This window comes from Artibeus jamaicensis, unplaced genomic scaffold (assembly GCF_021234435.1).
Source record: "Artibeus jamaicensis isolate MK-2021 breed Jamaican fruit bat unplaced genomic scaffold, CSHL_Jam_final contig_456, whole genome shotgun sequence".
Lineage (NCBI taxonomy): Eukaryota > Metazoa > Chordata > Mammalia > Chiroptera > Phyllostomidae > Artibeus > Artibeus jamaicensis.
Window position 1 is genome coordinate 7,082,506 of NW_026521839.1, and position 138,004 is coordinate 7,220,509.

Genomic DNA, 138,004 nt, shown 5'->3' on the forward strand with positions numbered 1-138,004 from the left:
AACAAATATTACAAGAAAAGAGGAGAAAGAATGTAGAGGTAAATGATCACATAGGTAAAAACAATGAAGAGGGAACAGGCTGAAGGAGAAGGAGCTAATCCCATCAAAAGGTACATTAATTTCCTCATGAGTAGGGGAAGTCTCATATTTGTTTTATGCATCTCCCATATAAGACCCCAAAGTGTTTAATAACTACTTATTGATTTCAGTACTGATGATGGACTGACGCAGCTCCCAGCTCCTGGGCTCCACGGCATTATGGATGAGACGGACTACTGAGTCCTGTGGAGGAAAAGGGATGGCACGGCTTCTCTCTTCAGAGGAGAAAAAGCCTCAGGAAGCCTCAACCACCCTCTCAAGAGGAGAGTGCCTCAACCCTTGACAACCTTTTATTAGGTTCAATTTTCACTGGAGTAGAGGGTGTATACATAAAGCTCATCAACCACAGGCAGAAATGATTAAACAATAGATAACATTCAAAGAACTTCTGAGGGCTTATTCTGAGTCAGGGTCAGAGAGTTAAAGGGCCATAAAACTTTGGGGAACAAACTCACTTCCTGCTTGGACCCTTATCATTTAAATTGAGGTTAGCAAAGCAGGTTTCATAGGACTTCATGCATTCTTTCTTAGGCCTGATCACCCTAGGGAACCTGCCCTTTCCAGCACAGGGCCACACCCATCTCCAGCATTGTTTCAGACTTAAGGCATTGTTTTAGGTTTAAGTCAGGCAGGGGAAGTAAGGCAGCCAAGAGATTAGGAGACTCAGACAGAATGAGGACGCAAAGCTGAGAGGCTAGAGTCCATCACCCCCTTTTTCTATAGCCCTCCAAGTCCTTCCCTGAGAGCTCGTTCATGACCATGCCTGTCTTAGGTCATCCCTCTTTTGAAGAATCTTACCCATCATTGGCTAACCAGTCATCCACCCAGGGCCAAGCAGGGTGAAGAGAAAGGTGGCAGAGGTAGTGTCCCTACAAGGAAGATAAGCTTTGTCTCCTAAGTGGCTTATGGTCCCAAGGTCCTTTACTCAGCCTTAGCCACGAGAGATTGCAGCTTTTGAAACCAGGCAGGAGAGTTCCCAACAATGGACAGGCCTTCAACTGAATTTCTCTTTCCATTCCAGGTTTTCAATCATGTCTGTTAGAGGCAGGATTTTAGCCTCTGAAGACCTTGCATCAACAGGGTTTTCCATAGGGGCAAAACCACTGAGCCAATACTCTCCAAAGAGGGCTGCAGACTTTGGTTAACCTATCAAGCTGTGATATTTGCCCCCTTCTCCCAACTGCTAGTGAATAGCTCCCTTTGGCTGGATGCAGAAAAGATTCAAGCACAGAATCTGGATGAAGATGCCTAGTCTCTGTTGTACTCTCCCTGTATCCCCTTGCAGGGAATAAGTCTTCACAGAGAACTTCTCATTAATTTCAGCATATGGGCTGTTTTCCCATGCAAGGTCCCTGAGCCAGCCTCTCTCTCTCCCCTTCAGGTAGCCATTTACTGAACTGTCTGTCTCCCCTGCTCTCTGGGCTGGCTTCTTCTAAGGGAAGGTGTGAAGGCAGGATTGCTCCAAATATTCTCTACTCTACTAGGCTTCTTAATGGCTTGGTGAAGTTGTTGCCAGCTTCTCCCCATCTGGATCCCCCAACCAATTTATCCCTAGAGTCATCTTGGTAGAAATCCCAGCATTTCATAACCTTCTCTTTTTATAAATTCTTACTTGATGTCCCTTCAATTTTGTAGTTAAATCCAGTGGCTACAGTGAAATAGCTCATTAAAAAAAAAAATCCTCCAGTGACTAGATGACTAGTCCCCAACTTACAGCTTTCTCATAACCAAAATATCCTAGAGCCTTTGAGTTTTCAGTACAAACCCCAGTGGAATCTCTATGAGCTCCACCATTTATCTCTAGAAAAGCACTGAATACAGCAAGAGGCTAAGGGCACTCTGACATCTGCTTGTCAGCAGGCCAGAAATGATAACTTCAATTTCCTTCATTTCATTTGTTCCCAGGCTGCTCCCTCCCCACCTTCATAAGGCAGTGCTTATTTCAAAAAGTCAAAGTAAAAATGCTGTTTTCCAGTATTCATTGAGTGTATGCTTTCTCCCTGTCACAGATACCCTCATGCCCTCTCCTCCACCTCTTTTCCCTCACCCCTTCCAGAGGGAATTCAGGGTCATTACCTTTCCTCAAAGTCCTACACTATTCCTAGAACCTTCTGAAATTGTTATTAACTGGCTTGGTGATCACAGTGCTAAATACACAATTTATGATACACTCTATATTTGTTGATTTCCTCATGCCAATGTCCCAGGCTATACATCTATCAGAGATGACCCTACAAAAACCTGCTGTTCTAGAGAGAACTGAAAAATTTCAAGGGGAGTCCTGGCCAGTGTGGCTCAGTTGGTTGGAGCATTGTCCTGTAACCAAAAGGTTGTGTGTTCAATAGCCAGTCCAGGCATTTATGATCCCTGGTCAGGGTACATACTGGTATCAACCAACTGATATGTCTCTCCCTTCCTCTCTCTCTAAAAGTAATGAAATAATATCAGATTTAAAAAAAATAATAACCCAAGGGGTTTCATGGGCCATAACCTGGCTGGGTTTAACTTCCCAATCTGTAAAATGGGCTGACCCCAAATACCAAGGCACTGGTCCTACGGACTAGGTCTAGATTAGGAGCCAAGAATTCTTTAGGGACAGACCTTCTGTAGGCACCTGTATGGTTATTCCTCTTGCTGGCATGCTTTGATATCATTATGAAGTAAATATATAGGTACAAAATAGAGCATGTAGGGTAAAGCATGGGCTTTAGAGTAGAAACTTGAATATAAATTCTGCCCTGATACTTACTATGTACATTAACTTGGTTGAGTTACTTAACTTCTCTGTGCCTTAGTGGTAAAGTAATAGTACCTCCCTGGTTGGAAGGAATAAAAGAGAACACATATGTAAGGCATTTCATGCAGTGCCTGATATATGAGAGTACTCAACAAAGGTTAAAAGTTAATATGATCATATACGAATAGACATCAATAAGTCAGATAAACTGTTCAAACCCATTATAGGCTCTTACATAAAAAAATACAGCCTTACTATTTTTTAAAGTATCACTTGTAGGAGTTGTTTTAATAAATTGCTAGAAAGGAGTGATTTATAAGTACCATATTGTTGGAATGCAAATAGACACTTCAAAGGGGTGAAAAGTTATTTGTTTTCTTTTTTCTTAAAATTTAAAACAATTTTATTGATTTGAGAGAGAGAGAAAGAGACAAAGGGGGTTGGAGGGAAAGAGAAAAACATCAGTTTGTTGTTCCGCCCATTTATGCATCCATTGGTTGCTTCTTATATGTGCCGTGACCAGGGATCAAACTCACAACCTTGGCATATTGGGACAATATTCCAACCCAGTGAACTAGTCAGCCAGGGCTAACTTATTTTCTTGAGTGGAATAAACATTCCTTTTGCGTTCTTATTTGTTTACAAACTCAACTATTTTATAAACAAATAGTACCAAGATGAACTCCAACCCTTATTTAAATCAACTAATCACAAAACTGTATTCCTGAGCTTTGAACAAATGAGGTTTTATTCTATCAAAAAGGAGCCACTGCTCAAATGAAATGCCCTGATTTCAAAAGCACAAAGAGAAATGTCTATCTTGAAGTTTTCCTTTTAAACATATTTTTAATAAGATTTTATTTATATACTTTTAGAATGAGGGGAAGGGAGAGAGAGAAAGAGAAACATCAGTGTGTGAGAGGTACATCAACTGGTCGCCTCTCACATGCCCCTCAACTGGGGACCTGACCAGCATGTGCCCTGACTGGGAATCAAACTAGAGACTCTCCTGGTTTGTAACTCTCCTTTGGTTTGCAGGCTGGCAAACCAACCAGCCAGGACCCTTTTAAACATTTTTATTCTAGTTTTGTAAAATATTGCATAAAGGCCAACCTACTGTACAAATACAGTTGATTTTCAATTATTCATGGGTGTGCTATCAAAGCCAGATCTCTAACCAACCTTGCGTTTGCTTCTTTCTGTTCTATCTGCCCTTTATCTTTAAAGCCCCCAAACATATACACACACTCATATATGTACAACATACCCTCTTACAGATGTACACACTCACATACATTAACTCTATTTCACACATATGCAGAGAGACACTCACACCTCACTTTGCCCAAAGCAAGCAAAGCCCAGAGCTGTCTATTCTGGTGGTTACAGAAAATGTTGGTCCCTAGGAAAAGCATCTTAGTTTCTTCTCTGCCCTCACTGCAGGCCTCCCTTTCCTGAATATCATGCAGGGCAGGGAGGGAAGGGAAGGAAATCGTGGTATGTGTCCCCCAGCCCTGCAGTGCAGGCTGTGAGAGACAGAAGGCTCCTGTTCCCTGTGTGCTGGCATCTCTCTTGCCATTTTACTGAAACTTCGGGGTGTTTTTCTCTCTGCAGCACCCACGCTCCCTCCCTTTCTGCCAAAGCTCCTTGTGACAGAATGAGAAGCTGGTGGGTTGGAGGGAGTGGAATGTAGCTAGGTAGCTTGAGGGTGGCGTTACAGCTCCCCCTCCAGGGGCAGGGAGGGTGGGGGAGATAAAGCTACACACAAATCCTAGAAGCTCCCCCTAGTGTTGAACCTCATACATGTCCAGAGCATCTGTATACACACAGAGTTGTGCACTACCCCCACCCCTACAGGCACACACACACCACGACTGGAGCTCAGCAGGCACTGCCATCCATTCAGTAACACTCGGACGGGAAATTCCACATCACATTGGCACAGATCTGTTCAGAGCAACACATGGCCCAGGTCCCTCTCCTCTGATCCTTCTCCTTTCTGATGGGCTAGAGAATGCTGCTGGGTGGTTGATATATTTGTGGTATAAGAGAATGGCAAGTCTTAAGTGAATGACCTAGTCTGTTATCATGTGGTACTTCAAACAGAGGGACCACCAGTGGCAGGGCCAGCAGACTACTGAACCCTCTCCTCAGTAGTCTCTACCCAGAGCACCCATGGGCTCTCACCCAGGACTCCAGAAGCACACCCTGGAAAATACAGACCCAAGTTCTGGTTAAGGGGCAGAGAAAGTCTGGGCTACAGCCCAGGCTTAGCTGATATCCTAGGCTTCTCTGAGGGAGAGACCATCTACGTTATGGAAGGAAAAAGGATCCAATGATCTCTCAAAGCTCCAGAAGACACAGCCAATAAAAGTCACTTTATCCATCTGAATACCAGGCTAAAATATAGAGGTCCAAACATTGCCAGGCTAGATCCTGATCAGGAAAGTCAAAAGAGGTTCTTGACTACATGAGATGAGGCTTTATGAGCTCAGCTGCAGGTAGCCAGCCTAAGATGGATACAATCCTTCTCCTTCCTAGCCACTGCTGGGCAAATACACTGCCTTCCCACCTCCCTAATTCCTTCTCTTTTTTAGGCATCTATGCTATTCCTTGAACTTTATGCACATTATTTCAATTTAAATAACTCCACGTGTGTTACTGTAGAGAAAGTTGAGAAAACTTGAGGTTCAGGGGCTTTACATGAGTTGATCAAAATAATATGGCTACTTGCTCTGGCTGGTATGACTCAGTGGATTGAATGCTGGCCTGTGAACCAAATGGTCACTGGTCTGTTTTCCAGTCAGGGCACAGGCCCGGCTTGTGGACCAGGTCTCCAGTGGGCCTCACGCACGAGAGACAACTGCACATGGATTTTTTCTCTCCCTCTTTTTCTCCCCCTCTTCTCCTCTCTACAAATAAATAAATATTTAAAGGAAAAAAGATAACATGGTTACCAAGTGAATAAGCTAGTATTCATGCCCCTGCCTAGGTGATTCCAAAACCCTTGCCCTTTCCACTGTTTCTCAAGAGCACTCCATTGGGAACCCTCCCATCTGCTTCAGAGTAAGTGTGAGACTGTGTCTGGTGGTGAAGGAGTTAGAAGAGGAGGAACCTTCCTGTTGATGTTCTCCCAAGGGATAAAAAAATAGTGCAGCCTGAGTCTCCTAACATTCTGCTCAACCTCCAACCATTGCAGGTTGAGTGCGGCTCCTTGGAGCAGAGCCCTACCCTGAGCAGACAGTGCCCAGTGACATGGTAGGGGGGGCTGTCCACAGCTGTTTTGCCTTTAGGACCCCACACTTTCTTCACCAGTGCACTACATGGCTGCAAAAAGCCCAGCCCTGCACATGCAGAGAATGTGTTGATTCAGAAACTGTTCAAAAATCAGTCAACACATGGCAATGCAGGCTGTTTGTTCAGGGTACGTACTGCCTAAGTTGTAATGTGCCAAACTCCCTCCTTCCCCTTCCCCTAACCCCTCCCCCTCCCGGGTCCTGGCTGTTACCCATGTCATTCTGGCAATGAGCTCTGCTCCCTCATTTCCTCAAGGGTGACTGTTTGCAAAGCTAAACTTGCTAACTGAGCAGCTTCCTCAGGTGTGTGTATGTTTTGCTTCTTCCTACATTCAAAAGTGGTGAATCCATTGGTTTCTCTACTTTCTGGAACTCATCCTAGCAGGACAGGTTTTGGTTTCAGTTTTGAATCTGCTTTCAGGAAGCAGATATCAGCAGCTACTCCCTGAGGCTAGAACTATGGGTGAGACTTTCTGGAGAATGACACAATTAAAGATTACAGTAGTCCCATCTTATCCATGGGGGATATGTTCCAAGATTCCCAGTAGATGCCTGAAACCCCGAATAGTACTAAATATATAAAAAGCGTATATGTTTTCTCCTATATATATATATATATATATATATATATATATATATATATACCTATAATAAAGTTTAACTTATTAAATTGGGCACAGTAAAAGATTAACAACAACAATAATAAAACAATTATAACATTATACTATAATGAAAGTTATGTGAATATGGTCTCCCTGATAACTGATCTGATAGCCAAGATGGCTACTAAGTGGCTAAGGGGTTGGGTGAGAAGCCACTGAATATAGAACATGGATATGCTAGCAAAGGGATAATTCGTGTCCTGGGTGGGATGGAGCTGGACAGTGTGAGATTTCATCACCCCACTCAGAATGACACACAATTTAAAACTTATGAATTATTTATCTCTGGAACCACAGCTAAAACTGTGGAAAGCAAAACCATGGAAAGGTGGGATTACTGTAATCCTCCTGGAGGGACTGCCATCAAAAGTTTATTTGACCTTATCTCCTTCCAAACAGGGTTGCCCTTTCCTTTGGTCCATACAAGCATAATTCATGCAAACAGTCATTTAACAAGTATTTATTGGGCATGTATAAGTCAGAAACTGTTCCAGGTGCAGGTATATGGTGGAAACAAGACAGAAAAGCACCCCACTTTCATGAAGCTTGCATTCTAGTGGGGGAAGGCAGATAAGAAACTAGTAAGCAAACAATTATTGCCAAATGAATACCAAATAAGATGGTATGATAGAGCAGTGGTCAGCAAACTATGGTCCATGGGGCAAATTTGCCCACTGCCAGTTATGTAAACAAAATTTATAAAGTAAATAAGGAATGCTAAGCGGGGGGCTACTTTCTCTTTTTATTTGTATTTTTAAATTAATTTTTTGCATAGGTAACATATTCTATGAGTCTAAATTAAAAGAAAAAATAGAAAAGGACATACAGAGAAGTCCCTTTCCCAGCTCTATTTCCCAGCTATCCAGATTCCCTCCCTGTAAGCAATACATGTTAATTTCCTGTGCAACCATCCAGAGAAATTTATTCATATAAAAAGCAGATACATGTGTATAGTCTATATTCCCGCCCACCCCCTCACCCCCCCACTGCCAGGAAGCTACTTTAAATTGGGAGATTCAGGCTAAGATTCAAATGATATGAAAGTGCCAGCCAGGCAAACACTCTGAGCAGCAGCTTCCAGGTTGTGAGAACAAACGCCCTATAGCAAGATACGGCAGGTCCTAAGATGAGAAAGGAGGTTCATTTGCTTGGAGAACAAAGAGTCAGAGGGCAGTAATTTGAGACAAATTGAAGAGAAATTAGGAAGCAGGAAGTCTCCTCTTCAAGGCTCCATAGCATCCATATATCCCTGCTCCTGAGTCTCCACGCTGGAGAGAAAAAAGTCATTCCTGATATCTAATTCTAGTCTTCTTTACTATCCTCTTGAATCCTAAAGAGGGGCCACTCAGTCTTCTAATACTAGATTTCATCTGTATATGCTGTATATATTTGCATGAACGTGGAGAAAGGTATGGAACAGGACAAGAGGATGGAAGGGGAAGTGTGTGTGTGTCGTAGTGGGGAGGATAACAGGATTAGCATTTCCAGAGGCAGGTCCAGCAATAAGAATTTTCCATCTATGCCCTAGCTGGAGTGGCTCAGGGGATTGAGCGCTGGCCTGCGACCCAGAGGGTCGCCAGTTCAATTCCCAGTCAGGGCACATACCTGGGTTGCAGCTCAGGTCCCCAGTGGTGGTGGGGGGGGGGCGCACAAAAAGCAACCACATACTGATATTTCTCTCTCCCTCTTTCTCCCTTCCTTCCCCTCTGTCTAAAATAAATAAATAAAATCTTTTAAAAAATTCTCAATCTACAAGCTTAGTTAAAGGCTTTGTGAAGAAAAATGACTATCAACCTGAATGGATCAGATAGATTCTTTCCTGGTAGCCAGGGCAGAGAGCAATAAGTAACTCTCCTTTTTTTTTTTTATTAGTTTATTTATTAATTTATAGAGAGGGGAAGGGAGGGAGAGAAACACTGATGTTAGAGAGAAACATCAATTGGTTGTCTTCCATGCACTCCCCAACTGGGGAACTAATCTGCAACCCAGACATGTGCTCTGAGGAACCAGCAATCTTTCTCTTTGCAAGATAACACCCAACCAAGCCACACCAGCCAGGGCACAATAACTAACTCTTCACCCAGGGCTTTGCTTAGTAAAATGTGGGAAATTCTCAATTTATACAATAGCTATGTGGCCAGAAAATTTCAATCTCAAGATATCCAGATCACCTACAATGTGTTCAGTATCTTGGAAAAGGCAAGTGAAGTAGACCACCCCAAAGGAGTTTTACTTCAGCTGAGGAGAGAGCAGTTGAGCTTGTGAAATAATGGTCGATTTAGCTAGAAGGTGAAAAGCAGTTTAGAGAGGTTAGGAACAAACATGAGCAAGAGCTGTCAGAGGAGTTCCCATGGGAAGGTAAATTGTGAGCAGAGTCTTAAAGGACAGAGGAGATCTCAATAAAAGCAATATTTTTATTAAAAGAAGACACTGTGAATAAAGTGTCAGCAATTAACTAATAATAGGCAGCAGCTGCTTCTTATTCTTTTTCTTCTTATTATTGCTACTTGCAGTTTACAAAACACTATCTCTTAAATTACCCCATTTGATATTTATAATAATAATAATCCTGTGATTGGGCAGGGAGGGTGTTACTGTTCCATTTTACAGGTAAAGAGAAGGAGGCTCGGGATAATTAAATACACTGCTCTAGTCACAGAGCAGAAACTGAAACCCAGTTGCTTCGAATCCGCATAGTGCAGGCTTCTCTCTCTGCGGGAAAAGCAGCAGGCAATTCAAGCAGGCAGAACAGCAGGAACCAGAGAAAGAAGCAGGGAGCCTTGGTAAACCCAATTACATGTCAGGTGCACCAGGAGCTCTCTCCCTCCCTCTCTCTCTCTCTCTCTCTCAACCTACACACTCTGCTTTCTTCCCTAGACAGGGCCCATATTCCCAGATTACAATTCATAAATCAGAAAAAGGAAAAACTTATTGGTGGACAACCTCAGCAGAGTAGGAAAACTGTGACTAAGAAAAACTCACCATTTCTACAATCTCATTAGCACTGCAGACCTACACACACACACAGAGCATCGAACCTGCAGGTTGTCAGTGGTAAGTTACTGAGCCTGAGGCCTGAAGTAAATTAGGCTGTGTCTCAGAAAAACAAGGTTATGTTACTCATATTAAGTATTTGGGTGGATTAAAATGCCATCTGTTTTTTTTTTAGTCCTTTCTTTTCTCCAGATCCTGCCGAATGTCTGGCAGGGCTATCTTCCACACCTTTCACTTAGATCCACCTGAGCACATTGACTCTGTCCTGTCACTTCCCAGAGGGAACTAACTGTCTATCAGAGTCCTGGGACAAGGGGCTTCAGTGATTGCCTTTAGAACGAGTCTGCCTTCTGGGGTTGCCCCTGGCAACCAAGCTGCTCCAGTGGTTGCATCTCTTAAATGAGACTTGGGAGCTGGTGGAGGTACAAGATGCAGTGAGCATGTCAGTCATTGTTCCCCTTTCTTCGTCCCAGCCCCACACTCCACTCTCCTGATGGGTACCCATGCTTTCCCCTCACCTGTCTTCCCTAAGTCAACAGAATCAGCCTGAGATTCCCTGTGAGAATTCTTCCTGACACAGGGAGAACCCTTCCGGTTTTCCCTGCACTAATGATCTGGGTACCAACACATCCTCAGCCAGGCCCCAGCACACCGCATGCCTTTTGACCCATTAAGTGTCAACATCCCTTTCTCCAGGAAGTCTACCCTGAATGCCCTCTGCTGTGCCCTAGGCAGGGATAGGCAGGTGCATGCCCATGAAGCCCTGAGCATCATATATTCTAGTACATGGCACCCTGCATGTATTTGTCTGTTTTTATGAGCTCCTTCAGGTTAAGGACTGTGCCTTACTCTAGCACAGGATCTAGCACACAGGTGGCACAAAATAAATGCTTGTTGAATGGGATAAGTGAATAAATGAGAACACAAGATGTTGACAGGAGGAAATGAGGATCAGGGGTGGGAGGTCAGTTTTCAAGCATTAGGTGGAAAAATTAGCACACACAGAGCACAGAGGGGCTCCAGAATGATTCAGCTTCATCTAGAATGTAGGATGTGTGGAGTAGGAGAGGTAGGCTGGGGCCAACCAGGACAATCTTGAAAGCTGAATAAATACTTTTGGAACAGGAAAGTGACAAGCTTGAAGCAGCATTTTAGGAAGACTAATCTGGCCAGGTGTGTAGGATAGATTGTAGCAGAGAGCCTGCTGGAAGGTAAACTAGTCAGTAGGCTGTTTTGACAGTCCAGACTTGACATGTAAAGGTCTAGACAAGAACAGTGACAGGGGAAAATTTAAACAAGAAATAAACCACCCAACTCTGTTGGATGGCTTCTTCATACAGCCTAGGAATGTCAGCCGCTGTCTCACCTTGGTTAATTAGTATCTTCTTGTTGTCATCTGAGCTGACGGGCAACTGAACACTTTTTTGCTCTCTGCCCAAAACTTAGCTGCCATCCTAAATGCAGCTATTACTTCAAGTGGACTGAGTGGTAATGGGGTGAAGAGTAAGTCTAGAACAGCATTTCCCAAACCAGTCTTCCTGAAACAGCAGTCCATAGTATGTCAGTAACCATCTAGCAAAGAGAATGAGCTCTGTGCTCAGATAATTTTAGGAAACCAGATTCAACAAAGGACAAATCAATTTCTTTACTGTATTATCTCAAGGGTGCCCTATACCCCCTAGTGTTTATCAACCTTATGTGGCAATGGAGACTTTTTCACACCACACCTATTCCGAGCCTCTAAAGGAGAGCTCACAAAACAGCTGGAAGACTCTGGAAACAAATTTGTTTGTCTTGACTCCTGCAGGATGCATCTGGACTACGTATGTAGATCATGAGGCCCCCACACCCACCAGCTGTGCTTAGAGGAATAGCTTCCTACAGCCCTACCTCTGAAGCTGTATAGAAGCTGCTTATAAGCTCTTGCTTTAAAGCCAGTTTGGTGACTGGATTCATATGCCAGGTTGGTGGTGCACTACAAATCCATGGAGACAGAGGCTCCTGTGCTCAGGACCCTTCCCGACCTCGTCCTATGTACCTCTTCATCTATTAATTTTTATCCTTTATAGTATCTTTTATAACAGACCAGTAAATGTAGGTAAAGCCAGTGTACCTGGATTCAAATCCTACCTCTCCCACTTAATAGCTTTCTAGCCTCTCTGTGCTTCAGTTTCCTTAGCTACACATTGGGGAAAACATTAGAACCAACCTTGGTGGGGTTGTTTGGACAATCATATTCATGAGATGAACAGTGAACAGCACTGAACACTATGCCTGGTGCATAGTAATACCTTAATAACTGTGAGCTATTCTTTTTACATTATGCAGCCAAGTATTCTGCGGTAGGAGTCCAAGCACTCCAACCAGATCTCTGGAGCTGAGACAACCCGGTGAGGCCTGGTATGAAAAGGTAAGGGGGTCAGATGCTCTCTGTACAGAATTAGGAATGGAACATGCCTATAAATTTGACGTTCCCACACATCCCCCTCCCTACCGCAGGGGTAATAATTTGCAAAAACAACTCACAGAACTGAGGAGACACTTTACCTACATTTACTGGTATGTTATAAAAGATACTATAAAGGATAAAAATTAATAGTCAGATGAAGAGGTACATAGGACGAGGTCGGGAAGGGTCCTGAGCACAGGAGCCTCTGTCTCCATGGACTTGTAGTGCACCACCAACCTGGCATATGAATCCAGTCACCAAACTGGAAGCTCTCTGAACTTTGTCATTTAGGGACTTTTGTGGGGGTTTCATCACGCAGGCAATCTCCAGCCCCTTTCCCCTCCTCAGAAGCTGGAAAGAATGGGGCTGAAAGTTTTAGGCTTCCAATCTAGGCTTAGTCTTTCTGGTGACCAGCCCCTCATCCTGAAGCTATCTAGGGTCCCATCGAGAGTTGCCTCATTAGAACAAAAGAGGCTTCTATCACTCTGGAAATTCCAAGGAATTTAGGAGCTCTGTGTCTGAAATAAAAGATGCTACTGTTACCCCTACCACTCAGAAACTTACAAGGGTTTGAGGAGCTCTTTGTGAGAAACTGGGGAAAATAATCAAATATGTGTTTCCTGTTACATCACAGGTACCGACTCAATGGGTGTTTATGGACTGTTACTGTATGAGTAAGAAAACCATGTCACATCTTCTGTGACTACAGAGGACACCATTTCACCACATCTTTTACTGTCCCTTCATCCCTCCTTGCCCTCACCACATGCACACCTTTCCAGGTGCCTACCTTGAACCCAACAGCTTTTACACCTTCCAAGCTGAGGCCTTTTGTCTTTATCAGACATAATAAAGGAATGGGGAAATAATTCCTTCCACTAATATGGCATTTTACAAAGTGCTTATTACCTGATTTTGATAAAGGTCCTCTGTGGGAGGTATTATCTATCATCCCCATATTACAGATGAAAAACTAAAGTTTAAAGAACTCAAGTAATAACTCAAGGTTACACCACTACCTGGGGTAGAATCAGGACCAGAACCCCAGCACTTGTTGCCTCTAAGGCAGGGGCCTGTTGACCGTGTCCTCCGATCTGGCCTCCACCCCAATCCAGGTTGCAGGGTCAGGTCCGTATACTTGGGAATTACAGTTCTGACCTAGAATTTGTTTCTGGGCACTTCATACTTAGTTTTGCGTGTTTGTGGGTAGGCAGCACCCTAAATACCTAACCTTACCTCTGGAAGTGACCTTTTGGAAGAGGTGAGCTGGCAAGGACATTCAAGGAGGCTAAGAGCAAAGTCTTGGGTCAGCCTAAGAATGGGCAGCTGCTGTGCCCATTCTTGTCACCCACTCTCCTCTGGGGAAATCTCTAGCAGTTGCAATATGGTTGGGTTCAATATTCTGCCCTGACAGCAGCTAAAATGCTGGAGTGAATAGATGTTAAGACTGAAAATCATTCAGTGGAAAGAAACATGATTTCTTGTTATTATCCCTTGTGTTCTCTAGGTACCAGCGACTCAGGAAGTCTTAGTCACCACGGTTATCTTAAGAGTTTTTTGAGTCTCTCATTACCGTGGTGAGAGCCATCTCACCCTCTCTAGCCTCCAGAGAGGGCCTGAACCTAAGCACCCTCAAGCAGAAGATGGGTGTCTGCTTCTTTTGTTTTCCTCTTTGGAGCCGTCCCTCTTCTCCTCCTGCAGCGGGAACCAGTTTCTTCTCACTCATGAACCAGCCTCTGAATCCTGGGACTCACTTTACCTCTCCATTCCCCTCTCTTCTCCTCATCCACCAGCACTCTCACAGAAGCTCTCAGAGAGTGGCCCCAGCCCCCGCCCCACGTTTTTATATTCTGGATTCCAGAATGTACAATTTCTTCATTACAAGGGGGGAAAGATACATCCCTCCTCATCCTCCCTATCCTGTGGGGATCAGAAGGCAGGTGATTTGAACCCTCATTCTCCCCTATCCAAACTGCTACCCTTTCCAGCTCTACTACAGCTGTCCACACTCACAATGGCACACAGACTGAGTCACATAAATTCCTCCAAGAGGGAATGGAGGAAAGTTCCAAGCTTTTTAGTTTCTCCCAACATATACACTCACTCATCTCTCTCTCCCCTGCTTCCTCTTTTTCTCCCTTTCCCGCTCCTTTCCCTTTCTCTCCCTGCCTCCATCTAAGAAGACATTAATGGAGTTGTCCATTAAATGCAGCAGCTTACCAGAGTGTTAGGCTGACTGGGCAGAGGCCTGAACTCATTTATTCCAAACTATAGCTCCTATCACATATCTCGGGTTTTTATCTTTTCATTTCCACATTGTGTCTCAGTCAGGTCACTAAACACCAACTCCCAGTCTAAGAGCCCACATGCCTCCCTTGAGCATACACTGATGCTTGCTAGTCCACCAGCCACAGAAGCAGTGCAGAGACATGCAAGGGAGGATGGCGGAATGGAGTATACAGCTCCCAAAGGTCAGCCATGTCCAAGAAAATGTTGCTTTAAAAAACCTGATTTTGAAAGCTTTCTCTGACATTTGTCTATAATTGTGACAATTTACTACAATGTCGCAAAGTCTAAAAGCCACTTTCAAGAGGAACACTGCCGGTTTTCTAAAGACTCTGGACCTGAGACAGCATCTGGACTGTCATTGTTATCTGGTACCTGCCCTGTCCTCCACTGTGAGTTATTAGAAGGTCATATGCTTATAGCAGCAAATAACTTGAATCATAGTATGGGAAAATCCTAGAGTATCAACTGTGCATATTCTGGCAAAATGTGGGAACACAACTTGGTCAGAATGAATCTCTGGCATAGTGCAGAAGTCTGCTTTGAGCTCTTGGTTATTCCTGCTTCTCCCAGCTTTCTCTTTGACCTGTGATTCTCGGAGAAGCCGTTCCACAAATATTAACTGAGTGCCACCACTATGTGCCAGGCTGCTCCTTCTGGCACAGTCCTTGGCTTAATGGCAAGATGGCCTCCTCCTTATGGTTCTCTAACGCCCTAAGCTGGTTCTCTGGACACTATGACCACAGGCTCCTCAAATGAGATGGACTGATTATATCCTTTCTTGAGCTAAGATTGCCTTTATTCACACCTGAGTCTAGAAAGCACCATTCCCATTGACTGCTGAACCTCAAATTTGTGTTTCATAAGCACTTTCATTTGAATGAGTGAGATGTAGTCTACAGTCAAGAAGAGAGAAGACAATGCATGCTGTAACGGACATACGTTCTTCCCCAAGCATCATTTCCTTAGCAGATCAGTCATTCTCATTCCCTAGCTATTCTAAGACCACATGGTTCTAGCCCTGGCTGATGTGACTCAGTGGATTGAGTGCCAGCCTAGAAACTAAAGGGTCGCTGGTTTGATTCCCAATCAGGGTACATACCTGGGTTTGCAGGCCAGGTCCCCAGTGCGGGGTGTGAGAGGCAATAACACACCGATGTTTCTCACCCTCTCTTTCTCCTTCCCTTCCCTTCTTTAAAAAATAAATAAATAAAATCTTAAAAAAAAAGAACATGTGGTTCTAGACATGCAAGATCCTGCCCAACTTCAGGGTTAAGGACATGACCCAGGCCTAGCCCATCAGATTACTCCACACCTCTGAGCATAGTAGCTGGTTCAGAGATGGACATATGACTCAAATCACACCAGTCTTCTCTGGGCTTTTGTTAGAGCTATTGGAAAAGATATATACAAGGTCCAATACAGATAATGCCTTTTTATTACAAAATCATAAGTATCCTGTAACATAATAATATCACACTCAAGCACACCATGCAATGTTTTAGGTAAAATATTCAAATGAAAACTATAAATTATTGCACCCATATTACCTTACCAATCACCCTCAAGCAGGCCTTACTTCTGTTGGACCCTGTATATGCTCTCTCCCTCTGTATTGGTAAAGTCTAAGGATGGCACTGGTTTCAGGCTACTGGTGGCCATTTGGTTGCCATGTATGGAGTGCCTGTCTAATAATGAAGCAATAGAGCAGCAAGCAAAGCCAGTGGTAGAAACAGTCTATACCTTGTGCATCACTTGCACTCATGGATTGAGTCTTCCTAAAAAAAAAGTATATTTTTTGTTAGAAATGTGTTTTTTTTTTTTTGAGGTGAGTAGTTTTTTTTTAATTGTATTGATTATGCCACTACAGTTGTTCTATTTCCCCCCTTCAATATCCTCCACCCTGCACACCCCTCCCCCAACATTCCCCCCTTTAGTTTATGACCACATGTCTCAAGTTCTTTAGATTCTATATTTCCCATACTATTCTTGCCCTCCCCCATCTATTTTCTATCTACGGTCTATGCTACTTATTTTCTGTACCTTCTCCCCCCTTCTCCTCCTCCCACTCCCCTGCTGCTAACCCTTCATGTGATCTTCATTTCTATGGTTCACTCCTGATCTAGCTGTCCTCTTAGTTTGCTTTTGTTTTAGGTGTGGTTCTTAATAACTGTGAGTTTGCTGTCCTTTCACTGTTCATCTTTTTAATCTTCTTTTTCTTAGGTAAGTCCCTTTAACATTTCATATGATAAGGGCTTGGTGATGATGAACTCCTGGAATTTGATCTTATCTGAGAAGCACTTTATCTGTCCTTCCATTCTAAATGAAAGCTTTGCTGGATAGAGCAATCTTGGTTGTAGGTCTTTGGATTTCATGACTTGGAATACTTCTTTCCAGCCCCTTCTTGCCTGGAAGGTCTCTTTTGAGAAATCTGCTGACAGTCTGATGGGAACTCCTTTGTAGGTGACTGTCCCCTTATCTCTTGCTGCTTCTAGGATTTTCCCCTTCATTTTAATCTTGGCTAATGTAATGATGATGTGCCTTAGTGTGTTCCTTCTTGGGTCTCTTCTTTGGGACTCTCTGAGCTTCCTGGATTTCCTGGAAGTCTATTTCCTTTGCCAGAATGGGGAAGTTCCCCTTTATTATTCGTTCAAATAAGGTTTCCACTTGTGGCTGTTCCTCTTCCCCTTCTGGTGCCCCTATAATTCAGATGTTGGAACATTTAAAGATGTCCTGGAGGTTCCTTAACCTCTCCTGATTTTTTTTGAGTTCTTGTTTCTTCATATTTTTCTGTTTGGTCATTTCTTTCTTCCTTCTGGTCCGCTCCCTTGATCTGAATCCCAGTTTCCTTTCCATCACTATTGCTTTCCTGTGCATCTTCCTTCATTTCAATTAGTTTAGCCTTCATATGTTCCTCTAATTTGTGGCTAAAATCAACCAGTTCTGTGAGCATCTTGATCACCAGTGTTTTGAACTATGCCTCTGATAGGCTGGCAATTTCTTGTTCACTTAGACTTATGGGCTCTGGGGCTCTGAGTTCTTCTTGAGCCATGTTTTGATCTGTTCGAGCCTGTTACATATGAGGAGAGGAGCCTTTGTTGTTCACCAGGGCAGGGTCGCTCAGGTCACTGGTTTATGACACTGTATGTGGGGGCGGGGTCAGAGAAGGAGCAATGGTGGTCCTCTCTGCTCCTTCCCACAGCTGGGGCCTGCCTGGTCTGTCTCAATGCTCGCTCCTTTGCTGGTTTAACAGTCTAGCTGAGTGGTTTGTTGTTGTTGGACTCCGTATTGTTCAATTTTCTGTGTCTTGGCTGCATTTATTGTTGCTAAAACTTTGTTTTTAGATTTGGTTGCGTGAGAAGGCAAAGTGTTTCCGCCTACGCCTCCATCTTGGCAGAAGTCCTATTTTTTGTTAGAAATGTTTAAAGCAGATAGCTACCTTTCAGTTATCTGATATAAGATCTTTATACTACCTTTATTTCATTCCCTACTACAAAATATGTGGGAGGAAAGTTATGGAAATTGAGTAAAAGTTGTCCAAAACTCCCCTTTTCACCTCTAGATCTAAACTCAAGATCTCAGACCTCTCAAGAACAAGAATCAGGAGCCACTCTCATTCTAAAAATAGCAACTAAATAATTGTCAACTAAATAATTGCTAAAGAGGTTAGGGATGATTGAGGTACATCCCTAAATCTTTGGGAGCACCTGGATAAGTATTTACTGTGCTCTTTCCCCTATTTTTTCTGGGGTCACTATTGAAATAAATGGACCAAGGTATGTCAGTAGCATGCCAGGACTCAGTGACTTGTCAGGGAAAGCATTCTTTACCCCTTTGCCTGCTCCATTCCTTCCTGTCCTCACTGTTAGTGGAAAGGAAGTTAAACTCTAAGATGTAACCAGAAACAGTAAGGAACTGTCTTGTGACAGCTTTCTTAGAAGAATGTAAGAATCTGCCTTCATCCTCCCAAGTGGGGAACAGGCCCAACTCTTACAGGTTCTGATGATGAAACTGAGACTGAGGGGGCATCAGGAGTTAGAAAAGGAAGAGAGAAGGAAGTCAAAGGAAACTATTACAAAAGCAGTGAAAAAGAATCTCCCAAGAACCACCCTGGCTGGTGTAGCTCAGTGGATTGAGCACCAGCCTATGAACTCAAAGGTCACTGGTTTGATTCCCAGTAGGGCATATGCCTGGGTTGCAGGCTGAGTCTTTAGATGGAGGTGTGAGAGAGGCAACCGATCGGTGTGACTCTTGCACAGCGATGTTTCTCTCCCTCCCTTTCTGTCCCTTCTCTCTAAATATAAAATCTTAAAAAAAAAAAAAAAAAAAAAAGGTCTCCCAAAAATAGCATCATAAAGAAGCCAATAGGCTGAGGGAAACATAGCAGAGGGATAACAGGAGAGGTCCTAAAACCCCCCCATCAGAGCAGGCAGTTCTCTGGACAAGTGATGGACTTCTCCTTTCAGGAGAAGTGACTCCGCCCAAGGGAGCGTGGAAGCTGGTTGGCTCCCAAATCAGAGCACAGACCTGCCTGATTGACTCTGCTGTCTAGTCATGACTCCAGGGTTCTTGCAGTAAAGATGCTTCCATAATTGGTTAAGCCATGGAACCTCGCCTGGGATCCTATGCTAACAAGGCTATTTAAACCCTTGCTGACAAGGAAAGCACAGCTGTTTTCCAGATGCCCATTGAAGAAGCCATCTACGTGCTTTCTCAGTGGACCTTAATTCCTCTACATTCCCCAGACACAGAAATAGGGGATATTGTTCCTAATGTTCATTATCATTGGGCATTAACCATCATCAATACACTCACGAAGTACTTTACAGTCATTTAGGTTGCCCAATATTCTACTACTTGGGAGAGGTGCTCTATTAAGGTGGGTTTCCCAGAAGCAGAGCCTGAGACAAAATTCAGGCCCTACGATTTATTGAGGCATGCTTTCAGGAGAAAAAGAATGAAAAAAAGCAGGAAACAGCCCTAGCTGGTGTAGCTCAGTGGGTTTCATGCCAACCTGTGAACCAAGAGGTCACCAGCTTAATTCCCAGTCAGAGCACATGCGCGGGTTGCAAGCCAGGTCCCCAGTTGGGGTTGTGCGAGAGGCAACAGATCAATGTATCTCTCGCCCATCAATATTTCTCTTCCTCTCTTTTTCCCTCCCTTCCCCCTCTTCAAAAAAAGAAAATCTTAAAAAGAAGAAGAGAAAGAAAAGAAAGCAAAAAATGGTAGGAAAGGAGAATGTGACTGCAGCTTTGTATCTGGCTTCAGCCTGATCCCCACAGGGAAACTCAGGAGCCTAAAAGCACCAAAATAACTGACCCTTCCTTGAGGTAAGGGGGATGGTCTTTGTACCTTCTTGGCTAAAAGCTATAGGGAGATACAGAAGGGCTCTTCCATCTACCAGGAGCAATTTTCTGGAGAAGGGCAGGCATCTGTGAGCCACTGGAACCCAATACAGCAGCTGGGGAAATGGACACACTGGTGTGTAAATGAGATTTGGGCCAGGTACCAACAGCATTCATTAGAGTTACTGTATTAGCTCTGGTTGTCATTACAAAATACGAGAGACTGAGCGGCTTATTTTCTCACAGTTGTGGAGGTTGAAAGTCTGAGGCCAAGGTGTCATCGTGGTTGAGTTCTTAGAAGGGCTTTCATCCTGGCTTGCAGAAGGCTATCTTCTTGTGTACTGAAGTGGGAGAGGGTATGTGGAAAGCCCTCCAGTGTCTCCTTTTCTAACAGCACTAATTCCATCATGACGGTCCCTCTCTTATAACCTCACCTAAACCTAATTATCTCCCAAAGATCCTTCTCTAAATATTCCCATACTGAGCGCTAGGGTTTTTTCATATGAATTTTAGGGGGACACAATTCAGTCCATAGCAGCTACCATTTTGTAAACAGGAAAAAGAGACAACTGTTAGCCAGATTTGCTCAGTGACAGCCATTTCCCTTGCACTTAAGTTCTTCTGGAATCCTATTTATTGACTGATGCAGAAGAGACGAGTTAAAATTGGGAAGTATTCTGTAAGTAACAGCAGAGGCATCAGTGTGTGATCCTATCCAGCTCAGGCTTTGAAGCTCAGGAGCGGAGCCATTAACATTCTCTTCAGCCACAGAGTTCTCTTCAGCCCTGGTTAGTTTTTTTTCTCCCCTTCCCACCTTTTCATCAAGATCAGCAGCTTCCTTATTTCTAGAACCTTCTCTTTTCTTCAAAGAGCTCTGGGCTCCTGGAAAGCCTGTGGCCAAGAGGCTTGCGAGATACTTCTGAATTCCCGATGAACAGACTGTGCTGCCTACTCTGCAGCTGAGAACCCAAGCAGGCCCACCTCCTCTCACTATAGGATTGAGCAAAGGACCATATAGGAAGCCACCTTCCTTCTGGATTCCTGGGCAGTGTGTAGTGGTTAGACCTGGGGTTATGGAGGCTATCCTGCTGAGTCCCCCAATTCACCCCTACTTCCGGATTTGGGTTACTTAGAGAAAGTCGGGTGGGAAAGGAGTCACAGACCCTGACCTCAGGGGAAAGGAATTCATCCACTGCCCATCCTTCAGTTTGAAGCCACTTTCCATTCTACGAGAGGAGGTGGGGAGGACTCTCCATTTCAAAGAAGCGGTCCTATAGGCCTGAGAGGGGCAGAAGAGAGTCCTCAGTGAGAGCACCAGTCACACCTCCATTATTTATTAAGAGTTGCCCTATATCCAGCTACTTCTTAAAAAATAGAAAGAAGTAATCTCAAGGAAGCTCAAATTGTACTATTGGCACCAAAGTAAATTTCTTAAGCAATCTATAGATTTTAGTAAGAAAAACTCCAGTGCCTGCAATTCAAACAGACAAGAGTGAGTTAGGCAGATGGTAACCCAGCTTCATTGTCCGAACTTTCCTCTTCAGACCTCCCTTTCCCATTAAGAGCACCTGGTTGTATTTCTGTGTCCTCTCCAAGGTTTTTCAGGGGTGAGGAGATCATGATGTATCCCCCACTGCCTAGGACTTGATTCTGTCATCTCTATATCTTCCGTCTCCTGTGCCCCACAGTTATCGCAGGCATACATGCACTCACTCCTTACAATTGCTTCTCCAGTAATTCCAGAGAGGCACATGAAAACAACTTTCCCAGGATCATATTTTACCAAACTACTCCGCAGACAGGACAATAGTTAAGTGCAACCATTTGTATTCATTTCCTTGTCCCTTCTGGCCACAGGCTGGGTCCAGCATCACCCAGCATCCCAGCCCAGGTGGGCTCAGAGATAGAGAGAAGGACTGCTACTCCACCTGCTGGCTTGACAGCAGCTCTGGGCTGCAGCCTTTGAATTTCTTACAACGCAGGCTCTGGCTCTGAACCAGGAGACGGAGACATCTTTTGATCACGATAAAGATATTCAGCCATTTTATCAAAAGTGATGACATCTACCCCCTCCTACTTTAAACCCACAGATACGGACATAAGTACAGCTGGAAAGCACAGAGCCAAGGATTATCGATTGAATAGGAGCTGGCTCTGCTCTAAACAAGCATGACTTTGAGGCTATAGCAGGGACCTGTGTATAACAAGAAAACAGCTCCAAACCACGGCAGGAGTGGGAGGTTAAGACGGGGTTTAGAAAAACATTGATGAACTAGACATTTTCTTTTCTTCTTTCCATTAAGCCCTTCGTCTCTACTTCCCTTCTTTATAGAAAAAAATGAATCCTCTGCAGATTATTTAACTATTCCCCAGGGGCCTATGCTCCATCCAGAGTCACTTTATGCTCACAATTTCTTATTTCTCTAACCTTACTGAGATAAAGAAAGGATGGGGGTCCATTTTGTACATGAGGACAATTAAGGTTCCTCAACAGAAGACAGATGGAGAAAACAATATTGCCTACTCAAGAAATTAATACCCAGAAATTAATCAGTTGGTTCCTAAAATCATTAACTACAGTAACTACATGGCTTTATTTGGAAGTGGACAGGCTCCGCTATGTAGTATCCATGTCACACCAAAGTGAGGTGCCAGCAAAGATGTAAATTTTCATAGAAACCTGTTGGAAAAATAATTATAAAACTTTAGCCCTGGCTGGTATAGCTCAGTGGATTGAGCGCGGGCCTGCGAACCAGACAATTGTGGTTCGATTCCTAGTCAGGGCACATACCGGGGTTGCAGGCCAGTTCCCAGCAGGGGACGCACGAAAGGCAACCATACAATGATGTTTCTCTCCCTCTCTTTTTCCCTTCCCCTCTAAAGATAAATAAATAAAATCTTAAAAAACAACAACTTTGAAACCTTCACCCATATCAAAGGAAAAAAGAAGATGGTAAACATGAAGGACTTATTTAGTGATAAGTATTGGTATGCTATGGGTACCCACCTCCAAAGAAGGGGGGACCTGCATTTCACTACAAGCCTAATGAGAAGGGGTTCAAGGGAGTTCCTTGGAGAGCTTTATATGTGTCTCCTGCAGTTAGAGGAAGAGGCTGAACTAATTTCTGACTCCAACCCAAGAAAGGTAGGGGTCATTGTATGGGCCAACAGCTGCTTTGCAATGTGAGAATCTGCCCACAGTCTCAGAACTGGTACCAGCAAAGACCTATTTCTCCCGGAGTAACTGAGAGTGAACTGTTGAATTACAAAGGGCTATAGAGAAAGAAAGCAGGTGACACGTACAGGTCAGGTGTGTGTGTGCATGGAGGGTAGTGCAGATCTCTAAAGAACCCACAAAAGTGTCCTGGGAGAACACCAAATTTAAACACGGGCCACTCGCCGAGAGCACAAAGCCAGCTTTAGCACCATGAGGCAAGGAGAATATTTCCTGCCACCTCTTACTTCCTTGCTCTAATCCTGGAAGAGTCAGAAACTTCAAAAAAGAAAGAACTATATCCCCTCTTTTCTCTTGCAGCAAGACCCAGATGGGGAAGGACAAATAGCTTAATCTTGAAAAAAACTGGAAAGACTGATAATACCTGGAATGACTACGTTATGTACCTGATTGAGATCATGTTTCACCTTGAAAAGTAACTGCAGGGCTTCCTGAAAGAAAAGGGTTTGTTCAGGAGCAAAGTTAGGACCATTTCTACTGAGCAGTTGTAAGGATTCGAGGGAGCCAAAAACAGTTTCTTTTGTGATTACATCCCATGAGTCCTGCTTGTCACTGTTCTAGTTATAATTGTAAAAATTGTTCTTCAACCTTTATTTTAAAAAGTAATAAAAGCACCAACAAAGGGATCATAACAAGTAGAGCTGTTGTCAGAGCTAATAGTTCTCCGTTTCGTAACAGCACCCTAATGTCCTTGTGGAAAACGAGGCCTTTGGATTCAAGCTCTGCCCACTTCTCCCCTTTCTTCTCAATTCCCTGAAGTATCCTATTCTCTCCTTCTGTTACCCTGCAAGTACGTACCACAGTTCTTAGCGAAGTTACTTTTAACGATGTCCTAATACTTCCTGTGCTGTCATAGTCCTGGCCCACACCCTGCCCATCCTCAGGGACAACACGGAATTAGAAATCAACACAGAATTTCAGAGTCTCCTCCATGGTAACACCGTCATCTTCTCAATTTCATCTCCTGAAGAGATACATCCACATACAAAGAAAATTATACACATGGATTCTCTGCCCTACAGTAAAGTACAACTTAAAACAGCTAACATTAAAAAGACATGCGTAAATGTATAAATTACACAGAAAAGCAGCAGTAAACCCATACATGAATGAACAGTAGGGGAAATGCATGATTGAGAGGGGAAGCAGAACTGACCAGTCAATGAATGATTACTGGACAGCTACTAGGTGTCAGGCATAGGACTAGGTTCTAGAAATACAATTTTGAACAGAACAGAGTCCCTGCACATGTGGAGCTTTTAAAATACTGAAAAGATAAACAAAATTTGACTAAAAAGTAGTTTACTGAATATAAATGCACAAAGCGCTATGGAAAATAATATGCAGGGCTAGCCTAGGCATTAAGAATCTAATCTAGTCTGGGTGTTAGAGAAGCTTGCCTAACCCAAGTGACATTTGAATTGGGACCCAGAATAGGGTTATACAAATGCCTGGTGGTGAGTACAGTGATCTAGGGAGAAGAAGGGGCATGTGGGAAGGCAACACATTCAAGGCACTGAAAGAAGGCCTGTGTGGCTGGAGTGAATCTAACCATCAAGCAGGAAAGGGGCCAAGCTGAGGAGGCTAAAGGGATCAACAGGAAAACCAGGAAATTTTAAATGCTGATTAAGAACAAAGCAAGTGAAAAACATAGGATCAAAGATTCCAGGGACTGAAGAAACTTAAAGGTCTCACTTAGTCCAACTACCCAGATGATACTAGAATCCTCTGCCTGTTTTCTATAACTGGATCAATGTGAATGGAGGCCAGATATAGGGCTCAGCATGGGTCACAGGAGGCTGGTGTAAGGAAGCAAATGAAGCACCTATGGAGCCCCAAGGCCTGAGGCAGGAGGGCTCTTGGTTCCATTTCTCTATCCCCAGATTATGAGTTGGAGCTTTCTGACTAATCAACCTGCTTATTTGTGTGATGACACCCTTATAGGATTGGCCAAGCTCATGCAGATGGCAACCATAGCTTGGTGGGAGGAGAACTACGCTGAGCAGATGTCAGAAAGGTTGGTTCATTTAGGAGGGCTTGGCTAGTTTGCATTCATGATAGAGATACCTATTGTGGAGGGCCAGGCAAGGCAAGGCAGCCTGTGAAGAAGCCAAAAGACAGCAATATCAGAATGCCCACCACCAAGCGACGTGCTGGCCCATTTACTCTGGCAGTAGAATCTGTTCATCACTGTTAGGGCAAATGCTTCTTATGCTAGAGGCAGGACAAGGAGGCTACTTCTGGGTGGTACAAATCAATATAACACTCATGTCTTTTTATGTCAGTAATGAAACCTGGACCCCTTTCCCCTTCATTTTCCTGTTTCTCACTGAATGGTAGAGCTAAGTGTGCTTGCAAAGGGTCCCGTGTCCATGTGATTATCATTAAACAGCATTTACTAATAAGCATTCCACACTATGAAGACCCCTGTGGTGGCTCAAGAAACAAAAAAACAGAGGTCTCTGCAGCTGAGTGGCTCACAAATCCAGACGAGGAAAGTAGAAACATGCACCAGAAGGTAAAGTATAACCTCAGATACCAAATGGATGTACATAAAAGAGCTAGGCTTTTTTTTTTCCCCAGAGTTTAAAGTGCAAGTGAGTTTTTTAGTGAAGGAGTAGGACAGAGAGAAGGCTACTCCATAGGCAGAGCAGCCAAGAGCTAGGCTTTGTGAAGGACTATCAACAGTGTGCAACCTTCTGGCATCTCTGCACCACTTGTAGAAGAGTTGTCTTGGGCCACACATTAAATACAATGGGACATGTAATCACAAAAATATCTCATACTGTTTTAAGTAAATTGATGATAAATTGATGATTTTGTGTTGGGCTGCATGCACAGCCATCCTGGACTGCATGCAGCCCGTGGGCCGCAGGTTGGACAGTCCTGGCTAGATTGTTGTGGAATAAATTAACCCCAAGCTTTCTTTTTTTTTTTTTTAAGATTTTATTTATTTATCTTTAGAGGGGAAGGGAAGGAGAGAGGGAGAGAAACATCAATGTATGGTTGCCTTTCGTGTGTCCCCTGCTGGGAACTGGCCTGCAGGGAACTGGCCTGCAACCCAGGCATGTGCCCTGACTGGGAATCGAACCACATTGTCTGGTTTGCAGGCCCATGCTCAATCGACTGAGCTACACCAGCCAGGGCTAACCCCAAGCTTTCTTAAGGAGCTGGCATTTGATCTGGGAGTCACATTGGAGTCAGGTGTGGTGAGGAGGTGGGAAAGCATTGGGGAATAGGGGAAGAGGAACGAGGTGAGACCAGGGGCTTCTGACAAAGGAAGGAGTAATGGGAAATCAGATTTGAAAGGTAGAGAAAATCATGAATTATCCTGATGGTAGACAAAGGCACTCTGAACTTCAATTTTATTATGAAGACAGAGAGAAGCTACTGAGGGTTTCCAGGCAGGAATTCTAGAATAGCTATGCTGATTGAAATGTGCAAAATAATTTGAATGAAGAAATTGGGGGTGGGGGTGGGAAAGGCAAGGAAACCAGTTCAGAGATCAACATATGGCAGGATTTGATAATTGTTCAATTTTTCCCCCTTTCCCTCTCTCTCTCTTTTTCTGAAAGAACTGGATTAGAGATATTTCCCTTAACCTCCCATGGAAATTTAAGGAAAAGGAAATAAAAGTTTTCATTGTAGTGATAGAGGTTTGAGATTTTATAAATACCATCAAGACTACTGTAGAAGAATACAATAGAAGCTAGAGCTTGTGGACAGTTCTCAGAGCAGCAAGATGCCGGGAAGTGCTTCAAGCATACTAGAGATTCCGCTCAGTTGTAGATAAGGTGATTTGTAGGACCTAGAACAGGCCTTGCTCCCTGGGAGCACCTGAGAAGGGAACACAACCCTAGAGAGGGCTGGCTGTATGATGCAACTAGGAGACAGGACCCTAGACCACAGGACTCACAGCCTCACCAAAGAGTCAAGGAGGAAAAATAGGAAGTCAGAACCTGGACTGGGGAAGGATGGTGTGAATGATGAAACAGCAGGTATTTCAGCAATAAGTAGCAATTCAAAGCCCCCTCTAATCTCCTGGCAAAATATAAGATCCGGGAACCAGAATCCAAGTCTAAAGATGTTAAAAATTTCCACCAGTCAGATGGGGTAGAAGTGTATAATTGGAGTTTACCTTTATTTAAGATTGTAACTAAATATGAAACTTCCCAGATACATGAATCTATAAACTGAGAGTCATACCTGCTATAAATTGCTATAGTTCAAGCGTGAAAGGATGACACCTAGATTAGAATTACTGCAATGAGAAGAAAAAGACAAAAAAGTGCTAAAGATATTATGCAGAAATCAAGAACAGGACTTGATCTGCCCAGAATCTACAGAAAATCCCAGCGCATATGGAGAATGTAGGATGTTTCTCTTGCCTGTCACTCTCTCCCCTTAGGCATCCCTGTAGGAGACTTAAGTAAATGCTTTGTATGTTATAGTCAGTCTTAGCACCCATAAATTATGATGAAATGCAACTTTAAAAAGCTTTGTTCTCTCTCAAGGCTGTAAGTGCTCAGGTACATAGGGTAATAATAGGAAAAAAAGATGAGATTTAATCAGAGTTTCTACATGTCAAATAGTGTGGGTACTAGCAATACTGAGACTGATAAAGCTGTTCTTGTCTTTGAGATGCTCACAATTTAGTGGAAGGGATAAGCATGCTGACAAATAATTAGACTACCTCATGTGTGTCATAGCACAACTGGGGACAAATGTTCTAGAAGCATAGAGGATCAAGTGACAAGCCCTGCCTCAGGAACCCAGAGAAGGCTTTACAGAGAAGGTGAGAAATGAGTTTTCCAGGACAAGTGGGAGCTCAATATTTGGATAAGAAAGAGAGCATTTCAGGTCGTGGAAAAGGTATACACAAGGCATGGAGGCATAAAGAAATAGTGAGTTTACAGTGGAGATGGGGGAGAAGAGATGAAAAGGAAGTTTGGAGGAATGAGCTGCCTAGTATTTTCACAAGATTGACTAAATTACAAAGCAAATTATTCAAATTTGCTTCATTCAAATTATTTTGCACATTTCATCAACAAACAAGTGTTGGCAAAGATGTGGAGAAAAGGGAAAACTCATGCCTTGTTGGTGAGATTGCAAATTGGTAAAGCCACTGTGGAAAACAGTATGGGGGTTACTCAAAAAACTAAAAATAGAATACCACTTCAGAGTGTGTATGTGAAGAAATCCAAAATACAAATTCAAAAAGATATATGCACCCCTATGTTCACTGCAGCATTATTTACAACAGCCAATGTATGGAAGCAACCCAAGTGTCGATCAATAAATGAGTGGATAAAAAAAGCAGTGGTACGTATCTACAATGAAATATTACTCAACCATAAAAAAGATTGAAAATAAATGTTACCATTTGCAACAAGATGGATGGGACTAAAGGGTATTATGCTAAGTGAAATAAATCAGATAGAGAAAGACAAATACCATATGATTTCACTTACATGTGGAATTTAAGTAACAACATAGCCATGACTGGTGTAGCTCATTGGGTTGGATGTCATCCTGAAAACCAAAAGGCCACTGGTTAGATTTCTAGTCTGGGCACATGCCTAGGTAGTGGGCCAGGTCCCAGGTTCGGGGTGCACAAAAGGTAATGGATCAATGTTTCTCTAGCATATCAGTGTTTCTCTCCGTTTCTTTCTCCTTCCCTTCGCCTCTCTCTAAAAAAAAGAAATAAACAAAATATTTTAAAAAATAAAATAAAGAACAATATAGCCCTGCCTGGGAAGCTCAATTAGTTAGAGCATTGTCCTGATATGCCAAGGTTGTGGATTCAGTCTCTGGTTAGGATACATTCAAGAACCAACCAATTCATGCATGGGTGGGTGGAACAACAAAATAGATGTCTGTCTTTCTCTCTCTTCCTCTCGCTCTTAAATCAATAAATAAAAAAAGCTTGAAATGAACAAACAAAACAGAAAGACTCATAGCTACAGAAACAAACTGATGGTTGTCAGATGGGCGTGGGGAGGGAGACTGGATGAAAAAGGTCAAGGCATTAAGAACTACAAATTGGTACTTACAAAATAGCCATGGGGATATAAAGTACAGTATAGGGAATAGAGTCAATAGTATTGTAATAAATATGTCTGGTGCCAGGTGGCTACTAGACTCATTGGGGGATCACTTCATAAATTATGTAAATGTCTAACCATTATGCTATATACCTGAAACTAATATAAATAATATTGAATGTCAACTATAATTGACAAAAAATAAATAAGTAAATAAAATTTAAAAAGTACAAAGGTCACATGAGTGATTTTGCAAATTCACTATCGGTTAGGACCTATTTCTAAGCGTCAGAGTTGAAATTCACAGGGTTAACAGGGATTATCTCATCAAAGAAGAAAACTTGACTGTACTCAGTGAGAAAGATCTATCTGGAACTGGTCCCTACCATCATCCCTGATAGACACAGCAGGGGTGGCTGCTCACACATATACACCAAAGGAATTCTGTGGTGCACCAAAGAGAAGTCAGTGGGTTATCTGTGACATCATATGGCCCTCTGCTGGAGATGACACAAAGGGATAAGATATAAGATGCTTAACTACCCTTAGAATACTTAACAGCCTCAGGCAAAACTTCGTTTTTCTGTTTTTGTCTTTGAAGACCTCACCAAAAGCACTCACATGTTTTCCTTCTTGAATAATATCAAACTCCACAGCCTTCTTCATCTACCAGATGGGCAACAATGAGGGAAAACCCTTCAGTTTAATATCCATATTCCAGTAGTCTGGATAAGGCCTGGGAACTTAAAGAGGCACATCACACTGCACAGCTTTCTGTCCTGGGGAATCACTTCTCTTCAGGCCTTCCTCTGTCTTTGGCTCCAAAGACACAGGCAGTGTGAAAGAGGGCTATGCTTGCCTATTATCCATGGTAACTTCATGTAAAATAATGGCACAAAAAGAAATATCCCCCAAAACTTCAAGGAGTTTTTTCCTAATAATGTGCCTCAAGATTTACCGAAATGTCTGAGTCTCATTTTCACCACATTAAAGTCTGGATTGCAAATGTGTGTAGGTTATGTGTTTTGTGATGGGTTTCTGAGAGAATTCAGAAATTGGGAAAGAAAAATATTATTATTGATAGATTCTTTGAGGGTAAAGAGAGGGTCCTAGAAAACTGACTTCAACTAAAAACAGAAAGGTAATTTGGTATGACTCTTCAAATAAAAGGTGCATTTGATTTTGAAAAATAACCATTGAGACTCACATTTTTGTGTTTAATAACCACCTTGAATTGGTCTGCCTCAGAGGACAGTGTGATTCTGAGCTACCTTAGCATGATTTACAACATTCATGAACTTGGCAACTACATCAGTTTTTTTCTAAACCTGGCACCCAACACCATCTGCATGTTAAGTGAAGATTTATGACTTATAAAATTCAGCTCATTATGCAGAGGTACATGAATTGTCTTATACATGCAGTCTATAACAGCCAAGACAGATAAGGAGGCAGCTATGTCACAGAATTTATGGCACCTTCTTGTGAAAGCTAAAGCTTTGGAGAAAAACAAGAGAAATAACTGACCCTTTAGAGAAAAATAGAAAAATAGCTCTAGCTAATCATTACAACCCAAATGAACCAGCTGTAGCCCACCACTATATCTTACAGTGGCTAACAGTGAAAGTCACTGTAATGACAATACTGAACTATGTCTATATTGTGATCGCAGCAGTAATAGCAGAACCCAAGTTACTCTTTGGAAATATCAAGCACTCTGTCAGTTTTTCTTTTTTTTTCCGAGTCTGGTGTCTGAGACCTCTTGCTGAGATTTCTCCTCAAATAACCCAGACAGACCCACAGACATGAAGAGAGAATTAATTCAATACCTTGGTGTGCCCAATGGCTTCCTTCATGCACCCTCAGAGTGAAGAAAAGGAAATGCTGGTTTAGGTTCTGAAATGCAGCTTGTTTTCAGAGATATTTTAGAAATGCAGCAAACACACACGCAGCCTCATCCACAGCCTCTCTCCCCATACCCTGCAAAAAAAAAAAAAGTAGAAGCACAGAAGGTTCAGTAGAATAAACTTATGAATCTCAAGGATGAGATTATATAGACAGCCATTAAAAATGACAAGTATATGGGACCAGTTGACAGGTAGATATCTTTAGACAAGATAACGCTAAGCATAAAAAGCAGAACACAAAAATGGTAAGCACATATGCCAACTGGAAAAAAGCAAAGTGACAGAAAAAATGTTTCAGCCTAGAGATTGTCAATAGTATAAAGCTTAGCAGAAAACAATAAAATTCTAAGTAATTTATTTTCAAATACCCCTGTCAATCAGGAAATAGACACATATACATGGCTGCTAACTGCCCTGAATCCAAGAAATACCTACCCGGTCCCTCTCTCCTCTGCACAACTCCCTGAACAGCATTCCGCCCTCCCTGGCCTTTGAGAAGATAGAACACCGGCACTCAAATACCTGAGGGCAAACAAAAAAAGCTGAAAATATAAGTAGGGGCAGGAAAATTACTTGGAAAAAGGAAAGTGGGGAACCCACTTCCAACTTTAATAACTAATTATTAAGTCTCTTCATTTATGAAATGTGTCTGGGATTTGTCCAGTTCTGACCTTCAGCTCTGACAATACCCTACGTCTACTTGTCCCAATGTGGTTGTTCTAACTCATGAAAATAACGTCCTACTCACAAAATAGAACAACACTTTATGCATTAGGAAAATTGAAGCCTCTTTGGCCACTGGGAGTATATCCAAGAGTAAAGTATCTGCATGGAGAAGAACTTCGTTTGGGTTCAGTAGCAACTCAGTTACTACTTCTCATTAAGCTACCTGTAAATACCTGGCCAATCACATACAGGTGCTGTTCTCCAGGGTTCTGAGTACTGGTGCTCTGTTAGCTGCCTTTAATCCTGAGAGTGAACACTCAGCTCAGGCCAGGGAGTCATGCTAAAAATGGAATTAGAGAGAAGTGAGAAGCACTAAACATACATACATACATTCGCATCTATATCCTGGCACAGCTGCCTGGGGCAGAGCTGACTTCCTTCTGGGTAAGCCATGCAGAGCTGCTGAGAACACACACAGCCGCATCCACAGCCTCTGTGAAGCCACCTTTGCACTTTTCCATGCTCAGAAATAGTTCATAATTCTATGATAGAAGACATGTGTTTATAAGACCCATGGGCAGCTGTCATGCTCACAGATCCCCCCTTTCCTCTGAAAGGGTCATGGGTTCCTTCCAGATAAAATGCTTGCTTCACATCAGGTAACATAGACACACACAGTCACCATACCCATCCCAACTGCTAATTGAATAAAACAAGAAATTGGCACATAAACCAAAGGCCTATAAGCTGATCCTTGGGACAACCTGTCACTTTCCTACGCCTTTATTCTGCTCAATAAAGGCTCTCTATAGGGATGGTGTAAATTAAGCCACACAGAACAGTAACAATGGAGGTGCAAGCAGCCCAAGGGACGCACTGAGGCATAGGAAGGAAGCATTCCAATGTACTTATATTTATTTTTATCTTTTACATTTTTATTTTCTATTTTCATATATGTTTAATAACAGTACTACATACATATACAGTTGAGCCTTAAAAAACATGGGTTTGAACTGTGTGGGTTCCACCTACACATCATTGCTTTTCAATAAATACTATAAGCATATTTTATCTTATGATTTTCTTAATAACATTTTCTTTTCTCTACCTTACTTTGTTGTAAGAATACGGATAACATACAAAATAAGGGTTAGGAGGGTGTTTATGTTACTGGTAACTCTTCCAGTCAATAGCAAGCTATTAGTGGTTGTAGACTGCTGGGGGTGGGGGATGGTGAGCACCCTAATCCTCAAGTTGTTCAAGAGTCAACTGTATATAGTTTATAAACACATAAATATACACATATGCCCTGGCTGGTGTGGATCAGTGTTTTGAGCACTGGCCTGTGAACCAAAGAGTTGCTGGTTTGATTCCCAGTCAGGGCACATGCCTGGGTTGTGGGCCAGGTCCCTGGTTGGGGTCATGCAAGAGGCAGCCAACTGATGTTTCTCTCTCACACTAAAGTTTCTCTTCCTTTCTATCTCCCTCCTTTCCACTTGCTCTGAAAATAAATAAAATACCTGAAAATAAATAAATATACAAATAGTGGAGGTATGTGCTCAAATATTTTTTTAATAGGGATGTGTAATAAGAAAGTTTGGAGACCAGAAGACACCATTGTGCTCGAGGTGTTTCTTTGTAAGGTATGGTCCTGATCCCCACCCTGCCCCCATCAGAATCCCCCGTGGAAGTTGTTAAACATACAGATTCCTTGACTCATGTCTGTCTACAGAATCTGAATCTCTAGGAGTGTGATGCTTTAAAGAACTTCCCAGTCTTATACTACTGGAGTTTGGGAAACACTGCAATAGAAGAATTAGAAAAGCAGGCATAAACAAGATGAGCTACGGAAGGGGTAGAGTCAGAGCAGATGGGAACATCAAAAGCCCACTTAACTGGCAGCGATAAGCAGATCCTCCTGGGGCCTGACCAAGTAGAGGCCAACGTCCTTGTTCTTCCAGAACTCTGGCTCTAAACGTATTAAGACAATGCCTGTACTTTCCTAACTAGCTTTCATTTAAATCCTCGCCACCTAAAGAAACCTGGGCACTTCCTCTCCTGATGTTTAAGGAGCAGGGGTGTGGAATCTTAGAAACCAATAGTCCTTCACATAGACAGAGCATATAACCCACGTGAACTGAAAAGATAGCTGACATAATTTCACTAGTCATGTACATTAAGGAGTGAGAATGAGGTAGGAAGAAGGAAGTGGAGCATATTGACCAGAGTTTTCTGTAAGCATTTTAAAAAAGTCTTGTATTGCCCTGGCTGGTGTAGCTCAGTGGATTGAGCATGGGCCTGTGAATCAAAGGGTCACCAGTTCGATTCCCAGTCAGGGCACATGCCTGGGTTGCAGGCCAGGTCCCCAGTAGGGGACACATGAGAGGCAACCACACATTGATGTTTCTCTCCCACTCTTTCTCTTTCCCTTCCTCTCTCTCTAAAAATAAATAAATATTTAAAAATATTAAAAAAAAAAGAAAGTCAGCTATCAAGGACACGTCCTTGAGTTAAAAAAAAAAAAGGTCCTGTATTGATTAGACATTTCATATGAAACCACGTGGGTGATTTCTTAAAAGCATACCAAGTAAAAAGGAAGGCTGTGGAGAAGCTAGCACTGTGTGACCATGAACAAACCAAATATTCTCTCTGCTCCTCATCTATTACAAAAGAGGATAGACTTTTAAATGATCTAAGGTACTTTCTGTGTTTCTATAACCCAAAGTTGGACTCAATTCCTAGTTCAGAGCTCCTTTTACTATATCATGCTGATCAAGAATAAATTAAAATTCTGGCCCTTTAAACTAAAACATTTAGAAAAGGCTCCAATATCCTTAAGAATTAACTATTAAGTGGATTTTCATAAAGAAAAAAACTCTGCTTTTGTCAGCCCTACCTCCACGCCTAAGAGGGACTTCATTTACAGGTCCTCGACATATCCAGTAGCCACCTGCTTCCCAAATCTGAATGAAAATCCAAAGATTGACTGATCTTTACTCTGTGCAATGGACTGCATTATCACTGGGATATAAATGTTCTAACTAATGAAAGTGTCATTTTATTTTGATTTATTGCTGCCTCACTTTCTTTCAGGGTCACTCTCTATTTCTTTTTTTTTTTTTTCTCCTATCAGAAGGAGGGCAGGTTGAGAAGTTACCTGGCATTCAATGAAACCTGGTAATTGTCACTAACACTGGGGACAGAGATACCACCTAACGTAACACTCCCCATGTTTCGAAAGACTTGAATTGAGTTGCACCATGTAATGCACTCCAATAGAGTGTAGCTGATGCCAAAACGGAAAAGTGAGAACTGTTTCCGGAAATCTGCTACAGGTACACGAAAAATTCCAAGATCAAAAGTGACACATCCTTGCCATATGCCACATTTTTATTTCATAAAGATGGAAGATGCCACAGCAGGATACTAATCTTCAGCAAGACTGAATAAAATGTCATCTGAGTCACCAGTTTAAAGAGATTTTCCTTTAAAATGAACTCGATCCTATGAGTTATTTTACAAATTGAGCTTTCTTTATAGTTATCCTGAAACCTAAACTATGCAAAAACTTAAAAAAGTATTTCTAATATTTTACTCCATTGCCTAAAATAACTGTTAATAACGAATTAGGCAGGTATTATAAAATCTATCTTCTGTATATGTGGAGGTAAAAGATCAGATTCAGTTTGGTTATGAGGCAGTGGAGTCTAATGGTTAGCACTACAGGTGGTGGAGTCATACAGTCTGGCTTTAAACTCTGGCTTTATCATTCTGTTATGTGACTTTATCATATACCATTATGTGACCTATATAACAACTCTAAGCCTCAGTTTCTACATCTGCAAAATGGAAATACCAATAGTATTTACTTAAGACTATTGTTGTGAGCATTCCATTAGCTAATGAATTTAAGACAATACGTGGCACTTAACCAAACATTTAACAACTATTAGTGATTACCATCTAATGACAATTCCTATTCATGGCTGAGAGTTATTTAAACACTAAAACTAGTTCCCTACCTTCCAATATGCTAAAATATTATGCTAGTTAAAATATAACTTAAAATATGGTAAGGACAGGTATTAGACAGCCACCTGTTCTGTCTGGTAAACATTTACCCACACTCAAATCATGTAGCAGCTCCTTTCACTTTTCAGTGCGACACTGACATGACAACAGAGAAATAAAATACAGTACCGTGCTCTATGGTTAAGAATCATACCACCTGGCTGTGGATCTAACCAACCATTCCTATTCATTTGCACCCTATTTCTTTTTAGACGCAGGCTCATTTCTTCAAGCCATTAGGCTGTAGGCGAGATTAATTTACAAAGCAGTCCAGAAGTCTCCTCTCCAAACTGGCAAACACAATACAGCCCCATTCTCAGGCTCCTGCTTTCATTATCTAGAGCTATCACATCCCCCTAGTGGTCATGGCGAGAATTTGCCAAGCTCTAGGGGAAACCACCAGGAACTCGTACACACAGAATCGTGGTCTCAGACACCCTTTAGCTAACACCGTATGATCCCTGGATTCCTTTAACGAACACTTTGTGGCTTTTGAATGTATGCAACAAGAATGGGAAAAAAGCAAACTCTCAAGAGAACCATTTGAGACGAGAATGAAATTACTCCAGTTATTCCACTTGTCCTCCTCCCTCCGTCATATACAACACAAGGATGTAAAGTTTTCAATTTCTATGTTGCTGCAATGTTTAATATTATTTCTGTCATTCCTATGTCCTCTTTCATCAATATATTGTTTTAGAATATTGATCTCTACAAACAGGGGTCATTAGCCTGTGACTTTGATGACCTCATCAAAATCTACTCCTGAAGGAATTTTTAAAAATATAAACGAATGTTAAGTAAACTGGAGAGGATAAGATAATAAGAGCTAACACTTAAAGGGGGGGCTTTAATAAAATCCGTATATTCTATAACCATTTTTGTTTCTTATTCTCACTTCCACCCCCCTCACAATATAAACTTATCTCTTTTCTTCCCCAACTTTCCTTCACAATTCCTCACCCAGTTATCACTCAATAGAGGAGTACCTTCCCTTCTGAAATGGGACTTTAAAAGTTTGAAGGGCAACTTGCTTCATTTGCAAAATCAAGCTCCATCTATGATCAGTGAATTCACGCTTTCTCCTCACCGGATTCTCACTACATGGAACGGTATCTGATACATGATGGGCACTCCACTACATATTTGTTGAATCAGTCACTTTTCCTGCTTAAAAATCTGAAACTGGTCACAGCTCTATCGCCACTGCCATCTTGTTACAGAACCCAGAACCTCTGTCCGCGGCAACCAGCGCAAGATTTGAAACGGGCCTGAGGGGGCTCAGTGAGGACCAGCGCAGTCACGCGGGGGAAAAAGCCTGAGCGCAGTTATTTTTTTCTCTTGAGGGTTTGCACGATAATTAGACTAGTGTAACCCAATGCATTGTGTGAGCCAAAGGCTGCTATAGGAGCTCGAAGCCCTAGAACGCTGTGATAAAACCCAGAACGAACGTCAAAGGTCTTTGCAATACCAACAAGCAGCCAGAAAACGAATGAAGGACCGGAAGGAGCAACATACATTTTGAGCCTAAGGTTTACATTATGACAAAGACCCAGGACAAGATGGCGCCCTCCCCAAGGAGAAGTTGCAGGGAAAACGTCCACGCGCCAGGAGTGTGAACGCGCCTGGGCTCGTCCCCGGCTACATTCGGCCCTAACTCACACGCCCTGGGGCATCCAATGAGTGCTGTAGTTAAACTCCACCCCCGTTTTTCCGCCACTCCCTGGGCGCCCATGCTCCTTGCACTGAGAAGGGTACTAGCTGCGCAGGCGCAAAAGGCCCTTCCACTCACGCAACCAACGAAAGGAGTCTGTAATCGCTGCGCAATTTATCCCGTGTGACCTTGAGGCTTTGCTGCCTCGGAGGACCCGGGCTGTCCAATGTATTGCCTTTTTACCTCTCTTAGACTCCTCGCCTCTCACTAAGCCCATACCTGCCGCAGCCAAAACGGAAGAACATACTTTTTCAACCACCACAGTGCGGAGTGTATTAGTCGTACGTTCTGACTCTGGGAGCAGAGGTCAGGTAGTATTTGGTCCGGCAGCGTTGGCAGCGCCGCAGCGGAAGAGCGGACCTCCTGGACCCAGCGACCAACCCCCGCCCCCGCCACCCCACGTGGTTGGAGGTTTCCAGAAGCGTATCCAGCGCCGCGCAGCGCAGCTCTAAGGCTGTCGGAGTGACTGTTTGCTGTCTCGTACTTTCACCATTTAGCCGCCATGATCAACGCTAGCCGGTCCGCGGCATCCCGTCTTACCTGCGCTGCAGCCTTCCGAGGCCTCACGGTCGCCCGCCACCAGGTAAGAAGCTGCCGGGCCTTACCCGAGGGGCTCACGGCTCATGGTGTTGGACCTTGGAGCTGCGAGCTCTGCGTCCTTCGGGGTCAGAATCCTGTGGGAGAGATCAAGTGGAAAGGCAGATAATGGGCATTCCGTAATCAGCGCCACCAGTTCAAGTCCTATTTCAGGGTTTTGCCTCTTTGTCTCGGGCCTTGCTGAGTCACACCCTTACCAGCACGTAGTCTTACTTCACGAAGTGGTCTTGATAGTACGTTCGATAGCTGATGGACAGGTTTGGCGTTGGGCGCGAGGGACGCAATTCTAGTTGGGAGGGAAAACCGCTATTCTAGTTTGTACTTTCACCTACGAGTCGGAGAAGCCGGCCCTTCTCTTAAAATACAGTGTGCAAGGACCTCATTGCTATGATGAAATAAAGGAAAAGAGCACCTTAATCGAAAGTCAAGCTCCGACTTTTTTTGCTTAGAAACGTTTGTGTAGTTAATTCCTTAGTCTTAGGAGTAAGATTGCTCTATGTTATTTCAGAAAATGTAAGCAGGCTAGGAAAAACCGTGGCGTTCGTTACCTTGTAAGTTCAGAAACTTAGATCTTCGGAAAACTGGAATTATCTTACTGCTCTCACGTGGGGTTAAAGGAAGGCATGAGAGTAGGCTGAGGTTAGGTTGTAACAAAGGTCTTCTTTCTTTGATCCTGATTGGAGGCTGCCCCTGAAAGAAATATTTTTAAAAACTGATTCCATAAGATTTTTAATCGTATCCCTTTAAAGCAGTTGCTTGGCAGAGTCGGGGGAAATGACTTGGAATAAGTTAAAATCCGTACCTAAAGTACAGAAGTACAAATGTAGGGCTTAGGTGTACACTGCTTCTGACAATGAAATTGAGGAATTTCTCAGTAGTATTTGTAATGCAGTGATTCACAACCAGGGACAGTTTGGTCTCTGTAGGGGACATTCGACAATGCCTAGAGATAATTTTAGTTGTCACGTCTTGGAGAGCCATGTTACTGGCTTCTAGTGGTAGAGGCCCAGGATGCTGCTAAATATTCTGCAATGTATAGAACAGGCATCTCCTCTCTGCACCACTCCCCCCGCCCCCACAATAAATATTTGGTTCAAAGTCAATAATGCCAATGATGAGAAATCATATTGTAATATAATTCAAGACTATTACGTATCTACTTCATTTTATCTACTTACTTTTATCTGGTTTATTTGGAAAACTCATACTTTATTACATTTGTTTTCTGTTTCAGTACCACAGTGCCTCTTACACTTAAAATATTTATCATTTCAGTATACTTTATACATGATGCCACTTAATAGAATGAAAGTCTTGAATTTTCATTTGTTCTTCAGAAGAATAATTGGAACAAGCCAAAGATTTCATACATAGTAATGGCTGATGCAACTTTTTTCTTTCTTAGGATGGCTGGAATGGGCTTAGTCATGAGGCTTTTAGAATTGTTTCAAGGCGGGACTATGCGTAAGTGTAACTTCATTTTCTTTGAGAGATAAGTATGAAACCCCACAGCAGTGGTCTCCGCGATTGATGATTCTGCTCAGAAAAAAAGACACAGATTATGTAATGTGCCACTATTCCCACAGTACCAAATATTTTCTTACGTATTTCTGTATTTTGAAGACCACTACTAAGATGATAACTGTAGCATTGTTTTAAATATCTCACAGATCAGAAGCAATCAAGGGAGCAGTTGTTGGTATTGATTTGGGTACTACTAACTCCTGTGTGGCAGTTATGGAAGGTAAACAAGCAAAGGTGAGCAAGCATAATTGGAAGCTCTGGATCATATAACAGTAGCAATACCCAATTTGGAATTCCGTGTCATTTGGCTTAGATAAGGGACATTTTTAGAGCTGCTTTTAAGTTTATAAGGCTCTTGTGAAGTAAACCTTTGTGCTCAATTGCATAGTGCTGATAATTGAAAAGATTTGACTACCCAGGATTTAAGTGTGTCCTCCTGGACTAATTGTATCCTCTTGGACTACTAAATTACCATTAGGACCCATTGGGATGACCTGCAGCTATATTACAGGTTACTTCTGTAATCATTCCTGTACTTCTGTAAGTCATTTAAACCAAGGTTAGAGGTGCAGAAATAGTTTAGAAGCAAGTGGAGCTCCACATAACACATGGAATGAATCCTGTGTAAAGAATGTTATTAGGGAGTTGCTTTGATAACAGGCTATTCTCCCAGAAGAGTCCTTTTTCCCTTTAGGTTCTTAAGAGTTAAAGCACCTGGGATTCTTGAATTGCTTCTTGACAATTTTTTTATATTCCTGAAACTTGCAGCCATTACCAAAAATTGAGTAGTAGATTTAATTGTCTAGCAAAGAAAGATTACCTTGTCCCTACATTGACTGAAAGATCTGATTTATATGTATTCTTGTGGGGGCAGGGGAGGGGCGTTTCTTATATTTTTTCCGTTACAAGTTATTTCAAAGTAAAGCGTTAAAGTTACTTAAACATCCACTATCTGTAGTAGAAGAAAAGCGCCCTTTAAAAAAGAAAGAAAAAGAAAAGTGCCCTTTGGTGTACTATTCTTGAGCATTTGCAATTTGATATCTGTTTTTTTCTTAAATGGTTAATGCTTAATGAGGTTCTATGGTGACCAGAACCTCATTCTCTGTCTTACTTTGGGTGTTTTAGGTGCTGGAGAATGCTGAAGGTGCCAGAACCACCCCTTCAGTCGTGGCCTTTACAGGAGATGGTGAGCGACTTGTTGGCATGCCAGCCAAGCGACAGGCTGTCACCAACCCAAACAACACATTCTATGCCACCAAACGTCTTATTGGCCGGCGATATGATGACCCTGAAGTCCAGAAAGACATGTGAGTAATAGCAAAAGCATAGTTATTTGCAAAGGCCACATAGAAGACTCTTCTTAGCAGGATCCCTGGAACACCTTACCTTAGTAATTTTACATGTCCCTGGTAGCAAGCCCTGCCCATGCCAAAAGGATACCTATCCAAAAAAATTCACTCTGCTTCCACAGTTAAGGTCTTTGCTGTGTATAGACAAGGTCTGTGAAGATTTGGCTAGTCATTCCTGAACCATGTAAATTGGAATTAAACTCATAAAGCAGTTAGTGGCACAGGCTTCATGATGTTTTCAAGGTTTGTTCATGTAGTATGTATCAATAATTCATTACTTTCTATAGCCAGTAATGTTCCATTGTGTGGATATATACCACATTTTGTTTATCCACTTAACAGTTAGTGGATATTTGGGTTGTTTTCATTTTTTAGCTATAATGAATAACACTGCATACAGATTTGTGTGTGGTCATGCTTTCATTTCTCTTGGCTAGACACCCAGTGATGGAATTTCTGGGTCCTGTGGTGGTAACTGATCGTTTTACAAAGCAGCTGCAGGTTAACAGGAAGCTAAATAACAAAATAAACAAGCAAATAGAATAAAAACAAAGACACTAAAATAGAGAACAAGTGGGCAGCAACCAGAGGGGAGAGGGAAGGGGGAGAGGGAAGGGAATTTAAGGGGAAAAACGGGGAGGGATTTTGAAGAACAAGTATGAAAGACACAGGGATGAGGACTGTGGGGGTGGGGAATGGGAGGGAGGTGGGGAGATGGGGGGGGCTGGGATGGGAGAAATTGACCAAAAAAAACCTGTACTTGAAAAATAACTAAATAAATTTTTAAAAATTAAAAAAAAAGAAGTATATGAAACAAAAAAACAAAGCAGCTGCATGAATCTTTTGTTTGGTGGGAAGTAAAAAATGTTCAGGTTTCATCAGGATGTTTTAATGTGTTAATGTTTACTTTCTAAAGGTTTTCATTAAATGAATTTCTCATTGGCCATGGATCTTTTGGGATGGAGGGTGGGCATTCATGGTGTATAGTAACCTTATATGGTACATTGTACTAGCACGTTTCTTCAGATACAATTTTTGTGTCTTGCAGTAAAAATGTTCCCTTTAAAATTGTTCGTGCCTCCAATGGTGATGCCTGGGTTGAAGCTCACGGAAAGCTTTATTCTCCAAGTCAGATTGGAGCATTCGTTTTGATGAAGATGAAAGAAACTGCAGGTGAGAAGGTTTAGTTCACATCTGGGGAATGTCTCTGACATAATTAGCTTTCATATCCCAGTGTCCCTTGGATGAGTCTGGTGACTTTTATTCAGAAAATGAGGAATGGCGAAACTTGGTTACTCTTCATACTTTCCCTGCAGAATGAATGTATCTCCCAAGTTTCCCTACTGGTGGCTTTTGTGTTTATTTTCCCAGTACGGGAGTATTGTACTGAAAGCCAAAAGACGGCCCTGGCTGGTGTAGCTCAGTTGATTGAGTACGGGCCTGCGAACCAAACGATCACGATTCGATTCCCTGTCAGGGCACATGCCTGGGTTGCAGGCCAGTTCCCAGCAGGGGACCCATGAGAGGCAACCATACATTGATATTTCTCTCCTTCTCTCATTCCCTTCCCCTCTAAAGATAAATTAATAAAAATTATTTTTTGAAAAAAAGAAAGCCAAAAGACTATATGTTACACTGTACATACATTGTCTCTGTAAGGTAAAACTTAGAACTCCATACTTGAAGAAACTAGTAGCCACTTTAAGTAATTGTAGTTGGTGAACCTTCACTACAGTGTTGGAGGTGAGATCTTGGCTTTTAGCCAGCGTCTTTATTTGGAGTGTTTTCCAACAAGATTACTACATGTTAGATCACAAGCTGAAAGACTGATGAGTGCTATTTTTTGCTCCAAGAGGATGACACAGGTTGTTAGGCTACATTAATAATTCTGATTCTGTTACCTGTTTTATCTGACAGAATTGCATGAGTAGGTTCATTTCTTGCTTCTTTTCCAGAAAATTACTTGGGGCATACAGCAAAAAATGCTGTGATCACTGTCCCGGCTTATTTCAATGACTCTCAAAGACAGGTAAGTCAGTAGCATTTTTATTTAGGAAATTATTGGTACTAGGGATACAAAGGTGGAAAATGCTTTATTGTCTCTCTCTCTTTTTTTTTTTTTTTTTTTTCCAATTTTTATTTTTTAGGCCACTAAGGATGCTGGCCAGATAGCTGGATTAAATGTGCTTCGGGTGATTAATGAACCTACAGCTGCTGCTCTGGCCTATGGTCTAGACAAATCAGAAGACAAAGTGTAAGCCTGTAAACCTCACCAACACTTACTTATCTCAAGTCATCATCTTGATTTCTTAGTGATTGAGCCTTCTTAGACTAAAAATGTACTGCCTTGACCTTCTTTAAGGCTGTGTAGTCTGTCGTGGGGTTTTTTTTCCCATTTATTTCTTTATTTACTTTTCAAGACCATTTATTTACTTTTCCCTCTAAGTACTGGTTTAATAAAGTCATTCCACACCCCCATCCCAGTCCTATCCTTTTTGATATGTATGTTGACAGGTATTTGTCCAAAAGAGTGATTGAATGTTCACAATTCTACTTTTAAATTAATTTATTTTAGCTGTATGTATACTTTACATGTAGCTGTTAGGACTGCATGTTAATGTCACTTAAAATTACTAAATTTAATAGTAATTATACTTTGGAGAAAATAGCCAAGTTTATGTATAGGGGCATAGGTTCCGTCATGTGCTGGTCAGACACGTTTTCAAGATTTTCTCCATGTTGTAGCATGTATCAGTACTTCATTACTTTGTTCTTTAAGGCCATCTTTTTTCTCTCTAGCATTGCTGTATATGATTTAGGTGGTGGAACTTTTGATATCTCTGTCCTGGAAATTCAGAAAGGAGTTTTTGAGGTGAAATCCACCAATGGAGACACTTTCTTAGGTGGTGAAGACTTTGACCAGGCCTTGCTACAACACATTGTGAAGGAGTTTAAAAGAGAGGTTAGTTACCGGTGTGATTAATATGCAGACATTGGGATAGTAAAAATTTTCCTATTCAGATTGCTGCCCTGAAGAGTGCAGTGAATTTTTTTGCCCTGAATACAGTGTTGAAATACTGTATTTCAGTTTCCTGGGTAGACTGATCAATTCTGGTTATTATATCTTCAGATTGGGAATAAACAACAGATTGAAAGGATATGACACTGTGTATATAATGCTGGAAAAGGAATTCTAGAAACTCCTCTTTTGAGCTGAAATCCTACAGCTGAAAGAAGTGAGATCAGTTCAGCCCTCTGACTCCAGGCACAGATTAGCTTTCTTAGAATAGATTTCTTTTCCCTATAGAGTTTCAAAGGTAATAAGTAATTTATGCTTTTAAATAAAGGTGTGGCTCTCTTTTGTGTTAACTGATTATCTCACTAACATCAGTATTGTGTGTCTTCACTTGGTAGACAGGAGTTGATTTGACCAAAGACAACATGGCACTTCAGAGAGTTCGGGAAGCTGCTGAAAAGGCTAAGTGTGAACTCTCCTCATCTGTGCAGGTGAGACATGGACGTATACCAGCAGTCTTTTTTTTTTAAGATATTTATTTACTTACTTATTTTTAAGATTTTATTTATTTATCTTTAGAGGAGAAGGACAGAGGGAGAGAAACATCAATGTATGGTTGCCTCTAGTGCTTCCCCTGCTGGGAACTGGCCTGCAACCCAGGCATGTTCCCTGAACTGGGAATCAATCACGATCCTCTGGTTCGCAGGCCCGTGCTCAATCCACTGAGCTACACCAGCCAGGGCCGAATCCCAGCAGTCTTGATTCATCTTTTCAGCCTGAGCTTTTTGAATAGCATATTCTGATTGCATTACAGTTTTCTGATGATTAAAAACCTTTCCATGAGCATAGGAGCAGGAGTTTTTTGTTTTTTAATAGATGACCTATATTTGTTATCCGTCCAAATTAGAGGTTATGTATATTGGAGCTAAAATCTAGACTTGCAGTGTGCAGAATTAGAATTGCTATCTTGTAAATACTAGGAGACTCTCAGAACTGTTACTGTCTTCACTTAACTCAAGGTAACTCATTGTATGAGTCTAATTATCTCTCATTTAATTTAATTATTTGGCTCATCAATCTAGAACGTGAGTTTTGAAACCTGGCTGAAGACTGGAATTTATACACCTGAGCAAGTTTTTCCTCCTGGGCATCAGATTTGCTTAGCATCTTATTAAGGCAGGAGTGTCAAACTCACTTTCACCAGGGGCCACGTCAGCCTTATGGTGGCCTTCAGAGGGCCAAATGTAATTTCATCTCCTGAACAGTTAAGGAGTAGTTACATTCATATAGTCCTGAAATAATTTCGGCCCTTTGAGGGCAACCGGGAAACAATGTGGGAAGCAGGAGATTTAATTCCGGGTTCTCTGGTCGCAGCACAGAAGCAGAGCCTGTGACTATTATAGTTGTTAGTTTGATTACCCACTAGGAAAGGAAGAAGAGGTATTAACTTTTTTTTAATATATATTTTATTATGCCATTACAGTTCTATTTCCCCCCTTCATTCCCCTTCACCCTGCACACCCCTTCCCCCACCATTCCGCCCCTTTAGTCTATGACCATGTGTCTCAAGTTCTTTAGATTCTATATTTCCCATACTATTCTTGCCTTCCCCCTATCTATTTTCTACCTACCATCTATGCTACTTATTTTCTGTACCTTCTCCCCCCATCTCCATCTCCCACTCCCCTGTTGCTAACCCTCCATGAGATCTTCATTTCTATGGTTTTGCTCCTGATCTAGCTGTCCTCTTAGTTTGCTTTTGTTTTAGGTGTGGTTCTTAATAACTGTGAGTTTGCTGTCCTTTCACTGTTCATCTTTTTTATCTTCTTTTTCTTAGGTAAGTCCCTTTAACATTTCAAATAATAAGGGCTTGGTAATGATGAACTCCTTGAACTTGATCTTATCTGAGAAGCACTTTATCTGTCCTTCCATTCTAAATGAAAGCTCTGCTGGATAGAGCAATCTTGGTTGTAGGTCTTTGGTTTTCATGAGTTGGAATACTTCTTTCCAGCCCCTTCTTGCCTGTAAGGTCTCTTTTGAGAAATCAGCTGACAGTCTGATGGGAACTCCTTTGTAGGTGACTGTCCCCTTATCTCTTGCTGCTTCTAAGATTCTCTCCTTCATTTTAATCTTGGCTAATATAATTACGATGTGCCTCGGTGTGTTCCTCCTTGGGTCCAACTTCTTTGGGACTCTGAGCTTCCTGGATTTCCTGGAAGTCTATTTCCTTTGCCAGGTTGGGGAAGTTCTCCTTCATTATTTGTTCAAATAAGTTTTCCACTTGTGGCTGTTTCTCTTCCCCTTCTGGTATCCCTCTAATTTGGATGTTGGAACGTTTAAAGATGTCCTGGAGGTTCCTAAGCCTCTCCTCATTTTTTTGAATTCTTGTTTCTTCATCCTTTTCTGTTTGGTCATTTTTTTCCTCCTTCTGGTCCACTCCTTTGATTTGATTCCCAGTTTCCTTTCCATCACTATTGCTTTCCTGTGTATTTCCATTCATTTCAATTAGTTTAGCCTTCATTTGTTCCTCTAATTTGTGACTAAAATCAACCAGTTCTATGAGCATCCTGATCACCAGTGTTTTGAACTGTGGATCTGAAAGTTTGGCTATTTCTTCATCGCTTAGATTTATGGGCTCAGGGCCTCTGAGTTGTTCTTGAGCCATGTTCTGATCTGTTCGTGCCTGTTGCATATGAGCAGCAGAGCCTTAGATGTTTACCAGTGCAGGGCCACCCAGGTCACTGGTTTGTGATGCTGTGGGGGGGGCGTGGTCAGAGAGGGACAATAGCGGTCCCCTCTGCCGCTTCCCGCCACTGGGGCCTTTGAGGTTCGTCTCACTGCTTGCTCCTTCACCGGTTTATCTGCTCAGGAATGTGTGACCACGATCAGCCCTCAGTGGGTCCACCCGCTTCTCCACACCTGGGATCCGCCCACGGCTGCTGGTGCACCTGGGTCGCACACCCGGTCGGTCCGGTGGATCTTTCCTGCCCGACCCTGCTCTCCTGCTAACTCTGCCCCTCTTACCAGTTTGGCTGAAGGGTCCGTTGTTGTCAGACTTCTATGCAGTTTAATTTTCTGTGGTTTGGCTGTGTTTTTGTTGCTAAAACTTTGTTGTTTTTAAACTTGGTTGTGTGAGAAGGTACAGTGCTTCCATCTACGCCTCCATCTTGGCAAAAGTCCCGAGGTACTAACTTTCAGTCAAACCTGGATTTTTTTAAAAGTAGCTATGAGGAATGACAAAGTTGTAAAAAGTCACCCATGATGTTGATGGCGTTGCTTTGTTTCCTCCTTATCATGTAGAGTGGAACATGATGGTAGTAGGGTTAGGGTTGAAATACTGTGGTACTGCCAGAGAATAGCTTGTAATTCCCCTCAGGGGTCTGACACTTTCTGGAGGAAGAGTTTGGTTGGTTATAGTGTGGCTGTACCATAAGTCCTCACTTACCATCATCAGTAGGTTCTGTGACTTTAAGCAAAATATTGTATAAAGGAAACAAGTTTTACCATAGGCTAATTGATATAAACAAGAGTTAAATTTCTGTGACATGTCAGCAGTGTTACAACAGTGTCATCATTCAAAGACCTGCTATATCCTTTTGATAGGTATTTGGATTGTTTTCCAGCTTTTTGCTATTATAGTAAAGTATATTGAGCACCCTTGTACATAAGTGTTCATGCATGTATGATTGTAAAGCTGTAGGAGAAATTCCAAGAAACCTTACCCTTGTTGAGTTTGGTGTGGGAAGTGGGTATTATTTATTATTTAGAACATTACATTAAATGTCAAGTCAGAAGTAATGTAAGGGTAAAGGTTAATAGTGACTCTGCAACTAGACTGCTGTGGTTCGAGTCTTCATCACTTGGTAGCTGTGTGACCTTGGATAGGTTACTTAACATTTCTGTCTTATCTATAAAGTGAGGGTGCTACTTTCCCCGTTATTAATACACATATGTAACATGCTTGGAACAATGCGTAATAAATAGTAAGTACTCTAAATGTAAGCTGTTGAGGTGGCAAAATGGCAAAGTTAGATTTACAATTATAATAGAGGAACCTGATAATTGACAGGTGTTGGACATAACAGAGAAAACTTCTGAGAAATGTGTTAATCAGGAAAAGGGGTCAAGTATGAGGCACTGGGGTGCAGACCTGAGAAAGGGTAAGTGTCACTGAAGTACAGGTGGGCAGGGGGAAGCCTGAGACATGAGGCCAAAGGCTTAATAGGTTTGTGCTTTGGTGTGTCCTGAGTGTGAGCATAAACCACTGAAAACTTTGTGTGGGGGCAGTGACATGGTCAGATTTGGGTTCATGAAAAGCACTTTGGCCAAGGTGGTTTGGAGTTTTGTTTTCAGTAGGGAGGGGTTCTGTGGCAGAGGGCAGCCTGAGTGGATGTGGGAAATCACTGTATTGTAACACTGGATGGTAAGAGGGCTTAGTTGGACTTGAGAAAGGAAGGACAGTACTTTGTGATGAACTGGTTTTATAGAGTTGAGTCCTGGAGTTTTCAGATTGCCATTAACTTAACCATATAAAACTACTACTAATAAAGAGCCACATGTAGCTCTTTAAATAAAATTTTAAAATTCTTCTTTTTTTAAATTAATTTTATTTAGTTATTTTTCAAGTACAGTCTTTTGTCTATTTTTCCCATCCCAGCTTCCCCCGCCCCTTGCTCCCTACCTCCCTCCCATTTCCACCCAAAATTTTTAAATTCTATTCATTGGTTGTACTAGATGTATTTCAGGTGCTCAGCCACATGTGGCTAGTGGCCCCTCAAACAGCACGGATTATAAAACATTGGCTGTTGTCACAGAACATTCTACTGGATCACGTTGGTTTGGATGGTTAAATTCTGCTTTCTGATTCTGGTTGACATTTTGCAAAGATATTGGATATTGCTTTAAGGCGATACCCAATAACACTATTTCTGCAGAAGATGTGTTAACTTGCTAGTTGTTAAGCATTTCATAGTCTCAGGTACCTTACCTGAAGAAAGGTGGTTAAAGATTTCCTCTCCTCAGTTCTTCCTGCTGGCCTTGCTTTGATGTGAAGTTGAAGGAGAGGGATAAGGTAATTCTGTTCCCGGGGGTCTACCTCTGGGACACTTGTGTTGGCATATTTAGTGAAGGGTTTTGTTAGTCCAGATATTCCCAGCCTTGTTAGGATTTGGGGTTTATTAAATAGTGGGCATTACATGGTGTGACTGGCCATGTTAGTTGCTAAATTAACATAGTTAATTAATTTAGTTAAATAAGACAGATGAATTTCTTCATCTCCTGAACAGGGCTTTTTCCTGCTTCTCTCCTCTGTTCTTCATTATTAACAGATTCTGTTGTGTTTACCTTTGGAAAGATAAAGTGGTTGAGTCTTAAAGGGTCACAGTCTTTGTTGGCTGTTCCTTTAAAGTGGGTGTGACCACTGTGGCATTCAAAGTCTTTCTGTAGTACAGTATTTAATTGACTAAAGAAATTTCACTACTACTGGTCTCTCTGCTTCCTTTGCAGACCGACATCAACTTGCCATATCTTACAATGGATGCTTCTGGACCTAAGCATTTGAATATGAAGGTGACCCGGGCTCAGTTTGAGGGGATTGTGTTTGAACTAATCAAGAGGACCATCGCCCCATGCCAAAAAGCCATGCAAGACGCAGAAGTCAGCAAGAGCGACATCGGAGAAGTGATTCTTGTTGGTGGTATGACTAGAATGCCCAAGGTATGGATAGACCTGTGGAATTCTCAACATGGAGAACAGAGAAGGCCAACGTATAATGTTTTCTTGTGATAAGTGGCTTAGGTATGGGCAAATGAATATGTGGCCTTTCTTCCACGGTGACCCTGAAAGGAGAATGAATTTGTGCCATGACTAAAGAGTTATTTTCAGTCCTTTTTTAAAAAATTCAAGGGTGTAAGAAAAAAGATTAGGAAGGGCAAAATGTCTTTGGGTTGGTAGCAGGGAGAATCCTGAACTTAAATCTTACAGAATTTTTAGGAATGAACATTTGAGGTCAGATAACTTAATCCCTTGGTACTAACTAGCCTCTATGGGGCAATTTTGAGCATGTGTTTTTGCAGCATAGTGTTTGAGGTTTCTAACTCTTCAACAAAGATTTGTGCAATGATGCATTCTATTCATCAACACATCATTCTGAAAATACAGGTGTGTGGAAAGCTAATGACTGAGCACAGAACTGTTGAAGGTGCAATTCTTTATAGCTTATGCAGAATTTTAAAAAAGATTTTATTTATTTATTTTTAGAGAGGGGAAGGGAGGGAAACATCAATGTGTGGTTGCCTCTTGAGCACCCCCCATCGAGGACCTGACCTGCAACCCAGGCATGTGCCCTGCGTGGGAATTGAACTGGCAACCCTTTGTTCTGCAGGCTGGCACTCAATCCACTGAGCCACACCAGCCAGGGCCATCATAGAATTATCTTGAACCTTGATATTTTCTTAATTTTTTGAGTACTTGGGCTTAGGAAAATAAACAATAAATCCAGAGAGAAGGGGAGAAGCTTTGGACCATGAAGATAATGTTAACAAATTATCCTCGTTGCTATTTAAATAGCAGGGGGGTTTTAGCATTAGTAAAAAAAAAAAAACATATCCAATTTTAGCATCGGTGTTGTCATCGTATAACCACTGCTTCTTTAGAGTTTGTGTTTAGTCAGTATGTAGAAGAGGACTTGGGCTGTACAATTTTTAAGTTCCCATGCCTTACACCTTGTATTTCCAGTTTTTTTAAGGGTTTTATTTATTTTTAGAGAGGGGTAGGGAAGGAGAAAAAGAGGGAGAGAAACATCAATGTGTGGTTGCCTCTCACACACCCTCTACCTGGGAGCCAGCCCACAACCCAGGCATGTGTCCTGACTGGGAATCAAACCAGTGATCCTTTGGTTCACAGGCCCACATTCAGTCCACTGAGCTACACCAGCCAGGGCAGGACCTGTATTTCCAATTTAATGTGTTGTATGGGAAACCAGATAACAAACACAAATTCTTCCCAAATTTAAAAGGGCACTGAATGAGATGTCATATGAGTAAAATATGATTGCTATCTGCATGATAACACTCAGATCATTAACATGAACTCTGGTATGAGATACTAGTTAATTTGAGAGAAATTTTTGGATCCAAATGAAGCAACCCGTTGAGGTATGCTGCAGTTTTGGAACAAACACACGTTGTCTTCCACCTTGGGCATTTTAGTTGCTTTGAGTAGTGGGTAACAGGTTCTTTTTTCCTTGATGCTCAGGTTCAGCAGACTGTTCAGGATCTCTTTGGCCGAGCCCCAAGTAAAGCTGTCAATCCTGATGAGGCTGTGGCCATTGGAGCTGCCATTCAGGGAGGTGTGTTGGCTGGTGATGTCACAGATGTGCTGCTCCTGGATGTCACTCCTCTTTCTCTGGGTATTGAGACTCTGGGAGGTGTGTTTACCAAACTTATTAACAGGAACACCACTATTCCAACCAAGAAAAGCCAGGTAAGAATTTCCACTCCCTAATACCACAGTTACTAGGTTCTGTGAGGGATGTGATTCCAGCCACTTTGGTGAGCTTTTCTTAGAAAAGTCTTTGTTTTATAGTCCGTACTGGGTGAATGTGGGTGGTAAGGCTCTTATCTATTATTTTGGTCTTTTTACCTGTCAGCCAGCCGTGGAGATTGTAGGGAAAGCATTAGTAATCTCTCCCTCACAGGATTAAAATAATTTGCCAAAAGGAGCCTTATCACTTAGGACTAAATTCCCCATACTCTTCTGTTCTCAAAGGCAATAAAAAGAATGGCCTGAGACAGTTGAATGTACTTCTGTTATGGATGAATGATGGATGTCTTACACTGCCACACCAGGGCTATTTAGACAATGGCTTGGGTCTTAGTTTCTTAATACTTGGATTAAGAATTATTTCCTGACTTGCTCAGTTTTTTGTTTTTTGAAGATTTTATTTATTTACCTTTAGAGGGGAAGGGAAGGGGAGAGGGAGAGAACATCACTGTATGGCTGCTGCTCTCATAGGTCCCCTGCTGGGAACTGGCCTGCAACCCAGGCATGTGCCCTGACTTTGAATCGAACCACAATTTTTTGGTTTGCAGGCCCACGCTCAATCCACTGAGCCACACCAGCCAGGGCCTGACTTGCCCAATTTTGATGTTCGTATTAAAAATTTGTTATCGTTGTATTTGTGCGGTGATGTATTGCCAGCACATCATTCTGAAGAAAAGTGTGTGGTGACTTCCTGTGGCTGAGCACAAAATAACATTGTCCAGCAGAAGTAGCCCCTGCTTGAGTATGCAGTAGGGTGATAATATGGGTGCAATAATTTATAGTTTTAATTGGAACATTTCACCTAAAATGTTATATGGTGTGCTTAAATATGATATTATTATGCTGTAGAATTATATGCTCACGACTTCGTAATAAAAAGGTGTTACTTGTGCCAGACCCTGTATATGTCCTGTCTCTGACCTGTTTTCCCAGATGAGCATATTTCAACATCTCATTTTTATCCCTTCACAAGGCCCTCTGCCAGTGCTGCATCTTTGTACAGTGCACTTGCTTAGCAGAAACAATACCTACCACGTGCCCTTTTGCTATGCTAATTCTACTCCTGTTCCCAGCAAAGACATACAGCCTTTGTTCTGAAAATAGGGTACATTAGGACTCTACCAGTGTTGGGGTGTCAGTTTCTTTCTTTGGCTTCACTTTGTGTAAGAGAAGTATTTTTATTAGACTGCCAATCCAGGAAGTTTCTTTTTCCCTAGGTGTTTTCTACAGCTGCTGATGGTCAGACTCAAGTGGAGATTAAAGTGTGTCAGGGTGAGAGAGAGATGGCTGGAGACAACAAACTTCTTGGACAGTTTACTTTGGTGGGTATTGGGAATCCTAAATACGCCTTTCATTCCTGTGTACTGTGAATTTGATGATACTTTGACCCCTGTTAATAGACAGAAATGTTTGTAACAGTGCTAATTGGGAGAAATTCCTAGTTATTGATATGAGACATTTGATATTATTGGCCTCTAATTAGCATTGCTTATTGGTTCTTGGTGAGATGAACAATGATGGAGGGGTTGCTTTTATTATTCATTGTGTCCCCCAGTATGTACAGCCATTATGATTACTTGCTGTACCCAACCTTCACTGGCCTGAGCCCTGTTTGTTTCAGGTAGCAGTGATTTACTTAAAACTTTTTTTTAGCACACTTAATTAAGTGAAGCTATAGCTTGTTCCTCCTTGGAACCAAGTGATTTGTTCCCCAGAAGACTGTATCGGTTTGGAACTAGAGCACTGGACCTCTTTGTGAGAGGAGCTTACTCTGTATTTATTTATTTTAGATTGGAATTCCCCCAGCCCCTCGAGGAGTCCCTCAGATTGAAGTTACATTTGACATTGATGCCAATGGGATTGTACATGTTTCTGCCAAAGATAAGGGTACAGGACGTGAGCAGCAGAGTAAGTTTTCCTATTTATCTGATTGTAAGAGTGAGGTGAGGGACCTTGGAGTGCCTTTCTGTTGGGAACAAGGTCCTCTAGGTTGTGCCTATCTTTTCTCCCAGCTTCAGGATGATGCTGAGTCCTTTCTGTCCCTTTCCTCCTCAGTTATGAGAGTTACACTCAGTAACAGGTATGGCGGTGTGTATTCCCCCAAATAGGCAAGCACTGAGCCTCTGGATTGCTGCCTGAGCTGAAGTTTTGGTAGGCAGGATAGTTGATGTTTGTATGGATCAGTCCCTTGGTTTCTTTCTCCTTATCTTAGGACATCATGATATCATTCCCCTCAATAATTCATATCATTGGCTTTTCTGAGCAGGAGTATTCTTTTTCTTAATACGATAGAGAATGAAACATACAATTTTACCTGTGAGGTAACAATGCTTTCTTTTCATTATAGTTGTGATCCAGTCTTCTGGTGGATTAAGCAAAGACGATATTGAAAATATGGTTAAAAATGCAGAGAAGTATGCTGAGGAAGACAGGCGAAAGAAGGTGATTAATACCTTTTTAAAAAAGATTTCATATATTTACTTTCAAGAGGGAAAGGGAGGGAAAAAGAGAGGGAGAAAAACATCATGTGTGAGAGATACATAGATCAGTTGCCTCTCACATGCCCCCATCTGTGAGACCTGGCTCACAGACCCCAGGCCTGTGCCTCTGACTGGTAATGGAAACAATGACCTTCTGGTTTGCAGGCCAGCACTCAGTCCATTGAGCCACACCAGCCAGGGCTAATCAGTACTTTCTTCCTTTTCAACTGGGAGATGAAAGTGGGAGTTGGGACATTTGTCATTGATCTTCTATCTTCTGTTACCCTTAATCTATCCTTTGTCCCCCTTTGCTCATAACTTATGTGGAATGCCTTTATTTAATTTAGTCTGTCTTCCCATAACAATTCTTATGTTACAAAATCCAGCTGAAATCTCTTACAGACATCTGAGACTACCTCAGACCATAGTGATTCATCCCCTTACTGTTTTTACTCTATACCTATATGCAGCAGTCAGCATGTTGTCCTTCTCAGTGAGAACCTTCAGCCAATGGGTTCATTGGGAAGTCTTCACTTTCTCATTTCTCTTAGGAACGAGTTGAAGCGGTTAATATGGCTGAAGGAATCATCCATGATACAGAAAGCAAGATGGAAGAATTCAAGGACCAATTGCCTGCTGACGAGGTAAGCTCTCTTTTATAATGAGTAGTTCAAGAAGTCGGGAGGCAGTGTGACCAGTGTCAATGAAGTTCATCTGTCTCTGTGAATCTTGATAAGAATTTAGTTTTATAAGATGTTTCTGAATATTACTGCTTCATGTAGTGGGATAAGAAACCCAGGAAAAGTGAGGGTTTTGTGTTTTGTTTTTAAGTGCAACAAATTAAAAGAAGAGATTTCCAAAATGAGGGAGCTCCTGGCTCGAAAGGATAGTGAAACTGGAGAAAACATAAGGCAGGCAGCATCTTCCCTTCAGCAAGCATCACTGAAACTCTTCGAAATGGCATACAAAAAGGTACAAGGACTGAGGGGTGTTTTTCTCAATTACTATTTTGCTCCTGACTTGATCCTGTTGTAACTGCACTTGATTACTCTCACTAATGACTCCTTACCTAGCCATTCATAGAACTGTGAGTGTTGACAATATCCTTCCTCCACTTCCAGAGGGAGGAGAGGTCAAAGGGAAGGAGTCACAGAAACCACCAACAGTGTGTGTGGAGTGGGGAGAGTGCAATAGGCAGGATGTGGCTCCTTCCTTTTTCAGTTCATCACAGAGCATGCTGTCAGCCTTAACATTAAATGAGTGGCTGTCAAATGTTTTCTTAACAGATGGCCTCTGAGCGAGAAGGCTCTGGAAGTTCTGGCACTGGGGAACAAAAGGAAGATCAAAAAGAGGAGAAACAGTAATGGTAGTAAACTTTGGAGCCAAAAGGACATCATCTTATGACGCTTGGGAGTAAAGGGACTTCCTGAGCAGAAATGGGAAGACTTCATTCTTTTACTGTGTTTTTGCAGTACTCTATATATAATTTCCTTAATATGTAAATTTAGTGACTATTAGCTAATGATCATTTAATGAGTGATAATTCCAGCAGTGCAAAGCTCACAGTGTTCTGTCCCTAGCCTATCATTTTTCAGCTGTATGTGAAAGGGAAGAAGATGATTTATTGATCATTTTAAAGACTTAATGTTGGTTTGTGCTGAAGTAACCATATTACCAAGGGGTGAAACCATCCCACACAACAATGAAGGTAGTCAGTCAAAGACACGGAATGAGACCATCTGGGGATAAGATACTTAACTACTGCTCTACCAGTATGTGTGTACATTGGATCCTTCAACTGAGACCTTGCAAGGCAAGTCTGCTGTGCCACACTCAGAGGTAGAGCAACAGAAGCAAGATCAACGGAAAACTAAGTATTTGTGTTAAGTACAACTCTTAAAACAAGGTAATAAGTCTTCGTGATTTTCCTGTGGGACACTTTTATAGCTACCTTGTGGCTTTTGTCTGGCACCTGTACCTTTGATTTTTTGGATCCATTCTGGATTTTTTTTTAAAAAAATAAATATGAAAAGCATCTTGATCTCATTTGTGAGGAGTGAGACTCTTGAGATTTAGCTTTGAGAATATAATATGCATCATACCTTCCATTTCCCTGACCTAGGGTCACTCAAATAAAACAGGATTTGGAAGGGCTAGTATAATGAAATACGCATTGTCACTAAGGACAAGTCTGGTTCCGAGGGGCTTTTTTTTCTCTCTCTCTCAAAGCCCCATCTTTTGTTTGTAATGTTAACAAAGTCTAGGTAGGTCTCTAGCTTAAAAATTGGGGCTACTATTTTCAGGTTGCTTTCTGTTCTATGCAGCTTTATATTAATCTAGTAGTAAATCCTAAGGCGTAAGTTCTGTGACTCAGTAGTATTAGGTAGTGATTCTTTCCATATTTTTGTTTTCACTGTCAGTGAGTTGCCTTGTCTTAAATTGCTTTAGTTCTGATTACCAAATGCTAACTTCAGAAGCAGAACTTTGCATCTTTCCTGTATCTCAAATATTTAAATATTGAGAATTTTTTCCCCCAAGCTTTTCCAATAGACTTCCCCTCATGTTTCATGGACTACTATTGTAGACCATGCCTAAAGGAATTTTAATAACATGGTACTTAGATTCCATCAGGTAATGCTTTTATTTGTGATGGAAGTGAAATTCAGTACAGTGCTCTACTGTAAGATACTTTTTACATAATTACATTCCTAGAAAATTCAGTAACACCTATGCAAATACTTCTTGAGATTCATAAATAAAATTCTAGGCTCAAGTTCTCAGCCACATGGTGGGAACCTTGTGGAATGTATAATAATTATCCATGACGGATTGTTTTGTGGTGTGAAATATTTAGCATCTATGGTTGGCCCTTGCATAGTAAACACCTCTTGTATCTCCTAATCATTGTGATAACTAAGCCTTTCTTCTATTTCCAAAGCACTCCAATTAAGTACTGACTTTTATAAAAGATCGACTTTAGGATTGGGAAGAGGAACGAAACATCCCCTGAACAGTATGGGCTCTATTAGGAAAAAGGGAGAAGAGCTACGTGCATAGGTACCCACAACTGTCCTTCCCTATGCAGTGAACACACAGCAGTATTCTAGTTACAGACCAGTAAAATGTAGTGCTGCAAACAGCCTTGAAAGGCAAAAAGATTTTTTAGAGACAGGTCCCCTTTTATGACAAATGCTTGGTAGGTCTAAAAAGGAACTTCTGATTTCTGTTCCTTAGTGGTCTTTCCAATAAATGTGCTTTGTATGGTTGCTGCCGCAAACCCCCCCCCCAAATGGAATGAACAAATCATAGCAATCTTTAAATTATACCCAGATCACCATCTCCACTCTGGCTACTTAATATAAATTACTATCTGGATTATTACACATAATATTCCCTACATAAAATTACATACCTTGCTACTCTTTTCCCATAGCAGTTAGCAGTCAAAGGCCTGTGTATAGGCTTTGATCAGGCTTTCTCACTACCTCTTTGCCTGTATCCTCCAACTATTTTACTTTGTGGTTTTTGCCTGCCCTCACTGCCCAGATTTCCATTTGGCTCACCCCTGACTTTTCTTCACAAGGTTTTGAAATTTCATAAAATAGCAGCCCCCTCTCAATTCCCTGCCATTACTTAACCTCTTTAATTACCCTACTCTCTTTCTCCTTAGCAGTTATCACCTAATTTGTTTTCCCATTCCCCCACTGCTATAATCTGAATTTCTCTGCCATTTCCCCACCCAATATCCGATTGTTGAAATCCTGACCAAAGTTTGGTATTAAAAGGTGGGGCCCTACAAAAAGGGCTCCAGAAATCCCTTGTCCCTTTCCTGCCAAGTGATGATAGCATGAGAAGTCTGTGACCATATAGGACCCTTACCTGACCATGCTGGCACCCTGATCTCAGACTTCCAGCCTTCAGAACTACTAGAACAAATTCTTGTTCCGAAACTACCCAGTTATTTTATTACAAAAGCCCAGAAGGACTGACAGCCACCATGTAAGTTCCATGGGGCCACAAACCTTTTTGCTCACTGCTATTTCCTAACACCTACAGCAATGCTTGATACATGAGCACTCAAATCTTTTATCAAATTAGCAAATCTCTCCCACTATCTAAAACAGTGAATTAAGGTCCCTTTGTTTTTTAAGTTTCTGTCTGAAACATCTGTCAAGAATACTAGGACCAACTTTTACCAAACTCAAAAACAAGAACTTAATTGGTAAAAGATTTTTTAAAAAAGCCAAGGAGAGGTTGATAGTAATGTAGCCTGAAGTTTTCCTGGACCAACAGGGGTGGATAGGAGTGACCAGAATAAGTTTGCAGTCTTTTGTACTTTCTTAGTAAAAAGTGAAATGAATGACTCATTCATTCTATGTGATCTTGAATAAACTTACATTGCTATTTACCCAGGTAGAATTAACTTTTTCCTCAACTCTGTATTTTGAAAGTTTCAAACCTACTCTTAGAAAAGCTGTAATAGTATAATGAACACACAAACACACACACACACTTTTCACCTAGATTCAAGTAGCTTTCTGCCATACTTGCACTTTTTCACTGTTGCATGGTTTTTGTTTTCTGAACATCATGACACTGAAACCTGTATTTCTGCAAACATCTTGTAAGAACAGAACCTCCCCACAACTATAAAAATCAGAAAATTTAACAGATATAATATTATCCAATATGCAGCCCATGTTAAGTTACATAATTGTCTCAATAATCTGTTTTCCATCAGGATCACTTCAAAGATCACGCATGGCATTTAGTTATATCTCCTTTTATCTAAGAATAGTTCCTCTGCCTTTTTTCTTTCACAAGATTGAGATTTTTGAAGGGCATAGGCCATTTGTGTGGATTCATGTGATTTCCTTGAGTCCAGAGTTGTGTATACATTGTTAGTGGGGAATTTTACACAAGCACTGTTTTTTACCAATGCATCAATTACCAGGGAGAATAAGATAGTTCTATGTTTTGCTCCACACTTCATTATAAAGAAACCTAGAATAAGTAATCTGTGGGTGTAACTTAATTTTATAACATTAACTAGAAAGTCTACCTATAGCAACAGGGAGCAGTAAAGATAAAAGTGAATTCCTAACAGTACACGACAAGACTGGGAATGAAGAGACAACCCAAATTTTAGAAATAAACCCTTCACTCTTTCATATACCACTGCAACTGCATTCTCCAATCCTAAGGCTGCTTTGTAAGGACTATGTGTCCTTCCTTCCTTGTCCTCTCAAAATCAGAACAAAATGAATGAAAGCCCTAGATAGAGGTAGTTTAGAGTGACATACATTACATAATCTGAACAGCATGAAAGAGGTAATTTAGCAATCACAGAATCATTGAAACAGCCATTTCAATAGATCAAAAACAACTGAGTATCAGCAATTTCATATGGTTAAACTAAAATATTTCAGGTCCACTTGGAGCAGCAAGTCAGGGAGCAAAAGTATCTTCACACTAAACAAAACACCAGCTTAACCAGCCTGTAATAATTACAAGCTTTAGCTCAGTGAGATCAGGAAACAAAGGAAAAAATGTTCACCTAAATCACAGGTTCTTATAGCACTTGACCCTGAATGGGAAGATTTAAGGCAATGATGTTGGGGAATGGGCAGTCTAAATGAGTGACTAGGAAGTCCATAAACCACTGATAAAATGCAAGATGGTCAATATTAATTTTTCTGGGAAAATGGCCCATTGATTTCTTGAAGGAATCAGGTTTCCAAAAGGGGAAATCAATGTACCTTACTGGTGTAACTTGCTTAAATTCAAATCATACCCTCCTGGTCTCTGTCACCCTTGGTCCCACAGATGAGAAGGTTGCAGATTTGATTTCCTGTTGTACTCACCCAGGTTGTGGATTTGATCCCCAGTGGGGATGTGTACGGGGCAACCAATTGATGTTTCTCTCACTTTCTAAAAGCAGTGAAAAAATTTCCTTGGGTGAGGATTAAAAAAATATTTCTTACACTAACAACTTTTTAATATTCAGTTAAGCAGTTTCTTGTAACTTTTATTATATTTCTTCACCTTTCCTTGAGTATTTTAAAGGAAATTCCAGGAATCATAATTCTACTCTTTAACATTTCATTCTGTACTTCTAAAGGGATTTTGCTATAAAATATCACATCTAAAAATATTAACTGCTTAATGTGAAACACTTGAATGTTCAGATTTCCTGAATTAACAACTTTTTCAAAAAAGGAACCAAATGAAGGCCACATCCTATATTGGCTTGTAGTTCCCCAAGACTCTCAAAGTATAGGTTTCCCTGCCTCTTTTCCTCCTGCTTTGCAAAATATTTGTTGAAGAAAGTGGGCCTGTAATTTCCTACATTGTGCGTTGCACAGACTGCATTCCTATGATGTCATTTAGCATGTTCCTGCATTTCTGCTTGATCTGATACAAGAACAGGTGGTATGTACTTCCATTAACAGATACATAATTCTGGTTGGTTCTGTTGTGATGTTAGCAGCCACTGATCATTACATAGATCTTTAATTTCATTAAAAGTATACCAATTTACTTCTGTCTTCATCTTTTAGTTGGAATATCATCAGAGAAATTTACCGTCATAATAAGTACTTAGTTACCTTGTGATACAGTTCATATATTGGTAGTAGTTTCTTTGGATTTGAAAGCAAAGGCAACAAAAGCTAAAATAAACAAATGGGACTACATCAAACTAAAAGGCTGCACAGCAAAGGAAACCATCAACCAAATGAAAAGGCAACCTGTGCAGTAGCAGAAAATGTGCAAATCATGTTTCTGATAAGGGGTTAATATCCAAAATATATAAAGAATTCATACAATTAAACAGCAATAGATCCCCCCCAAAATGGGCAGAGAGTCTGAAGAGAGATTTTTGCCAAAGACATACAGATGGTCAAACAGGTACATGAAAACGTGCTCAAAATGATTTGTCAGAGAATGCAAATCAAAACCACAATGGGATACCACCTCACACCTGTTAGAATGGTCATTATTTTAAAAAAGAGCCCTGGCTGGTGTGGTTCAGTGGATTGAGCGCCAGCCTGTGAACCAAAGGGTTTCTGGTTTGATTCCCAGGTCAGGGCACGTGCCTGGGTTGCAGGTGGGGTCCCCAGTAGGGGGTATGCAAGAGGCAACCACAAATTGATGTTTCTCTCTCCCCCTCTAAAATCTTTTTAAAAAAGAGACAAGAAATAAGTATTGACAAAAACGTTGAAACTTACGCACTACCAGTAGATACGTGAATTCGTGCAGCCACTATGGAAAACAGTAATAGTTTCCTCAAAAAAATTAAAAATAGAATTACCATATGATCTAGCAATTCCACTTCTGGGTTTTATTAAAAAAAAAACAAAAACCCACTAATTTGAAAAAGTTATATGCACCCCATGTTCACTGCAGCCAAGCTGTGGAAACAGTTGAAACGCCCATTGATGAATGGATAAAGAAAACATGAAACACACACACACACTACTATTCAGTCACAGAAATGAAGCCTTGCCATTCGTGATAACATGGACTTTTTAGAAAATTATGCTAACTGAAATAAGTCAGAGAAAAATGAATACCTTATCTCACTTGTATGGGGAATTAAAAAAAACACCTCAGATACAGAGAATTGGTGATTCTCCAGTGGGAGTGGAAGAGTGAAAGTGGGAGGTGGTAGTGGGTCAGTGAAATGAGTAAGGGTCAAAAGGTACAAACTTCCAGTTATAAAATGAAGTCTTGGGGATGTAATGTACAGCATGACAACTATAGTTAATACTGCCTTCATATTTGAAAGTTGCTGAGAGTTGATCTTTAAAAAGTTCTCATCAGCCCTGGCCGGCATGGTTCAGTGGGTTGAGCGCTGGCCTACAAACCAAAGGTTTGCTAGTTTGATTCCAGTGAGGATGCAAGCCTGGGTTGTGGGCCAGGTCCCCAGTACGGGGCATACAAGAGGCAACCACACATTGATGTTTCTCTCCCTCTGTTCCTCTGTCTATAAATAAAATCTTTTTTAAAAAAGTTCTTACCACAAGAAAAAAAATTTTTTAACTGTATGGAGTCTCGTTACCTAGACTTACTCTTACCATTTCACAATATATACAAATATCAAATCATTATATTGTACATTTGAAACTAAGTTATATGTTAATTATACCTCACTAAAAAAGTCTATGGGATAATAAAAGTACTGGCAGGTGTGGCTGTTGGCTAGAGCACGGTCCTATAGCCAAGGGGTTGCAGGATCCCCATTCCAGGGGCATATGGGAGCAACCAATTGATGCTTCTTCCTCACATTCTCATTTCTCCCTCTTCCCTTCCTCTCTAAAAACCATGGAAAAAAGTCATCAAAGATTTTATTTTTAAAAAGTACTGATTAAGCCTTGTCTGGTATAGTTCAGTGGATTGAGCACAGGCCTACAAAGCAAAGGGTCACCAGTTCGATTCCCAGTTAGGGCACATGCCTTGTTTGCAGGCTAGGTCTCCAGTAGGGGACACATGAGAGGCAACCACACACTGACATTTCTCTCCTCCCTTCCCTTTTCTAAAAATAAAATATTTTTTAAAAAAGAACAGTCTGTTAACTTTATTTCTTTATGATAACAAGGTGTTTGAGGCTCACTTAATTCATTTCTACCTCAATCCTATGAAGAGCTTTTATATTGTCATCTACTTAACTTTCTTACATCTCTCTGAATTTAAGTACCATACTACATCTAAAACTTTTCAGCATCTTCATCCCAGTACTAGACAGAAAATGGTACACAGTATTTATGGAATTGAACTAAAAGATCAGCATCTGTTTGGGTATTCTATGAGTATCTCTAGCATCAAAAGAGGCACCACTGAAAACATTAAGCAGTTATTCTCACCAAGTTGCCCAAGAACATGCATGGCTCAGTCTCACCCTAATTACTTTCATGTTTCTACTGGAAAGCTAAAAGTCACTGCTCTAGCTAGTGAAGACTCCCTAGGACAAAGGTTCTTAAAAAGGGGGAAACAAGCCCTGGCTGGCGTAGCTCAGTGGATTGAGCGCGGGCCTGTGAACCAGAGTATCGCGGGTCGATTCCCATTCAGGGCACATGCCTGGGTTGCAGGCCAGTTACCAGCAGGGGACTCATGAGAGGCAACCATACATTGATGTTTCTCTCCCACTCTTTCTCCTTCCCTTCCCCTCTCTCGAAAAATAAATAAAATATTTTTAAAAAAAGGGACACACACACACACACACACACTCCCCACCCCCCCACAACAGAAAGATAATTCTCTACATGCATTGTTATCCTAGCTGTGAACCAAAAGGTCGCTGGTTCAATTACTAGTCAAGGCACACACCTGGGTTATGGGCCAGGTTCCCGCTTGGGGCATGTGAGAAGTAGCCAACTGATATTTCTCTTGCACATTGATGTTCCCCTCTCTCTCAAAATAAATTTTTAAAGATTTTATTTATCTTTAAAGTGGAAGGGAAGGAGAGGGAGCAATATCAATGTATGGTTGCCTCGTGCATTCCCTGCTGGGAACTGGCCTGCTACCCAGGCATGTACAATCAGACCTCAATCCTTTGGTTTGCAGGCCCGTACTCAATCCACTGAGCTACACCAGTTGGCATTTTTTTTTAAGCTGAAACTTATTAAAGGCCAAAGCATTTAACAAGTCTACAAATTCATATGAAGATGTTTGGTCAGAGGGGAAACTGCTGACATTCCTTAATTGTATAGTTCCCCCTCCCACCAGAGGGTTACATTTCACCACTAGGTGTCCACAAGGGAGTAAATGCTGCTTTAAACTTACCTATTTCAAGTCACTTTCACACACACATTTCACTCCCTGGTTAAGCAACTGTATTATATCAATTTACATGAATCTTAAATGCTTTGAGTTCTACAATATATTGTACCAACGTAGCGTAAGGTCTTCTTCACTGGCTTTTATTGGTTTGTCCAAAAAGTCCACTTTGCTTTTTCTGTAAAATAAGACATTTTTCATTTTCATGAATAACTATTGATTTGGATATTTTGAGTATGTCAGCTATCCCACATACACATAGTATGAGATTGACTGTTCTCAGTGTCTTAATTTGATCTCTATCAACTTCAACTCATCTACCCGAATGCGGAGCATGGTCCAGCCGAGACATCTCCAGCACAAAATTTTGCAAACCACTTTTGACACATTCCATCAGACCTTCTCTGTACACTGCACAAATCTTTTTGCATTTCAGTTATTTTTTTACCTTCCTTGAAATAACAAAGTATAATACAAAAATGGTGTGGAATTCTTCCATCTTCAATATTAAAATGGCTATACAAAAGTTCACAAATTTTCATGTTTTTTTTAAATAAACGCTGATATGATACCTGTCACAAAGCAATCTAACGAAATTGTTTTGAATGAAGTTAAGAACAACTAAGTGCTACTAGAGCCATTTTACAGAAAAAAAAATGGATCTTTTGGCCAACCCAATATTTATCATAAGACGTCTTTACTTAAGGATAGAATCTATAGAACTGCATTCCTTAAATTCATTATTCTTAAGTACAGCCAGGAACTTCAGGATAGACTAGACATTCCTTTATTGATCTTCATTTACTTGAGGAAGTTGTGAGCACTTTACAGGAAATCTAATCTAGATATTTTTCAAGTTATTTTTTATTTTTCTAGGCACAAAAACAGTTTTTCTTTTAACAAAACCTTATATGAAACTCTTTGACTGATGGATGGGGGCAGGGAAAACCCACACATAATTATTAACTAAGAAAAAGTCATTCTACTAATATAGTTAGGTTATAAAAATACCCAATATTTTAAACTTCAACTCTGAAAAATTCCCAATTTCTACAATTAACATACCAGCCATCAAAGCAGAGAAAAGATCAGACCTATTTTACTGGATCCCTCTTTCACCATAAGGAACAAAAAATCCCTAGAAATTGTACTTTGGATCTGCTCCACCTTTAGTCACTCAACTTTATTTTCTGCAGGAGAATGGTGAAGTATAAGGAGTGTCACAGGTCCCACAGGACAGAACAAATTAGGAGAAACTATTCACTAATGACATAAAAGAAACTATTTCTTTGAAAGAAACTTTTCTTTCAAAGTAGAAAACATTCACTGATGACATTGCTGTAAATGGTACTAGGCACTTTACACAAGTTATTTAATCCAACAATCGTCCCACAAAATAGCATCCCCATTTTACAAATTAAAAAAATTGAGATTCTGCAAGATTTAAGTGACTTGCCCAAGTTAAAAAGAGTCAGCATTCAACTCTTCAGCTGCCTAGCTCCAGATGTCTTTCCTTAACCCCATCAAATTCCAGAAGTGTCTTTTTCATCTTGGCTACTCTTGAACTAACTTCACATTAGCAACCAACTATCTCTGCACCTAACAGCACTGTATTCTCAAGCTGTTATAGGTACTTCAATCCATCCCTCTCCTTTCTCTTCATCCTGACTAGGAATGTCACCTATACCCAAAATATCATTTATTACTTAACATTAGAGCTAGGGAAGAAATTCTGAGGTCACCAAGTACAAATCCTTCATTTTTCAGAAGACAGCCTGTACCTAGAGGTTTTATATATTCTAGTCTCACCATATAGCATTTTGAAAAAATATGTATTACCTTTATATCACAGGAGGTTCCTCCTGAACACTGAATAGTCATTGTCCCATTTAAAAAGGTTTGTCTTTGCTGAAGGAAATACCATCCCTGTTCTATTCCTCCCAAATCTCTTCTTCTATGGGTCCAAGCCAGCCTTTGTCTCTAACATACTGATTTCCAATACTAAATGTGGAGATGGTAAGTTTGCAGCGACTGAGCAAGTAAACTTTTGGGGCTACAGTTAAACTGCCTGAGTCTACACTATTACTCTAAAAAAAACAAGTTTTGCATATCTTGGTCATCACCAAGTTGGAAGGATTCAAAGGCTGAGAAACAGCATTCTATCTGGTATTCACTATGTTTGCTTCTGTATGAATCACACAGGACTGCAAGCTTATGAGCTGGTCTACAAAGTCTGTGAAGCCATCAAACACGCACCGGAAACTCTATAAACATAAAAATGAACAGGAAAAACGGATCAAGGCAACCCACTCTAGAAAATAGGAATTGGGTCAGGGGAATGAAGCCAGGAAAATTAGCTAGAGACATGGTAAACACCTACTCAGTAAACAGTGTTTATAACTATTTACAAAGGCCCATTACTAAGTGCAGTGAATGGAGCACAAAAGTACAATAAATACTATGTAATAAGTGAACACATGCCAAAAATTACAAAATGGAAACTAAAGAAGAGATTCCATCCTGGAAATGCATTTGCTGGGGGAGAAAAGACTTGCCCTACAGGAGGTTTGGGTCCTCTCCTTTTAGAAATACAAGTAACGAGGCTGATACAGGATTAAATGCACTGACCGCCGAGTATGGAAAACCATACACTTGCTGTGAGACTCTGAGCAAGTCCCTTTCACATTTCTTCGTCCCAGTTTCCCAATCTATGAAATGGGGACGACATTTCCAACTCCAAAGTATGGACAAAATTACAATAACATACAAAAAGGACACAAAGCTCCCACAAATACAACTGCTTTATTGACATCACCACCTGTATGTCTCATAAGCAATCTCAAATAGGCCCAGGATAAAATTTTCAATCATCTTCCAAACCCTGCTCATCTTTCCCATCTCAGTAAGTGTAACTACATTAATACCCTGTGAGCCCCTCTCTCTCTTCCTCCACATCCAACCCATCATCCAGTCCTATCTATGCTAAGCCCACATTATCACTCACTTCTACCTGTACTGTCACCACCCTATTCTAAGCTACAGTGATCTTTCACATGATTTACCACAGCAGCCAAAAGGATCTCTAGGCTTCCACTTTTGCTCTCTCCAATTTAAGCCAAACCATCTCCTTAAAAACGTAACTATATCTTCCTGGCACCTTCCCATCTCTAAATCCTTTGTTAAGCTGCGCATTATTCTCTTTTTAAAAAAATACATTGTCATATATTTATTTTAAGAGAGGAGAAGGGAGGGGGAGAGGGAGAGAAACATCAATGTGTGGCTGCCACCTGGCCTGCAACCCAGGCATGTGCCCTGACTAGGAATCCAACCAGCGACCCTTTGCTTCACAGGCCAGCACTCAATCCACCGAGCCACATCAGCTAGGGCAAGCTGTGCATTATTCTTAAGAGGCCAAACTCTTAAACCTAGTTTTCAAGGCCTTATACAATCTGTCCCCTGCTTCCTTCTCAAGCCACTGTCCCGATGCCTGAATTTGGTCCAGCACACTGGCTTTTTAGTAGTTCATCAAATGTTAACGCTACCTCCTCACAAACTCCTACTCATCCTTTGGGTCTCATTCCAAACTTGGGCCCTCTTTCATTATTCATTACACTCTATTACACCCTCACAGCAACTGAAGTACTAATTTACTTCATTACATACATACATGTCCGAAATCACAAACGGTTATAAACCCAACTAAACTGAAAGTTCCACGAAGGTGGGCACCGTTACCTGGTTCGCCTCACTATCCTCAAAAAAACCGAGTCTGCACACAGCTTAGGGCCAAATATTTGAATGAACCCCACTAAGGTGAAGAGAGACAAAGTAGCTAACTAAAATTCCTTACTCAAAAAGATAAAGTTCTAACATATCATTTTGCTTCAACACTCTCCACCACTGCTCTGAACAGATTAGACCAACCACGCATGGGATCAGATACTGCAAGTCTCAAACCTCAGCCAGCCATGTCTTGCTTCTCCCACCTCCCCTCAAAGTCCCGGGTCCAAGGTGAACCCATCTTAGCTTTGAGGCGAGAAGGAACGTGCCTCTTCTGCCCCTGCGAGTGGGGCAGAAGTTTCCTAATCCGGAAGTCCTGGCCCGGGGTCTGAAAGACTACTAGAGACAGCCGTGACGCATGCAGGCCGGAACACTTCGTCAGCTGTGAAGCCGCGACACGCTTCCTTAAAGCTGCTCAGGAGCAATTTAAACCTCGCGACCTGGCCCGAACGCCTAGCCGCGCGTCGCAGACCCTCAGAAGTTCACTCAATTCAAGGAAGACTTACGCAAAAGACGATGATCCAAGTGCCTCGCCCTTTAAGAAACACCCCCCATTCGAGCCTGGCGTGGCTCTAAGTAAATTCTCGCGAGAGCCCCAGGATTACGCCCGCTTCCTATTCTCCGCTTGCCGGGCCGGAAAAAAGACGGCACATCCCCGCCCCCGGCCTTACCTCACAAGGAAGCGCGGTTTCAGCTGTGGCCAATCGGCAAGCTCATTGTTGGTCACTGCGCAGAGAGCCAATGGAAAGTCGCGGCGCACGCAGACCTTTCTCTTTTCCGCACCGACCCCCCTCTTTACCTCCCGCCGCCTTCCACTCGGCCCCCCTGGCGGAGGAAGTGATGTCACAGGCCCCATGTGAGCGGATTGCAACACATGCAGCTGCCTGGAGAGAGGGAGCCGGTGTCCTACGTCAGAGCCGCCGCCGCGGAGCCGCCGCCGGGGAGGAGCAGCCGCTGCCGCCCAGGACTGGGCCCTTAGGTAAGCCAGGGGGAGGGAAAGGCCAGAAATCATCACAGCGAGTCGCGCGGGGCGGAAAGAGGAGGGCCTCTCTGGGGGTGGCACGGAAGGGGGCCGCTCTGCCCCAGTGGCGGCGCTAACTCTGTGGTCTTGGTGTCTCCGGGCCCCGCCGGGCCGCTCTAGGGAGGAGGAGGCGAGAAGATGGCGGACGACCCCAGTGCTGCGGACAGGAACGTGGAGATCTGGAAGATCAAGAAGCTGATTAAGAGCTTGGAGGCGGCCCGCGGGTGAGCGCTGCGTCCAGACCCCCCACCGTGCCCTCTTGGTACCCGGACCCCTCAGGATGGCCGCCCCCGCGCCGCATGGCGGGATGAGAAAAACCAGGCACTAGCCAACTCCCGCCTTCTGGACCTTTGGGTAGTTGTTCCTGACCCAAGAGCTAGGGTCTACATGACTGACCCGAGAAGGGGTCCTTCCCCCGCTTGTGGGTAAGAGGCCAGGCCTCGGGGCTCGGACCTCTCGCTTCTCTTGTGGCAGGCCATTGGTACTTTTGTACCCCTTCTAGGCTCTTGAGTCCAGCTTCTCTCCCTTAGAGGTCCAGGTGCTGCCACGCACCTCGAGTGCTGTTGGGAGAAAGAGCTCAGCCTTCCTTTCCTGAACGCCCTTCCCTGATTTCCTCCCTTCCTCTCCTTTCACACTCCTTAGTCAGGCCTCATTAAAATGGCCTCTTTCTCTGGGGCTTCTGGGACCCGGTTGGGTGAAGTTTGCGAGGGCCAGGAAGGAAAGGTGATCAGGGACAACCTCTTACTGACATCCCCCGATTTCTTTGGGTCTTGCAACTCTTCCAAGATGACTTCCTCTAAATCCTCTAATTACTCCAGAGCTTCCTGGTTTTAACTCTTCCAGGACCCACCTATAATGAAAATGCCAACGTGTACGGGGTGAGGGAGTAGGGCAGGTTTTGGTAGACTAATCTATATCTATACATCCAGGAAAAATCTGGATTATGGGGCTGCTCATATGAATTGCAGCAGGGTTCCTTTTGGCCTCTCTGAACTAGCTAGGGATAGAAGTGCCCGATGGCTTGTTGAAACTCAGAATTAAGTTAGGTGGGCTTGAGACTTCGTTTGTAAACTTTTACTAGAAACTTGGGTGCATCCACTGTGGGGAGGATAAGCTCTCTTAAAACTGATTTTTTATGCTTTCTATATATACAAATAAATGTACTTTTAAGTTACTCTTTTGGGAGAAGGTGTGTCAGACATATTCTGGTTTTCTTAATTATTTGTTCCTTTCCTAGTTGTGGGAACTTTTTACTTACGGAAAGTGCCACGAAATAAAAAGTGTTTGGGACATTACATATTTGTGGGTCTGGGCATTCTTAGAATAGCAGAGTGACTTATTCCAGGCCATTATGAAAGTTTTCAACTGAGGCATTGAACATTTTGGTTTCCAGCCCAGGCTTGGCCTTGCTTGATAGATTTGCAGTAAGATTTGTTAAGCTCTAATTGTTATACCTTATAAAGTAAATGTACTTGATTCCACGGAAGGCCCAAAATTAAGACTGGTTTGCCATAGTCTTTCGTTCTTAATGAATCGGTGACTGTTCTGCTTGGAATGAAGCTCCTGAAAGTTTGGTCTATTCAGAGACTTGGGCTTTTGCTTACTCTAATATGAACTGAAGTCACAGCTTGTGTTTTATTGTTTTTCTTTGGCTTTAATAGAATATTCAGACCTAGTTAATAATCTTACAGGGATTTGAACACAAATAGTTCAGCACCACATGGTAGAATGAATAATTATTCCCCATGTGTGAGAATACTGTAGAGGAGACGTAATATAGGTCATGACCCATAACGACGCACTACCAGGAATTAGCCAGGTTCTTTTGTTTCACTAGGATCTTCCGTTGTGTTTTGAGTATAGTTTTTTTATAAGTTGTTGCAGCGTTGTGTAAAGTTGGCTATGATAGATTTGTTCCCTTATTGGAAGCATGTTTACATATTAGAATTCACATACATTATGGTCTCTGAAGAAGTGTAGACTATGAATTCACAGCTATAATTTGCCTGTTGTCTGAGTGAAATGACATGGAAGAAATAACACTGCTTATAAATAACACTTCTTTCTACTGCTTCAGGAACCTTATTCTTAAATTTGTTCCTAGCTACTTCAAACTTTTAAGCTCCCCTTCAGAGCTTTTAAAGGCCTTTTCCCTTTGATTAGCAAAGTTCGTTAGAGATTAAGTGAAGTTCTTACAACTTTTATTTCTAGTGGTGGAGTTACTTTGGATGTTTTAGGATTAAGCTGTTTAAAATAGCTGGGGAGTAGTTTTTATCTAAACAAATAAAGTGGTTGATAATCTTATCCTACTTCGCCTCCTTTGCTTTTATTCAGGTTTTGGTTGCACCTTGAGCCCATGAAAATTTAAAATCTTGGCCATCTCTAGGTATCAGTAAGAGAGTAACAAGTTTATTCTGTTTGCTTCAGAAGTTTCCCAGTTCATACTGGGGTTTTTTTATTTGTTTGTTGCAAAGTTACATTTTCATGGCCAAGTTGTATTACAGTCAGTCAGACTCAGATTATCATAGTGTACAGTGAGAATGTTTTTTTCTTTACCCAGTGCCCAAATATTTTAAGGAGAAATGTCATGGACTTCAGGGAGAAACTGGATCTGGGTTTCAGGACAAGACTGGGGTTGTGTTCACATGTGGTTATTAGCACTAGGTAGTGAAACTTAGTGGTGGATTAATAGAATTGTGTGAGTTGAAAGGGGTGTTACGTGTATAACTTGAATTTAAGTTGGGTAGGATATCCCTATTTCATTTAAGATAAGTCTTGTTGAATGTTTCTGTTTGCTAGTAAAATAACCAAACAGTTCTTTTGGTATATAAATCCCACTTAAAGTTAGTGGGAGTTCGTTCCTGATTTATGATTTCTCCTGATATACTCTTTATAGTTGGTTTAGTGAAAATAAATGTGTTCATTAACCAAAACTAGAACTAAGGCCGTGTGAATAGAATGGTGGTTGCAGGTATTCTGACTAAGAAACTAAAGCAGGTGAATGATAGGCGGGAGATTTGGGTGGTTGTTTTTTCCTAGTGTTTCCTGAACCAGCAGGAACTAATCCCAGAAGTATGTTGGAAACTTTATAGTATTCAGGTAGTAAAGTCATAACCAGAATCTGTTCTAACCAAAGCAGTGGTGAATGTGACAGAGGAACAGACAAGGTTAATTTGCTCTAAGTTGTGTCTGTTAAAAATAATTCAGTTATCGTCAGCAGGGAACCTTGTATATTTCAGATATATTAAGGGCTGGGTCAGATAACCCATGTTTGAAGATTAGTAAAGTTTGTAAACTTCATTTGGTTGTTGTCTTTTATCTTTCGGTATTATTAAAGCTTACTGTTTAGTTAAAATAATTTGTAGCCCCGTCTGGATAGCTCAGTTGGTTAGATCTACCTGATACACTAAGGTTTCAAGTTTGATCCCAATCAGGGAAAATGCAAGAATCAACCAATACATGATGGATAAGTGGGACAACTATACTGTCTGTCTATCTCTATTGCTCTCCCCCCTCTCCCTCCTTTCTCCCTCCTTTCCCCGCTCTCACTCCTCACTCTCTCACATCAGTGAAATAAAAATAACTTTTAGATACCTTGACTTTGAAGGAAATAGAAATTACCCGGCTATACATGACTCTCCTGCCTCGAAATGTAACTTGGGGGGTGCAGGGAAACTTCTTCTCTCAAGAATTTTGATACCAGGTATATGAGTTTTTCCCCTATACAAGCAATTCTCCAGTTCTTAGCCACTGCCAGCCTAGTGTCCTACAATTCGGTTCAGTCTGACATTACCTGACTTAACATCAGTTCCCACAAGGTAAAGAACTCAATACCACAAGACTGTCCTGCTGCTGACCTACAGGTTGTAAACTTGGGGTTCATTAATTTTCTGGAATTGCCCACAGAGCTCAGGGAAACAAATTACTTGTGTTTACTGGTTTATTATGGAGGATACTATAAAAGGTCCAGATGGACAGCCAGGTGAAGAGATACATAGGACAAGGTCTGGAAGAGTCTGATTGTGGGTACTTCTACCCCTTTGGAACTAGGGTGTGCCACCTGGATTTACCAGCCTAAAAGATCAATACACCATATAGTGTATGGAATTTTATAGAGCTTAATCTGCAGCACGGCACCCCTCCCCCCCTTCCCCTTCCCCTTCCCCTTCCCCGAGGTCCAAGGATGGAACTGAAAAGTTCCAATCCTGGATACACTTGTTTTTTTTCTGGTGACCAATCCCATCCTGAGGCTATCCGGGAGCCCAACTCTAAGTCACTTAATTAGCATAAACTCAGATGTGCTCCAAAGGGGCCCCTAATAGGCAACAAAAACACTCCCACAGGGAATTCTTATTATACCATGCAATCTTTTTTTATTGCCACAAAATTTCTTACATTGTGTTGAATTAAAAGTAATTTTGAGAAAACCTTGAATAGTTTTATAAAAATCTTACAAATAATATGTACAAATTCTTAATACAATTTGAATAAAATAAAGACTATTAAGTGTGTTAGAGTATTTTCCCCAAGTGAAAATTGTTGATTAACAAGACATTCACTTAAATGATACTTGGAATGTTTTCAAGGCCATGAATTTCAGAGGCAGTAAAGGCCAGAGGGGCAGAAAAGAGTGTACTTGATAGGGTGTGGTGGTGTTCCTCAGTCCGCTTCAGGTGTCACAGGCTGCCTTCCTCAACTGTGAACTTGTCCTGACAACCCTAGTATTCTGTCATGGTATTCTTTGCCCTGTGAACCTAATGAACAATTACTGTCTTTGAGTTTCAACTCTTGACAGACTTCTCATTGTAATAGCAGATATACTTGTCCTTCCAGGAAAGGAAGGCCTACCCTGGACACACTCCTAGGTAAGCAAGAGTACCTAAGTAGAATAACACTTAAGGCCATGCGATCTGAGTTGTAGGTGGTCATCCCTCACCCCACTTCTCACACATACCAGCTGGACCCTTTTTAGTAGAGGGCCCTTTTTCTTAGAGCTTGGGGTTGGGTGTGCTCAATGCAGCCCCTGGTGCTGGGAAGGTGTTCGATTGTGAGATAATTTTAAATGTCAGTTTTCCAGCAGGACTAAATTGTATTTAATTTTATTGAAGAGTCAGAAGGGAAAATTGGACTCTTTTTCCTAGATATGCTGCTAGAACTGTTCGACTGAAAATTTGGAACAATAGAAATTTCTTTTCAGTCCATCATATTCTCCAGGGATCTCAGAATAGAACCTTCTGGGATACATTCTGTAGGTGTCTTAATTCTTCAGCAGCTGGCTCTCAGTGAGGGGGAGAAGGGATTAGGGAGTTTTGAGGCTGTTCTTTCAGTTAGAAATTATGAGGTTTCTCACTTTGAGGCGTTGTCCTCGTAGAGCATGATGAAGTTCCCTCTGATAACAGCTTTGTCTTACGCCACTGGACACACTTTGAACCTTTGCCTATTGTCTGTTAGAAGAGGAAAATTCCCTTTTTTCTTATTTTTTCACTTTCTCAAAAGAGGTATATTTTTCTTCCTTTGAATGTAAATGAATGGAGATCAATAAAAAGAATGATTTTGCTTTTATTCTCAACCCAAAACATAATTGAGTTTAGGAGCCGTAACTTTATTATTCTCTTATAGATGAAAACATTAAAATAGACATTAAGGCTTTCTATGTTTCAATCCAGTCCTTTCTCTTTCATTTACTTAATTTGTATGTGATAGGTACCTTCTGAGTCTTTATATGTTTGTTTGTCCTTTTTTTTAACCCTCCAAGTTACTTTATTTTAACACCAATTTTCAGACATGTGGCTTTTCATCCAGTACTTGGTCTTTACTCTTGTTATCCTTCCTACCCAGTTCAGAAGACTTCACATTTTCAGATGCCTGACACTGCTTCTTGTCATACAGATAACTCGGGGATATTGGTCCTGTAAGTCTCCATTTGATGTTCTAAGGTCTCCTTTAGTTTTCTTTTCGTTTTAGCTTTTTTGTTTTGTTTAGATTTTATTTATTTATTTTTAGAGAGGGGGGGAAAGAGGGAGAAAAAGGGAGAGAAACATGATGTGTGAGAGCAATAGCAATCAGTTGCCTCTCTCACACCCCCTACTGGGGACCTGGTCTGCAACCCAGTCATGTGCTGACTAGAAATCAAACCAGCAACCCTTGGATTCAAAGGCTGGCACTCAGTCCACTGAACCATATCAGCCAGGGTTCTAAGGTCCCCTTTGGAAGAATGATCTAATCAAAACAAAAGTTTGTCTTTTCTCCCTTTCTGGTATGGCTCAGTGGATTGAGTACCAGCCTGTGAACCTAGAGATCTCCAGTTTGGGTCCCAGTCAGGGCACATGTCTGGGTTGTGGATCAAGTCAGATGTTTCTCTTTCTCCCTCCCATCCCCTCTCTCTAAAAATAAGTAAATAAAAATCTTTTTTTTTTTTAAGTTTGTCTTTTCATGTTATATCTGTGGCCTTCTAAATTGGGTTTTCCCCAGACTCACATCTAAGCAAATGAAAAATGAAGCCCACAAATTCATTTTTGCTATTAACCAGTCAGCTCACAAACTTCCCCCAAACATCTGCTGTGAGTTGGGCACTAGATGCTGTGTTTTAAGATTTTATTTTTAGGGAGAGGAGAAGGGAGGAAGAAAGGGAGAGAAACATTGCTGTATAAGGGAAATATTGATTGGTTGCCTTTCATACACCCCCAACTGGCCTGCAACCCAGGCATGCACCCCAATTAGGAATCAAACCAGTCACCCCTTGGTTTGCAGAATGAATGGTGCCCAGACCACTGAGCCACACCAGTCAGGGCTGGGCACTAGACATTTTGGAAGAAGTGGGTAAACAATGTTTGTACTTTTCTGACTTCAAAGCCTGTGATCCTATTATACCACACTATCCCTTGCTCTTTGATTAGTATTTCTTTTGCCGAATAAAAACATTTCCCACTCCCTTCTTAAAAAGAGAAGACCCAGGATGGAGGAGCAAAGATAAAAGGAAAACAGGTAGCCCTGGCCAGGTAGTTCAATTGGTTAGAGGATCACCCTGATACACCAGCATTGTGGATTCAATCCCCATGTCAGAGTGCATACAAGAGTCAGTCAGTGAAAATATAAGTGGAACAACAAATTGGTGTTTCTCTTGTCTTTCTTCTCTTTATCAATACTTAACAATTTTTAAAAAGAAAAAACCAGGTGTGCTGTTTCCAGTTCTATCCTAGGAAAAACTTGGGTACTAAATATGTTTGTTCTAAATGAGCATCCATGATGAGGGAAATAAGTCACTTTTAAATCCCTCCCCATCCTTCTCGGCCTTTTGGCTAAGATCAAGTGTAGTATCTGTTCTTATCAGTTTAAATCCCTCCCCAGAAGCTTATATGTATATGAAAAGATTAACAGGAAGGTAATGGCTTTTGTTTTATTTGAATCGTACATACTTAGTGGTCAAGAAAGATACCAGCTGGATTTTTATTTATAGGGTCTCCTGTAGAACACCGGTAGTGATTTCCTAATGCTGGTTGTGATTGATATCTCCTGGATTTGCACTGATGTGAGAAGACTAGGGAAATTTTCCAGCTTCTGCTGCTCCCTGGTGGAATATTCCACTAAGTTAATTTTGTGAAGCTGTTAACATTTTTCAAAGACAAAGTAAATGCCTGTATTTCTAGAAAAGTAATACCCCATCAGACATATACATTTTTGTTTTGAATAAATAAGTAATCCTAGTGCTTTCAAGGATAATACTAAAATGAACCTTTGTAAACTTTTCTGTTAAAATATTTTGGGACAGCTGAGTTATTCTGTCCTCTAGGGTAGAGGGTGCTTTATGTTAGGAATTAACCATTTATTCATTCTTCAAATGTTTGAACTTCCACTAAATACTAAAATGATTTCTGCCCTCAAGAGGCTTTTATAGACCTAGTATGAGCAATGTGTTTCATACTTGGTGGAAGAGAAAACAGGTCAAATCTTTAAAGTGACTGATTCTGGGTTTATCAAAACACAGAGCCCACTTAAGCTTTTATATAACTGTTTAAAGTTTTAGAGGGGAGTGAGTTTTACTCCCTTATAAATTACAAGATAGTTTCAGGTGTTCTGGCCATATTGTTTTGAACTACATTTTTGGTTTGGGGCATTTGTTCTGTGGGAAGTTGTAGCAAGTCCTGTAATCCAGTAAAGGTGATCACCACCTATTACCACAAGGTCAGCGCACATGCATTCTCTCTCTCCTCTTCCTCTGCTTACTGAGATTCAAATAAGACTTCCAACACCAATTAACAGTGCCTCCCCCCCCCAACTGTGCTGTGATAATTCTTTCTGATTTATTCTATTAAAGGGCCGGAGGGTGGGGGACAAGGAGCTAGAGTTCCATCTAGTTACCGTTTAGTGCACACTACCTAGTATATACCAGCACTATATAGCCATGCTAGGCATTTGATATATATTCATCTTTTTAAATTTTTTATTGTATTTTTTCCATTATCATTTAGCCTCCTTTTCCCTCCTGCAATCACCACACTGTTGTTCATGTCCATGAGTCCTTTTTCCTTTCTTGCTCTATCCCTCTACCCACTAACCTCACTCCCCCAATAGCTGTTACCTGCTCTCTGTGAGTCTGTCTCTTTTTTGCTTATTCAGTTCATTAGATTCCACATATAAGTGCAATCATACTGTATCTGTCTTTCTTTGACTGGCTTATTTCATTTAGCATAATGTTTTCCAGGTCCATCCATGCTATCACAGAGGGTAAAAGAAAATTTTATTTTTTGTCCGAGTAGTATTATGTAGTATAAATGTATCGTGGTTGTCTTACCCACTTATCTTATTGATGGACACTTGGGAAGCTTCCATATCTTGGCTATTGTAAATACCACTGTAGTGAACATAAGGGTGCTTATATTATTTCAAATTACTATAGTTTTGGGTTTCCTTTGACTCAGCAATCCCAGAAGTAGAACTGCTGGGTCAAAAGGCAGGTCTACTTTTAATTTTTTTGTGGTATCTATACTGCTTTCCACAGTGGTTACACCAGTCTGCATTCCCATCAACTGTAAAAAAGGTTCCCCTTTCTCCACATCCTCACCAGCACTTGTTTGTTAATTTATTGATGATAGCCATTCTGATCATTGTGAGGTGATACTGTGGTTTTAAGTTGCATTTCTCTGATGATTAGTGACATTGAGCATCTTTTCATGTGTCTGCTGGCCATCTGTATGTCTTCTTTGGAGAAGCATCTATTCAGGTCCTTTGCCCCTTTTTTATTTGGATTCTTGGGTTTTTTTGTGTTGAGTTTTATAAGTACACTATAAGTGTTGGATAATAACCCCCATCAGATGTATCGACAAATAGGTTCTCCTCTTCTGTGGGTTGTCTTTTTATTTTGCTGATGATTTCCTTTGCTGTGGATACATACTGTCTTAACAGAATCCTCATGACCTTGTAAAGTAAGTAGAAACTGAGGCCCAAAGGGATTTGTGTGATTTTCCCTATGTCACACAGATAGAACAGGACATGAACCAAAATCTGTCTGATTTTAAAAGCTTTGCTCACTCATAACCACCCTCCTATTCTGTTCCCATATTAAACCCATATCAAAAAGATTGCTCTAGTCTCAAAGTTTAAACTCAGCTTTGTGCAATTGGTAAAAGAAGAAAAGTGGAAACCCCATGATGAATAATAAGTAAGGACATAGGTGGTAAAAATTAGACAGTAGGGGATTTTCAGCTGGTGATCCATATAATATGGCTAGTTTACCAACTTCCAGAACTGATCTTAGGATTGGTTGTTTTGTTTCATCATTGTTGTTGTTGTTGTTGTTGTTGGTGGTGGTGGTGGTGGTGTGTGTGTGTGTTTATTGAGAGGGAGAGAAGCATCTATGTATGAGAGATGCATTGATCGGTTGCACCTCCCACACCCCCAACTAGGGACCTGGCCCACAACCCTGACTATGAATGGAACCAGCAACCTTTTGGTTTTCAGGCCAGTGCTCAATCCACTGAGTTACACCAGCCAGGGCTGATCTGAGGATTAGGTTATTCTTCAGGAACTTGAGAAGAGTATGGTGGGAACCTTAGCCATCCATATCCTAGGCACTAACCAGATGCTGAAAGGAAAGAAGGCTATGGGGAAGAAGGTGGCACTGGCCCTGGCTGTCATGAAACAGAAGGCCAAAAAGGTAGTAAATCCCCTATTTGAGAAAGATCCAAGAATTTTGGCATTGGACAGGACATCCTGCTGAAAAGGGACCTCACCCACTTTGTCAAATAAATTCACTACATTAGGCTGCAGCAACGAAGGGCTGTTCTGTGTGTCTGAAAGTGCCTCCTGCCATTAACCAGTTGACACATGTCTTGGGCTGCCAAACAGCTACTGAACTGCTTAAGCTGACCCACAAGTACAGACCAGAGGTTGTTGGCCCCTGGCTGAGAAAAAAGCTGCCAACAAAGGGGATGACCCCACCAAGAGGCCATCTGTGTTTCAAGCAGGGGTTAACACTGTCACCACCCTGGTGGAGAACAAGAAGTCCCAGCTGTTTGATTGTACGTGATATGGATCCCATCAGGCTGACCTGCCTATCCTGTACTGTAAAATGGTTCCCTACTGCATTACCAAGCGGAAAGTCAGAATGGGACATCTAGTCCACAGGAAGACTCTGGCTAAGCCGATGGAAGCCCTCAGGACCAGTTACAATGACATATATAATGAGATCTGCTGCCACTGGGGAGGCAGCTTCCTGGGTCCAGAATCAGTGGCTCACATTGCTGAGCTGGGATAAGAGTGTACACTCTTGAGTTTTCTGTGCATGAAAGTAATAAAGGTTCTTCAGCCAGTGTGAGGTAGGGGTAGGGTGAAGAGACATTGAGATGAAAGCTCCTTGGAGAGCAAATACTCTAAATTCCACTTAGAGAGTGTAGTGTAGGCAGTCTCTAAAATGTTCTTGGTCTTAACCTGAAAGTAACTTTATTTTTATTATATCAGGGTGATAAGATGGATGGCAGTGCATTTCATAAGGAAGTGTTCTGGCTAGAAAAAGTTGGACATCTCTGAGCCCTGACAATTCACTGGTGGTTGGTGCTAGAGTAAATGACAGTAGCTCACCTGTGAATTTTCTTTTGGGGGGCGGGTGAAGTCGTGCAATCTCTCTGACTTCAGCTGGTCAAGGCATCTTACTTAAAGGTGTAGAAAGCAGGTCAGACACATTCATTCTCAGTCCTAGTTGTGCATTAGAATTTATCTAATTGAATTTGAAAACTCCGCGTTCCTCTTACCTACAGTCACCACCCTCACTTTCCCTATTCAAGAGCTGTTGAATTAGGCCCTGGCTGGTGTAGCTCAGTAGATTGAGCACGGGCCTGTGAAGCAAAGGGTCGCTGGTTCGATTGCCAGTCAGGGCACATGCCTGGGTTGCTGGCCAGGTCCCCATTAGGGGACACATGAGAGGCAACCACACATTGATGTTTCTCGCCCACTCTTCTCCTTCCCTTCCCCTCTTTCTAAAAATAAATAAATAAAATATGTTTTAAAAAATTAAAAAGAGCTATTGAATTAGATTAATGGAAAGGGAGCTCTCTTTTTGTATCTAGATTGTTTTTTGGTATTCTAGGGTTTTTTGTTTTTGTTTTGTTTAGTTTTAGAAAACTCTCCCAAGGATTCAAGGTCCTCATGCAAAATAGTCAGTTGGCAAGCTTGTGAAAACCACGTTTTTACATCTACCTTTCCAAAGTTTTCTTGAGCATTTTTAATTGATGAGCTTTCATAACATATTTACAGGTCAGAGAGTGCTTAATACATTTTCTTGTTTTCCTGTCATTAGGACTGACCAAAAGGCACCTTGCATCCAAAGTCTAGAACTCCCTCAAGTTACATACCTGCAGATACCACAGCCCAGGCCTTGCTCAATTACCTTAAGTTTTCTTCCTTAGAGACCTTTTAGTCCTGGTAATTCCAGGGATGGAATGAATGTTTACCTTGTTCATAGTGCTCACGGGCCATGAAACCTTGGGTTGGATGAGTAACTGGTGGTACTACCCCAACCTCCCAACCTAGGGGAGACTCTTCCTTCAACAGTCTATTTGAGAGTGAAGGGGAAAAAAGCTGTCAGCTGTTTGTTTTTTAAATTCTCTTTCTTCCTGAGTTTTGTCTTTTTTTTTCTCTCTCTCTGTATTTAGTCTATTTACAACTACTTCCTGTCTCCCAGCTGTTTTATTTCTCAGAAGTTAGACCTCTAGTTAGAAGCATTCATGAACCCTTCTTAGATAAGGGAAAGTGTCCCTAAAATGAGAACCAGAAAGAATCTGAGAGCAGAGGTCCCGGGAAGCCTTACTTTTAGAGCACGTTGTATGTTGTGTCTTGCTTTTCCCAATTTTTACAACCTGCATGTCAATCATTGCTGTGCCTCATAATTCACTGACTCTGGAATGAGTGCCTTTGATTTTAGAAAAAAGATACGGTGACAAAGCTGAAGAGCAGGTGAAAAATATTAAAATTTAAAAGGGTATAGTTTGCATATATAGTCAGCACCTACAGCTCTTTGGCTTTATTTCTCGTGCTTTCCTAGAGTTGTTCGATCTGCTTTATAATGAAATATTCATCTTCCTTGGTTTTTATTTTGGTGTTTACACAAACTGGTTTAACAACTTTGATTGGCTTGCCTGTGGGGTAAAGGAGTGTTTATTTTGTTTGGAAACTTTCCTGGAAAAAACTTTAACCTCCTTGTATTAAACCCAAGATACGAAAACCTCAGAGATTATAAAGTAACCCTTAAATTTAAAGAAGCAGCCATGCATTTAATAATACTTGTTTCCTCTTTGCCAGCAAAGTATCTTGTAACAAAGATGAATTCAGAATCTTTTAAGGTTACCCACAGATGAGGTGTTTCCCCCAGATAGGGTAGGTAGAGTCACAAAGGGAAACTAGTGAAGGGTAATTATTTTTAGTCCTCACCTAAGGATATGTTTATTCACTTTTAGAGAGAGAGAGAGACACACACACACACACACACACACACACACAGATGTGAGAGCAAAACATTGATCAGTTGACTCCTTTAAAGCCCCAACTGGGGATTGAACCCACCATCTAGGTTGTGCCATGACCAGGAATCAAACCTGTGACCTTTTGGTATACAGGACAATGCTTCAACCAACTGAGCCACCCGGCCAGGGTGTGCAGGTAGTTTTCTTTTGAACATCAGTCAAAATTCAAAAAGAGTGAGAGGTCAAGACTAACTTGGAGTAGTGTTTCAGATTTAGCAACTTGGCGGGAATCTACTCCCTTTTTTTTTTTTTTTTGCAATGATACTTACAAACCATTTTTTAAATGGAATCCTATAACAATATTATGTTTTTAAGTATTTTCATTAGTTTGTTTTCTCCAGAAATTATTGGGGTGTGAATATAAGGTTGCCCAACTCCAGTGACTATGCAGTAAAGTTGCTTAATGAATGCTTATCTTCTTAATCTATCTGCAGTAGGAAGTAAATAGTTGCTTATCGTTAAGTCCTTGCTTTGTTCTCCGCATGTTTATTTTGCTTTAAGGATTTCCTTCAGGTGTTTTGGGTTTACTCCCAAAACACCTGAAGGAAATTAATTTGTCCCAATATCCTCTCTATCCTCAAACTTTTTCCATCCTTTTGGGGGTTTTTAGAATTTTTGCAAGAGTTTATTTGAGCAAACCGATGACATATGCTGGGGGAAAGATTTCAAAGGCTCCCATACTTTCTGTCCTTCGAGGTTTGGTGCCTGTTCTCTTGAGTTCTGAGCCTTTGCTCCTGCTATCCTTATAGCCCCTTCTCATTCCCAACTAATTGCCTGTTTGCTAGCTCCATCTCCTAGGAAACTACTCAGTAAATCAGAGCATGTCAGCTTTTGAAAACTGAGCCCTTTTGAGAAATAACTCCCTTCCCTTGGTCCCTAAAGATTCCAAGAGCCTCTCTAGGGTGAAGAAATAGGCTCTTGAGAATTGTTCATCTGAAAGGAAGCACAAGCTTCCAGTAAAGTCAGTATTCAAACTTACCCATCTTCTTTTTTCACTTTCTTGTATATTTTCATACTATACATTTGCATGAGTTGACACCTTCTTTGTAGAGATGGGTAGATGCACCTACAGTCTAGACCATGTCCCCGAAGTTAAATGTACTTGCCAGCCACTCCCAGAGCAAACTTCTTTTCTCCTCCTCAGGCTGTAGGGTTTCTCATAACTCCAGAAAAAATTATCAGAAAGGCTTGTTGTTGTTTTTGTTGAAATTTCTCTATAGAAACCTAGCAAAATAAATTACTGGAAGAAAAGGAGTTTGTTATATATCATTGCTTAAAGAAAGGACAGAGGACACTTACTAACTATAAAGAGCTTGTTGGTGCTGCTGTTGTTGGGTTTTGTTTTGTTTTTGTAATAAAAGATACCGTTTGTTTTATTTGGGGATTCTTTTTATATCTAGTTCAGAAACTGGAACGAGGCCACAGGTAGAATTTTATTTGTATCTGATCTTTTGATTTCTGGGCAGTCTGTCCTGGTTTTTAAAATTTCCTTTTATGTAGTTATGCTATGAAAATTAAAATGAAAAACATTTTAAAGAGCAATACACCTGACTCTGTGTTGGGGGGGTGCATGTGCCCACGCACACACAAGTAAAGGATTGTTTTGGATCGCACTGGTTTGTCAGTACTATATTGAAATTGTAGCTGATCTGAATATTGGGAATAACATGCAGATGAAGAAATAACTATGGGTCAGTTTTGGTATTTTGGAGATTTGTCTTATATGAAATGTATCTTGGAAACAGCTTTGTTTTATGATCATATTTGTGTTAGTGATGACAACTGAAACTGCATATCATAAATTTGCTTGATTCTCTGGTTTGGCTAGAACACTTAGTCCCCTATCCAAGGGGTGGCAGCAGAGCACACACCATACTTTACCTGGCACTGTCATTAATCAGCTGTGTTTCATTAGGGAAAGTATCACAAAGATTTTGAACCAGCATCATCTAGGTTTTAAGTAGAAAACCCAACAGAAACAATGATAGTTTTGGAGCTATGAGTTGGCAATCTAAGAGTAACTATTTTGGTAATGGAAAGCTTGTCTGCTTGTAAAGAAAACTTGTCTGACAAGAGGAGGTGTGGGATTTACTACTAGGAGAAATCTTTTAGAAGGCGGGGTCTTTTGTAAATGAGGTCCTATTCTAGTGCTAATGCTGAGGAGAAACAAATTCCAGGATACTTACTTGTAAATTAAGTTTACTATATGAAGATGTTTCCGTTTTCAAACACCTATAATTACAGAGCTAAAACAGGGGTCTTCTCTAATTTTTGTTACTGTTCCCCTGTCTCCTTCACATCTTTCTTATTAGTCACTTGGCACATAAGCCCATTTGACTTGACATTATACCCATCTTTCTAGTTTACTTTTCTTGCCAGCTTCCATTGGACACTGGATATGTGAGATTCTGTTAAAGTTGACACATTGGACTACTGTGAAATTATGCAAGCTCAGTAATTATTGGAAAGTTTAGGTATTTTTGACAGTCTTCCCAATTACCTAAAGAAAGCCCTCAACCATTTCCCCGTGATACTAATTCTCTACAGTGACTAAACTTGTCATATATAACCTTTGAGGATATGATCTATACCAATCTCAGGAAGTAACAAGTGGAAACATTTTGTAAAATGCTTTGGCTCAGATCAACTTTTGCCTTCAAAATATAAATCAGCTAAATTTATACTGTAGGCATTATTAAAAAGCCAGCCATTAGATCTGGTCAGGGCAGATTTGGGGCTTTGAATTTCCTAAGTATATGTGTGGTATAGATTAGTTTCTGTTTATATTGCTGCCTGTTCATATAAAATTGGTAATTTAGTTTTTTAAAACACAGACTAACAATTCTCACAAAGAACCATTCTGTGACTCTTTTAGTAAGCTGTCAGGTTAAGAGACCAAGAGACCTTAAAAGAAAGGTATCCTATTGTATACTGAGTCTTTCACATTGATTTTTTAAATAACAGCTTTATTGAGATACAATTTACATACTATAAAATTTACCCCCTTTTTAAAGTGTACAATTCACTGGGGTTTTTTGTCTTGGTTTTTTGGTTTTTGTTTTGTTTTGGTTTTTTTGGGTTTTTTTTTCCTCTCAGAGTTTTGCAGTGATCTCCACTGTGTAATTTTCATCAGCCCAAAATCACCACCACCACCCCCTTATCATCATTATCAGATATTCCATGTTGGCAATCACTCTCCTTTTTCTGTGTCTAGGTTGGCTAAAGTCCACTTGATCTAAATAATCTTGTAAGTGGTAATTTTCCATGTTTTTGGTTATTAATGAGAGCTCATTTCCTAAACTAAGTAGAAGTCAGAGATGAGAACAATACTTGAAGGAGTGCAACTTACAGGAACCTTTTTTTGAAAAGGAGCCACCTAGAATGATCTCCCCAGATGGTTTAACTGTACAGTCAAGGTTAAGAGCTGCTGTTATAAGGGAAGTGTGTGTTTTAGCTCTTTGATAACACTGGTATGGTCCCTATGTTCCTGATCACTTTGAGAGTGGCTGTTTTGAGAAAACCTCACTCTAGTTGCCTTTACTAATGATACACATGAATTTAAACCCTTTACTTATGTGGTTCTTGATCCTCTGATGTTATTCTTTCTTCCACAGCAATGGCACAAGTATGATATCATTGATCATTCCTCCCAAAGACCAGATTTCACGAGTGGCAAAGATGTTAGCTGATGAGTTTGGAACTGCGTCTAACATTAAGTCACGAGTAAACCGCCTTTCAGTCCTGGGAGCCATTACATCTGTACAACAAAGACTCAAACTTTATAACAAAGGTAATCTGGACCTTGATCATTTTCCCCCTACTTTGTTTGTCTGGGTTATATTGGCATATTCTACTTTAATCCTGTCATGATACTTTTGGTCGATAATGTTTCCTTTAGCCAGCTTTCTCAGCAGTGTCCGTTTGACCTTGGAATTTAACCTTCTTTTGTTCTTGTTTGAAAGTCAGGTAGTATTAGTATTAAAACATCTCAGGTAAGTTTCAAAATCCAGGATAGAATTCTTTCTAAAGGATTTATAGATACTTCTACTTTATTTAAATTATGACTTAAAGGGTATGGGCTGTAGGCTGTGGATATATTTTCTGTTAGTGGAGGGAAATTAGCTGTAGCTGTGGGTTTAAATAGAGAAATCATTTGTGTTCTTTGCAGTACCTCCAAATGGCCTGGTTGTTTACTGTGGTACAATTGTAACAGAAGAAGGAAAGGAAAAGAAAGTCAACATTGACTTCGAACCTTTCAAACCAATTAATACATCATTGTATTTGTGTGACAACAAATTCCACACAGAGGTAAGAAGTTCAAGCACAGAATATTTTCATCGCACCAAAAAGAAATCCCGTATCCATCAGTGATTGATTAATCATTCCCATTCTCCATTTTCCCACCCCAAGATCCCTTCTCTCTGGGCTACCACTAATTATTTTTTGCCTCTTTAGATTTGCTTGTAGTGGCCTTTTGTAACCAGATTCTTTCACTTAGCATAATGTTTTCAAGGTTCATCTATGACATGGCATGTAGCTGTACTTCTTCCTTTTTTATTACTAGATATTTGCCATATGTATCTGTTCATCAGTTGATGGGCATTGTGTTTCCGCTATTTGGTTATTTTGACTAATGCTGCTTTGAACATATGTGTACAAGTTTTTGTGTGACCGCATTCTCATGGCAGGGAAGTATATACCCAAGAGTGGAATTACTGGCTTCTATAGTAATTATATTTAACATGAGGAGTTACCAGACTTTTAAAATAATTGTATTTTGTATAAGACTGGCTATTTTCTTTTAAAAAAAGATTTATTGATTTCTATTTAGAGAGAGGGGAAGGAAGGGAGAGAGGGAGAGAAACATGATGTGAAAGAGACACCTCAGTGTAACAGAAACACTGATCGGTTGCCTTTCCACACACACCCTGACCAGAGACTGAACCTGCAACTCAGGCATGTGCCCTGACCAGGAATCGAACTAGTGACCTTTTGGTTCCCAGGCTGATGCTCAACCCACTGAGCTGCGCTGGTCAGGGCTAAGGCTGGCTATTTTCAAAAAATAAGAGTTTACATTTATAATGACACACTGAAAGACATCATTCAGCATGTTTGAGTAAAGTGCTAATAAGCTAGGTTTGGAGAACTAATTAAGAGATGAAGAAATAATTGGCTATATGATATCCCTTTCACCCTGTGTATCCATGATACTTGCCTATATTTCTTGAACCCTTTGTTTTCATGCATAGAAAAAAAATCTTTAGAAATAGGACTGCAGGGGTCTTTTTGTTTTTTCTCCATATGAAACTTTTGAGTGACAGAGCTACCAGAAGATGAACTTTAAGGGTGGAAAAGAAACCTCATTAGAGTGACCTAAATCAGTCAACAGTAGAACAGTCAGGAATTTGCAGCTGGCTATTGGTTCAGCCTCTCGGCTTTTCATCAACATAAGGGAAAATCTCTACAGTGGAATTAGAACTGACATTTGTCAACATAGTTTACGATGGGTGATTTTTGCTAACTCAATAGGAAGACCAATTCCAGTTGGATCTTGATTGGTTGCATAGATGGTCGAGGCCGTTCTTCTCTTGTGTATTTGCAGTCTCCTTCCAGCAAAAACCTTCATTGGAGGCACTCTGCCACCCTTTCCCACTTACCTGTGTCTGATTGTATGAAAGCAGATTTTGAATCTTTCAAAGCAGATGTTTAATTAAATAGTACCTGATACTCATGTCATCTAGTTTTAACTTACTAAGTTAGCTTCATCTTCCAAAGTACCATTTATTCTTGCTAGCTTTATTTTCACTTTAGTTGATATGTCAATAACTAGATATGAATGTGGCACACGCTGCCCAACACAATTTATGTCTGTTTAATGGGGATCATTTTACCTTTTCCTTAGAATTTTATTTATTTGTTTTTAGAGAGAGGGGAAGGGAGGGAGAGAGGGAGAGAAACCAATGTGTGGTAGCCTGTCACGTGCCCCCTACTGGGGACCTGGCCCACAACCCAGGCGTGTGCCCGGATTGGAATTAAACCAGCGACCCTTTGGTTCACAGGCCAGCACTCAGTCCACTGAGCCACACCAGCCAGAGTATAAAGTTTTTTTTAACATATGCAATATATATATGTCTTAGTGCTGATTATCAAGCATGGTTTGTTTGATTCTTAGGGATTAATTTGCTTTCTAGTCAGTTCTTGAAGAAGCTATTTTCTTCCTTAGTTAAAATGGAATGGATAAACAGGCTTCTGCCTAGCAATTAGTTGTCTACCAAGCCTGTAGTATTCAAGCTCCATTATGAAAATTCTGGCCCATCTGTGAATCTCAGGACTATTTAACAATTTGCTTTTTCAGGAGGCGGAAATACAGGGATATTAAGCTAGCCCAGAAGGAGAGCTTTCCCCATAAAAATTCAGAATCGGTAGCTATAATACCTTTTAAGTAAAATTGAGTTTTGCTGACAAATAAATGCTGGTGAGTATATGGAGAAAAGGGAACCATAGTTCACTGTTGGTGGGAATGCAGACCGGTGCAGCCACCCTGGAAAACAGTATGGAATTCCATCAAAAAAATTTAAAATGGAACTTCCTTTTGACCCAGTAATTCCACTTCTGGGAATATATCCTAAGAATCCCAGAACACCAATTAAAAACTATATATGCATCCCTATGTTCATAGCAGTGTTATTTAAAATAGCCAAGATCTGCCCTGGCTGGTGTGGCTCGGTGGGATGGGCATCATCCTGCAAACTGAAAGGTCGCCAGTTCAATTCCCAGTCAGGGCACATGCCTGGGTTGCTGGCCAGTTCCATAGTTGGGGGTGTGCGAGAGGCAACTGGTCAGTGTTGCTCTTCTCCCCCTCTGTAAAAATTAATTAAAAATCTTTTAAAAAATAAAACAGCCAAGATCTGGAAACAGCCCAGGTGCCCATCAGTAAGTGAGTGGATATAAAAGCTGTGGTTTGTTTCCATATGGAATACTATATGGCCATTTAAAAAAAAAGAAGAAGGACCTCTTACCTTTTGCAGCAGTATGTATGGACCTGGAGATTATATGCTAAGTGAAATAAGCCAATCAAAGAGAGACAAATATCATATGATCTCGCTTATTCGTGGAATCTAATGAACAAAATAAAAACAGAGGGGGCTGGATGAAAGAAGGTGAGGGGATTGGCCAAAGAATACATATGCATAACCTGTAGACCCAACAGTGTGGTCATGGCCAGAGGGAAGGGGAGTGGAGACATATGTGATAGTGTCGACAATAAGTTTGTTTGTTTGTTTTTTTATTTGAGCCTGGCTAGTGTGGCTCACTAGGTTGAGTGCTGGCCTGCCAAACCAAAGGGTCGCCAGTTCAATTCCCAGTCAGGGCACATGCCTGGGTTGCAGGCCAGGTCCTCAGAAAGGGGCACGTAAGAGATGAACACACATTGATGTTTCTCTCCCCTATTCTCCCTCCCTTTCCCTCTCTAAAAATAAATAAAATATTTTTAATAATTTTTTTATTGAGTTTTGTATCTTGATATCGTTGATGCTTAAGACATAGAAGTTAAAGAAACATTTCCAAACTAGATCTTTCCATAGACTTGTTTCTGGGTTTTGTACTCATGTACTTGTACTCTAGAGGTGACTTACAAGATACTTGCTGTAATGAGAACTTTTATTAATGTTGGAGTCAATTCATGGTAATAGAAAGTCAGCTTTTGTTGGAGGTTGGAGGTTGCACTCTTAATTTGAACATTACGTTCATACACTACCATCAGTCTAAATCCACTAGAAAGAATCTGTAGCCTGTAAGTCTGGATTTTGTAATCATGTGCCCAGGTCAGTTTTCTTGAAAGCCTTCACGTCAATATCATTCATTGTCTTTTTCCTGCATCAGGAATTCAGAGTTGTCTGTGTTACATATTGATAGCTGAAGTCTGTAAATTACTTCACAAAATGGCTTTTCTGTGGTATTCATACCATTCTGAGTTGGGTGAAAGGGCTTGTATACGTCTTTTCAGAATTTGTCTTGACCTTATCAAAGCTTTGGGATTGATTGTATGAAACTTGTGTTTTCTTTTTAGGCTCTTACAGCACTACTTTCAGATGATAGCAAGTTTGGCTTCATTGTAATAGATGGTAGTGGTGCACTTTTTGGCACACTCCAAGGAAACACAAGAGAAGTCCTGCACAAATTCACTGTGGATCTCCCAAAAAAACATGGTAATACAGTAAGAGAATATAAGCTCATTTGCTTTGTGTCTGGCAATAAGGAAACAACTTGTATGGGGGGGTCGGGGTGGGATATCTAGATGATAGAGGAAGTATTTTAAAATGACTTAGTGGCGTTTGTGGCTCTTCTTTGGACAAGAGAATTAGTAGTCATTCTCTAAAAACAAGTAAAAGTTTATACCAAACCAATTTGGCATAAAGTTGAAGAAATAGTGATTTTTCTTTTTGTCCTTGTTTTGGGATGAGCATAATTATTTAGTTAGTTTTTAATTAGTAGGGCATCTTATAGTTAATAATTGACTTTTTCCCTCTTACCACTTTTGTGTCAAAGGTAGAGGAGGTCAGTCAGCCTTGCGTTTTGCCCGTTTAAGAATGGAGAAGCGACATAACTATGTTCGGAAAGTAGCTGAGACTGCTGTGCAGCTCTTCATTTCTGGGGACAAAGTGAATGTGGCTGGCCTCGTTTTAGCTGGATCGGCTGACTTTAAAACTGAACTAAGTCAATCTGATATGTTCGATCAGGTGAGAAGTAAATGCTCCATTGTGTAATTTTCTGGTGGGAGTCGTGGGTCCTCTGAGCACCAGAACATGCATATCTTTATTTTTACTATCTCTGAGTTAGCAGATTTCAGGTGTTTATTAGGAAATATTTCCCTTCACTTGTAGGGACATTTTTTCTTTTGAAAGCAACCGTATTTAGATAGGATCTTTCTGGTGGGTGGAGGGGCATGGTCAAGTGGGTTGCCATACTTGGCTTTAAAATGCAGTTTGATTTCAAAGAAACTAGGAGCTTTTTTTTATTCTTGGAGGTAAGTAAAGCAATAATATGACAGAGCTGATTAAGCCTAAATCATTTAGTTCAGAAAGATCTTCTGGTTCATGACATGGGCTCAGCCATAAAACACATTCCCAAAGTGTTCTCGTGGGGAGAGGGGTGGTAACATTATAGTAGAAGCTCACCAAAGAAGCTGTCTTGTACTGTAACACTGGATAGCAGAAACTAATAATTCTCCCTTTCCTTCACAAGAAGTTTAGTTTTGTTTATATTTCATAAGTTAGTCTCTTATAGGTCTAATAGAATTTGTGATATGATTAGCTGGGGAAGTATATCCGGCACTGTTGCTCACTGAAATTTCAGTTAATGAATAAATTGGGCTCTTTCCCCATATTCTCCCTCCTTAGACTTCACTGATCACATTGCTGAGTTTTGCATGCTATTAAGAGGTAGTGGGTCTTGCCCTGACTGGTGTGGCTCGGTAGATTGGGCATCATCCTGCAAACTGAAAGGCCACGGGTTTGATTCCCAGTCAGGGCACATGCCTAGGTTGCCGGCCAGGTCCCCGGTTGGGGGCATGTGAGAGGCAACCTACTACTGCTTCTCTCCTCTTTCTCCCTCCTCCTCCCTCTCTAAAAATAAATAAATTAATAAATACTTTTTGAAAAAAGAAGTAGTGGGTCTTGGTGAAGGTGTTTTTGAAGTACTAATTATGTTTTTTTGTGTGTGTCAGAGGTTGCAATCAAAAGTTTTAAAATTAGTTGATATATCCTATGGTGGTGAAAATGGATTCAACCAAGCTATTGAGTTATCTACTGAAGTCCTCTCCAACGTGAAATTTATTCAAGAGAAGAAATTAATAGGTATCAGTGAAATGCAACTTACTTACTTACTCTCTGAAATGTTTTTATATGTATATACATGATTGTATGAAACAACGCTGAAAAGGTAAGAGGAAGATTTAGCATTTTTATGTAAGATCTTCCTCAGTGGAATCATTTTTAGTCCTCATTTAGTCATTAGGTCTAATAATATGTTTATATTTCCACTATTTTTACCCTTTGATAATAGGAACCCTATTTTAGTCTTATTTCCCATATTAATCATCCTTTGTAATAGAGTGGTAGAGAGCCTGAATTAAAGATTAGTGTGGTTGTTTGGCTTTGTCTCTGACTTAACTGAGCACACACATTTCCAAATGGTTCTTGGTTTGGCCCATATTGCTTCTTTAGAGTCAGTTTCTGTAGCTTCAACCAGTGGTATCATTTGTCACTGGTTTGGGGCACTTACTCATTTTTAAATTGGGCTTTTACCTCCCTCCTTCCCTCCCTCCCCCCCCTCTTAATCTCTATCTCTGATTTTTTAGTGTAAGAGGGTCTGTATCTACAAAGAAAACTTTAATATATGTTCTTATTGACCTGTCTCTAATCACAGGACGATACTTTGACGAAATCAGCCAGGACACGGGAAAGTACTGTTTTGGAGTTGAAGACACACTAAAGGCTTTAGAAATGGGAGCTGTAGAAATTCTAATAGTCTATGAAAATCTGGATATAATGAGATACGTTCTTCATTGCCAAGGCACAGAAGGTATGAGAATTAGAAAATCGGGATGCTATTTGTTACTGACCTGTTGTATTCAGGATTCCTGGGGTAGAGATTAGGAGAGGTGGCTGATGGAGGAGCAACGAGAAGGCAGATCTGTACCTTGTTCCCATCTCATTCCGTAGCATATTCCTCCATAGTCTGAACCGATAAATGTCTCCTTAAGATTGTTAAATTTTTCTAGAGGAGGGCTGTATCTTGAATGCCTTCAGAGTTTCCTCATGATAGGAGAAGGGTACCCAGTAGACATGCAGTGCATGCTGACTAATAAACATATGAAAAAAAGGTTGATAGGATGAGTTCAGGAGCCCTTTCATCTAACCTTATTCCTCTCATGGGACTTAACACTTACTTGTTAGTATAATAAGAACCAGGTTAACACATTTCTCTCCCCCCCCCCCCCAATGTTACAGAGGAGAAAATTCTCTATCTAACTCCAGAACAAGAGAAGGATAAATCTCATTTCACAGACAAAGAGGTATGTGATTGTGTTCTTGGTTCAGTGGTACATGCAAGGAAAGATAAATCCATATGCTAGAGCACTGGCAGCATAAGAGTATTCATCTGCCTGGGAAACCAAACCTTGTATTTATCCGTTGAGGGCAGCAGGAGGTGGTCAGCTCCTCTGTGCCACGTACCAGTCTGATTCCAAGGAAAGAGGCCAAGTTGTGGTTCCTCATTTTAAAAGTAGTTTAATATTCTGATCTGCCTCTCCTGCACCATGAAACTGATGCTGCTGTTTTCACTTACTGTATTAGCTCTTCTACTGAAATGGCTTCTGAAGGTTTGGTGTAAATGTATCACTGCAGCATAAGTTGCCACCTACCCAGTACAGGTCCTTTTATGTGGTAGCTTCCTCCAGTTCTGAGAGAAGGTTGTGTGGTTTTGTTGTTGTTGTTTTTGTTTTTGTTTTTAACGAGGCTGCTCAAAAAGCCATTTTGGCCTGTCTCTTCTGGACTATTGAATGCATAGAGACAGTTCACAGCAGCCTGGCTTCCAGAGACAACAACAGGATCCATATGTTGGAAAACTGCGAAGTGTGTGTTGGCATTTCATTATTGAGACTAGAGCCTAGGGAGTAATGTTGTTTGAAGTAATTGGAATTTCTGTACTGTTAACACTTGTGTCACCAGAAACCAGAATTCACTTAGAGAGTTTACACACATACATACAATGAAGGGGAGAGTGGTGGAGGCAGGATTGGGGGTCACTCAGTCTTGGTGTGTTCTAATTCCATTGTTCTGTATCTCATGGTTGTCCTGAAGACAGGACAAGAACATGAGCTAATTGAGAGCATGCCCCTGCTGGAATGGTTTGCTAACAACTATAAAAAATTTGGAGCTACATTGGAAATTGTCACAGATAAATCACAAGAAGGATCCCAGTTTGTGAAAGGATTTGGTGGGATTGGAGGTGAGTAGCCAGTTGGAAAACTAAACTTAAAGCCAGGGTGTCAGGCCAAGGCCTTTTCTGGAACATCCCAAAATAATGTTACTACTTTTTTCACCCCCATTGATTGAGAGATAAACATCCATTTGTTGTTCTACTCATATAAGCATTCATTGGTTGATTCTTGTATGTGCTCTGACCTGGGATCAAACCTTGCAACCTTGGTGTATTGAGACAGCACTCTTAACCAACTGAGGTACCCGGCCAGGGCCAGGAGCACTTTTTAATCAGTACCTCTTTGCTTTCTATAATTCTGCAGTGGAGTGGGCCTTTTGTATTCTGTGACCACAGGTGATTTATTCTTTGGTTTCTGTCTCCAGGTATCTTGCGGTACCGAGTAGATTTCCAGGGAATGGAATACCAAGGAGGAGACGATGAATTTTTTGACCTTGATGACTACTAGGTAGTCGACATGGGTCCGGCAAAATGTGCCTCACCCTCCAGCATCCAACCCAAGGAGCATACCCGTGGTGGAATCCAAACAGATCCCTGCCTTACAATTGGAACATTTCCAGAACTTAATCCATGAGCATTGGATATTGAAAAGAAAACCGAAACAAAACCAGACCCAGCCCTACACTTTGGTTTGTCATGGTGTCAGCACAGCAGCTACAGCCAAGTCCTAAATGCCACTTTGGACTAATTTAAACAAGAATCCCAGTTTTTACTTTTACTTGATGGTGAAATTGGTTGCTCTTGTATTTTATGGAAAAAAATGATTTTTTTAACCTTCATACATAGAAGCAAAAATACCTTAACTGCTGTAAACCTTCAAAAGTTAATAGAAATGAGATCATACTGGTTTGTTTCTTATTTTGATTGGAAAAAATTAAATTGCTGCATTTCGCAGTGACCCATTTACATGGCATTCTCAGCTTAGACTGCATAAGAAGAAATATATGTGGTGAAATGTTGGAACCATTTCTCTCTTGGTCTCTTGTTTAATGTTGTGAAAGGGTGAGCTAATAGGCGATTTCAATTCCACTCCCTCACACTACCCCTCCCCCACCTCCTGACTGTCAGTTTCAAGGATGCAAATTGCATTGTAAAGTCAAGCTGACAACATGAAGCATTTGAGCCAGTGCACTATTTCTTTCCATCTGTTTTGCAGGCACATTTGTGCAGGGGTTTGGGAGCCCTTAGCATCAGTTGCTTTAACAAGGGTTTCCAAGATCTTAGTCTACTGGAAACCAGCTTGGGATGGACATGATGGGGCTTCTGTGCTATTGGGAGAAATAAAACATGCAATTTAAGTAGAAGCAAAGAAATTTAAAGAATATTTTATTTTGCTTGGGTCTGTCCTTGGTAAAGGGGAGGTGGTTGTGTTTTCCTTGTGTTGGATGGCATGAGATTATGTGAATGTTTTTGATTTTTTAAAAAATGAACTGCAAGGTTTTTCACAGGAACGACAGATAAGACATGTATGGCTGCATGTAATTATAAACCCCTGACCTCCTGGTGGGGTTGGAGCATCTGTTTCGAATATGGGACTTGCAAACACCTCTCATAAGAAATTATGGGAGGGGGGTGGGAAGGGCAGGGGTGGGAAGGGATGGGACACAGCTTCTGGCACCAAGGACTTAACCATGTTGGGTCCAAAAGTGGGCCTGAAAACCTGAAGCTTATGCTTCACAGCTGGACTGTGAGTTGGACTTGACCCCAGCTGACATGCAAAGTCATGGCGTGCTCGAGGTGGTGACTGAACAAAGTGTATGGGATGTGCCCAGTGGTAGCAATGGATAAAAGTATACCAGATGGACTTTGAAGGACCAAAGGTTTTAAAAGTCAATTGGTATCACCCCCACACTGATAGGGTAGTGGGGTGCATTTGGTTTTCAAATTGGGTACTTTCAACACTTTAGTGCCTGACTGCTGTTCTTCATTGACTTGACTCAGTCACTTGTAGCTTTATTGGTCTGAACCAGCTCCTTGTTCCCAGGTTGCAGACCTGCCTATCGTTCCAATAATCCTGTTTCACTTGAATGGAGTATGTCTTAAATGTAAAGTTTCTGGTTCTCGCACTGTACTCTAAGGTCCAAATGACTGTCGATGTGTAACCTGATGTCTCAACCCCCAGTGAGAAGAGTCAGTTCTTTGGTATTCAACGCGGAGGCTTCACTGGAACAGGCTTTTGCTTTGGGCTCTGCTGTTTGTTTGCAGAACACCCAAGAGCGAGCAAACATGCTCTCTTCGCAGCAGTACCTTAGGGTTTTGCCATTGTAAATGGGTCTAATGTGATATGACAAGACCAGAGAAATTGGATGTAAATTTACATTTTTGAATATGCTTGTTGTTTCACATGATACATTTAGGGTATGCAGCTCCTTTTGTAGTTTTTATTTTTACTATTTAAGTTTGGAAATGATGCCAAATTTTTGTATTTCTTTAATCAATGTGTTCTCTTCAGTGATATATATTGCATTATATATTGATGTGTGTATCAATATATACTGATAATGTATTACACTTAACATGCAAACACATCAATACGAGGGGGTAAAAACCGTAGCCTTTGCATTCTCTATAGCCTCTACAGAGAGATCCTAAGCAGCAAATTCTTGGTGTTGTGATGTACAGAAATGGAGAAGAGTATTAAACCATATTTAAGAATATACTCTGTGTGCTTGAGATTCTTTAGGACTGTTCCTAGAAAGGCCTGAATGTGGAGATTGAGTGAGCTCTTTAAGGCATGTGTCAGTTTAGTCATGGCTGACCTTTCAGCCTTAGATTTTCATTGTCTTTGCTACATTTTCCGTATGAAAGGATATGTGCAAAGAATGTCTGAAATCATGACCTCAAAGTTAATACCAGAGGAAGGAGGCCAAACTACTTTGTGTCTTCTCCAATTCTCCGTGCCCACCAAAGGGAAAACCTCACTCACTTTTTTAAGGCATCAGTATGTTATCCCATGTAACTTAACATTCCATGGAGATAGATGATGATATACTCCATTTTATAGGTGATGAGACAGGTTAAAGGGGGTTAAGTAGCACATCTTTAGTAGCAAAGCCAAATTTTGTCCCAGGCCTAATTTCAAAATTGGTTTTCTACATCTGGTTTCCTTTGAATCAATAGAATGGCACAGATCAAAACTAGGAGAGAAACTAGGCCTCCCACTCAAGTTTGCGTTCCTGGCATTGAGTATGAGAGTAAATAACCATCCAAGAGCAGGCCAGTGGCTGGTGCGGTTGGAGTACTGCTTCTAGGCCAGGTCAACCGCACTAGAAGATTAAATTTTCACCAAAGGTTGAGGTGCTGGAGCCCCTGTGTGGTACTTGAAGCTTAGAACCAGGATGGTGGTACATGATTTCTCCAGATTTAAGGAAATGTTTTTGGTAAAATTGATCCATAAATGGCACATCTGTTGCTTTGCATTTTCAGAATACTTTGGCCTATAGTCTAATCTGACGTAGATGATAACTTTGGTGAAACCCAGTCACCCTCTGGGAAGGGCGGACCTGTCTGCACATGCCTTTCCTCCTGCGTCTGTACGTACTGTTTGAAGTGAAAACAGTGAGAACTGCTGGAAGGTAGCATGGTGGTGCTGGATATGTGGGCTGTTGGTGCTTGCCTGTCTGGGCCTGCAGCGCTTGCCGTCTTGTTCTCTGGCTCCAGTTCTCATGCCACGATGCTCCCAGACGGGCACAGTGGATTCAGGGCTGAGTGCCAAGGTGGAATTTTAAGCCTTGTGCCAGCTTCTCTCTTGTTGCCAATTTGAGGGAGTGCCTGTTGAGACTTCCCACCTGCCAAGTCCCACCCTGATGGGATTGTGCCTCCGGGAACATAGGGATTGGCCTGCCAAGGAGTGTGGAAGCCAAGGAGGGTGCCAAAGTTGCTGAGGACACCAGTGAACACAGGAATTAGACGTGTATGTGAAAACAATTTACCTCCAGGGTTCTCTGATAACCAAACTGTCTGGGAACTTTGTTGCGGGTATAGTCGGAAATTGCTTGGTAGGCTCATCCTGAGGCTTAGTTACGAGCCAGGGCAGAGTCGGCTCTTTGGACAAACAGCTCTTGCTGGCTCTGCCATTAGCTGGGCTTGTGGTTTTAGGTAAGTCCCTTTCTTTCCCTCAGTTTTTTTAGTGTATAATGTAAAGAAGGTTGTGAATCTAAAGAGCTTTCCAGGTGTAAAGCTTATCAGGACAGTACCATGGTGTGCAAGATACCTGACATCTGGCTCTGCCAATGATACTGGCAAATTATTTAATGTCTTTGAGCAGCAATTTTCCTACCTGTAACAATGCCTACTCTGTTAGAATGATGGTAAGGATTAAATAAGAGACGTGAAGTGCATAGTACAGTGCCTGGCACTCAGCAGGGGCTCAAAGATGGGGAGCTTCTCTGCCTGATAATGGTCCCACCACTAGCAACCTTGGTCCTGCAGAAAAGCCAGGGTGAGTTTGCACAGGCAAACCACGAGGTGGTGCTAGAGTTAAAGATACTGGCTGCCGAAGAAATGTGTTGCTTCTAGTGGGGAGAGTTGCCACAAGCATTAAAATGTGCCTGGTATAACCTGTTCTTAAAATTTGGAGAAATGGAGAAAGCAAACTACCAAAGGAAGTAGGGATGAGTAAACAGAGGAAACTCGGGAGTCTCCTTCTGGGCTTCAGGTTAACCCATCTGTAAAATCATTGCAATTACTAATATTTGTTGAACAAGTTACCAAGCACCAGGCAGGGTGCTGTGTCACATGCATTATCTCATTTAATCCTTAGAAAAACAACGAGGTAGATATTGTTTTGTATCTGCCAGTCCACGTTTATAAGCTACTAAGTAGCAAAATCTGGGACTCAAGGACAAGTCTATTAGGTTCCAAGGCCAGTGGAAATGCAGGTTGTTCCTCGCTCAAGAAAGGAGACAAGAGTTGGTGGTTCTGCTGAGAAGATAGGTGGTGGACTCACCTCACCAGCCCTTGTATTTTCAGAGACAACCAATGGCTCAGATTGCATCTGGAAGGCACCCAACTAACAGTTCTGACCTTGTCCAACACACCGTGCTTTGGTCAGCTCAGCTTTTCCACAGCCACAGTTGAAGATGGATAAAAAAAAGAGCTCCCTTGGACTCTGTAGAGGACCCCTATAATCTATCTAACATCTTCGAAGAAGAACACATATGTAGTGAAATTTCTCAGAGACTAGGGCGTCTGCCCCTGCATTTAAATATGTTGCCAGCAGAACAATTAATGAAACTGGAATGTAGACTACAGATAAAAGTACTGTATCAATGTTAAATCTATATTTGATAACTGTACTGTGGTTAATGTAAAAGAATATCCTTTTTCTTAGGAAATACAATTCAAGTATCAAGGGGGGGTTAAATAAGACATTCATTTGTATGTTTGGAAATGCCAAAAGAAAAGGTAAGAGCATCATTTAACTGTCCTCAGTGGTTCAGGGTCCTCGTGGCCATCCATTTTGGAATGAGTGTGATGACGAGTGTTTAGGTTCTCACTGGCTCACAAGATATTTAAAACACAATTTGCATTTAATTCTTTTTAAGATTTTATCTTATTTTTATTTTTTAAGATTTTATTTATTTTCAGAGAGAGGGGAAGGGAGGGAGAAAGAGAAGGAGAGAAACTTACCAGTGTGTGGTTGCCTCTTGCGCACCCCCCACTGGGAACCTGGCCTGCAACCCAGGCAACGGTGCCCTGGCTGGGAATTGAACCAGCAACCCTGTGGTTCACAGTGCCAGTGCTCAGTCCTCTGAGCCACACCAGCCAGGGCTTGATTCTTTATTGAAGTTTGGTTTTTTACTCAGAATTTGGGTTTGAGTCAGAGGTCAGCATTTAAAAGTTGTGCTAAAGGGTTTTTTCCATTGAGGAGAAATTCTTACTTTGAATCAGGTGGTGGGGATGGGGGCTGAGCCTGGGATTTGGGCCAAACTGGAAGAGCAGAAGTAGGGCCAGGAGAGGAGTTGTCGTCACATGCCTCAGAAATGCAATCGGCTTTGGGGTTGGTCTGGTGCTGGGTGAGATGAGGCAGTATCAAGAGGCTTTGTGGGGAGGGGGAGGAACCCTGGGCATGATGGGAAGAAGGCAGAGCTGCACCTGGGAGCCTAGGGCCCATTCTCAGAAAGGACAAGAGTGTCATTAGGCTAGTCCACAGCCACCTCCTTATGTAGCTCTGTTGCTCCATACTTTCATTTCTTAAGGAATTATTTTAGCCCCTGAAGGGGACCTTAAATTCCAGTCCCCCCTCATTAGAGAAATACAAAGCTGAAGCCCAGAGACTAACATAATGACCTGTCATGCTCTAGCAGCAAATTAGAGCGAACAGAATCACCTGATGTTACAATTCCAAATTCAGTGCTCTTAACACATAGATGATCTTGTTATTCTTCAACTAAGCCTTTTTCTCCCCCTTGTTAGGAATAAGAAAAGGGAGGGTCAGAGAGAGTGAGTGAGCAGCCTGAAACCGAAGACAAGACTGGGAGGGGAAAGGTGGCCGGCCTCCAGGTGTGGTTGTGAAAGCTGTTTTGAAGTCACTTCCCTGTGAGTCAAAGTTGCCTCCAGTGTATAGATTAACTTGTTTGTCCAGTCTGCAGCATTCCAAATTAGCCCCATCTAGTTTTCTCTGACTGTCAGACTTCTGGCTCTTCCACTCGGCGGAGCCACCGTACTTGGGCTCAGCCCCTCTGTCCTCCATCCCCACCCAGAGGAGACCTGAAGGGCAAACCCATTTCAGGGAAGCCTGAAGACCAGGAAAGGAGAGTGGAAATTTCAGAGATGCGCTCTAAGCAGGTATGGCAAGGTTGTTTGGGTTTTTGTTTGTTTTTTGTTAAAGTAAAGGCAAAGATTCAGTGAGATTCTGCTTCATGGGGAAAGGGATGTGTGGGAACCAGGCTTGAAAATAAGAAATCAGGGCTTGATGTCGAATACCTTCCCCGTGTTAAGTGGCTGTCCAAACCCAAGTGCCTTCAGTGGACGAGCCTCCACAAAACTCCACTTGGGGCGCCTGCAGCCGGGGGTCTGTATTAGGCCAGGATGTCACCTGGGAAAGAGGAGTTGAAGCTCTTCTAGATGAAGATGCAATCCTGTGCTCGGGGCTAGGCCCTTCCCCACCCCAGTCAAACTGATTCTGAAGAGGTCATCTGGAAGGGGTTCTGTCCCTCCTGGGGGAACTGAGCAAATGCCCTCAGAAACCAAGTCTCCTGCTTTCAGTTTCCATATACACAGCCTACTGCTACCTCTATTCCTTACATTTGACTTGGATTAACCCTGGTCTCCTTTTCTCAGTCAGCAAGTATGTACGGATATTTCCATGTACCAGGCCCCATGCAAGATTCTGGGATACAGTGGTGAACAACAGGCATTATCCCTACCTGTCAATGCTTATGTCCAGCAGGGCAGACGACAAGGAATAACAACAAAGAAAAAGTATTAGAGGACAATGGGAGGGCAAGTTATCTCTCACTTCGTCTGAGTGTGCTCAACCAGCCTGGTGAAATGAGGTGAGTTTGGAGAGGCAAATGGGTTGGTTCTGACTTGATCTAAAGGCCAGGAAGCTGTTTGGATTTCAGAACACTGATTTGTCTCACCCTGGTATCATTTTTGTTGTTTATTAAGTTTTACTGAGATGTTTATAAACTATAAAATTCTCCCATTGTATACTATTTTTTGAAGTAAATATGTACAGAAGGTCTTCTGTCCCCCTTTGCAGTCAGGCTTTGCTCCCACCCCCAGCCCTACACAACCACTGGTCTACTTTCTGTAGGTTTTGCCTCTCCTAGACAGAAACTTCCTGTTACTGGGATAATACAATATGTAGTTTTTTACATCATCAGTTTCTTTAACTCAGCTCTAAAATGCTAAAAACTTAGCATTTTCATTTTTATTGAATTTATTGGGGTGGCATTGGTTAATAAAATCATACAGGTTTCAGGTGTACAATTCTATAATACATTACCCATATGTTGTTCCTGGGTCTGAATCATGTACTCGGTTTTAAATCCCTTTATTGTAGGGCCAACTGTATATATTTGCTCTTTGTACCCAGTTCCTGACACATAGTTTCTGAGGGCCACTAAAAAGCTTCAGAACAGGGACTGGTTACCAGAAAATTACAATTACAGGGTTGGAACTTCCAGCCCCACCCCGAGGGAGGAGGGGGGGGCTGTGGGTTGAGTTAATCACCAGGAGCCAATTATTAATGATGCCTGGGTAATGGCACTTCCATTAAAACCTCTCCATAATGGGATTCAGAGAGCTTCCAGGTTGGTTGGTGAACACTTCAAGGTACTAGGAGGGCTCCTTGCAGTTCCAAATGAATTTAAGGATCAACTTTTCCATTTCTGCAAAAAGCCCATTGAGATTTTGAAAAGGATCGCATTGAATCTGTAGATTGCTTTGGGTAGTATTGCCACCTTAATATTGTCTTCCAATCATAAACACTAATTTCTTTCCATTTATTTAGGTCTTTAATCTCTTTCAGCTGTGTTTTGTAGTTTTTCTGTGCACAAGTGTTTTTACTTTTTTCATTAACTTTATTTCTACTTATTTTATTCTTTTGAGTGCTATTGTAAATGGAATTATTTTCATAATTTCCTTTTTTGTATTGTTCATTGTTGGTATCGTTCTGGTTTTGATCTGCATTTTCGTGATGACTAATGATGAGCACCTTTTAATGTACTTATTAGCCAGTCATATATCTTTTTCAGTGAAGTGTAATCTTCCAGTCCTGGCTGCTGTGCCTCAGTGGATTGAGCCCCAGCCTGTGGACCAAAAGGCCGATGGTTAGACTCCTGGTCCGGGCACTGGCCTGCGATGCGAGCAAGTCCCCTGCCCGGGGCCTGCCAGAGGCAGCCACTTGTTGTTTCCCTCTCTTCCCCTCTCTCTAAAAATAAATAAAATATTTTTTAAAAAAGAAATGTGATCTTTTGTTCTTAATCTCTAGTTCTGCATTTCCATGAGTGAAGAGATGTGGAGTCCTATCTTTACTACTTTCTCTTTGCTTTCAAAAAGCACCTAACAGCTCTGGCTGGTGTGGCTTAGTTGGTTGGAACATTGTCCCACACACCAAACGCTTGGGGGTTCTATTCCCAGTCAGGGCACATACCTACACTGTGGGTTTAATCCCAGTTGGGGCACATATGGGAGGCAACTGATTGATGTTTCTCACATCAATATTTCCCTCTTTCTCCCTTCCTCTGTCTCTAAAAGAAAAAACAAAGCACTTAACATGTGGAGGGGCAGCACAGTGCAGGGAGTTAACAACACAGACCCTGGAGCCAGATGTCCAGGTCACACTCTACCACTTACTAGCTGCATAGCATGTGACCCTGAGCATGTTACTTCTAATTTCTTAAGTAAGGGGTTGTTTTGTTACGTGAACTAAGCTTTGATTTCATTTGTTACATAGAAGCACCTACTACAGCCAAGCACTGTCCTAGACCCTAGAACATAGTCATTCACAAGGAGACATAGTGGGTTTCCAGGCTAGGGGATCACTCCAATGAATGTGAAATCCCTACTGAAATTAATACATGCAGGAAGGCCACACATGAGAGTCTGCTGCAGAGGAATTGGACCTGGCCAGTGAGCCCACAAAAAGCTTTTCTAAAGATTCTGGTGCTTACATGAGTCAGATTTAACTAGGCAGAGTAGAAAGAGCATCAGAAGTGTAAGAACAACGTGTGGGGGGGAGTGGTGAGTAGAGTTGAGCAGGTAGGCGGAGAGCAGTATGGATGAACCAAGGGGCGTGTGCTAGAAGGATGATGCCAGAGGAGGCCAGCAGGCACAGAAGGGGATGTGCCTCGAGGCCTTGCTGAGAACTTAAAATTTTATTCTGAGCCAGAGGCACCTACCTACTGGGAAATGGCATGAATACTCTAAAGTCAGACACCAGTTCCTATCACAGTGAAAGATATTTAAACAGCTGAAGGTATTCTCCAATCTGTAACCCACTGGTTAAATGTGACAATGAAGCATGTATTGAATATGCTACAAAGAGTACTAGCTATCATAGGTTCAAATTCATTCATTCAACAATTGTTTATTGTCAGGCAATAGAGATATAGCAGTCCACAAAGGAGACACCATGTCAACAAGGAGTGCCTGCCCAATCTAGTGGGGAGCCCAGTCAAGCAAAGATTCTATGCTTTGATGGGAAAGACACCAGACACTGAGGGGAGGATTGGGTGGGTAGAGGAACAAAAGTTGCACCCAACTTAGTCTTGGTAGGAAGGGACTGGTTTTCCTTGTGGCAAGATCACCTGTTACAGCATAAAGATGGAGTTGGTGCCTCTGGAAAGAGAAGGTTTGGTTTCTGTCCTTAAAGAGAATATACTTTGATTAAGAATGCATGCATAGGAAAACAATGAGAAAGAAAAATGCAAAGACATATCAGGCAACTGTCATATTGGCATTGGTTGCAAAAGTCTCAGCTCATCCATTCCCAGGTCCAAACATCCCCACTGCAAAGGCAGTATCTGTCTCTCTCAAGGCAGGGGGCCTCCCAGAATCCCTACTGCTTCATAGGCGTTTCTGAGGCTCAAAGCCCTCTCACCCAGAAGAGAACACAAGGCCTGCCCAGCAGAGAGACGGGCAAATTCTGTAGCTGGAGAGGTGACTGCTGGAGCTGCCCAGCTCCTCTCAGGACTTTCCCCCTCTGCTAGGCTCAGCTATAAATAGCTCGCTGGTTTACAGCTGGGGATCTCCCAACCCTGCAAGAAGCAGGCACCGCCTTCTCACCCTGTGCTGCCCTCAGCCTGGAGCAGAGCAGATGGTGGCTAGCAGGGGGTGGGGAAGAAGGGTGGGAGAGCGGGAACTAGCATCACAGAGAAGCTGGCTCTGTACTACATTACCCACAATCCTAGGTGGTAGCTGAGAAGAGGAGGCTGCTGGGGGCCTGCAGCTTTACGTGGGAAAACAGGGCCCAAGGCATCCTAGGCTCCGGGTATGCAGCCTTGGCCTTAAGACACAAATTTTTTTCCCAGAAATCTGACCCCTCTCACCCTTCAGTTCTGGACCTTAGAAATCATCTGCTCTTCATGCACCTAGTTCACAGGCACTTAGCTAACCTGCAGCCAAGGAGACCAAAAAAACTCCTTATCTCTTGACCTTACCTTGCTCTGTGTGTGTGTGTGCGTGTGTGTGTACACAAGCCAGGCCAAAGGCTGGAAGCCTGTGAGTGATTTTATCCTGGATCAAGCCCAAAGGCTGCTTGGCACTAGAAGCCCCTTCCCTGGCACATTCCCTGACTCAAGCTCTGAGCTTTTCTTTCCCTGCCTCACCCAAGGCAGAGCAATGAAGGGCTCAGAGGTTGGTCCTGCAGAAAGCCTGTACTCTGATGACATGTTGATTTCTCGAAGAGCTTGGGGAGGAGGGTTCCGGAACTCCGCTGAGGTCTGGCCTCTCTCTCTGACCTTTGCTCATCTCCCAGCAGACAGACCAGGGCAGTCACGTGGCTGGGCCAGGTTTCTGTCTCTGGAGGGGCTGTAAGAGGACCTGCAGGGGCTTGCTGGTTCCTGAAGTGGGTAAACCAGAGTTGTCAGGCTGAGCGGTGGGAGGCCATTCTGGGTAGTGGTGGGGCCCAGTGTGTACCACATCCAGACCTCAGCCCCACTGAGGGGTGTACCTGCCCCAGCTCTGGCTCCAACACCCCATCCCTCCAAATTTTCTCTACAGAGTCAAACAATTTAAGTAGGGTTCTGAGGCTCATGAACCTCAAGACCACAAGGAGTCTAGCAGGTGAAGATACTAGGGGCCTCTGTCCATGGTGAAAAAACATTGCAGCTGGACTGAAAACAGGGTCCTTTCCCTTTTGCCCCTTGTTCAGAATAACTCTCACTTACTGAGCCAGGCACCAGGAACGCAGAGATGAGTAAGAGCAAATCGCAACCTCAATAAACAAACGATGTATAATACTGTGTGAAGTACATAACAGGCCTGTGAGTGGTTGTGGGAAGGATTTCCACATGGTCAGATGTCTGAACTAAGTAAAGGATGAAACCGTTCTACCAGGAAGAGCATTTCTGGCAGAGAGGAGAACTTTCAGTAACGGCAAGGAGGAGCAAGAAATAGCCAAGTTGGGAAGAAGGGAGAAATACCAAGACCAACATGCAGAAGGGGAGGGGAGGAGCAGTTGGAGAAGAGCAGTAGGCCCTACCAGGATAAGGAATTTGGGCTTTAGGCCCTGGGCTGGAGCTGGGGAAGGATCTCCAGCAAGGGGTGCTGTGCCCGGGATTGGGAGAGAAAAGTGGGTCAGAATTTGAAAGAGGCAGAGGGGCGGCGATGCGATGGAAGATGGTACCGTGTCGATCTGAGTGAGACTCCCGAGCCTGCCAGTCCCGGGTTTACCTCGGCCAGGCCCGGGCAGCGCGTTCCCAGCCCCGCCCACCGCCCCCTCCTTGGCAGCGGGTCCTGGCCGCTGGTTCTCGGGCGCGGGCGGATGGACGCGGAGGGCCAGGCTCCCGCCCACAACCGCCCGCGGGCCGCCTGCCAGACGCGCCGGGAAGGAAGCGCCTTGTATGGGCCTTTGGCCGGGAGGAAGTACCTTGTAGGGCCCCGGGAGGAAGCGCCATACAAGGCGAGGGGCGGGCGGGGGTGGGCCAGGGGCGGGGAGCCCGCCCGAGAAGGAGGCCGTTTCCGCCGCCTGGGGGCCTAGGGCTGGAGCTGCAACGCACCACCCCCACCAGCGCCCGGGCCTGCAGGTCCTGGCCCAGCCGCAGGCCTCGACCTCCACCCGACCCCTCCTCCTGCGACCCTCCCACCTTCGCCACAGGTCTTCTCTGTACCAGAGCTCCAGGAATCGCGAGCTCCGGCGGGGCATCCAGCCTGGCTTGGATGCTAGAGCGAGCCGAATTGAATTTCCAGCCCCGCCACACACACACACACACACACACACACACACTCTCTCTCTCTCTCTCTCTCTCTCTCTCTCTCTCTCTCTCTCTCTCTGACCTTGGGTAAAACGCTTTCGTCTCTGAGCCTCAGATTCCTCCTCTGGGGATTAGGGAAGTAAAAGGAGAGGATGCCCGTTAAGCGCCTCGTGATGCGGAGTTGGCCAGCAGTGATATCCCTGTCTTCCTAGCGATCATAAGAGGAGGGGGGCCATGTTCCTTGTCACCTGCTGCCTGTGTCCTTCTAGCCTCTTCCCAGCTAAATGAGGGCTAAGTAGCCTGAATAAAGGGCTTAGATGGGAGCTGACGGGTTCAGAAGAGATACTTCCAGAAGAAAATAGGGCAACCTTAAGATCTAGAGTTTTCCCTTCTGGACTGGAGTTTAGACACAGAAAACTCTAGTCCCAGCTTCTCCCCATACCAGCTGGTTGATGCTGAACTGAGAACGGTACTTTGTTTCTCCGAATCTCACTTTCCTGATCAGTAAAATGGGGATGATAATTCCCGATTCGCAGGGTTGTTGTGATAATCAGATGTATGTAAAGTGCCTGACTTGGAGTTGATGCCTCATTAATGTCAGTTCCTCAGTTCTCTGTGCACTTTCCCAGGTGGGTGTGGGGAGGAGGAGGTATGAAAGGCTTGAGTACTTGACCATTCTTCTTGGAAACCTGTCCCTTTGGCAAACACTGTCCCTTCTTTGGCACCTGTGGGAACTTACTGCCCAGATTTGGTGCCTTATCCAGAGGCATGTGTGTGGCCCTGATGCTCCCTTTTCTCAGTTCAGCCACCACCTCAATGACCTACCTGCCCTTCCTGCCTGTTGCTCTTCTCTGGCTACCCCAGAGCATAGGTGACCTGGAACATCAGACAAGGGCAAAAAGAACCTGGAGGAAGTTGAAGTTCCCATCACAGCCAGAACCTGGTATCTAGGACACTGCACCCTCCCAGGCCTGCTGCAGTACCACACCCACACATTTCAACCAGAGATGGGTATCAATCTCCAGAAAGCATTTCCCAATCCTCCCTTGTTGGCCCTGCTCTGCCCTCATCAGTTCTGTCTTTCCTGGAGTTCCGCTTAAATCTAACCCGAATCTTCCTGCTTCGCAGTTGCAACCCCATCCTGCTGAGCTGCAGTTAGCAGCTCCTAAGAGTTCCCAGGCAAATGTGTAGACACACACAATAGATGTACATCACCCACAGCCTTGTTTCTATTCATCCTTGTTGGACAAGGAGGCTGTTGTTGGCATGGTAACCTTCCCTGTATAAGTTGAAACCCTCAAGGATGTTTTTCAATTCCAGCAGGGACATAGCTCCTTCCTCCCACTGTAGATCACAGGGTGACATGTAGCTGTGTCATTCTGGCCTCCCCCAGAATGGGGATGTGGTGCAGGTGGCACAAAGGGACTGGTTCGTGGAGGGCAGCAAAGGACTTAAAAAAGATGCTGATTGAATCTGTGAGAAACAGGCTCCTTCTGCCTTATCGATGGGTTGATCCTCAGCCACCCAGAGAAACCAGTTCTGGGGCCTGGGATATTTAGGGAACCTCTCATGATCTCATGGTGCATGATAAACACACATCTGAACTAAAACCAGGCACCCAACAAATGGTATAATGCTGGTGCTTAATTCTGTAGAAGCTGATAAACCATAAAGCCTCTGTAATCCAGTGATTTTCTTTCTCCTCAGCCTCTCTGTGGAATAAATGGATATTTATTAACCATCTCACTTGTTCCAGTTTCCCATACATTATTCCAACTAATTCTTCCCACAGTCCTGTGAGAGAGGTAGTAGACCATGCATTTTACCAATGAGGACACTAAAGTGTGGGCAAAGATGGTAAGGAACTTGACCTGAAATCACATGGCCAGGAGTGGCAGCACAGGGACTGGCACTCAGGTCTTCAGAGTCCCAGTCCCACATTCTGTTAGGCCCTATGTTCCTCTATTTCTTACTGTATTCCTGAGAAAGAAATTCTTTCTGCCAGGTCCCAAGGCAATGCCTTTCCAGGAGCTCCAAGAACCAGGTGGCCATCAGCATCAGTCTCTGTGGCAGCAGGGTCCTGTGTGGCCTGGCTTGGCACTGCAGCAGCAGCAGCAGCAGCAGCCTCAAAATCATGAGGCTTCCCCCTGCCAGCTGCCTAGTCTCCGTCATGGAGTTTCCCCAGCAGAGGGCAAGCTGAGGGAAAGTGGTTCCCAGCTGCCAGCTTCACTAGGCAAAATTGCATTAGAGCCAACCCGGCTTCCCTCTGTCCCTCCCGAGTGAGCACACTCAGCTCCCCCGCAAAAGGGAGGAGGAGAGAGACATGGAGGGAAAACAGGGAAACTTCCATTTCTTTTCTTGGCTGGGAAGCACTTGGCTTTGAGCTGGCACTCATCTTGTAGGTGGGGGAGATTAATACTGATCCTTTATCATACAAGTCACTAAAATGAACCCTTGGGCCAGAACTTGCTAGGCAGAGACACCGGTAGGAAAGCCCTGGGTCTGAGTGCTGTGGAAGGGAAAGGGAGGCAGGTCTCAGGACGGAGAGGGACCCTGCATCTCCTCCTCCTCCTCACCTCACAAGCGCCTTTCTGAGTGTCACTTTTCTTTCTGCAGAGCTGCTGCCCCAAAAGACAAGAAAGCTCATGTCCCAGCAACTGCAACAGGGTGAGGAAGAAAACAGTAGGAGCAGGGAACTGTCAGGCTGTGACCTCAAGCAAAACATGGGAGGCGTTACGAGTATTAACAGTTAATACTTACAGATGTCAATCACCACTTATTTTCTCATTTGATCCCCTCCCTCAGGTCCTACTCTTATCCATGCTTAAGAAAACTGGGGTTTATGAACTCCTCAATAACAATAGTTCCCAATTGATGGGAGTGGGTGGGGCACTCTATAGACATTATCTCATTTAATCCTCACCACAAGTCCATGAAATGAAACCACTATACCCATTTTTTTTACAGGTGAAAACTGAGACTCAGAGAAGTAGGGAATTGCCGGTAATCACTAAGTAATGTAAGTGGCAGCATGATTGATTAGAATTGGATTTTGGGCCCTGGCCTTTTATTTCAGTTGGTTGGATCCACCAGTACATCAAGGTTGTGGGTTCAATCCCCAGTCAGGGCACATACAGGAATCAACCAATGAAGGCATATGTAAGTGGACAACAAATTGATCTCTCTCTCAAGTCAATAAAAAAATTTTTTTTAAATAAAAGAGTTTGGGTGTGGACTCCAGAGCAGGTGTACTTGATCACTTTGCCTGGCTGCCACCAACACTTCTACTCTTCCTGGGGGTCCCGCTCGCATAGGCTGAGGCCACACAAATCTGCCCGCACCTACATTCCCCTAGTTGCTCTCCACACAACTGACAACCTCCAGAGTATTTCCTGGGGCTCTGTGTCTTGGGACACTGGCTGTCTCTAATGCAAACTCCAGAGGCAGGAGGAAACCTTGAGAGCTTCACTACCCACCCCCCATACCTTGAGATGCAAAAATGTATGCATCCAACAGCCCTCGGGAGGTCTCCTTAAGACCCAGGAGGAGGACTTCCAGCCAAGATGGAGGCATAGGAAAGACACACTGTGCCTCCTCGTACAACCAAAGTTAAGGACAACAAAAATTCAGAAACAAAAAAAACCCCAGAACTGACAGAAAACTGAACTGTACAGAAGTCTGACAACCATTCATCCAGATTGGTAAGAGGGGTGGAGTCAGCGGCCAGTGGAGAGGGGCTGCGGCAGGAAAAAGCAGTGGCTGGTGGACCTGGGCACACAGGCAGTTGTCAGACCCCGGGCACAGGGTGGCAACGAGCAGACCCAGTGAGGCCACAAGGTGGCTGGCTGACCTCGGTCACACATTTGTGCACAGATAAACCAGACGAAAACGGGCAGCGAGACCTCACAACCCAGGGTCCCAGCGCTGGGAAATAAAGCCTAAAAGCACTGATTGAAAACACTTCTGGGGGTTGAGGTGCCAGGAGAGACTCTCAGCCTCACAGGAGAGTTTGTTGGAGAGACCCACAGGGTCCTAGAACATATGCAAGCCCACCCACCCAGGAACCAGCACCAGAAGGGCCCAATTTGCTTGTGTGAAGCAGCAGAAGGGACTGAAATCTGAGAGAATGGAGCAAGTGCCATTGTTCCCTCTCTGACCCTGCCCCCACATACAGCATCACAACCCAGCCACCGGGTTGCCTGCACTGGTGAACACTGAAGGCTCTACCCCTCATACATAACAGGCACAACCAGACCCCCCCAAAAAATGGCTCAAACGGAAGAACAGATCAAAGCCTCAGAGTCAATACTTTTAAGTAACCAAGAGATAGCCAACCTGTCAGATGCACAGTTCAAAGCACAGGTGATCAGGATGCTCACAGAATTGGTTGATTTTGGTCACAAATTGGATGAACAAATGACGATTACACTAAGTGAAATGATGGAAAATGCACAGGGAACCAATAGTGATGGGAAGAGAACTAGGACTCAAATCAAAGGAGTGGACCAGAAGGAAGAAATGACCAACCAGAAAAGAATGAAGAAACAAGAATTCAAAAAAATGAGGAGAGGGTTAGGAACCTTCAGGACATCTTTAAACGTTCCAACATCCTAATTATAGGGGTACCAGAAGGGGAAGAGGAACAGCCACAAGTGGAAAACTTATTGGAACAACTAATAAAGGAGAACTTCCCCAATCTGGCAAAGGCAATAGACTTCCAGGAAGTCCAGGAAGCTCAGAGACTCCCAAAGAAGTTGGACCCAAGAAGGAACACACTAAGGCACATCATCATTACATTACCTAAGATTAAAATGAAGGAGAGAATCCTAGAAGCAGCAAGAGACAAGGAGACAGTCACCTACAAAGGAGTTCCCATCAGACTGTCAGCAGATTTCTCCAAAGAGACCTTACAGGCAAGAAGGGGCTGGAAAGAAGTATTCCAAGTCATGAAATCCAAAGACCTACAACCAAGATTGATCTATCCGGCAGAGCTTTCATTTAAAATGGAAGGGCAGATAAAGTACTTTGCAGATAAGGTCAAATTCAAGGAGTTCATCATCACCAAGCCCTTAGTATATGAAATGTTAAAGGGAATTATCTAAGAAAAAGAAGATAAAAAACATAAACAGTAAAAAGATAGCAAACTGCCCTGGCTGATGTGGCTCAGTGGATTGAGCACGGGCCTGCGAGCCAAACAACCTTGGTTCGATTCCCAGTCAGGGCACATGCCTGGATTGTAGGCCAGTTCCTGGTGGGAGACGTACGAGAGGCAACCATACATTGATATTTCTCTCCCTCTCTCCTTCTCTTCCCCTCTAAAGATAAATAAATAAAATCTAAAAAAGGAAGAAAGAAAGAAAGAAAGAAAGAAAGAAAGAAAGAAAGAAAGAAAGAAAGAAAGAAAGAAAGAAAGAAAGAAAAAGACAGCAAACTCACAGTTACTAACAACCACACCTAAAACAAAAGCAAACTAAGCAAACAACTAGAACAGGAACAGAACCACAGAAATGGAGATCACATGGAGGGTTAGCAACAGGGGAGTGAGAGGAGGAGAAAAGGGAAGAAGGTACAGAGAATAAGTAGCATAGACGATGGGGAAATAATAGACAGGGGGGAGGGCAAGAATAATATGGGAAATGTAGAAGCTAAAGAACTTATGACACATGGACATGAACTAAAGCAGGGGAATGTGGTTGGGAGGGGGAGTGCAGGGTGGAGGGGAAGGAAGGAGGGGACGGGAAAACTGTAATAGCATAATGAATAAAATACATTTTTTAAAGAAGACCCAGGAAAGTGCTTCTTGGAGGAGAATGGAAAGCCCAGCAATCTCAACTAGGGGAGAACAGCCAGCAGCAGCCTCTCCAGTCAGGCAGGCTCCCAGTGGCCTTTCCCAAGGCTCCTCTGCGCTGTGACAGGAGCAGACTTACTTCACTGCCACCCAGGAGGCAAGCTGTGGGGGTGGGACATACTTGGAATCCTGAGTCAGAGGAAAGGTTCCACTTCACTTTCTCTGGAATAAGTCAAGGATGTAGCCATCAGTCTGTCAGAAGAGGAAGGGAACTGAAAAGTGAAAAAGAATAATGCTTGTTTCTTTCACTGCCATCTCTTTTATTTTTACAGCCTCATATTTATTTATTTTATTCTGCCATACATGATGCATGGTCATTGCCGAAAATACATGTGGTGGAAATACGATTTACTAGTGAGTGGTCCTCCTTTTTTTTCTCTCCTCTTACCGATTCACTGAAAGAATCCAACCCCACTTTCTAGTTTGGAGAGTTTGGTCTTTGCCAGCCCAGTTTCTGGATTCTTTGTAACAGAGAATCGTAATGGGTCCAGGGGCTGCTGCTTAGAGAGAGAGGATGAGGCGTGGAGCCCAAGAGGCTGGGAAAGGAGGGACTTGAGTCGAGAAGCTAACCTAATCTATATAATAAAGAGTTGGGAAGGAGAAGGGAGAAGAGCAAGAGAGCAGTTCAAAAGGAAAGGCTGGAGGGAGGTTACAAAGCATTGCTGTGAGGAAGCAAATGGTTTCCGTAAGTAGAGATTGGAATAATCTTTTTGAGAGAGAGAGAGGGAGGGAGAGAGAGAGAAACATTGATCGGTTGCCTTCATGGACATGCCCCAACTGGCGACTGAACCCTCAACCTGAGCATGTGCCCTGATTGGGAATCAAACCTGCCACCGCCACCGGTTGGTTGACAGGATATGCTCCAACCAACTGAGCCACACCAGCCAGGGCTGTCTTTCCTTTTTTTTTTTTTGCAACTATGATTTAGTGTAAGCTTCTTATAGACAAATTCTGGCTAATAAATGCAAATGGAATGGGAAAATTACAAAATCATCATTTTGTCATTTTTGTAAGCTCTACAAAATCATCATTATTTCATTCCATGCAAATGGAATGAAAAAATTACAAAATCATTCTTTTGTAAGCTCTAATTAGATCATGGATTTAGATAAGAATCAGCAATCAGTGGGGATTTCTAAAACCAACTGAGTGAAAGATTGAGGGGAACTTTAAAATATCGATAATACTTGAACCCACCAATTAATTTTGGCATCAGAAAGAGACCACCCAAGAGAATTGAAAACATATGTTCACATGGAAACATGTACATAATGTTTATAGCAGCAGCATCTGTAACAATAAAAAATGGGAACAATACAAAGGTCCATCTACTGGACATGGTGAATGGGGAAACGGAATGTGATACATTTATGCAATGGAATATTATTCAGCCAAAATAATGAAGTCGTGATGCATGCTACAGTATAGATGAACCTTAAAAACATGATGTGAAGTGCTCATTTTGGCAGCCCACGCACTAAAATCGGGGGCGGATGGGGATGCAGAGATTAGCTGGCCCTGTGCAAGATGACCAATACCAATTTGTGAAGCATTCTGTATTTAAAAAATATATGCTTAAGTGGCCACATACAAAGGCCTACATATTTTGTTATTCCACTTATACAAAATGTCCTGAATTAGCAAATTCATGTTCACAGAAACAGAAAGTAGACTGGTGGTTGCCAGGTGCTGGGGGTAGGGATGGAAGAGGCAGTGAGTGACACTTAACAGGTGTGAGGGTTTCCTTTGGAGGTGATGGAAATGTTCTGAAACTAGATAGTGCACAGCATCGTGAGTATATAAAAAACTATTGAATTGTGCACTTTAAAATGTAGAGTTTTATGTTGTATGAATTATACTGCATTTTACAAGATCACATCTAGAAAAATTAGAGAGACCACCAAAAATTATGTGCCTCTTGCTATGTTGCAATAACAAGAACATAGCATCACCTAAAGAGTGAACCTGGGTCTGAACAAGCCTCTAGGTGTAACAACCAGTTTATAGGAAATTCATGGGATAGAAGGACAAGTTACACACCATTACAGGGGGGAAATACAATCTGTCAAATTCCAGAAGTGGGGAATACTTCAGGACAAATACCCTGATTTCTTCAATGAATAAATAGCAAGGGGAAGTATTATGAATAAAAGAAACTTAAAAGACCTATCAATCAAATGCAAAGTGTGGTCTCTTTTAGGTCCTGATTCAATCAAAGGACCTTAAAAATACTTACAAAGCTATGTACTGAAGTAGTCACAGACAAAATTATGCAACATCTGGAATTTGCTCCAAAACAATCCAGCGTGCAGTGGCGGGGAGAGACAAAAGTGTATGAACGAAACAAGGTTGCCTGTGAACTGACATTTGTCAAACTGCTTGATGGATACAGAGAGGTTTATTACTCCATCCCCTCCTACTTTCATGACTGAAAATTTACGCAACAAAAAAAAAAATGAGGCTTGATTTATCCATAGAATTGGAGCACATTTACAAGTTATATCTTATTTGATGGAAAGTGGGCTAAAATTGAATAATTGAGTTTGAGGTGACTTGCTCTTTAGTGAAAGCTGAAATTAAAGAGTATGTATCTGACATGACCAGCCCACATTATTTTAGTGTTACTGTCGTTATAGCAATAACTAAGGTGGAAGTGAATCGGGGGCACCAGGACCCTCCCAAAGAGGCCGGAAGAAGTGTAGCCTTTCAAACACCCAGACACATGCTCGGGCTAAGTTGTCAGCCTTCTTTCTAACATCTCTTGAGTCCTTGTTGGCTGTGAAAAAATTGGAACCTTCCAAATTTGGCCCAGCCTGCCTTGCCAGCAGCATTTCCTGCCCCTCCTCTCCTTGCCTCCCAGCCACACCTCCATTCATCCCTGAACACACAAACCTACTGCCTTTGCACATGCTCTTCCCTCTGCCCACAATCCTCCCGTGAACTCCCGACCATCCTTCCACAACCTGTTTCTTTGTCTCCTCCTTGACAGAATTAGTCACTCTCTGTTCCGTATACACCTCTAAATTATCACCCTGTAATATAATTATTTATTGCTAAATCACCCCCACCCAATTCTGTGCTGCCTCAGACTCTGTTTTGTTTATTTCTCCATGCTCAGGGCCTGATATAATGTCTGTGTTTGATGCATGTTTTTGGATAACAGACTGACTGAGTGACTGAAGGAGAGGCATAGATTATGGATGGCCCAGGGCTGAGTGTGGTCCCAAGAAAGTATACAGACTTGGGCTCTTCGTTTTTTTGAAAAAGATTTTTCCATTTATTTATTTTTAGAGAGAGGGGAAGGGAGGGAGGGAGAAAGAAAGAAAAGGAGAGAAATATCAATGTGTGGTTGCCTCTTGATCATCCCCCACTAAGGACCTGGCCTGCAACCCAAGCATATGCCCTGACTGGGGATCGAAGCAGCAACCCTTTAGTTCTCAGACCAGCACTCAATCCACTGTGCTACACCAGACAGGGTGAGACTTAGACCTTTTCTTGCAAGGCGTGCCCACTCAATCTGGGCAAACAAAGCGGTCTGATGGAAGAATAACCAAGGCCACCTGGTTAATACCAACTCAGTAATAGGCAAAAGAAGGAAATTTAAGAGAAAGGCTTTGAGCCTAATAGTATGCATTATATATATAATGGGAATGAAGAAATAATTCAGAGATGACAGCAAGATCTCATGAATTCTCTAAAAAATAGTTGAGGGAGCTTGATCTAATAAAATAATTACTCTTTCTGACTTAAAACAAATAAACAAACAAACAAACAGCCCCCACCTTGTTAGGTTGCCTCCTACGGACCCAGAGCAGGGATGAAACCTACAACCCAGGCATGTGCCCTGAGCAGGAATTGACTAAGTGACCTTTTGCTTTGTAGAACAACACCCACCCAACTAACTGAGACACACTCGTCAGGACTGGCTCCCCAATTTCTTAAGTTTCCCTCTCAAAGTGAGTCCCAAGAGAGCCTTCTCCCCCACTGCCCTAGGGCCTACTCTTTGGCCTCCACGTTGTGAATCAGCGCCGTGATTTCAGAGGGCCATGTCCTCCCAACAGAGGGACTGGTCAGGGCAGCTAGCAAGTGAGAGGACCCAAGAAGTGCACCCCAGAAATGGAGGATGGGTCTGTAAGATGGAATGAACACTAGGAAACCCACCTGGAGCTGGACAATGGGCACTCAAAGAGAGGGAAGAAGAAGATTTAAAATCTAGCTTTATGGAGGTATAAGACATTTCAAAATAGCTTTATGGAGTTACAGGTTACATGCGACAAAATGTATCCATTTTAAGTGTACTATTCAATGACTTTTATTTTTATTTATTGATTTTCAGAGATGGAGGAAGGGAGACAGAGAGAGACATTGATTTGTTGTTCCACTTATTTATTGGTTACTTCTTGTATGTGCCCTGAGTGGAAATTGAACCCTGTAACCCACTGATGCTCTAACCAACTCGGCTACCCAGCCAGGGCCCGTTCAATGATTTTAGTAAATTTACAAAGTTGTTCAAACAACACAATCCCGTTGTAGAACATTTGTATCACCCCTCAAATAACAAGTTGATCTGCAGTCAAAACCTACTTTTACCAGCCCCTGGCAACTACTAACCTGTTCTCTGTCTCTACGGATTTGCCTTTTCTGGATATTTAATATAAATGCAAATGCAATCATACAGTATGTACCTAACTTCTTTTTTTTTAATCCTCACCGAAGGACATACTTATTGATTTTAGAAATGGGGGGAGGAGAGGGAGAGAGAAACATTCATCAGTTGCCTCTCACACGTGCCCTGACCAGGGACTGAATCCTCAAGGTGGGCGTGCGGCCTGACAGGGCGTCGAACCATGACCCTCTGGTTTACAGACAATGCTCCAACCAACTGAGCCACCCTGGCCAGGGCTCTACCCAACTTCTTTATCATAATGTTTTTTAGGTTTATCCATGCTGTAGCACACACTCGCGTTTTGTTCTTTTTTATTGCTGAATGGTGTTTAATTGTTCAGGTGTACCACATCTTGTTCGTGCATCGACCAGTTAAATAGACATTGGGTCGTTTCCACTTTTTGGCTATTATGAATGAATAATGCTGCTAGAACACTTGCACACATATCCTTGAATGAACACATTTTTGTTTCCCTTGGGCACATACCCGGGAGTGGAGCTGCTAAACCGTTTTCCAAAGTGGTGGCACCTTTTCCCACGCCCACCAGGAATGTATGAGGGTTCCGGGCTTTCCCACATCCACACCAACACTCGTCATCTGTGTGGAAAAGCTAATTATTAGGAATAATTTTATAAAATAAGCAAAGCCGCCCTCTCCCCACTTCAGCCTTAACACATACCTGGGCAGGCAGCAAGGGCCAGTTTCTCAGAGTCGGGAGCTCAGACCAAAACCAACTCTCTGGCCTCAGCGTCCCCTCTCGCTCGGGCTGCTCCACAGTCCCAGGCTCCCTGGGCCCACAGTGAAGAAAGAGAAGATGAAGCTGAACCCTATTTCAGAACTGAGGAGCAGGTAGGATACAGGGTTTGGGACAACCAGTCGGTGAGGGGGCCTGTGTTTCAGAAAGACCCTCTGAGGAAGAATCCCCGGAAGATCCTAACAAGGACAAAGTGTACAGATAACCTCTTAGGACTAGTCCCCCACAAGGTAACTTCCTATATCATCTGATCTTAGCCACTTCCTCCTTTAAAAAATATTTTATTAGAGATATTTTAGAGAGAGGGCAAGGGAACAAGAAAGAAAGGAAGAGAAACATTCATGTGTGGTTGCCTCTAGCACACCCCCAAGGGACCTGGCCAGCAACCCAGGCATGTGCCCTAACCAGGAATTGAACTAATGACCTTCTGGTTTGCAAGCCAGCACTCAATCCACTGAGCTACACCAGCCAGGGTGCCCCTTCCTCCTTTTGATGTAGGAGTGTCTAATCAATGCATAGCCTACCATCTATGAGGTACCTTTCTACACAGAAAAGTATCACCAAGGACTTATGTACCTTTGCCAAGCTGAAGGAAGGAATAAGCAAATGGGAGGGAGTTTGAAATAGAGCAATAAAAATTATGAAGGGGCTGGCTCTGTTCACTGGAGGAAAGATTAAATAATGCAACCTCCTTAGGAGTCTGGGCCCTGACTCTGACCATGTGGGGAGCTGGGTGATTCTTGCTTTGAGTAAAAGAAAGGTGAGGGGAGACAGGGTGGGATGAAAGAGCCAGAATGGGGGCTTTGGAGTAAATGGGGACACATCCGCCCACAGACCTGTACTCAGATGTGCACGCTGCTTTATTTATATTGATAGTGGCCCCAGAGGCAGCACACCAAAATATCTATCTGCAGGTGAAAGCACGGATAGACTGTACCATAGCCCTACAGTGGAATGCTATAAGAAGGAGTGAACTATTTATTTATGCAACAACATGAATGAATCTGAAAATAATGCTAAGTGAAAGAACCCAGATCAAAATGAGTACATACTGAATTATTCAATTTATATGAAACACCATAAAATGCCAACTAATAGCAACAGAAAACAAGTGTATGGTTGCTTGGGACCAGGGCGGAAGAAGAAAAGATCACCAAGGGCACAAGGAAAGTTCTGGAGGTTGTGGACAGGTTCATTATCTTAACTGTGGGGATGGTTTCACCTATGCATATACATACATCGACTCCTAAATTGGACACTCTGTATGTACAGTTTACTGCATCTCAACTGCATCTTAATAAAGTCCTAATAATAATAATGACGATGATGATGATGATGACAATCTAAGTACTGGAGAGAATGAGCCTGTGAGAGAGACTTCCCTGAGAAGGAAAATGAGACAGTGTCACTTGGCTCTGAAGAGCTGAGTCACCAACTTGACCTGCAAGAACTTAAGTCTGCTTTGCCTCAAAAGGCTCTGTTAGATCCTAGTAATCTAACTAGGAAACTAGTTAGAAAAGGGAAACTGGAAGAAAAAGCACTGAAGTAGAGGGCTAGATTTTATATTTGGGTGCAAAAAACTTACTCGCACCCAAAGGTTTATGGGTAAAATGTTACTTGTTCAATACCTGATTCTTTTAGACTTGGCCTCATTTTCTTCACGACTCTGAGATCTCGCTCTGCCCAATCTTCCGGTCTCAGCCCATCCTGAGTACGGCTGAACCAGGAGAAACAGCAGGGATGGGGAGAGAGGGGGCCATTGCGGGTGCGCCTCCGAGGCTATAGTATACTTTCCTGACTCCATTTCTCGCTGGGAAGGGGAAGCTCTGAGTGGGAGGAGGTAGACAACTCAGCCTGACAATCAGGCTCAGTGCTTAGAATCTTTGGAAATGAATGAGGTTGAACATTTCTGAAATCCAGAGAAGAGTCTCTCTCAGGTCCTGGGAGGAAGCGTCAAGGGGCCTTAAGACATAGTTCTTTCTTTGACTTCAGAATCTAAACCCATACTTTCCTGGAGGAGCTCCCCCGCCCTCTCTCCTGTACCACCTGACTTCTCTCTGTCCTTCTCCACAGTCCTAAAGCCCTAGACAATGTCCCCAGGTAGCAAACAGTTATTCAACACTATCTGGGTCCCTTTCCAAACCTCAGCCTTTATGATGATAGCTTTTATCAGCACTGCCCTGTGCCCTTGGTTTCAGATTTCCCTCACAGAAGCAGGAGTTAAAATGAACACTTTTCTTTTTATTTTATACTATAGGATTGTAAAATGGGACAATTTTTGAGTCTTGCCCTATTTTAACCATGCCAAGAAATTTGAGTTTGGATCGTCAGAACCTAAAGACACCCTGCTGACAGGACTTATAAAAAGTAGCCGGCAGCCTTGGCAGAGTGCCTCACCAAGCCGTCTGCGTCGGTCACCTGGGGTGCTTGCTGCCGAAACCAGTCCCGGGACCCTATCCCAGACCTTAAGAATCGGATGATGCGTGGCAATAACATAGGAGACCCTGTGCTCTAAAAGGACAGATTCTCTTTGCTCTTTCTTTCACATTTCATTCTCGCCATGTTTTGTTTCTTGGGAGTATGTGGGAGAAATTCTGAAGAATGTATAACAGGCATAGACTTGTGTTCCTGGGCTTAGAGCGAGGTGGGGAGAGGTAGGTGGGGCTGGAAGAGATGCGCCAATGCAAATATTGTCCCATCAGGACCTGGCGGTTTTGCCTGGAGGCTCGAAAGGATATGCCTTGTGCTAGAGAAGGTTGCTTGGTTCCCCCAGCTCCACGCTGAGGAGGCTGGTGTCATGGGAAAAGGCAGAGATAATGGTGTTGGTCAGGAAGCCTGGAATGGAAGGCAAAGAACTGGGCCAGTTCCAGGGGATTGCTGGAATTCCCCTGGCCCTCGGAGGGGTCCACTGGTAACCTGGGAAAACCCCAAGAGAGAAGAGGAGTGGAGGTAGGGGACGCCTTGACTTCGCTCAGAGCCTAAGAACCATAAGAGGTAGGGAGAGCGATTCTTCATTGTCCTTATATTTGGGGGGTCAGAAATGGGGAGAGGAGCCAAGGCTTGGGAACTCCAGGACACCAAATCTATTGCACCCATCTGGCCAGTGGATGATGGTGTCTGATCAATTCACAGAAGACTCGTAGCAGGGTCGGAGGTAGTACTCCCATTCAGTGATCCTTCCACCAGGCTCCCTGGCAGAGACTCAGCCAACACCCTTCCTGTCTCACACACGAAGGAAGCCAATCTGGTTGACTCGTACTTACCCTTCCCAACTCAATTTTTCCACCTTTCCTAAGCCCCAGGGTTGGGTGTCCTTCTCTGTGATCCCATAGAGCTTCATGCTTGCCCATATTATATAACATCACACCATGTTATAATTTTTGACTTACATCTGTCTCCCTGACAATCTGCATTGTTGTTGTGGCCAGCTCAAGGCCTCTCACAGAACAGGCGGATGTTCATGAGCCCACAAGGACTGCTCATATGTGGATCTTCATGGTGCTGGGGCCAGAAGAACCTAGTATCTCAGGCCTCCAACAAAACAGGTACAGACTCGGTCTGGATGGGAACCTTCAACACCAGACCAGCCTCCTGCCCACTCTGACTTGTGTCCCCAGAAGCTGCCAAGGATGGCAGCTCCAGCTGGCAAGTAATGGGATTTCTTCCTGGAAGGATTCTTGGCTTGAGAATCAGCCCTCACCTCTTCTAGGTTTCTTCAACACTCTCAGGTTTCTGGGGATATTGGGAGGGAGAGGCTGAGTTGGCTCCCGCTTTTACTGTTCCCCAAAGCCCTTGTGCCCACCCCTTAAGAGTTAAGACTCCTGCCAAGTACATGGCAAGAATTCCCGAGGACATAGATTTTCCCAACCTTTTGTAGAGATGGGGTGGGCAGGGCTCGCTGAATATTTGGGGCCAAGAGAATAGCACTGCCTCTGACCGTACATGTTCCATCCTTACTCTGGCCTTCTTTAGCTTTAACCAACCAAGATCAAGCTGCAGCCCACCTGACTAAGGCAGAACTGGCCCAGATTCAAAAGAGGAGACCCACACCCAGTCCTCATAAAGAATTCACTCCAGTGACACACAGTGGGCCCTACGGACTCTAGTGGGAATGTCCTCACCTCTGCAAAAGCCCACTGACCCCCTCAATAGGGACAGGGACTAGGGAGCCCACCCCTAGCCCAGTAAAGACATGTGCAACCACAGCTAGTTTATTCTCCTTTTAATTTTGCTGAAGGATATACACCACATATCCCATGGCAGTAAAGCGCATTCAATGTGTTTATAAGCCAAACAGTCACTTTGTTTAAGCAAACACAAGTACAAAGTAAAATAAAACCACAAAATAATGAACTGCATGTTCATAACATACAAAAATCACCGCCTACTCAGTAGGTAACTACAACATTCCAACTCCTGAATATATTTATAAATTTACATTTTCAGTTAAAAAAATAGACTTTTGAGAGTTCAGATTTTGTTTTAGATTTGTTTTCTTACATTCTGGAGAACCAAGGCTCAGCTCAGCCCTCTTCCTTAGTTTGCTCCCAAAGCCTCCCCGAATCATCACTCCCTGCTCCCCTTAAGGCTCGAGGTGAGCACGTCCCTTAAACTGGCACAGGTCAAGCTGTCAGCAAGGCGCATCACACAAAAGGCACCAAAACATGAAACTTTTTAAACTAAAAGGACAAAAAAAAAACAAAAAAAAAAACCACTTTGAAAAAAAAAAAAAAGAAGAAGAAAAACCAAACCGTATTTTGCCACATGTGAGAATAGTCGGGCAATATTTACAAAAAAAGTTGACGGAACATCACTCCGACACATGCTCTGACTAATACCAAGGACTGCTGTTTCAAAAAAAGCTTCAAACTTCATCGCCACAGCATCATCACAACATAAAGAATCACCACTGGTTTGCTGGGCTTTTCTTCCCCCACCCCCCAAAGTGAGGACCTAGCTCCAAATAATACAATAGAATATGCAAATTATTTTCACATCAAGAGTACCCCAAGAAAAACAAACTCCATGGCACAGACACTGTACAAGGGTCAGGGCTGGGCTCCGAGAGGCCCAAACCCCATTTTGCCAACTCGATTTTCTAGCGTTGAAGGGAGCAAGGGGTCAGGCATATGGTGGAGATGATACTGAAATGATATATCCAAAATCCATGCAAATCAAGTTCTTTGGATAGAGGTGAAGAACTTGGACATGGCTGTTTCAGGCAGCTGAAGTCAAAGGGAGTAGAGGAGGAAGGGGAAGTGGGCAAAAAGGATTGTTGGCCAACAGACTTTCCACACTGACCCTGGGGTCAAGTGGAGGGGGAGGACTGGCTCTTCTGAGAACCTCCATCTGGCCTAAGAGGAAACCCTCTTATGGGCATCTCCTCCTCCTGTCCTTTAAGTCTCCTGTGTTTATCTCCCCTTTCCCCTTTTCCTCTTTTCCTTTAGCAAATTTCAATTGTCCTGGGAGAAAAGGTTGTTGTCATGTCCGAAAGCCCTGTGGAGGCGCTGAAGGAGTTGGCGACAGCCGAGGAAGGGAAGCTGCTGACCTGGGCCGGGAAAGCAGGGGGAACAGAGGAGTATGTGGTGGCCACTGAAGGAGAGGGGAAACCGCTGTGCACAGGGGATGGGTAGGTCGAGGAGCCAGGAGAGGAGTAAGAGGTGGGCACAGGCGATGGGTATGAGGTGGTGGCTGGGGATGGATAAGAGGTAGTGACCGGGGAGGTGTAGGAGGTAGCCACTGGTGATGAGTAGGAAGAGAGTGATGGCGTGGCGGAAGAGGCCACGACACCTTTGTCTGCTTTTTTGTCCTTCTGCCTCAAGTGGATCTTGGTATGCCTCTTGCGTTCATCACTCCTGGCAAACTTTCTCCCACAAATGTCACAGGCGAAGGGCTTCTCGCCTGTGTGGGTACGGATATGGGTGGTGAGGTGGTCACTGCGGCTGAAGTTGCGCATGCAGATCCGACACTGGAAGGGCTTCTGGCCAGTGTGGATGCGAATGTGGCGGGTGAGCTCATCTGAACGGGAGAAGCGCCGGTCACAGGACTCCACTGGGCAGGCATAGGGGCGTTCATGGGGAGGTGTCTTGCTGGGCCGGTTGGGGTACTTGCGCATGCGGCTCGGTTTGATGAGCTGGGACTGGTAAGTGGTATTGAGAGCTTTCAGGTCCTGGGAGCCCGACTGTGTGGCAAAGGCCTTGATGGTAGAGAGTGGAGTGAGCGAAGGCTGCTGGGTACGACCCTCCAGGCCCTGGAAAGGCTTCTGCTCTGGGGCGCCCAGGCCCAGGTCCCCCTGTTGTTGTGGAAACAGATAGTCTGGAATCATAGGGACCTGGAAGCTACCCTTGGTAGCAGGGTAGGCAGGAGGCGGGTACTGGAGAGCAGTGCCTGCAGAACCTGGAAAGGCCTGGCTTTGCGGCTCAGGGAAGATGTCAGTGTTCGGCGTGGGGAAGGTGGGTGCCGCTGAGTAAATGGGGCTGCTGTCATTTGACTGCACTGTGCAGCTCAGGGGTGGACTCTGGGAGGCAGAGGACGAGGAAGAGGCCGCTGGAGATGGTGCTGAGCTTGAGGTGGCCGGTGGGTTGGTCATGCTCACCAGGCCACTGACCAGGCTGAAGAGGGGTTCAGGCCACAAGGTGTTGCCAGTGTTGGGTGCAGGCTCCAGAGAAAAGCGGCCAGTGTAGGTGATGGGGGGCAGCCGGGTGGTTTGGCTGGGATAACTTGTCTCCACTAGAACCTTCTCGTTATTCAGAGAGATGTCAGGAAAAGACTCTGGTAGGAGAAAGAGAGAAAGGAGGCTCGGTTACTGGAGAGCAATCACTGGAGGACTAGGAGGAGCAGAGCTGCCAGGCAAGAGGTCGGGCCGGCTACCATTGACTGCCGAGCTAGTTAATAATTGATAGCAGCAGATTGCAATGTTCCTGGACTCGCTCCAGAGGCAGAGCCCATTTCAACAACAGCTGACGCAAATACGGAGAATCCCCCTCCACTGCAGCTCCCAGCGCTCCGCAGCTGCGGCTGCGCAGCCCAGGGATTCCCGCCAGCACCCCTTTGGCCACCGCTAGTGCGCATCCCCTGCCCCGGGCTGCCGGGACACCCCTCGCCATGGATTACGGCCCTTCCTTGGGGACAGGCGGCAGGCAAGAAAGCCTTTCAGGAGGAGGAAAGCGCCTCGCAGCCCTGCTTATCAAAACAAGCCCTCCCCTCACCCCCACCCCCACCCACCCACGCAGCCCCAGAGCTCTTCATCCAAAACAAAAGCTCGCTCCTCTGCGCACCGTTAAGGACGTGGAGGGTGGGGGTGGGTGTCCCTAGGCATCCCTCTAGCACATGACCCTGGGGAATTGAGGAATGGAAGGGAAACCCCACTTGCATCCTTGAGGTCCAGCAGCACTGCTGCGGTTAAGGGAGAGCTGCAAAGGCTGTGAGGAAGGACTGGACGCTAGGATGGTAGCGAAGGGGATAATCCCCGGCATAGCCCCCCGCCCTTACCTGAGGTCAGGTGCTCGTAGGGCTGCTCGCCCGTCTCCCCTTGAGGGTTGAAGGCGCTGCCGCTGCTGCTGCTGCTGCCGCCCCCTCCACCTCCACCGCTCCCGCTGCTGCTGCTGCTGTTACCGCCGCTGCCCTCGGGGGCGCCGGGGGCTCCGAGGAACTGGGGAGCCCCGTTGCTCAGCAGCATCATTTCCTCCAGCTTAGGGTAGTTGTCCATGGTGGGCGAGTGAGGGAAGGAGCCGAACGGGTCGGAGATCTGCAGCGGAGACATCAGCTGCATCTCGGCCTTGGCTGCGGCCATCCCAAACAGGCAGGCTGGAGAGCTGGTGTTGGGGTGGGTGGGCGCAGCCCGGGACGGGCGCTTGGGGGGACACACTCTCGGGGGCCTGGCTGGATCACATGCGGGGCGTGGGGCACACAGTGGAGAGCGCAGGTGGAGTCTCCAGGCTTGCCCTCGCCGCCGGCCGGTGGGGACGCGGCGCTGCTGCCGGGGCTGGGGCAGGGGCCGGTCCTGGGCGGCGGAAGCTGGCGGCGGCGGTAGCAGGCGGCGGCGGCGGCTCCTCAAGTTCTGCGCGCTGGGATCTCTCGCGACTCCCCGGATCCGCTTCTATTTGAAGGGTCTGTAACCACACCGGCCCGCCTCCATCATGACGTACATGGCCATATATGGGAAGCAGGAAGCCCTAATATGGCAAGACCGGCGGGGAGGACCCGGAGTGACGTGAAGCCCCCTATCCGAAAGCGGTGGGCACAGCCATCCCGCACCCCAGGCCGTGCTCCTGCTCCCGCACTCTGAGCGTCCAGGTCTGGAGAAAGCTTAAGTCTCACACCGTAGCTGGGGACTCCTGGACACAGGCTGCCCGGGAGTTCCCAACGTTGCCCCCGCCCCTTCCCTCCTCCTTCCTCCCTCCTCCCTCAGCCGGAAGTGGCCAGGCCATATAGAGCTGCTCCATATAAGGTGCTGACCAAATAAGGCTTGTTCCGGCCGGGGGATCCTTCCTCCTCCTTATATGGCGTTTCCGGGTCGCTGCTTGCTGCTCCCTGGCTCCCTCCCTCCTCCCCGGTTCCAAACCGGGAGCCCGAACGCGCGCACGAGCTGGGGACACCCTGGAGAGGAGGGCTCCGGCGGGGAGCGCGAAGTGCACTGAGGCTCATGAGGCTCTGAAGGAGACTGGCTTGGGGAAGCCCGGCCCAGGGCGGGGGCGAGGGCGAGTAGGGCCAGGGTTCTGTCGCCGTCATCCAGTGCCCGCCCGCCTACCTCTGGGACCGTGGGAGCCAGGCGGGAGCGAAGGGGAGGAGCGGCTAGGCCGGCGGGGTCAGAGGCCGCCCAGGAGAGGCGGGACCTTGACCCGGGGCCTCGACCAACGGCACAACCCTTTTCCAGGTTTCACGGGGGAAACTGAGGCTAAGAAACACTAGCCAGATGGTTCCAGTGCTTTGCGTTGGTCGCCTGCTTCCCCGACATTTTCAAATGGGATATCGGAGCCTAGGGATCCTTCTGCGCCACTGAGAACGGAAAGGCTATTCCCTAGCTTTCTCCGGGAGAGAGACCACCTTTGGTGACCAGATGAGGGAATCTGATTGCCTTAGGAGAGTCTTTTTGCCATCAGAAGCTGTTGATCCTTGTGGTGGTGGGGGACTTTCCCATCTTTATCCAGAGCAAGTTGGAGGTGGGGTGGACAGTGCGGGAATCTGAAAAGGGGGCTTCCCTATGGACAGTCTGGGGACCCCATACTAGCACGCAGAGGCCCTGCGGAGCGGTTTGGTGCTGCCCCCTGGAGGTCGCTCTCCAGCTGGTTTCCCTGAGTCCCTGTTCGAATGGGCTCTTCTGCTGTCTTCCTGCTCCCCCTCCCGCCTCCAGTGCTGGGCGCGGAGCCAGACCCCGGGAGCCTTTAGACGCAGTGAGCTCGAACTGAGCAGGCGCGCAGTCTGGGCTCTCCCTGCAGTCCCCGGGGAGCCGCCACCGCCGAGGCGGCCAGACTCCGAGCGGGGTAACACTCCCCCTCCCTGGCTTGGAGGGGGAGAGGTGTAGGCGGGAACCGATATTGCAGGTCTCCCAGGAATCGGACGCGAGCAGGGAAGCCCTTCACCGTCCCGGTTACCCCGTAGTCAAGAGCGCAGCCCAAAGACCACAGGGATTCCGGGAGCTGGAGCGGAAGTCTCCAGCTCTAGCTTTGAATCTAGGGGAGGTGTTGTTTTTCTGAATTGAAAAAGAAAGCGGAAAGTGTGTGTGTGCGCGGAAGGAGGGTGCCAGTGACACCAGGAGGGACGGGGACAGGTCTAGGTCTCTGAGAACCTTCAAACAGCCTCATGCGGTCGGGGTCAAGGGGTTTGAATGCGGGGTGGGGATGGGGTTGTAACTCTATTGTGCTTCATCCCTATGTAGCCATTCCCCGCCACACACACACACAGACATTTTCTTACAAAAATCTACTTAAGGAACCCAGCAATGAACGAGGACCCCCTTGCCTCTCTGCTCTAGGTCTGAGCTCCCCATCCCAGTGCCTAGGGCCAGGTAGGGGGCCCAATCCCACCATCCACCGAGTTGTCCATTAAGGGGCAGGAATGATGAGCCTGTCTGAGGCCTCCTGCGGGGCAGGAAGGCCAGGCCAGGCAGGGTCAGACAGTTCTATTTCTGAATGACTATTTTTACCATTCCCTGGTGGGGTTCCTTCCCCGGGCTTTTTGTATCTCGCTTTTTTCAGCTGTAAAATAAGGCTAATGTTAATGACACCCACATGGAAGAATTGTCGTCAGGGCTGACACTTACATGGACCGCCATCTCTGAGGTCCCAAAGCACAGTGCCGTCCCTGCAGTTGGCTTTCAATAAACAGTGGCTATTGTTTCCAGGGACTTTTGACCTACAGCGTCAGCCACAGTTCACCCACCCATCCTCAGACTCCAAGCAAGCCCCAGTGACCCTTTTCTGACAAGTGGTACAGAAAGGGAGAACCATTCTGATTCTAACACAGGAGACATTGTCTTGAAGAGCTAATATGTTTCCTTTTTGCTGCCGTAGAACATCATTTCCTAAGGCAGAACTTTTCAACCGTGACCATATAGCAGAATCAGCCCTGGAACTCTGACAAAGGTTTTACACTAGGCCAACCAAATCATAATCTTGAGCTTGTGAGTGCCAGAACTCAGCAGGCACTTCATTCTAGGATCCCTATTCTGTCCCTGGACATCTGCCCAGACCCCAAGAGCACACCCTCCTTCTCCAAGCAGGGCAAGCTGGTCCCCTAGGATTCTGATGGGCAGGCTGACCTGAGGTATCTTAAAGTCCTCACTGAAGCTGGGCTCTGGACATGCTTATAGTTAACATCCTTTGTTTTGCATACCCACCATCACTTCCCCTTTTCTTTCCTTCTTTTTTTTAAAGATTTTATTTATGTATTTTTAGAGAGAGGGGAATGGAAGGAGAAAAACATCAATGTGTGTTTGCCTCTTGCACAGCCCCAACTGGGGACCTGGCCTGCAACTCACGCATGTGTCCTGACTGGGAATCGAACCAGCAACCTTTGGATTCACAGACCAGCACTCGATCCACTGAGCCACACCAGCCAGGGCCCCTTTCTTTTCATAACTCCTCCCCAGCCAGCGATTTCCTTTTGGGAATAACCCCTCTCCATGTGGTTGGGGGAAGATAATCCCATCCTAGACCTAGGAGTGGGCTGTCATTCATCCAGGAGCATTCCGCCTGTCTAGCCCTGGAGACTGAATCCAGATAGGCACGTGACTCAAACCAGGCCAATGAGAATCACTGTGGGGACTCCTGAGAAAGAGGAATTTTCTTTCTCTGCGGGTATTCAGCCAATGGAGTGTGAGCCTGGAACCCATCTTACTCTCTGGGCCAGAGAGCCCCCCTGGGAATGACGCCCATGCAGAAGTTAGAGAGATGAGATCTGCCACCAGAGAGTAAATCTCTGGACAAAGCCTGGGAGTTTTAGTCATGCAGACTGGTGAATTCCTCTCTTATTTTATAAAATAAAGTAGACTCATTTCCATTTCTGTTAGTCACAGCCCAGGAGGTTCTGATTAATACACCCATTATCCACAAGAGCCAAAAACTTTTCTGAGGACTAACTGTGGAGAAGGCCTGGGATAAAGCCTGAGGCATAGGCTCCTGTCTCTGAGGAACTTACAGTTGGACTGAAGGAGTCTGGGTTCCATGTTACATGAGAATTAATAATAGGAAGCAGCCCCATTAGGCACCAAGTCGGATACACCAAAGGACGTAGGGGATAAGGAAAGGAAGAGGTTTCAGGGGACTGGGAGTAGGGCAGGGATGATGCAGAGATTTTGGAATAGAAAGAATATGACAAGAACCAAACCCTGTGATTAGAAATTGAGAGGCAGTTTCAGGCTGGGGTTGGGGGTGAAGTGGCCAGGAGAGTCCGTGTGTGGTCTGCCTGGGAAAATATGGCCTGGAGTAGAGCAGGTTCCTACTGGAAAGCAGTAGGAGGTAAGGTTGAATAAAAATTCATTTAACAAAAAGTGTATTGGCCACCACTTGTATTAGATGCAGTGCTAAGTCTTAGGGATTCCATAATGGGGGGAAGGCAAATGTAGTTTTGCCTTTCTGGAAACTAGCATTCACTGGGATAGAGGGAATTAAACAACTACATAAATGAAAAAGAGAATTTCAGATTATAAGTGTAACATACCAGAGAGGTGAAGGAAGACACCTCAGAGGAGACATTTGCACAGATATGTAGAAAGGGCAAGAGGAAACCACCTCTGCACAGAGGAGAGTGGGAGGGAGAACATTCCAAGCAGAGGGATGGCTGTGTGGAGGCCTTAGGGGGAAGACAGGTCTGGCCATGGTCAGCCTGGAGCTGCCAGCTGCAGTGTGGGCAGTGAGAACATTTAGGGCTCCACTGTGCCCTCCACTGTCATCTCCTTTGTTCTGCCCTGTACAGCCCATGCGGAGGAGAAGATGGGTTTCCAAACCCTGTCCAGCCTCCACTGTGTCTGCTGCTAAAGACAGCTTCTGCCCAGGAACAGTGAGCGTAGCTGGCTCAAAGCCCCTGTGTGCTTCCCAGCCCTCAGCCCTCTCTGTGGTGGAGCAACCTCTAAGAGAGAAAGCCTGGAAGCCTGTGTCCTGGTGGGGTTATGCTGCTGGGCCGCCTTCTCAGCAGCAGGACTAGGGGCGTCTGAGTTATCCCCACGTTCCTCTAGCCTGTTTGGCCAGTGGCACGACACACTGCTGTTTGCTGTGGCCTGGGGGACAGAACAGGGAGGAGATGTGGCAAAAAGAACTGTTCCTTTCCAAGAAACCAAATTTCAGCATGGGCATCCAACTTGTGACCAACAGCCCAGATGGGACAACTGGCCTGGGGCCAGGTTGGGGGTAAGGTGGGCTCTGAGCCACTCTTGCACTTTGGTCTGGTGCCCCCAGGGCCTCAGCGTACACCAGGGATGAGTCCGGGACTCTCAGACCTTGCCCACCACGTGACTGGGGCCAGAAGCCCTGGGAAAGGCAAGAGGCCCTTGGAGGATCTGCAGGTCTGAGTGGCTGCCTGTGCTCAGACTTTCCCCACAAACAGGGGAGGAGGAGGCAGGGGCGAGAGAAGAACCGAGCTTGTCCACGGCAGCAGGGGCTCTAGGAGAAAGCCAGCAGGAACCATCATGTCTCGGACGCCCGCCCCAGGGCTGAGCAGGCTGCTGCTCTCTGAGAAAAACAAGCCCCTTTTTCCACTGCCGCTTCCTTCTCCCCAATGCAGGCTACGTCAGCACCTACATGTGCTGCTCAGATTGTGGTTTGCCGCTTCTGTGGCCAGCCCCAGGGCTCAGGAAGTGACTCTTTTGGGTTCTGTCTAGGGAGCCTGTCACACTTTCCGATGGCTGACGGGCTCTGACGGAAACATGGAGGGCTTGGTCTTCGATCGGTGTGGGGTAAACTCGGCTCCCACCCCTCAGAGGGTCTTGAGTGGGGAGAAGAAAGGCCAGGTGGAGGGTGGGGAGGGAGGTGCGCTGAGAAAGAGAGACACGGAGAAATGCAGGGGAAATGAGAGAGAATCATCCAGAGTGTTGGAGTGTGCAGCCATCTCATTCACTCCAGTGACTGGTAGGAAACTGGGTGCCAGAGGGGAGCCCGAGTCCTAGCGCAGGTGGAGAAAGCGTGTTCTGAGAAGGACCCATGCAGAGGGCGGTCACCTGGGCTCTGAAGAGGGTGCTTGGCATGCTCCGGTGGGACTCAGGTTGTGGGGAAGAGACCAAGGAGGACTTGGCCCTGGGCAGGGTCTGCCTGAGACTGTTGGGGTCTGGGCTCCTGTCCTCAGAGTCTATCTGAGGGGCCCTATGCCAGACAGCGGGGTTAGGCCTGACATGGAAGACACTGGGGCACAAACACCTCGGGGAGGTGGCACAGAGGGTCTGCTAAAGAAAGAGGGAGTGGGTGGATGTAGGTGAACACGTAGGCGAGGCTCCCCTGTCCTCTTGTCCCAGAGTTCCCTGCAGAAGCAGAGAGCAACGGCTGTCCTTGGAGATCAGTGCCTCTGTTCCATGCTGGGTGGCCTCTCTCCCAGGCCAGGGCTGGCAGGACCCTAGGCTTAGAGGACAATCCAGCCTGTGGTGAATCCTTTGCTCCCCAACCCCGGTTGAGTGTGATTTCTGCAGAAATCTCTGGAAGCTCCTTGGGCGGGCAGAGGGAGGGGAGTGTTACATAAGAGCCCACTGATGTGCAGGAAGTCTAGAGCAGCCTTTAGATGAGAAAGGCAGTGTTCCCATCCAGCCCAGAAAGGCAGGAATAGCAACAACGGTTATTTCTGGCCCTCACCACTGCCTGAGCTGGGGCTGCTGAGCTTGGGCAGGTGAGCTTGGACTCCGAAGTCCTCGTGTGAGGGGGGAGGGAGGGACAGGCAGCCCCTGGGGTCACCCCACTGCCCTGGCACTGCTCTTACCCCGCATCCCCACCTCCCAAAACCAGAATGCAGCAATCAGTGGTGCTGCTCCTTTCCTCCGATTCTCCTTTATCTCCAGACACATTCTTTAACATACACCCCTCGCCCCCAAGATACATTTACCATGTGATAGTCTCTGTGCTGAACACTGGGCAGGCATTTGTCCTCACAATGCCTCATAATGCATTCTCACCCCTGTTTCGTTGATGAGCATACGGGCTCAGAGAGGGCAGGTCACTTGCTCAAGGTCAGAGAGCCAGAGGCAGAGCCTGGGTTCCAGTCCACCTCGTACCAGAAACTGCTCTCTGGGGTCCCAGAATGAGTCAGACAAAGCTTTCACCCTACTGCGGTTCTTGAGTCCAGTGGAATAGGGGAGAGTCCTGTGAACAGATCATTTCGGTTTATTCATTCGACAATTATTTATCAAATGTCTACTCTGCTCTAGGTATTAAAGGTACAAAGAAAAGTAAGGAGGGTGCTCCTTCTGCAGTGCACGGCCTAGCGGGGGAGACAGCCTAGCAAACAAGCAAGCCCAGCAGTGTGCTCTGTGCTCTCACAGGGAAGCACAGTGACAAGGGGAGCTCCTAATCCAGCTCCCGCCCACTGAGGTGGTTCCCAGGCAGTCAGAAAGCCAACTTGCCATTTTTAAATAACGGCAGGAGGCTGGGTAGGGGAGGACTGGTGGGGACACCAGCTTGGAAACCATGCAACAGTCCTGGAGAGAGGGCGAGGGCTGGATGCATCAGCACGTCATCATAGGCTTCCTTCAGGGCCTCCCAGTCCAAGGCAGAGAGCAAGAAAAAACTGATGCCCAACTGTGCTGACAGGCAGCTCAGCCCAAGTGCATCCATTTCCTTGGTTCAATGGCAGTAGGATAGTCAGAGAGGCTGGGTGGAAGGGGGACCTCTCTTCCCTTCTTCAACTACCCACTCCACTCCACCCTGTTTTAGTGCAACATCGGAGTGAGTGACTAAAGAGGAAGCTCAGAAAGATGCGGAAGAGCTTCCTTCCAGATGATCACACTGACAAGTGGTGATAGGAGGAGGAGTCCGCTCCTCATCCTGGGAATAGCTGCAGAGGGTCTTCTGGGCTTTGCTCTGGGCCTTTGCACTTCTGGTCCTATCAGCAGGCAAAGGGAGGGAATCTCTAGAACTTAGAGGACCCCAGTTTCCCTCTGGTTCAGCTGCAGAAACAGCCGTCATAGTAGGATGACTGTGCCTTTTATTATTATTATTGTTAATAATAATAATAATTTTTAAAATATTTTCTTTATTTATTTTTAGAGAGAGGGGAAGGGAAGGAGAAAGAGAGGGAGAAAAACGTCAATGTGTGCTTGCCTCTCATGCGCCCCCTACTGGGGACCTGGCCTGTAACCCAGGCATGTGCCCTGCTTGGGAATTGAATTGGCAACCCTTTGGTTCACAGGCCCATGCTCAATCCACTAAACGACACCAGCCAGGCATTATTATTATTTTTTTTTTTAGAAAGAGAGAGAGAGACATTAATTTGTTGTTCCACCCATCTATGCATTCATTGGTTGCTTCCTGTATGCACCCTAACTGGGGATCGAACCTGAAAGTTTGGTGTACGGGGATGACTCTCTAACCAACTCAGCTACCCTGCCAGGACCAGGATGTCTGTGTCTTGAAGCTGCCATTAGACTCAGTGTCTCTTTTTTTTTAAGTATCATGTTAGAATATACATAGCATATGTTAACCATTTTAAGTGTACATTTCAGTGGCATTAAGCCCATTCACAGTGGTATTGTACAACCATGACCACTCTCCATTTCCAGAATTTTCCATCACCCCCAAACAAAAACCTTGTACCCATAAAACACTGCTTCCCCATCCTGTTTCCTTCCCCCAGGCCCTAGTAACCTCTATTATAGTTTCTGTCTCTATGAATTTGCCTATTCTAGGTACCTCATAAGTGGAATCATATTTGTGCTTTTGCAACTGGCTTATTTTACTTAGCATAATATTCTCAAGGTTCATTCATGTTGTAGCATGTGGCAGAATTTCATTCCTTCTCCAGGCTAAATAATATTCCATTGTATGGATATACTGCATTGTGTTTATCCATTATCTGTTGATGGACATTTGAGTTGTTTTGAATGACTGATATTTGTGAATAATGCTGCTACGAATATTAGTGAGAAAGCATCTGTTTGTGGGCTCTGTTTTTGTCCATCATCCATCTCGGCTATCACGAGAGGGAGTAAAGTTAGACTTAAGAAGGACTTCTTGGTTTCCTACTACCAGTGACCAAAGCAGCAGCATCTCCCTCTTTGGGTAGTATTGATAACCAGAGTCTCCTCAGCCTCCCGGTATCATACACTTAGGCTGGGATAATGCCTGCCATGGATGCACTGAAATAGGAAAGAGGCTTTATAGGGGTCACTGTGGGGTGATGGTGCTGTGTGGGTTATTTTTAGGAGCTGGGTGGTGGGGGTTTCATAGTCTTCTCTTGGGTATGTTTGCCACCACTCCCCAACCCAAATCCAACTTTCTCCTTTCCCTGGCAACATCCAGGCTGTCTCCCTTGTTCTCTCCCAGGCTAAATTGGGAGTGTGAAGCTGCTCTTCTTCCCAATATAGCTTTTGAATTAAAGTGAGAACTGAATGTGGCTGGAAAGCTGACTCCCATCTGTGTGTGTGAGAGAGAGAAAAGGAGAGCAAGTGAGCCTGCACATATGCGGAGCCATTGGAGGGAGGGGGCGGATCTGAGCTGCAGCCCCGCCATCCTCAGGTGCAAGCACCACTCAGCGGGGGGGTGCTGAGGCCGGGAGGCTGGTGTTTTTCCAGGAGCACTACAGGGACATCATTCGAACATTCCACAACATTGTTCCATGTGCTTACTGTTCTAGTTGCTGGGGAAATGGTGAACCAGGTAGACCCGTTGCCTACTACATGGCTTTCAGTTTGGTGGGGAAACAGATGATGACCAAAAAGGGTGATGTGTAACTGTCAGGGAGGAAGAGCAGGAAGCTCCAGGGGCCTGGAGGGAGCGGGTGGGGCAGTCGCAGGTAAGTGGAGACTTGAAGTGCCCGCAAGAGTTGGCCAAGTGAAGCAGGAGAACAAGTGCTTGGGCAGAAGGCACGGTGCATGCAAAGATTCTGAGTGCCAGGCTTGGGCAGCGGCGCTGGCACTGGGTGAGTTGGGTTCAGGGGGGCCCCAAAGCATTCACTTCCTCCTCCTTCTCCTTCCCTTCTTCCAGGGGAAAGAAAACCTGATGAGAGTGATCTAGGCCAGAGAAGTCTGGGAGCACGTAAGTCCCTTCTGCTCAGGCTCTAAATAGTCAGAAGTGGGGGTGGGGAAGTTGCAGGTCTCCTTTTGAGCCACCACTCAGGAAGCTGGACCTGGCAGGTCCGAGATGGACATAGATCTCAATCGTATCATATAAGGCATTTGTATGAAGAAGGGTCTCTGCTTGGTTTAGCTTACCCCATCCTTCCCAGGGGCCGACCGAGTCAGTCTCGGAGGGACCTTCCCTCTTCTTACTTGATAGGAGTAAATCATGATTCTGGCTGAGATGGGAACAGGTTGAAATCTTGGCAAAGAAAGACCTTCTGTTGGCAGAGACAGGGGAGAGCGCTCTGGGGGCCGTGCATTTCTCTGTCAGCTCCGGCATTCCCCAGTGACAGGCACAGCTCAGGGATCCTGGTGTAAAACTCACCATTAATATTTCAGGCAGCATTATTTATTGATCACTCATCTGGCTATAGGACAAAAGGAGAGGCTAACTCATTAGGGATGCAGGGCTGGTGGGGTCAGTTTGGGAAAGAGGTCAGGAAAAGGTAGATCACTGAGAATCCCCAGCCTGGGCTCCTGCAAAAATACCTTGGGATTACAGGGTTTGGAGATTAGTGTCTTTGTCCTTTTTTTTTTTAACCCCATGATATCCATGAAAATAAGTGAGGGGGCAGGGGACAGGGAAAACCGGAGCAGGCCTGAAACTGCCACTGTGGCCATCAGGGGGCTCATATCCAGGGAATCCTGTGCTAGGTGCCCTTCCTTTGCTCTGGATCCAATCTGTTCCTCCCAAATAAATTCCTTAGCCCCTTGGGTCCCTCTCCTTACCTGACCCTGAAATCAGCTGCAGTAGCCTCTCTAGATGCCATTTCAGGAGCCCGGTTTGGGTCCTTTGGGTTGCAGGGCCCTTCCTGGGTCAGTTTGGCAATTTCCCTGCTCCCAGGAGATGCCTGATCCTCACGCAAAGGGCGTACCTGCCCTCTGGTCTGACCTTCTGAGAGGAGTAGGCAGAGGGTGTGCACACAGGCTGGGCTTAGGAAGCGATTGCTTGAGAATCCATAACTGCGCTGTCTACCCACAAGAATGCTTTCTTCATGAATATCCAACTCCAGGGAGAGAAGCATGAGGCACCCGCTCTCCACATTTTAAGCAGACAGGCTGCAGGAAAGATTGCCTCCTGCGGGTGCCAGGGAATCCCATATTGGGAGGGAGCTGCGCCACCCAGTGGACTTTTTCCTCCTTGCAGGCATCCCTCCCACGCATTGCTGCCTCCAGCCTAGACAAGGGACAAGCTCTAGGGCAGAACCCAAATGGCTCTAAGACTTGAGGTGCCCTCTTCCTCCAGGGGAAGGCCTAACCAAGCTCAAAGAGGAAAAAAATTAGGAGAATTTTGGAGCGAGATGATCAGGTATTGGTTAAAATTTAAGGCAGTGGGGAAGCCAGCAGTGGATTTTGACCAGGGAACCAAACTGTCTCTCCCTCTTAAACTAGATTCCACAGATACAGGACCATGGCCCAGAGGCCCCAGGACCCCTGTCTCCTCTGCCTCCCTCTCTTTCCTCCAGGTTGAGCAAGGCTAAGCTCAGCTCCATTGATCAAGGAAGAGCTGGCACAGGCTGGAGCTGCTGGCTTTTCTCTGACGTCACAGCCTGGAAATCCCATTTTAAGCAGGTTCCCCAGGTTTGGGACACACAGAAGAAGGAGAGAGGGAGCCAGCTGAAGAAGCTTCAGGCCTGAGGCCATTCTAGCCAGAAATCTCAGGCCTGGAAGCCTGCCCCCTGCCCCTAAGATGGTCTCGGTGTCAGACAAAGAGCCAGACCTCAGCCCCTGCTCCAGAGCTAATGATCTCCCGTGCCCACCAAGGGCCTAGGCAGTGAGTGAGTGCCCTCCACAAAGCTGTAGCCACACACCTTGTTCCAATCTTTCTATCCCACTCTCCAGGCCTAGAGGGATCTACTGACACACTGGGGGGGGGGGTAGGTAGCCCCAGGAAATGAGACAGCAAGGGCTTACCTAGACCCAAATGTTTCCCACCAACCTCTTCCCAGGAGGCTTGCCACTCATTCTTTTTGTCACCCCCCCCCCCATCTCTCTTCTCCTCCCTGCAGCACAGCGGCCAGGCCTTGTGCGGAGATGGTTCTAGGAGAAAGATTGTTTCCATGGCAACGGACCAATGCGTTTAGAAATCTGAGCATGTTCTAGTCGACACAGGGAAGCCCAGATGTGCATGGAGAGCCTGGCAATGCGGCATCTGGCAGTGACCCCCTTAGCTGCCTGTCACTGTGGGTGCAATTGTGTGACCATGTGTGTAAAGCAACAAATGAGATTTAGGTCAGAGAGGCCTAACCTGCTTTCTTGGCCACATGGTAGCTGTTAGCGTGAGACTGCAGAATCTTACTCTGGAGATCTTTCTAGAACAAAGGAGTCTCTCCCCTGAATTCTGCCCCGAGACTTCCTCTCCTTTTTGGTAGAGAAAGGGACCCATTTTCTCGGAGGCCAGTGGTGACAGGAATGACCGGGAGAGGGCTGTTGACTGGAGGATTCCAGGGAACATGGACAGGGCATCTCACGCCTCACTTCCACTGCAGCCTCAGTTCCGGACCTTCTAGGTCAGCT

At 43.6% G+C, this 138,004-nt stretch overlaps 3 protein-coding genes, 1 long non-coding RNA gene, 2 other non-coding genes and 2 pseudogenes across 6 annotated transcripts; 6 read left to right on the forward strand and 2 right to left on the reverse strand.

Annotated features, from left to right (window-relative positions):
* Window positions 1-23,772: 23,772 nt before the first annotated feature.
* On the reverse strand, window positions 23,773-68,176 carry LOC119050985 (uncharacterized). Its single transcript, XR_005082851.2, has 9 exons — window positions 68,077-68,176; window positions 38,651-38,792; window positions 38,300-38,388; window positions 37,725-38,179; window positions 31,954-32,060; window positions 31,490-31,576; window positions 30,977-31,127; window positions 28,575-28,635; window positions 23,773-24,067 (listed from the first exon to the last, which is right to left on the reverse strand). It is a non-coding gene; the product is annotated as an uncharacterized LOC119050985 (long non-coding RNA).
* Window positions 38,005-56,022, forward strand: HSPA9 (heat shock protein family A (Hsp70) member 9). Its single transcript, XM_037147502.2, has 17 exons — window positions 38,005-38,088; window positions 39,508-39,566; window positions 39,773-39,860; window positions 40,752-40,933; window positions 42,024-42,148; window positions 42,931-43,004; window positions 43,123-43,229; window positions 43,775-43,937; window positions 44,390-44,482; window positions 49,497-49,706; window positions 51,246-51,473; window positions 52,751-52,855; window positions 53,324-53,441; window positions 53,881-53,975; window positions 54,565-54,657; window positions 54,845-54,985; window positions 55,300-56,022. Exons 1-17 carry the CDS (start codon window positions 38,008-38,010, stop codon window positions 55,375-55,377), a joined length of 2,040 nt encoding a protein of 679 aa, XP_037003397.2. The 5' UTR covers window positions 38,005-38,007; the 3' UTR covers window positions 55,378-56,022.
* On the forward strand, window positions 50,104-50,178 carry LOC119051130 (small nucleolar RNA SNORD63). Its single transcript, XR_005082872.1, has one exon. It is a non-coding gene; the product is annotated as a small nucleolar RNA SNORD63 (small nucleolar RNA).
* Window positions 52,171-52,239, forward strand: LOC119051131 (small nucleolar RNA SNORD63). The gene has a single exon (XR_005082873.1). It is a non-coding gene; the product is annotated as a small nucleolar RNA SNORD63 (small nucleolar RNA).
* Window positions 68,177-68,399: 223 nt separating the features above from the next.
* ETF1 (eukaryotic translation termination factor 1) lies at window positions 68,400-96,261 on the forward strand. The gene is made up of 11 exons (XM_037147610.2): window positions 68,400-68,549; window positions 68,712-68,815; window positions 85,219-85,394; window positions 85,773-85,912; window positions 89,673-89,811; window positions 90,152-90,342; window positions 91,329-91,458; window positions 92,030-92,185; window positions 92,614-92,678; window positions 93,466-93,613; window positions 93,970-96,261. The coding sequence occupies exons 2-11, from the start codon at window positions 68,730-68,732 to the stop codon at window positions 94,050-94,052; spliced, it is 1,314 nt and encodes a 437-aa protein (XP_037003505.1). The 5' UTR covers window positions 68,400-68,549; window positions 68,712-68,729; the 3' UTR covers window positions 94,053-96,261.
* Window positions 75,870-76,007, forward strand: LOC119051126 (uncharacterized; annotated as a pseudogene).
* LOC119051046 (60S ribosomal protein L7a-like) lies at window positions 77,536-79,344 on the forward strand (annotated as a pseudogene).
* A 25,684-nt stretch (window positions 96,262-121,945) lies between the features above and the next one.
* Window positions 121,946-125,839, reverse strand: EGR1 (early growth response 1). Its single transcript, XM_037147679.2, has 2 exons — window positions 125,230-125,839; window positions 121,946-124,509 (listed from the first exon to the last, which is right to left on the reverse strand). The coding sequence occupies exons 1-2, from the start codon at window positions 125,528-125,530 to the stop codon at window positions 123,182-123,184; spliced, it is 1,629 nt and encodes a 542-aa protein (XP_037003574.2). The 5' UTR covers window positions 125,531-125,839; the 3' UTR covers window positions 121,946-123,181.
* Window positions 125,840-138,004: the final 12,165 nt, after the last annotated feature.

Coding starts and splice junctions, on each gene's coding strand:
- HSPA9 (XM_037147502.2), top strand. CDS start 38,008: ATGATCAACGCTAGCCGGTCCGCGGCATCCCGTCTTACCTGCGCTGCA. Junction 54,658..54,844: donor ACCAATTGCCTGCTGACGAG/GTAAGCTCTCTT, acceptor TTTGTTTTTAAG/TGCAACAAATTAAAAGAAGA. Junction 54,986..55,299: donor TCGAAATGGCATACAAAAAG/GTACAAGGACTG, acceptor TTTTCTTAACAG/ATGGCCTCTGAGCGAGAAGG.
- ETF1 (XM_037147610.2), top strand. CDS start 68,730: ATGGCGGACGACCCCAGTGCTGCGGACAGGAACGTGGAGATCTGGAAG. Junction 85,395..85,772: donor ACTCAAACTTTATAACAAAG/GTAATCTGGACC, acceptor TGTTCTTTGCAG/TACCTCCAAATGGCCTGGTT. Junction 92,679..93,465: donor CTCATTTCACAGACAAAGAG/GTATGTGATTGT, acceptor GTTGTCCTGAAG/ACAGGACAAGAACATGAGCT.
- EGR1 (XM_037147679.2), bottom strand. CDS start 125,530: ATGGCCGCAGCCAAGGCCGAGATGCAGCTGATGTCTCCGCTGCAGATC. Junction 124,510..125,229: donor CTACGAGCACCTGACCTCAG/GTAAGGGCGGGG, acceptor TTCTCCTACCAG/AGTCTTTTCCTGACATCTCT.